The 144,179-nt window shown below is 38.9% G+C and overlaps 2 protein-coding genes, 1 long non-coding RNA gene and 1 other non-coding gene across 5 annotated transcripts; 1 reads left to right on the top strand and 3 right to left on the bottom strand.

Moving 5' to 3' along the window:
* Positions 1 to 28,378: 28,378 nt before the first annotated feature.
* On the top strand, positions 28,379 to 46,507 carry CSRP2 (cysteine and glycine rich protein 2). Its single transcript, XM_036457432.2, has 6 exons — positions 28,379 to 28,494; positions 40,037 to 40,149; positions 43,704 to 43,872; positions 44,703 to 44,832; positions 45,571 to 45,664; positions 46,207 to 46,507. The coding sequence occupies exons 2-6, from the start codon at positions 40,038 to 40,040 to the stop codon at positions 46,281 to 46,283; spliced, it is 582 nt and encodes a 193-aa protein (XP_036313325.1). The 5' UTR covers positions 28,379 to 28,494; position 40,037; the 3' UTR covers positions 46,284 to 46,507.
* A 2,457-nt stretch (positions 46,508 to 48,964) lies between these two features.
* Positions 48,965 to 135,787, bottom strand: ZDHHC17 (zinc finger DHHC-type palmitoyltransferase 17). Of its 2 annotated transcripts, XM_036456018.2 has the most exons (17): positions 135,474 to 135,716; positions 118,391 to 118,494; positions 107,979 to 108,101; positions 93,890 to 93,967; positions 93,169 to 93,313; positions 87,250 to 87,314; positions 86,461 to 86,623; positions 79,016 to 79,141; positions 72,576 to 72,718; positions 69,848 to 69,948; positions 63,000 to 63,124; positions 61,978 to 62,040; positions 59,428 to 59,521; positions 58,238 to 58,321; positions 56,599 to 56,756; positions 55,853 to 55,947; positions 48,965 to 51,799 (listed from the first exon to the last, which is right to left on the bottom strand). In XM_036456018.2, the coding sequence occupies exons 1-17, from the start codon at positions 135,564 to 135,566 to the stop codon at positions 51,661 to 51,663; spliced, it is 1,899 nt and encodes a 632-aa protein (XP_036311911.1). In that variant the 5' UTR covers positions 135,567 to 135,716; the 3' UTR covers positions 48,965 to 51,660. The 2 variants fall into 2 exon arrangements, with proteins under 2 accessions (XP_036311911.1, XP_045444230.1); XM_045588274.1 differs by lacking the exon at positions 118,391 to 118,494 and having other exon boundaries at positions 135,474 to 135,787.
* Positions 75,438 to 78,818, bottom strand: LOC118728928. The gene is made up of 3 exons (XR_004991049.2): positions 76,228 to 78,818; positions 76,143 to 76,146; positions 75,438 to 75,743 (listed from the first exon to the last, which is right to left on the bottom strand). It is a non-coding gene; the product is annotated as an uncharacterized LOC118728928 (long non-coding RNA).
* A 7,921-nt stretch (positions 135,788 to 143,708) lies between the features above and the next one.
* LOC118731088 lies at positions 143,709 to 143,827 on the bottom strand. The gene has a single exon (XR_004991783.1). It is a non-coding gene; the product is annotated as a small nucleolar RNA SNORA40 (small nucleolar RNA).
* Between the last annotated feature and the right edge of the window lie 352 nt (positions 143,828 to 144,179).

Below are 144,179 nucleotides of genomic sequence, written 5' to 3'. Positions count from 1 at the left end.
TTTCATTGGCGAGATTAGAAGTCAGCATCATATCCAAACCAACTTTGGCACAAACCATCTCACCTCCCATCGTTTTTCTAAGGACCCATTCATCTTTCATAAAAATTATTTACGAATCCCCCTCTCCTTTCCTTATTAGTTTAAGATGGTATTTAATCCTGAATTCTAAAGCTACCCTTTTAACTTACTCACATTCCCTGGTATCTCCCAGGTACACATGAAGTATGCATGTTAATAAGTTCCTGCTTGTTTCCCCCTTATTAATGTCTTGTATTACCAGGATTAGACGGTGGTCACAGCCAAGAACTCAGAAAGGTAGAGGGAACTTTATGTTTCCTCCACGACAGTTAGAAAACCAAAGCATCCCACTGGCAGGCACATTCCTTCCTGGGTGCTCAAGGGGAGAATCCTTACCTTGCCCTTTCCAGGTCCCCCAGTCCGCTCTCTGGACTCTCGGCTCCGTCCTCCATCCTCCAAGCCAGCAAGATGAGCAGGGCCTTCTTCATGCCCCCAACACCCTGGTTCTCTCTTCCACAGTCACACCTGACTGTCTCTCCCGCCTCGCTCTTCCACTTTTAAGGAAGCTAGTGATTAAAATAGGCCCACCTGGAGAACCGGGGCTCTCACCCTAGTTTAAGGTTAGCTGATTAACAATTTATTCCATCTGCTCCCCAATTCCCCTTTGCCATGTGTCATAACATTCACACAACAGATGACGATGGAAAGAGAAGTCAAACTAGATTGCCAGTTAGTTTGTAATTTTTCAGCGCAAACTGTTATTTCAATTCCAAGAATTAGAATGTGCCCTGGCTGGTTCAGCCTGCAGACTAAAGGGTCTGGCTCAGTGGATAAGGTGTCAGCCTTTGTACTGAAGAGTCCCAGGTTTGATTCCCATTAAGGGCACATGCCCAGGTTATGGGCTTGATCCCTAGTAGGGGACGTGCAGGATGATCAATGATTCTCTTTCGTCGTTGATGTTTCTATTTATCTCTTCCTCTCCCTTCCTCTCTGAAATCAATCAAGATATATTTTTAAAAAAGAATTAGAGTGTGAACATCTTTGACAGTCATTCAGCCTAGCACATTTTTTAAAGGAAGTAAAAAATAATCATTCATATACTCTGTAATTTAATCTGACAATAAAACACAAGAAGCAACATTAGAGTTGGTTTAGTATATCGTATATATAGCTTTGAAAGCCAGAGAAAACAGTTATCCCAGTTATTTTCTAACACATTTTAAACTCAACCTGAGAAGCTACTTAGGATCAAGAGTTTGTAAGAAAATAGGCCTGATACAAGACGTTAAAATAGTAGTAACTGACCAAGTCACGCAAGCATAAAGTAACCATGCCTCTTTTCCTCAATACCAGATCCAAGGCAGACGTTGCTAACCAACCAGGTATAATTGCAGCCGCAGGGGCCTTCACCCAGCACGCTATAATCCCATTTAGTCGATCAGACTTGTCTTGCAAACTGAGATCTACTCTTCATCCTCAATCTGAACAGATGTAGAGGCAAGGGACCTCCTCTGAGGGCCCTCTTTTTTCTTTTTTTGGCATAGGTATGATCTGATTTTTTTAAATTGGCAGACAAAAGGAATCTAGAGAACAATATATATGGACAAACAAAACAGAGTCAGACTCATAGATACAGAGAACAAACTGATAGTTGTAGAGGGGAGAAGGGTTGGGAAACTAGGTGAAAAAAGTGAAGGAGTTCAGAAGTACAAATTGGTGGTTACAAAATAGTCATGGGGATGTAGAACACAGCATAGAAAATATAGTTAGTAGTATTGTAATAACTATGTATGGTGCCAGGCAGGTACTGGAAATATCAAGGAAACACTTTGTAAAGTATATAATTGCATAACCATGGTGCTGCACACCTGAAACTAATACAAAATAATATTAAATGTAAACTTTAATTGAAAAAGTTAAAAAGTTAAAAGCTGAACTAAATAAAAGTTCATAATAAGACAATAAAATAAGTGAAATTATTTCAATCTTGACAGAAATCTGTTTCTATGATACCTTGTAGAGCACATGTGTCAAACACAAGGCCCACGGGCCAAATCCGTCCCGCCAGGCCTTGCAATGTGGCCTGCACCGCGCTGTCATCACTGCACTCCGCTGCGTTTCCATCACAATGACAGTTTATGACTGTTCAGTAAACCATTCGGCCCACGATTTAGGCTGGATTTTAGATTTTGGCCCCTTCTCTGATTGAGTTCGACACCCCTATGTAGAGAATCCATACAGTAACCAAGGAAATCTGCATTTCTTACTGGCCCTGCCCATGTAACATAGCCTTCTCTTGAGGTTTATCATAATGCATCTTTTTTCCCCAGGAGAATATTTTGATTAGATAAAGACTTAATTAGATGTTTATATGTAGACATTTAAAAGCTTTTATTATTTTAAAGTAAAATACTACAATCTTTTACAAGTACAGTATAAATATAACCCATGATCATGGGGGAAAATTTAGAAAAATAAAAATAAAAAACAAACATCATTCTATCCACCAAAAATAAGTTTTGGTGCTTATTCTGCCAGATGGTGTTTATACTCATTCAACGTATTTTTATTGAGTCTAAGTACCAGGAACTATTTTAGGCTTTGAGGGTACAGCATGACTAAAATGACAAGAATCTATGCTCTCAGTGAGGTCAGTTATGTACAAAAAAATATTTTAAACCAAAATAATACTATTTTTCACATTGTTTGTGATTGTGTGTTTTTTAACTACCCCTCTCACATTGTCAGGCCTTTGTGGTTTCCCAGAAGTCTTTACTGAACTGAGAGGTAAGATGAGCACTAATTTGTACTTAATTAATTGTTCGTTCAGTCTGACTTTTAGTTCCTTAGTCTGATGCTGTGATCAGCATGCTTAGCATTCTTTAGACCACAAAAGGCCACTTAAGGCATTGAAGAGAACATTCTACCTTGTTCCAGTCGTCTATTGCTACCCTTTAAAACTTAGAGGCTTGAAACAACTATTTTTTTTTAATTAATTCACAATTCTGAAGGTTTTCTCAGCTTGGAGAACAATTCTCAGTGGTTTTGTTTTTGTTTTGTTTGTTTGTTTTTCTCATGCAGTTGGACAGTTTTTGGTACCGAAGGCATCTCAAAGGCTTCTTCATTTACATGGCCCATTGACTCTAGCTATTGGCTGGAATGTCAGTGAAAGTTGTCTTCTGGACCACCTACGAAGAGCATCCCTGTGTGGCCTAGGGCTTTCTCACAACTTGGTGGTTAAGTTTACAGATAAAGAAAGCATCCTCCAAATCAGAAACTACAACCCTTCTTATCACCTAGCCTTGGCAGTTACATCGGTCACTTCCACCACGGTTACAGGCTCATTGGATTCCAGGAGAGGAAACATATGTACCTCTTGATAGGGGAGGCTGTCAGCATCACATCCTCAGGGGTGGTGACCATCTTTGAGAAATGCCACGTATCTCAGCCTCCTTCCACCTTTAATCTGTGTGGTTCAAGTCAGGGACAGCAGATTTCTGGGGCCACTGTAAGAGTAAGAGAAAAATTCTATTACCATCAACGCTTTCTAAAATAATGTCTCAAAGATTCAGTTTAGTGAAAAAAAACTGAAACTGAAATAACCAACTATTCTAATTTTCCTTATATTTACCCCGTGGACTCACACTTTAAAAATATTAGTGGTGATAAAACAATTTAATCAGGGTTTTTTTCCCCCCCTTCAATTTGCAAAATCTCCCTGAGAAAGTGACACATAGTCCTATGTATGACTCCCTGAGAAATCTTTGATCCTGATAAGGTGTCAGCCTTTGTACTGAATAATTTATTATTTCTTACATAAATATAATTATGACACCAGTACAAAGGCTGACACCTTATCAGGATCAAATTTATTATTTTGTGTCTCAGGATCACAAAATCTCCCTGAGAAAGTGACACATAGTCCTATGTGAAGCCTGGGTAGAACCCTTGATTGATTTTGGCGTCCAAGGCTATGACAGTTATCTTGCAGGCTAATGAGTGTTCACATGTAATATTAAAAGGCTGGCAAGTGGGTGCCAGACACCTGTGGGATCTCTATGTACATCACTGGGAAGGAGTAAACACATTACAAAGCCAGGTAAGAAGTCAGAGGAATTATTTAATAAATACTTGCTAAAACAAATCAATAGTTTATTCTTTTATTTCAACACTTGACCACTTATGATGTATCTGGTACAAATACTAAGTACTCATGTTATAATATCTATTTAGGCTATTATATATAAAGTAATATTATAATAAAGTAATATTAAAATGATTGATACTGCATCATTTTAATAGCATAAGTAAAATTGTATTGTAGTAAGTACCATTATGAAGAAGGATAATAATGGAACAGACAGGTACATATCATAGAATACCCACAACATCAGTATGCTATCAATCTGAGCACAATACATTCTAGGTCAACCGTGTCAAACTCCGGGCCCACAACGAATATTTTTGCAGCCCAGCCAATAAAACGGTATGTAAGAAATGTTTTAATAAAATATTCTTAAGTTCATTTTTACAATATCCTGTTACACATAACTATTAATACATTTGCTAATGACTGATCACTATAATCATGTTGTGTTTGTTTCCCTTATGTGCCTTATTCACAGGTGCACCAGTACCATGCAGAAGAAAAGATGGCCCTGGTAAAACCACATTTTCTTAAAATCACAGCCCCACCCCTAGTGAAGATGGTTTAGGGAACCCACACCATCCAGGTATTTTCCAGAAAGTTTAATTTTCTTTTTTGTTTTTCTAAATATGTTTTTATTAATTTCAGAGGGGATGGGAGAGGGAGAGAAATAGAAACATCAATGATGAGAATCATTGACCAGCTGCCTCCTGCATGCCCCCCACTGGGAATCAAGCCCAAAACTCCTGGGCATGTGCCCTTCCCGGGACTGAACTGTGACGTCTTGGTTCATGGACCAATGCTCAACCACTGAGCCACATTAGCCAGGCTCTTCAGTTTTCTCCCTTAAATCATGTATAATGCCTAAATAGGGAGATGAAATGATGGAAAATTTTTCTTCTTGTTCTCAGAATGGACTCATTACCTGCACAGGTCCAGGAGAGGGGATTAAATGCACTTGTGACCTCTTTAGGTCTTTACTATATATTGTACTTTATAGATTGGAATTTTAAACAATCTAGAATTATATAGCTTATTTAGCTTGAACTTTGCCTTAACTCCCATAGTGTTTCAATTGTTTTTCTCTAGATACTCTGATCATTATTTGTGAACCACTGCTCCTTTTTAAGTCTTACACATGACCTTAAGCCATCTTAGTTCAATGAGTACCGTAAGAGTCTAGTAGCAAAAAGTTGTCATCCCATTTAAAACAAAACAACAGGTATAGGAATCTCTTTCACGGCCCACATAGAAAGAGTCACAATTCAGGGTTCAGGTTCTGGAGAAGGGCCACACACAAATGAAAAGAGACTTAAGGAATTCAACTTGGCGATATGGGGGACCAGGCCGTAGTCCAACTTTAATGGGAGAACTAATCCCTGTTCTGGCCCTGCCATCCCCTTTTATTGAGGCTTTGGGGAAAACATCTTAGGCTACAAAACAGAAATTTACATGTAGCCCTTAGGCAGGAAATAACAGAAACTTACATGGGACAAACAAGGTGGAGACTGCTTCAGCTAACAATATCTCAACTAAAGGTTAGAGCAATTAAGGTTGTTGACCAGCCTTCCTGGCTTCCTGTCAACATCTCTTTTTTAGTGAAACTGATTTGTTTTCCAGCAAACAAGAAAGCCCACTACACCAGAGAACATATTTGCTAATGTTATCACCGATAAGAGTTTAATCTCCAATATTTACAGGGAACTCATACAACTTAACAAAAGGAAAATAAACAACCCAATCAAAAAATGGGCAATGGCCCTAAATAGATACTTTTTGAAAGAAGACATACAGAAGGCCAAGAGACATATGAAAACATGCTCAAAGTTGCTAATCATCCCAGAGATGCAAATAAAAAATGACAATGCAGTACCATCTCACATCTGTCAGAATGGCTATCATCAACAAATTAACAAATGACAAGTGCTGATGAGGATATGGAGAAAAAGCAACCCTCAAGCACTGCCGGTGGGAATGCATACTGGTGCAGCCACTGTGGAAAACAGTATGGAGTTTAATCAAAAAATTAATAATGGGCCGAAGCCGGTTTGGCTCAATGGATAGAGCGTCGGCTTGGGGACTGAAGGGTCCCGGGTTCGATTCCGGTCAAGGGCATGTACCTTGGTTGCGGGCATATCCCCAGTAGGGGGTGTGCAAGAGGCAGCTGATCGATGACTCTCTCTCATCGATGTTTCTAACTCTGTATCTCTCTCCCTTCCTCTCTGTACAAAATCAATAAAATATATTTTAAAAAAAAATTAATAATGGAATTCTCATTTGACCCAGTGATCCCACTTCTATGAATATATCCCAAGAAACTAGAAACACCAATCAGAAAGGATATATGCCCCCAGTGTTCATAGTGACATAATTTACCATAGCTAAGATTTGGAAACAGCCTAAGTGCCCATCAGCAGATGAGTGGATTAAAAACTGTGGCACAGCCGAAACCTGTTTGGCTCAGTGGATAGAGTGTCGGCCTGCGGACTGAAAGGTCCCAGGTTCAATTCCGGTCAAGGGCATGTACCTTGGTTGCGGGCACATCCCCAGTAGGGGGTGAGCAAGAGGCAGCTGATGGGTGATTCTTTCTCGTCGATGTTTCTAACTCTCTCTCTCTCTCTTCCTCTCTGTAAAAAATCAATAAAATATATTTAAACAAACAAAAAACCTGTGGCACATCTACACAATGGGATACTATGCTGCAGCAAAAAAGAAGGAATTTTTACCATTTGTAACAGCATGGATGGAACTGGAGAGCATTATGCTAAGCAAAATAAGCCAGTCAGAGAAAGATAAATACCCCTGTTTCCCCGAAGATAAGACAGTGTCTTATATTAATTTTTTCTCCCAAAGTTGCGCTAGGTCTTATTTTCAGGGGATGTCTTATCTTTCCATGCGCTAGGTCTTATTTTTGGAGGATGTCTTATTTTCAGGGAAACACGGTATCACATGATCTTACTCATTTATGGAATATAATGAACAACATAAACTGATGAACAAAAATAGATTCGGAGACAGAGAAGCATCAATCAGACCGTCAAACCTTAGAAGGAAGGTGGGGAGGGGTGGGGGTAAGAGGAAGAGATCAACCAAATGATTTATGAATGCATATAAGCCTAACCAATGGACACAGACACCAGGGAGATGAGGACATGAGTGGGGGACGGGCAATGGGAGAAAAGGACATAGTTGTAATACCTTAATCATTAAAGAAAAAAAAATTTAAAATAGGAAGAAAAAAAAAAGAGATCATATGCATATTCCCTAAACGAAGTCTGGTGAGGGGATAGTGGTACTCTGATTGGACAGGCAAGTCACATGCTCATTGATAGAGTTGGGGTGGAACCAATTCCAGGGGAAGTTTGTGAATTGAAAGTGGGGGAGAGAAGGTCCTAAGAAGAAGTTGGGGATGCCTTACTTTTTGATAATGAGGGAGAATGACAGCCAAGGCACTCGAGCCACCACCCACTGCAATGCCCCACGTGGTCCAGTCTTTCTGCCCTCCTATTTCATCCAGGAGACAACTATAGCAGCCAAATTGTCACTAAAAGCAACTTCTATCCTTTAAGATGCCTCTCAAAAATTGTCAAAGGGAATTCAATTTCCAGCCTCAGACACACTTCTTGATCTTCTCTTTTCCTTTTCCTCTCGCTCTCAATAACTTTCATAAGTCATATCTCATACTGTCCTAGTGGCCTCTCCACACACCCTATTACCTAGTCTCTGGCAAAAGTCCTTCCAGCTCTACCTCACATCCTTGCTGTCCTTCCTTCAGTTATTGTGCCCAAGTCCCTTTGTCCGGGCCCACTTTTCCATTACTTCTAGTATTTTTCTACTTTTCTAGTAGATTTTCTAGCTTACCAGTGTCTTAAGTTTTCTTTTACTGATTACCTCAACCTGCATATTAAAGTTCAGAAATTCCCCTAAAAGGTGAGGGGGAGGGACCAAATGGCTACAAAATATTGGACTATTTTAATCTGAAGAGATGAAAAATACTGTACAAATGCTTATAATGTCTTTCTTCCATCTCTGCTATTCAAATAATCATGCCCCATAGTATACGCTTTTAAAATACGATGAGAATTCGGGGTGGCAGTAAGGGGAATCAGAATTGGGATCTAAAGGAAGAATAAGAATCAACTAAGTGAATGGGTTTGGCAGGTGAGAATATATTCTGAGAAGCAGAAATATCACTGGACAGGACCCTGAGCCTGGACAAAGGTCAGAACTGTAGAGAAGCAAGTGTCTTCAGAATGAGGAGAGCATGTCACAGGAAAGCCATCAAGCAAGAGAGGCCGAGAGGTAAGTCAGGAAATCCTCAAGCAGGGCTCTGTAGAAATCCACCAAGCAAGAGAGTTTGGCCCAAAAGATTTGCAGTTTGAGTCTTGGAAGAAAAATCCTCTTTAATGGTGTTCCTAATCCTCAGCCTTGTCAGAAAAGAATCCCCTTCAAACTCTACATGCCTGGGTTGTTACACTACAGCAATCTGAATTATGTAAGAGCACGGTGAAAAAGAAATGAAAAGTGCCTTCAGCTCAGTGTCTCTTGGCTGAACTTCTTAGACATCTTTCCGTGATATGCTTAACTGAGAGAAGGAAACACTGCCAAGATCATTTTGCTATTATAACCATGATTAGTTCAAGTTTCTAATCTTTCTCAGCACAACATTTTGAGAGAAATGTAATGCTGATAGGAGATCAAAGCTGACTTGTTTATTTGCCTAAGAGTATGGGCCAAAATAAATCTTGTTTATTTGTTTAAGTGTTTACTGATATGGTTGGGTTTAAATTAATCATTTTGCAATTTGTTTTCTGTTTTACCCATCTGTTCTTTGTTCTATTTTAAAAATATTTTTCTGGTTTTTTTTTTCCAGTTGTGTATTTTTATGATTTCATTTTATTTCCATTGATGGTGTGTTAGCTATAACTGTTTGTTTTGTTTTGTTATTGTGGTTGCTTTAGGGTTTTTAGTGGACATCTTTTATCTCTTACAGTCAACTTTCGGAAGATAACATATCACTTAACAATTAGTATAAAAACCTTGCAATGTTGTATTTCCTTTGCCCACCTCCAAGCCTTTGTGCTATTATTGTCACACATTTTACTTCTAGAGTAGTCACCCCTTATCCACAGGAGATACAATCCAAGTCTACCACCCCCCAGTAGATGTCTAAAACTGCAGATGGTACTGAATCCTAATATTTTTTTTCCTTTATACCTACACTAAAGTTTAATTTATAAATTAAGTACAATAAGAGATTAAGAACAACTAAAAATAAGATTGAACAATTATAGCAATATACTGTAATAAAAATTATGTGAATGTGGCATTATTAAGTAAAATGAGGGTTATTTGAACACAGGCACTGCGATACCAAGACAGTTGATCTGATAACTGAGTTAGCTACTAAGTGATTAATGGGTGGGTAGCGTCTACAGCATAAATATATTGGACAAAGAGATCATTGACATCCTGGGTAGGACTGAGCAGGACACCACAAGATTCCATCACACTACTCAGAATGGCATGCAATTTAACACTTCTGAATATTTTATATCTGGAATTTTCTATTTAATATTTTCAGACTGTAGTTAACTACAGGTAATTGAAACGATGAAAAGCAAAACTTCAGATAAGGGGATTACTGTGCATGCATTTAAACCCTACAATACATTGCATATGTTGCATTTTTTTCTTGTTAAACTTCTTTTTTCAGATTTTGAAAATAAGGGGCGGGGGGGTGGGGAGGAAGTCTTTTGTATTTGCCTATCTATATACTATTTCTAGTGTTCTTTATTCCTTATTCATTTTTAAATCTTTATTGTTGAACATATTATACATGTCCCTTTTCCCCTTCATTAACTCTTTATTTCTGTAAGTAGCTCCAGATTTCTTTCTAGAATCGGCCTGAAAGACTTTTAAAATTTTATTTTGGTTTAAGTCTGCTGTGATGAATTCTTTTAGATTTTATATGCCTGAAAGAAACTTTACTTAACCTTCATTTTCAAAAGTTATTTTTCACTTGTTTTTGAATTCTAGGTTGACAGATTTCTTTCAGTACTTTAAAGATACACTGCCACTGTCTTGTGGCTTGCGTTGTTTTCCACAAGAAATCTGCTGTCATTTTTATCCCTTACCCTGACCAACAACAACAGCAAATACTATGGTACTTTCTCCTCTGATTGCTTTTAAGATTTCTCATAATCATTTGTTTTCAATGATTTGATTTTGATGTGATTTTAATGTCTTTTTGTTCTTAGAGTTTGTTGAGTTTCTTGGATTTTTAGAATTATAGTTTTCATGAAATTTGGAGAATTTCTAGTAATTATTTCTTAAAATATCTTATCTGCCATTCTCAGATACTGTAAACACACATGTTAGGTCATTTGAAGTTGTCTCATATCTCACTAATTCTCTACTCAATTTTTTTTTTTTTTTTGGTCTTTTTTTACTCCGAGTTTAAGTTTGGATAGTTTCTATTCCTATGTGTTAAAGTGTTTCCCAAACTTATATGACCAGAGAACCATTTAATTTTGCAATAATTAGCAACTTGAGGAACTCTAATACTTGAAAGCCAGTCTGGAAAATACTAGAGCAGACCCGTGGCATTTGTAAATTTACCATTTTCAATGTTAGCTATTTGTCAGAAGACATTTCATTGCGGTAGTCATCTGTGATTCTACACAATAGAACGTGGGGAGTGAGTCACTCTGCTAATGAATGAGCCCAGCCCACTGCCGACAATACATAGCCTAATGGAGTTTTCTAGTTTACTGCTGCTCATACAGTAGCTTTTGTAGTGATAAAAATTTGTTTGATTTGTAAAAATGCCCCTGAAAAACTGTCAGCTGCTCATTTGGGGGATGGAAACAAACTAAAAGAAAAAAAAGAAAAGAAAAAAAAGGTGATAATATTGAAAGGAAGGATCCTGGCAAGAAAAATAAGTTTGGGGATAAATTTTTAAAGTGGTTTCCTAAATTTGGCAGGGACTTGGATATATGCAAATGAGCTCATCCTGTAATCTACATGCAAACCAGAAAAAGTGAATTATGAACTGCTCTAGTAAGAGACACAATTTAGCAAGATTAAGACATTACACATGCAATTGCTGACTGAAATGTAATTTTAAGAGAAAGCCAGAGCCTGGGTGGGTGTTTCTGTGAAGGCACTCATACAATAAAGTTTGCATCTAGAATTTAAAGAGGAGTTTTTCTTTGCATATTATGATGTTAATAATGGGGGTGTGACCTTTGCTGGCCATATTCTAAGGAAATAGAGTATGTTTCATCCTGAACTAAAGACCTCACAGAATAAACTATCTGGGAAGTAAATTTCATGTCCCAGATGTGCAGAAAGTTGTAGAGAGAAAAATGTGATTCTTTTAAAGAATTTAAACTCAAGTTTTATTACTCCTTTCACAGTCTCCTTAGAAAATTTCTTCTATGATTTGACCAATTCCACCAGCATCTACTAAGTGCCAGGTGGCATGACACTTACAGAGGTTTTAAATGTAAGGAAGACGAGAGAGAAACCAAGATGACAGCATAGGTAACCGCCTAACTGCAGCCTCACACAACAATTTCAAAAAATACAACTAAAATATAAAGTGGACATTATCCAGAACTACAGGAAAGTTGACTGATTGGAAATTCTACAATGAGAAGGAAAGAGAAAACCAGGAGAATCAGGAGCTGTAAAAGCCTAAGGTATGGAGACACGGTGTGCGCGAGCAGAAGACAGAGCCAGAGAGGAGGGGCGGCTGAGTGCCTGGCTGGTGTTCCCTAGCAGGAAGGAGACAAAAGCTCCGGACTGTGCTAAGCCCCAGATCCAACTGCACTGAACCCCAGTTCTGGGCAAGACCCTCGAGCCCCAGGCTCATACAGAGGGAATCTGGGCTGTAAGGCGTAAGCTCTGGGGAGTGACAAAAGACAGAGACCCTGAGTCGTGCACATTTCACGCAGAGGACAGACTGTTGATTGAGCAGCTGGATTGCCCTGGCGGGAAGGAGACATAAGCTCCGGACTGCTCTTAACCCCACTTCCAACTGCACTGAACCCACTGCAGGCTCGTTGGGGTAGTAACTAAACTGTCTGGTAGCTGGCAAAACTCGAGGGCATCTTTCTCTCAGAGGTGCTTGCAGTGAGTACCAAAGGACACTGAGGAACACTGAGACTCAGGAACCTCATAGTGTGGGGCAGACAGGAAGCCAAGGCTGTAGGCTCCACCCTGAAACTCCGCCCCATCCAAGCTGAGCACAGAGGCTCTTGAAGTTTTCCAAGTCTAGTCGAATAAGGCTGTCTCCTGGCATAGACACAGCTGATCCTCCCACCCTACCAACTCAGGGAAGCAGCGAAAATGCCGAGACAAGGAAACAGACCACAAAGGAAAGAAATGGAGGACAAAAAGCAACTGGATTTAGAGTTCAAAACCATGCTTATAAGGTTTTTCAAGAATCTCCTAGAAAAGGCCGATAAAATAAACAAGACCTATGAAGATATGAAAAGGGATCAACTAGAAATAATAAAGGATCAACTAGAAATAAAGAATACATTCACTGAAATAAAAAATATTATACAGAGTCCTAAAAACAGAATGGAAGATTGCAAGAATCAAGTCAAAGATTTGGAACACAAAGAGCCAGAGGACACCCCTCCACAGAAGCAAGAAGACAAGAGAATCCAGAATTTTGAAGATAATGTAAGAAACCTCTGGGACAACTTCAAGCGAACCAACATCAGAATTATGGGCATCCCAGAAGATGACAGAGAGCAAGATACCGAAAACATATTGGAAGAAATAGTGACAGAAAACTTCCCCTACCTGGGGAAAGAAATAGACTTACAAGTCCAGGAAGTGCACAGAACCCCAAACAAAAGACCACACCAAGACACATCATAATTAAAATTCCAAGAGTAAAAGACAAAGAGAGAATATTAAAAGCAGCAAGAGAAAAGCAGGTAGTTACCCATAAAGGAGCACCCATACGATTGTCAGCTGATTTCTCAACAGAAACCATGCAGGCCAGACGGGAATGGGAAGAAATATTCAAGGTGATGAATAACAAGAACCCACAGCCAAAAATACTCTACCCAGCAAAGCTATCACTCAGAATTGAAGGCCAGATAAAGAGCTTCGTAAATAAAAAAAGCTAAAGGATTTCATCACTGCCAAACCAGAATTATATGAAATGCTGAAGGGGGTTCTTTAGGAAGAGGAAGAAAATAAAGATAAAAATTATGAACAACAAATATGTAACTATCAACAAGTGAATCTAAAAACCAAGGTAATTAAAAAACCTGATGAACAATATTAACTGTTGAATATAATAGAATCAGAGGTACGGAAGGGGAGTGGACTGACAATTCTCAGGGAAAAGAGGAGTGGGGGGTGCGGGAAGAGACTGAACATAAACTGTGCACCTATGGATGAGGACAGCGGGGGGTGGGAAAAGGGCAGAGGGTGGGGTGGGAACCTGGTATAGGGGAAAAAAATGAGGAACTTTTGTAATAATATGAACAATAAAGATTTATTTTAAAAACATAAAAAAAATAAAAATTAAATAAAAAAATAAATAAAATAAAATAAATAAATATAAGGAAGCCAGTGACCTGCCTGCAGAAAGCTCAGAGCACTCGCCTGATCTATCGCCTGTTCTCTTGTAGGTGGAGGCCTTGAGAACTACTGCAGCCTGCCTGGTCTGTATAAAAATAGGGGAATGAGTAGCCAAATGTTGTCACAATGGCCCTAATCAGTTTGGCTCATTGGATAAAGCACTGGCCCCCAGACTGAAGGGTCTTGGCCTTTGGTTGCAGGCTTGAACCCTGCCCCAATCAGGGCGAGTGCAAGAGGCAACCAATTGATGTGTCTCTCTCACATCAATATTCCTCTCTCTCTCTCTCCTCTCTCTCTTTTACTCTCTGAAAATCAATGGGAAAATATCCTCAGGTGAGGAGTAACAACAACAAAAAAGTTTGACACAAGGAAATACTAGGCAGCAAGTAAAATTAACAATGTGTTATTAACTGCACAAACTGGCCACTGACAAAAATGACTCTTATTTGTGTGACTTCATTAAGACTCATTACCTGAATGAATAGGTGAAATCCACCAAGGAATCAGGTAACCATGCAACCAATTTGCACAAGATGTTGGTCCTTGAACCTGGCATGGCAGAGTGTCTCTTTGACAAGCACACCCTAGGAGATAGTGATAACAAAAGCTAAGCCTGGGCTGGCTTCCCAGAGCCAAGGGGGTGACTTCCCTGGTTATTAAGGCAGTGTAGGCATGTTGGGGTTACCTTTAGCTTTTCTATAAATTGTACCCAAACATCTACTTAAATTCCTTTTTTTGTATCATTTTTTTCAAATAAAGTAATGTGGTACCCATCCACCCCCACCCATCCCCCCAAAAAAGAATTACATAATGTCAAGGGGGGAAAAAATATTAGTTATTTAAAGTGTCCTGAACTTTGCTTTCTCTAGGTCTGTGCTCCAACTAGTTCCCGTGTTTGGAATGTGTTTTCCCTGCCTGTATTTGTTAACTCCTTACTTCTTTAAGGTCCTGTTGAAACACCACATCCTCTATGAGATATCAAGACTTTCACGTCCCTCCATCCTCACTAGGAGGCTGATAATTCTCACCCATGTGACTCTAGTTTTACCTTCAGTGTTTACAGATGGACTTCCAACTGCAAGGAGTGGCATAACTTTGGTTTAGAACCTCCTCCAAACCTGAAGAAGGCTGCTCTGCCCACGTTCTGGGCAGGCCAGGGTGTTGGAGAAGTCTGCCCCCCAGGGAAGTAGTCTCTACTCCAAGATGGATGGAAGTTGGTTGGTTTAGTCTGCTCAGACTGCCATAATAAAATGTCATAGACTGGATGGCTTAAACCACATAAAACTATTTCTCAGCGTTTTGGAGGCTAAGAAGTCCACAATCCTTCTGTTCCCAGTGAGGCTCTCTTCCTGATTTGCAGACAGTGCTACAGTCTTCTTGCTGTGTCTCCCATGCATGAGGGAGGGAGCAAGTTCCTTGGTGTCCCTTCTTATAAGGGTATTAATCCTATCATGAGGACCCCCTAATGACCTCATCTAAACCTAATCACCTCCCAAAGGCCCTACCACCCAATACCTCACATTGGGGGTTAACATTTCAACATACTAATTTGAGGAGAACACAACATTCAATTCATAACATCTATACTAATAGAAGGATAATATGCTAATTAGGGTGGACCTCTTCCAGACAACCTTCTGGATGTCCTTCCGGACAAAGCTGCAGCAGCTGTGAAGAGCCGAGGCTCAGACAGGCAGTGGAAGCAGCCGACGGGTAATGGGAGGGCGGTGTCTTCCTCTGATCCGCTACGTCACCTCCTGCAGATGGAGGCCAGACTGCAGCTTAGGCCAGGGGTGAGGCAGAGGTGGTTAGGGGCAATCAGGCCAGCAGGGGAAAAAGTTAGGGACAGTCCAGGCCAGCAGGGAGGCAAGGTAGGGGTGATCAAACTGATAGGCAGAGGCAGTTAGGGGTGATCAGGTAGGTAGGCAGAGGGGTTGGGGCAATCAGACATGTAGGCAGGCAAGTGGTTAGGAACCAGCAGTCTCAGATTGCAAAAGGGATGTCTGACGGCCCTGTGGGCCTAAACTGGCAGTTGGACATACCCTGGGGGGTCCCAGATTGGATAGGGTGCAGGCCAGGCTGAGGGACCATTTCCCTCCCCCATCATGCACAAATTTCATGCACTGGGCCTCTAGTCTATACTAATAAAAGGGTAATATGCTAATTAGACCAGACATCTTCCGGACATCCTTCCAGACAAAGCCACAGTGGCAGGGTCCTAGGCAGAGGTGGTTAGGGGCGAGAAGACAGGCAGACAGGCAGGCGAGCAGTTAGGAGCCAGTGGTCCCAGACTGTGAGAGGGATGTCTGACTGTTGGTATAGCAGTCGGTCATCCCCTGAGGGGTCCTGGATTGGAGAGGGTGCAGGCCAGGCTGAGGGAGCCCCCCCGCTCCTGTGCATGAGTTTTGTGAACCGGGCCTCTAGTCCTATATAATAAAAGCCTAATATGCTAAGTATATGGTCATCTAGTCATCTGTTCAACCAAACAAAGTATAATATGGTAATGACATGCTAAGGCCACTCAAGGGCTCACTATGACGTGCACTGATCACCAGAGGGCAGATAGTCAACTGGTTGACCAGTTGCTATGATGTGCACTAACCACCAGGGGCAAGAAGCTCAGACCAGTAGGTTAGCTTGCTGCTGGGGTCCCACTGATCGGGACTGAGCGAGGTGGCCGGACACAGCCTAGAGCCTCCCACTGTCCCTTCCTGGCTGGCCAACTTCCCACATCCCTCTTTGGCTCAGATCATGCACTTGTGGGGTCCCTCACCCTGGCCTGCACCCTCTCGCAATCTGAACTGAGGGCCCCCAACCCAAGTGCACAAATTTCATACACTGGGCCTCTAGTTAGTGAATAAGCATCTCAACTCCTTTGCTCCTTGGATGGAGTAAGTCTGAGGTTGTATCCATATAATTTCCCTGTTTCCCCATGTAGCTCCCTTTGCCCACAGTGATGCCTGGCTTGCCAATGAATCTTCTGTTGGTCACCTTCTCTTATCTGTTTTCCTTTTCCACTCACCTTCCTACACCTTCTAAAGAAAACTCCCTATTCCTTACATCCTTGAATCAGGATCTGCTCCCCATCTGGGCTCCTGTGTTCCCACATTATGCTCTTTATTGCAGGATTTTGGCTCTTGTAACTAAACTATAAACTCTCTGAGAACAGAAATATCTTTAAATGCTGCATCCCCCAATGCCTAACAAAGTACCTTCCATATAGCAGGTGCCTTTATAAACCTAGATTAATTAACTATATTAATCAAACTGAGGATTTTTATAACAACGTGTGTGAGTACTATAGAAATATAACACATAATCAGTTCACAGCATTCTCTGGGGCAAAAAGTAAGTTAAACTATTTAAGCAATGTTTTTATGAATCATAATTATTGATTTAGAAATAACATAAGCTGTCCCAAGTTCAAAATGAGTCTTCAAGTTTAAGCCACAGGTTGAATATATTTAACACTTTATGCTTGAAAAAAAAAAAATTATTACCCAATGAGCTGATTATAGGGGACAAGATTTGAATTGAGTCCATATTTCTTAACATAGCATTCAAAGACCCACCTGGTCTAGCCCTCGCCTCTTTTCCCATGTTTAACTTTCATTCTGTTCTGTTGCTGTCTATACAGTAATATGATCTTAATGAAAATGACTTATAACTCAAATTTATCTTTTCTTGTTAACAAAAACTACATAATGTCACAGATCTCACTTCATAAGAAAAATTATCATCTTAAAATGGAAAATGGACAATGAGGAGGAAAAAAACCAATTCCTTCAGATAATAATGTTTCTTCAGACCCCACTTGTCTTCCCTGTCATTATTATATTGCCTATGAGTCTTTAGTAAGAAATTCATTCAGATATCTAGACATTTGTAACACAGTCTGAACTGGAATAATGATTTACATGCCCTTCAAAGATATTTCCAAGGTCTAATTCTGTAGCCTGTATCTTGAAGACAGATATCTACAAGACACCCATCTGTATGTTGTGTACAATCCTAGAAACATAAACAGTAAGTCTCATTCTTTTAAGAAATTATATAGGTCATACTCATTGATGTTAGAAATTCAGAAAAACAAAAAGAATATAATTATACCTCTGATCAAAACAAACTACTAGGATTTTAGTGTATACTTTTTCTGACTTTTTGGTATAGTACTTTACATACATATATAAAAAGGCTCACAGTGTGAATACATTGCCTCCCCCACCCCCAACTTGGCACTCAGCAATGTAACACTATGTAACACTTCTGACAGGCTTCTGTCCTTCAGGGCTAGAAAATTAAACATTCCCAGACTCCCTTGCAGTTTGGGTTCTACATGTAACTGCATTTCCACCAAGCCCTGATGGAAGATACATTCTCTGATTTGGAAGGCATATGAGTAACAGGAGGTGATAGCCATGGTCAGGGACAGCAGCTATTCTGGTAGCTGAAGTAGAAAGCACTCTCTTTGGATCTAGAAAAATAGATGTTGAGAGGCAGGCCTGGGTAGTAGTGGGGTCACCTGTAAAACTGTGCCATACTGGGGTCTGACATTGATCCTGTCTCTATAGCATTGTTGACTGCCCTGCTCCTCTCAGAAATTCCGTTATCTGCAACCAAGAACACCAAGAAATACACATGAATACTTTCCCATGTCTAAAGATACATGACTATAATCCTATCTAATAAAAGAGTAATATGCAAATTGACCATCACTCTGACAGACAAGATGGCCACCCCCATGTGGTCAAAGATGGCTACCCCCTTGTAGACACAAGATGGCCACCACAAGATGGCTGGGAAGGGAGGGCAGTTATGGACAATCAGGCCAGCAGGGGAGGGCAGTTGTGAAAGACCAGGCCTGCAGGGGAGGGCAGTTGGGAGGAACCAAGCTGGCAAGGGAGGGCAGTTAGGGGTGACTGGGCATGCAGGGGAGGGCCATTGGGGGAGACCAGGCCTGAAGGGGAGAGAAGTTGGGGGAAACCAGGTTGGCAGGGAAGGGCAGTTTAGGGGCAATCAGGCCAGCAGGGGAGCAGTAAGGTGTAGATCAGTCTGGCAGGGGAGTGGTTAGAGGTGATTAGGCTGACAGGCAGAAGCAGTTAGGGGCAATCAGGCAGGTAGGCAGCCAAGTGGTTGGGAGCTAGCAGTCCTGGATTGTGAGAGGGATGTCCGACTGCCTGTTTAGGCCTGATCCCATCAGGATCGGGCCTAAATAGGCAGTAGAACATCCCTTAAGATGAGAGAGGGTGAGAGAGGGTGAAGGCTGGGCTGAGGGACACCCCCGTGCACGAATTTCATGCGCGTATCAAATAATTTTAGAGCTAAGAGGGACCTTACCAATCAGCAGGACTTAAGAAAACTGAACTCAAAGAAATTAAATAACTCACTCATTTTTTCAGGTGGTGGAGGCGAGTCTCCTCATTTTCACTCTGTGCCCCAGTGAGGAAATCCAACAAAAATGGCTGCACCCCAAATTAAACTTTGGTAGTTTTGCATTGCTTACTGTGATCATCCATCATCAGGCAGGCTTTTGCACAAAGAGGATAGTCAGAGTGTGATGCTTTTTCAATGTGTTTGTTTCTTCACTTTTATACCCACATCCCCAACACAGGCCCCATTCCAGACCTGCTCCCCTGGTTGAATATGAGCTGGGCTTATTCACAATGCCACTTCTTATGGCAGGCTTCACTCTAGTCAGTTATAATGTAGAACATCTCCTCAGACTGTAAAGGTTCATGTTTGCTTTCCTGGCTGAAGACTTGCTCCCAAGGCACTAACATGCTTAGGTCCATCAAGCAAAAGTAACTTTTTGTTCTTCAAATATGTCAGCAAAGAGTCGTAATTGAAAAGCTCCATTCAGTAATGAAAAAGGGTGTGAGGTTCGGATCTAGACTGCATTTGAGTCCCAGTTCTGCCACTTACTTAGCTCTGTGGCTATGATACAAGTTACTCAATTTCCATGAGTCTTGCTTCACTCATCTGCAAACTGGAGGAAAACGACCTTACAAGGCTATTGTTCAAATCAGAAAAAAATTTTTACTATAATTTCTGACATGCAAGGAGCATTCAATAAATTGTTATTGTTATTAGGTTGCAATATTTGTTGTGGGCTTGAAGAATACCCAATGGTATGTACTTTGACTCTTCTCCAGTTATAAGTTTACTAGAGGCCCAGTGCACAAATTCAAAAGAAAATTAAGTAGAAGAAATATTTTAATATTGCTATTCACCCTTTCTCTATAATAGAAGTGTCAACCAAATTCACAATCAACGATGACAGATTGAAACATATGTGTGTGATTGGCGCCAGTGAGAGCTTTATATGTATCGGGCATGAGCGAGTCAACTTAGCCATTTAGATATATAGAATAGACCTGCTTTCTGATTTAGCTAAACTTTTAACTTTTTCCAGCTCAGGGAAGCTCCCCAACTTCTCTTTCAGGTAATTTTCAGCAAAAGAGCACTAAAGATCAGTATGAAACAGATTATTATTGTAGTTCACACAGGGAGAACAAAAGGTAAAATATTTAACTGCAGCAGTGTTTGAGTGTATTCTGCGCAGTAAGAAAACCTGAAGGTCCATAATTTCTTAATACTTTTCAGTTGGATCAAGTTTCTAAGCTTTCTAAATCTCTGTTTTCCAGTTAGTGGGGAGAAAAAAAAAAAAAAGAAAGAAAGACTCTACCAAGTCTCCTATCTACTTACTCCAGGACTTCTGTGAGGATCAAATGAGATGAGGCATGGGAAAATGTTTCACAGACATTTGGTTAAAGTGTAAAATGTTTCCACCTGGCTGTAAAGCAAGTCATGTTACTGGGCTGAAGAAACTCCAAGGAGGCTAGTCGCTAGGGAAAAGAAGCCAGGTGTTGCTATGTGACGTCATTACCTGGCACCCACAGTCACCGTTTTTGGGCTGGGCTGGGCTGTGGGCCACATTTTGTGCCATGAGGTTATTGGCAGCATTGGCTGCAATTTGGTGGGGTGTTGCTCTGGTATGGTGGCAGATCCTGTGTCCCACTTGGGGGAAGCTGAGTGTTGGTTTGTGGGTCTGTGGTGATGTTTTCTCTGTAAATGGCCAGTGTGTGTCACATCATGACAGCTCCTGCATTGAGCGTCTGCCCCCTAGTGGTCAGTGCTCATCATAGTGACCAGTTGGATGGACACTTAGCATATTAGCCTTTTATATACATAGATAGTTGAATTTGGTCAGGAGAGTAAGATCTCTCCAGGGTAGCCCAATGGCCTTTCACAAAGGACTCAGATGGTTTTGCAAGTCCATGCAAATATATATGTTTAAGCTTATATCCAGCCATTAATAGGTCACTGGAGTTTAGTTTGGCTGTAGCACTCCAAATCTCCTATTGAAGTGAACATAGAAGTGAATAAATCAAAAGCTTGAATCTTTTAACACATGATAGTATTTAAGAATTAGGAATGGGGATTAGGTAGTCGCACAGTCTTTTTGGAACAGTGTTAAGTCAATAGTGTTTAAAGTAAAACCTAAGTCAGCTTTCCTTATAAACATATAAATATAGAATTTATAAGAGCTATTATTTTTTCTTAAAGTATTAAGCTTTTTTCTATAGCTCAATACTTTCCTTATGAGTTAACAACTGCAGAAAATGACAGTTTTTATTTTCTTTTACAAGAAAGGGTTCATTTTACAAATTAATTTAATTCCATATGTGAAGATTACACAAAAATACTGGCAGGCATATGCCCATAAATAATTAAGTGCCTATTAATTATATCATTGTACATTGTTTCCAAAATCCTGTTAACCTTCCTTACATCATTTCCCAGAGAAGCATTATATATATGAAGCATTATATATATGATGTTTTAAGTGGAAATTTTTATGAAGTTTTCTCTGGAGCTTTGTTCAACCCAAATGATAATTTTTAAATCCCCAACTAGACTAATTTCCTACTTAGTTTTTTCCTAAATAGGGGAAATGAGCAAAATTGTTTGATAAGCCCTATTGCAAACTCTTAAAATTTTTCTTGAAATTTGGTGGAGAAATATACATTTATTTTTCTATAATCTGTAGCCAGAAAAAAATTCTATGTAAAAATTAGAATATGTATATTTTATTTTCTTGGGAGTGTCTGGTTATTACAAGTGAGATAATAAAAAGTATGTAATATATACTATAGTATGCTCTGTTTTTCATATTAGTTTTTAGGAGGAAGAACTAAGTTTTCTAGTGATTATGGCTTTAAGAATTTATTCCCGTTACTCATTAGGACAGTATCTAAAGACAGAAGTTAACACTGGTGTGAAACTTCAGAATGTAAGAAAATTCCCTCCTGTGCATGTACACACAATCATATATTTACTTAACATTGTTCCATCACCAAAAGGTCAATTAGGGTAAGGACTGAAGAATGGCAATTGGTTTGGTAACTAGAAGCTTTCAGATATCCACAGTGAGAGGCTCAATAGTCAGCCAGAATTGGAATTATTTCAAGGCTCTAGAATCTCTTTCCCAGCTCATTCTTGTGTGTGTGTGTGTGTGTGTGTGTGTGTGTGTGTGTGTGTGTATGTGTGTGTGTGTATGTGTGTGTGTATATATATATATATATATATATATATATATATATATATATATATATTATTGATTTTTTACAGAGAGGAAGGGAGAGAGCTAGAGAGCTAGAAATGTCAATGAGAGAGAAACATCGACCAGCTGCCTCTTGCACACCCCCTACAGGGGATGTGCCTGCAACCAAGTACATGCCCTTGACGGGAATCAAACCTGGGACCCTTCAGTCTGCAGGCCGATGCTCTACTGCTGAGCCAGACCGGTCTCGGCTCACTCTTGTTTTTGTTGGCAGAAGGTTCCAACTCCCCTGGAGCTAGAGACCTGTTTCTCACCATGGGGCCCTCCACAGGCTACTTGAGTGTCCTTCTGACATGGCAGCTGGCTTCCTCAGAGCAAGTGATCCAAGAGAAAGAGGGAGAGACAGATACACACACACACACACACACACACACACACACACACACACACACACGGAGTGGGGGGCAGTGGGTGAGAAGAAGAATGAGGAGGCAATCATAATGATTTTTTTTACTTAGTCTTAGAATCATACACTTTGTTTTCTAGAAGTGAGTCACTAAATCCAGCACACACTCAGGGGAGAAGAATTAAAGTCCATTTGATGAAGGGAGGAGAATCAAAGAATGTGTGGACATGGTTTTAAACCACCATAGTCAGTTGGGAATCTTAACTCCAGGAAACAGAAAATCCATCTCAAAACAACAATGGGAATTCATCTGCTTTGAAATGAAAAGATCCTGTATGTAAACTTCCTGAGGAGTTTGCTCTGGCTCCATTTCTCTGTCTCCTCTGTGCTCAATCATTTGCAAGCTGGCTTCCTACCAGCAAAAATGGCTATAGCAACCCCAGGCCTCATATATGCACACAGCACCTTCCAGAACAGGTGAGTGTGGCTGTTTTTGCACCCAGAGATTGGATGAGCTCAGGTCACATGACATGCCCTTAATCCAAACCAGAGGTTAGAAGGCTTGGTTTGTTCCACTGCTCCACCCTTGGAATCAGGGTGGTGGAGGCACCCCCTGACTCCAGAGGGACCCCAAACAATAACCTAGGCCTCTGGGAGAAGAGAAATGGATGCCGAAGAGGCAACTTATGAATATCTATTACAAAAGTTAGGGAAGTCTTTGTCAGTTTTTGTGTGTGTCTTTTTTTAATATGGAGACAACAGCATTTTTGTAATCTGAAAGGAAGGAAGCAGTAGAAATAGAGTACTTGAAAAGTAAGGGAATATAATTAAGAATGCTGAAGAAATGGATGAAAAGCACAGACAGAGTGGAGAATCTTGGTAAAGAGTTGGAGAACTACACGTTCCTCTGAGACCAGCTACAGCAAATGTGTAAACCAGGAAGAGAATATGTGTGCTTAGAGGCAATATGGGAGGCTGAGGAAATGTTGGCTGGTGGTTGAGGATGTGAATGTAGAAGGGAGAAAATTGAAAAAGGTCATTTAATGGGTTGTGGTAAGATAGATGTAGTAGACTGTCTTGGAGTTTAAAGTTGTTTTCATACCAATAAAGGTAGAAAAACTAGGCAGCAAGAAATTTTTAAGAAAGTGGGAGTTTAAAGCAAGTTTCTTTTTTAACAAAAGCAACTATGACAAATGTCTACAGTAATAAAATACACTAATCTACCTTTCAAATTTTAAGCAAGAAAATGCATCACAGAGTATTAAGAGTTGAATATGAGTAATTTTTAATTCCCACCACTGCTGCTAAATCTTGGCAAAGAAATAAGATGGAATCGCTGCTTGTGTTTTTTATTATAAACTGTGTAGATTAGCTAAGTGAGAGTTTATTTTTTCCTTTATTTAACATTTACTAAAAAATTCCTCTCCTCCATAGCCTAGCTGGCTTCTAGGAAGGAATCTTGCCCTAAAATAAAATAAAGAGGCCCTTTGTTTATATTCACACTCATCTGGTTCAGGGTTTTGTTAAGAAAAAATAGCATGAAATAAAAATACTTTAAGAATCTGAACTTGGAGCACAGAGTCATGAAGAAAGGCAATCTGTGGTTCACCTTGCCTTAGTTACGAAGGAGCTGTTACAAGTATAATGGCATTTCTTGGAGAAAAGAAATATCCTGCTGGACACATTTGACCTTCGATTTTGCCTTTTGTAAGGTTGAAAGAGTCAAACAGATTAGGACCACACAGAATTACTAAGGGCTTATTCTTGTCCATGAGGGCAAATTTCTCCCACTGGCTCTTTCCCAGGCACACAATTTACTTTCTTCTGGAAGGCTCTTAATTGTTTTTGGAAAACACTACCTTCTTACTACCAAAATCTCAGCAGCCACATAAGATGAATGCTCAGTGAAACACTTTCTATTTCTTTCTCAAGGCAGAAAAGGACATCAAGATATCCTTACATAACAACCACATATTGAGTATTTGCCATGTGCCAGGTAAATGTTTTGCATTTTATAGACATCATCTGATTTAATTCTCCTAGTGTAATGATTTCACAGATAAAGAAACATGAGCAAAGAAGTCGAGTATTTTCCTGGCTGCTATGGCTCAGTTGGTTGGAGCATCGTCCTGCACATCAAAGGGTCATGGGTTCGATTACCAGTCAGCACACATACCCAGGATCTCAGTTCAATCCCCAGTAGGGGAGGCAACAGATTGATATTTTCTCTCTCACATTTATTTTTTTTCCCCTCTCCCCCTCTCCATTCCTCTCTCTCTCTCTCTCTCTCTCTCTCTCTCTCTCTCTCTCTCTCTCTCTCTCTCTCTCGTCATTTTTTTTAAGTCAAGTATTAGGTCTAGTAATAATTAATGTCGTTTTCTAATACTTTTTTAAATCGAATTTATTTAAACAATACAACAAAATTTAATCAACAATATAGTTGCCGTTGTTTTCTACTACTTGTGCCCAACACTCAACAAGCATTTTAATCCCTCTGTTGTAAAATTCTTGTGATTTTGATGCCAAAAATTCGGTCAATGCATTTTTGAGGCATTCTTCATTATTAAATTTTTTTCCAAGAAGAAAGTTTTGCAAAGAATGAAACAAATGGTAATCGGAAGGGGCAATATCAGGAGAATATGCAGGTTGAGGGAGAACTTCCCATTCCAACTGGCGCAGTTTTTCAGCAGTGATTCTTGCAGTATGCGGTCGTGCGCTATCGTGGTGAAGAATTACACCCTTCCGATTAATCAGCGCGGGTTCTTTTTCTCTTAAAGCTTGGGCTAACTTTTCCAATTGGGCGCTATACACTGCACTTGTAATGGTTTGGTTAGATGGTACAAGTTCATAATGAAGAATTTCTTTAAAATTCCACCAAACACACAACATCACTTTTTTCGCATGCAAGTCAGGTTTTGGCGTGGGCTGCGGAGCCTCATTTTTGTCCAACCATTGAGGCCGCCTTTTCAAATTAACGTACAGCACCCATTCTTCATCTCCGGTAACAATTTGCTCTAAAAACGGCAAACGGTTTTGACGAGAGAGGAGCAAACTGCAAATTGTGACTCTATGATTACGGTTGTTGTCGGTCAACTCATGAGGAACCCGTTTTCCAAACTTTTGGACTTTGCCAAGTGCACGCAATTGATTGGAAATTGTTTTTTGTGAACAATTTAAAGTTGTCGCAAGCTCTTGTTGGGTAATTTGAGGATTTTGCACCAAAAGAGCTTGAAGAGCTTCTTGATCAAAATTGGACACACGGCCTCGACCACTCTTGTCATCTAACGAAAAATTTCCCTCGCGAAATTTCTCAAACCAACGCTGGCATTTTCTGGCGCTAACTGCATCTTGACCAAGAGCACTACAGATGTTTTTTGCAGCCTCACTTGCTTTTCTTCCTAATTGGAACTCGTAAAGCATGCAGTGCCGAATATGCTCTTCATCCGCCATCTTCTTAGCCCTAGTTTTGCAACAAAAACCAAACCAAACACAAACTTTTTCAAGCAAAACTTGTTAATTGCACTTCACATGTTCTGTAGATACCACGTGTTTGAAGGTTATGTCAATACAAGTCAACACCAAGCAAGATTTTAAACGAATGTTTAAAAACGACATTAATTATTACTAGACCCGATATTAGTCCAAGCTCACAGAGCTAGTAGGTGGCAGAGTTGTATGCTAAAACCATGTCTGTTTAATTACAAAGCCCACACTTTTTCTTTTGCACCACTGTCTAAATAAACAGAAAGAATTTATTAACATTTGTAACAGAGTCGACAGTTTAAAAAATGTTTAAAGGAAAATAAAATACTTTAAAAATGTTGATACTTAAACACAAATACAGTTATTTAAAACCAAATGTTGTACATATCTCCACACTCACTATAAAATATCCTAAGACAAATATATATATATATATATATATATATATATATATATATATATATATATACACAGATGATAGCAGAAATATTTTCAGTTTAGAAGCAAGCCCAACTTCAAAAGACAAGATGTGGGGATGGAATTTAGGGACAACAAGAGCCTGTCAGAAAGCTATGGGTCAGGTCTTGGAAGCTTCAAAAAGAACCCTAGGATAGGCAGTGAAATTCACAGATACAGTTTTATTCTATAGAAATACTACAAAAACCTATGCAAGAAAAAGAAGGACTTGTAAGCAGCAAAGCTAATGTAGATTCTAAAGGACACGCTTTTCATGCCAGTCCCAGAAGTCAGGTCACTTTTGCATGAGCTGACGTCATGAAAATTCGGATTGTCCATATTTAGAAAAGCTCACAGCAGGCAGGAATACTTCCAGACTCCTGCCACAGTATCAGGAGATGTCAATCACCGCTGTGTTTTTGCACAGCGCTCGGTAGACAGAGAATAAGGCTGCTATCAATATTATTATAATGAATTTACCCTCGGCTGGCCCCAGCATAGAAAATAGTATTATTCTAAACCTGCTCTGCACTTTGTCATGCAGACATATAGCGGGGCAGTGGTTCTGAAACCAGCGCCTTCTGCCCGCTTTCCAACAGGGCATTTGGGCCATCCTCTCCTATGAGCTACAATGGGAAGGAAAGGGTGCTATTGGCAGCTGGTGGGTGGAGGCACAAAGCATGGAGCAGCCTCCACAGCAAAGAATTGCCCCAAACCTCAGCAGTGTGGAGGCTGACAAGCTCTGAACCAGAGGAGGCTACTGACTGCATTTGTGGCCGGAGGGATAGTTTGACTCCCCGCCTTTTTTGAGCTGCCCACGGTCCCAAATATCAATTCTCTGGGATCATCGCACCCCACACAGAGGTCATCAGCGCGCCTAGAATGGGAACCAGCTAGAGACTGGCACTGTTCTTGTTCTTTTCATTCAAGACAACAAATCATCCTGTAGCCCATGGCATTGGTTCCCTCGGGTGTCCCTGGCATCCCTGGACTTTTCCTGAAACCAACACCCCTACACCCTTGGAGCACCCCCTTCCCGGCCGGGTTTAGGTCACTTCCCACAGCAGCCCTGGTGGGTAGCTGTGTCCTCGCGGTGGGAAAAGCCAAGCACTTGGGGAATGCAGCGTTTTTCCTAACGTCATTTATTTAGTCTAGAGGAGAAATTCTGCTCTTTAAGAACAGGAAGGCTGCGAGTTCCCAGAAGCTGGAAACCAAACCAGAGCCTATTTGTGCACCGGGGGAGTTAATCAGCTGCGTTTACTTATAAGGAGGGTAAGGCGGGGAGGAGGGTGCTGGGAAGCCCCCGTGCGGCCGATTTCTCCTGCGGGAGCCCCCTCGACCTCGGATCGGTCCCTCCCGAAGGAAGAAGGGGAACCCGGTGGGGAGGGGCCGGGGCCGGGGCCGGGCGGTGGGTACTTTCCCGCCGGGACCGTCCCGCCCGGGAGGAAGGTTCCTTTCCCGACTCCAGTAGCTCCCGGACACTGTCGGCCGCTGCGGGCAGAGGGGCACGGCCAGCGGAGCCGCCCCCGAGCGCGGGAAGCGGTAGGAAGAGGCGGGATTCCTGCCTTTTGTTTCACCGTCCGAAGCCCGGAGCCCTGCGGCGCGGACGCCCCACCTCCGCCCGACGCCCCCCGCGCTCCCTCCGGCGGGTCCGGGAACCGGGCGAGGGGCGGGGCGGGGGCGGGGCCAGCGAGGCCACGCCCACCAGGGGGTCTTTTAAAGGCGCCGCACGCGCGGATCCCCTGCACACGCCCTCCGACTGCGCTGCCCCAGCTTTGCCCGCGGCGCGTGCTCCAGCCTCCAAGTCGAGTGAGTAGCGGCGGTGGGGGGCGGCTCCGCTGGCCTTGGGGGCCGGGGGTTGGGGGGGGTTTCGCACCGCCTCCCGGGGTCCTCAGGCCGGCCGTGTGGGAACCCCCCACCTCCTATGACATCCCTGCCGCAGTGCCCACCTAGACCCCAGTCATCCACCTCACTCACCCCTGTTCCCCGCCCTCTCCACCCTCGTACTTCCCGCTCCCCGCGCTGCCGCCCGGCGCTGCCCTGGGACCCGGGCCCGCGGGGCAGGTAAATAACTAACAAACAGTGCCTGGCCTCCGTCCCGGCGTGTCCCTGCGGGTTTTCTGGGCGAGGCGAGCTGGAGAGTTTCACGTGGCTGCTAACCCGCCTTTTGGGAGCCCTGGGCCCCCCCCCCTCCGCGGGTCTCCCCTGCCCGGGTGCGGTGCGCGCTTCCCGGGGCTGGGGCTTCCCTGGCCCGCGACCCCGTAGTCCTTCCCCAGCACCCCGCGGTCCTCCCCCGGCACCCCCCGTCCTCCCCGGGCCCCCACGGTCCTCCCCCCGGCACCCCTCCGTCCTCCCCCGGCACCCCGCAGTCCTCCACTGGCACCCTCCGTCCTCCCCCGGCACCCCGCAGTCCTCCACTGGCACCCTCCGTCCTCCCCCGGCACCCCCCCCCCAGTCCTCCCCCGGCACCCCTCATCCTCCCCGGGCCCCCCGTGGTCCTCCCCCGCACCCAGCAGTGCTCCCCCGGCTGGGGCTCAGACCGCCGGCGTCCCATTGTTCGGAGGTCTCTGCCCACTACGCGCTGAACCCTAAACCGTAAAAGAGCGGTGGAAACGTCCATGGAAAACTCCCCGCTTTTTTCCGGAACTTTCTACAAGTCGGGTACAAATAGGACAGTCCGAATGCTCGGTTGAGAAATTCTGCAACAGGTCCTGAAAGTCACCTCCTGGGTTTCGAGCTCCACGTAGGCAGCCCCGGGGCGAGGGGAGGCCTCCTGAGTCCCGGGACACCCCCCCACCCCCCCAAGCTAGGACGTCTGTGGACGGTGTTTAAGTGGTTACTCCACATGTGTGATCTGTTTTGTTTGCAGCCGGCAGACCAAGTCCGTTTTCATTCTAGAAACGCTTTTTATTTGGGGTAACTTTTTATACTGGGACAGTAAGAAGGATCGAGGTTTTTTTTTTTTTTTTTTTTTTTTTTTTTTTTTAACTTTTCCAATCAACCTGTTTTAAAGCTGTATCTATAGAAAGAGCTCAAATAGGACAAATCTCGAGGTTGGCTATATAATCTGCCTCAAAATGTTTCAGGAAAGAGATGGGCAGTATTCTAAAAGGGTGGATGCCACAACGTTTCAAAACTGCTTTCCAAGCTATAACCCATTTCAGAGCCTCCGTGGTCTCCCCCCCCCCCCCCCCCCCCCTTTCTTCTTGGTCAGAGCTCCTTCCAGGTGACTGCAGCTGGGGCTTCATCAATATTTCTCAAGGTTCTTCCTACTCTGGATTCTAGTTTCTTTTGCTCCTTCAAAGTGAAGTCAGGTAGAGACAGGGTCTGCGGCCCATGAGAACTTGAAACACAGTGCTTATTTGGATGCCCTAAACACCCTTTGCCCAGAGCCAACACTGATTTATTGAACGAATGAAGGAATTAGTAAGTTATAGTTGTGATGAACAAAGATTTAGTGGGACTCAAGCATTCTATGCATTAGCAGATTTTATCTAAGGTTTCTGTCAAAAGTTTTCAATGGATTCCTCTAGATGTATTCAACGAATATTGGTTGATACTGGTATCTGCTAAATATTGCGCCGAAAGCAGTAAGAACTCAGAGGAGCTCTGTCCTGATTAAATTGCCAAAACATTGCACAGTGAGAAGAGCAGGACTGAAGTCATTTGGGCCCAAATTCCTATCTGAGCTTGATGACCTTGGGCAAGCTGTTCTCTGACCTCAGTGACTTTATCTTGTAAAACAGGTATAACATCACATACCTTGCAGGGTTGTCTTAAAAGCCTAACAAAGCCAGCCCAGCCTGGGGAGCTTTCCTGTGACTAGACCCTGTTCTACACAGAGTTGTTGAGTCTGTGGGGAAAAGACTATTATTGACGGCCTCTTCCAGGAGAGCTGACTCAGACATGAACACTAACCCTAGGCCTTGCCCAGAGGCCAGCTCTTTCTCCTCCCTTTGCAGACATTCACAGGTTTCCTCCCATCATTTCCTGGTCTGGTATTTGCATGGCCTCCCTCCCTTGATTACCTTCATTACCAAGAATGGTGCTACCTGTTTCTTTATTTTGTTTTGTTTTATTAATCCTCACCCAAGGAAGAAGGGATGGGAGAGAGAGAGAGGCATCAATTGTTTGCCTCCCAAACGTGCCCGACTTACCAGGGCCTGGGATTGAACCTGCAACCCAGGTACATGCCCTTGATCAGGAATCAAACCTGAGACTCTTCTGTGCACTGACCAATGCTGACCATTAAGCAATACTGGCCAGGGCTACATGTCATGAACTTTTCTGGCAGCCTAGTGAAGCCTCTGGACTCCTTCTCAAAATGTGAAGTGCATAAAATAAAGTACATGGTACCAAGTTCACTGATCCCCAGAAGTTCAAGTTAGGGTTCATAACCCTAACTTAGGGAGTTTTCTCAAACTGGATTGTGGAGGAGCGGGACACAAGTTCCGATTATTAAAAATGTTAAGTGTTAGTGAAAGTCATAGAGGAAGAACCAATAGAAGTATATAGTGAATAATTTGCAAAGAATACTAGGTTGCTTGCTTTTTTGCTTACCATCTCAAACCAACAGTCCTACTAATTTTCCGTGACTCATAAGAAGAGGACACATACCATGTAATGCATTAGGGCCAGTTCACTACAGGCAAGACGGTTCCTTGGCGGGTTCTCTCCCAGAAGGAAAGAGTGAGGAGAAAAGTGAATCCTCATCCAGCAGGTACAGGAAATACCCAATTTAAAAAGAACCTATGCCAGAGCCATGAACTCAGTACTATATTTGCGTGGCTAGTAGTGATTTAGTTTTAGAGAAACATCTAAACATCTATGAATTCATTTGAAGTTTATTGGCATTAATTTTTAGATCAAATTTGTCATTTTGGTTTGGTTTCACCATTATAAGCCACTTAATATTTCTATTCCTCAGCTTTCCCATCTATAAAAGGGATGATAATAATGCCTATCTTAATGTTATGGGGATTAAATTACTATAAGTAAACTATTTAACATAAGTAAAGAGATAGTAAGCTTTATATAAGTAAAGGCCCGGTGCATGACTTTGTGCACAAGGTGGGTCCCTCGGGGTGGCCTGCAGAGATGGGTCCCAGCCTAGCTGCCCCGCAGCCCCACCTGGACCCCACCTTGGCCTAGTGCCGCCCCCTCACCTGCTCCACCATCCTGTCTGTAGAGCGATCAATCTGGGCTGGGGCGCCTGCCCAACCCCCTCAGCATCTGGGAGCTGGGCGGCAGCCCTGCTCACCGCCACCACCACTGGTTGCCCTCTGTGGGGCAGTTGGCAGGTGATCGGGCCCCTGCTCACACCCGCTTTGGCCTGGAGCCACCAGCTCACCTGCTCCACCTCGTCAGGGCCCATCAAGGCCAGGAGTGCCTTCATTGCTGCCTGCTACCAGTGCCACATCCCTGATGCCCGCCATGTCCCATGCTACCCCCTCGTGGTCAGCGCACATCATAGCAAGTGGTCAAACGACCACCCGAGGGGACAATTTGCATGTTAGGCTTTTGTTATATACGATAATAATAATATAGTATTTATTTTAACCTCTTATGTGCAAGCAGTATTCTAAGTACCTGACATATATTGGTTTAATCTCAGAACTGCCTTATGATCTAAATAAGTATTATCTCCATTTTTGAAATGAGAAAACTAGCAGATCAAATAACCAACCTAACCTAAGATAACTTGGCAGGTAAACAGTAGTCTTGACATATATAAATCTTGGTCTAACTCCATCATGTGTAAATCATTCGAACATTAATTTGTTTGAATAAATAAATATATTGTAGTTAGCATGCTTGTGAATTGCTCTGGCAGATGTTGGAGGCAGGGGTGACGGAGTTTATAGCATAGTTGCATTCTAATTACAACATGTGATTTGTCAGGTAGTCAAAGGATTTTCCTGTCAAGGATTTTTCTGTACCTCAAGTTGAAGATGTAAATGGTAACAGCCTATAGAATCAATAACTAATGGTAAGGAGGAAGACTGGGGGGAGAGGAAGGTCTTCATGTGAAGATACGGGGATTTGGGGAACAGCTTGAAGTTCTGCAGTCAAACGAGTGGATTGAGTCTGGATTTGCTTTTTTGGGGCTCAGGGAGTCACAGAATGACTGAACTTTTTGCAGCCATATTTGGGCCTAGTAGTAAGTACTCTTTAAGAAAAGGAAAATCAACATACATGTATATGGAGTACAGACTCTTTGCTGGGTACTTCACCAGCGTTATAACTTCAGAATCTTCCTCATCATACTTACAGGGATCCTCTTTCAGAGGGTCCAGGAGCTAAAACCTTTTTTGCCATCCCTGTATAACCAGACCATGCAGGCTTCCCAGAGCCCTTCCTGCACACCTCTGTGTCACTGGTTCTGTTGTCTTGCTATTATTTGTGAACATATTTCTACCACCCAAACTCCCTGAGAAGCGGGCACACTTCTAAAACCTTTATCCTCAACCTTATAGCCCAGGGTCTGGCTTATAAAAGACTGAATGAATACATTTATATGAGGGCTTCAAGAATAGGAAAGCATTGCACATTAGCTACAGTTAATGGAGATACAGAAATGAAGTCAGGAGTTAGCCGGATGAGGGAGGGAGGTAAGTCAGTTGCCCTGATGGAAGGGATTAGGGGTATAAGGAGGAATGGAGACATCAGATGGAGAGAGGAAGATGAGTATTGACAACCAAGTTTGAAAACTGCTAAATGTTGATGACAAAGATTACCGATAATTGAGTGCCTACTATAAGCATTTTCTCAGCTCCTTCTCTTCACAGCTCTGTAAGAAAGGTACTGCTATCCTCATTTTACATATGAGGGAAAAGAGACGGTGTTGACTCCCAAATCCAGGCTCTTACTTCTCCCTGAGGCAGAGATGACTCAAAGGCCAGCTTGAAGATTTGGCTTTGGTAGGAGTCGAATGAAACATGGAGCCTTTTGCTGAGGCACAAAGGAGTCTATCCTTGGTTCATGATATCTACTTAGATAAAAGGAGTAGACTAGGCAGGTAACTTGGGGAGCAGAAGAAACAGTTTTTAGAATGGACATTGAATAAAGCTTCGTGTCCAATTACTGACAGCTCTGAAATGCTGGCCTTGTTAAAAAATCATTATAATTGGGCACAGTGCTATTAACTTACATGTTCTTTAGCAAAGTGAGTCCTCTGGATGTGGCTCAGGATGAAATTGGTTTATAATAACTTCGCCCTTTTGGAAAATTAGTTTATAACCATGTTCTAGTGTAGCAACAAAGCTGCGCAAATGGTGGTATAATGTGAAAGCTTCTGGAAGCGCTTAGAATCTGTGTTATTGATGGACTCATTCCAAAGCTTTGGTATCAAAACAAAAATCCAAACCTTCACTTTCAGAACAAATAACAAACTTCAGGTGGCGACATGTAGGCTGGAAATTCATGGGTTCAAGTCATTCAGATTCTAAAATAGGACAGTGAATGCCACAGGTGGTATGAGGGAGTCGTGTGCTCATTTTGTGGCTCTTGGTTATCAAGAGTGATGTCATTTTACCACAAGGTGACTCAGAGTTAGACCATAGTAATTTTCTTCTGGAGGTAGGACCTTGTTATTTTGGGTGGTGTCTCAGACTGGGAGGAAGCAGCAAACAGAAATTGCAAATAGGTGTTCAGATGTAAACAAGTTTTTTAATCTAACACAGTGTATAAATTCTAGTGCTGAAATACTTTCAGACATTGGAAACCAAAAACAAGACCAAGAAACAGAATACGCCCGTTTGGCCTGCTTGTGCGAGATGTGTGTGAAGCGGGATTTTATTTCTCCTCTTACCATTCTGTAAATTAATCCATAGCACTGGGAGGCATGCTGCCCAGATTGCTCAGTGTACATCCAGTTTGCTGTGATTAATGTCAGCTGTTGTGAAACGGTACAGACAGATGCACGTGAGAAAAACGAAGCCTTGAGTGGATTTTTTTTTACATGTGTAGCAATGCCAAAGAGCGACAGAAATGGAAGATCGTCACACTTCCCTGCCAAAGGCAGGAAATGTCCATCAGAGTACACCCTGAAAGTGAAATGGGGGTTTCGTTTCTTAGATGGTCACCATAAGTGAAACCATCGCTGTACTTGCAGTGCTTTTTCATGGCCCCAGGAAAAAGTTTGTGAGTGACTAGACGCTAGGTTTTTCCTTACCTTGTTTGTGGCTCTGAGCTTTGCTCTGTGTGCTGATACGGGGGTTTCCTGTGCAGTGCTGGCCGCAGGGTAGACAGGATGAGACACTCCCTCCTGCATACTCACAGTCACTGGATGTCTGCTGAGGCATTTGTTTACCATGCTTTGTCTTCAGTGTCTGAGAGATAGAGAGCTACCTTTCCCTCTTTTACAGATAAAAAACGTAACTATGTCATAGATAAGCCCGAGGTTGCACAACTGCCAGAGTAATGAGCTTAACCCAGGTCTGCCTACACCAGCTTCCCCTCCTCCCTCTTTCTTTCCCTTTCTTCCATGGTGAAAATTTCAGACATACAAAAGAGAATATAAGGAATACCCAGCTATCCACTATCTAGCTTAAAAAATAAAACAAATTCAGCTGAAGCTTTCTGAGAATGTCCTCTTTAAAAAAAAAAATAAAATAAAATAAAATAATAATAATATGTGTGTGTGTGTGTGTGTGTGTGTGTCTGTGTGTAATTGATTTTAGAACCCGAGGAGGGGAGAAGGAGAGCTAGAGACATTGATCAGCTGCCTCCTGCACACCCCTGCTGGGGAGTGAGCCTGCAACTTGGGCATGTGCACTGACCAGGAGTTTAACCTGCAATCTCTTTGTATGTAGCATGATACTCAACCAACTGAGCCACAACAGCCAGGCCTGAGGATGCTCTTTCTAAGATCATTTGCCAGGACCACAGAGGTTTATTCAGAAATATTTAGGAGAGCTTTTAAAAAGACAATGACTTGAAATTTTTACTTCAATTCCAAAAATGTGACAAAAAGAAATAAGGCAGTACTACTTTTGTTTTGAGAAGGATAAGATCTAAATGGGAATCGTATCAAAAGGTTGAAAAAGGAAGGATTCTTTAAAACAATAGAAATGAAATATTTTTTTATACTAGAGGCCTGGTGCATGAAATTTGTGCATGGGGGGGGGGGGGGAGTGTGTCCCTAACGCCAGCCTGTACCATCTTCAAACTGGGACATCCTTCTCACAATCCAGGACCCCTGGCTTCTAACTGCTCGCCTGCCTGCCTGCTTGATTGCCCCTAACCTCCTCTGCCTGCTGGCCTGATCGCCCCCATTTGCTCTCCCCTGATCCAGCCTGGTTGCCCACGAACTGCTTGCTTCCCCTAGCTGACCTGATCGTGCCCCTAACTGCTTGCTCCCCTACCAGCCTGATCACCCCTAATTGCCTCTGCCTCAGCCCCCACCACTGTGGCTTTGGCTGGAAAGAAGTTGGATGTCTGGTTGACCTGATCTAATTAGCATATTAACCTTTTATTAGTATAGATATGTCAAGTATGCTGGTAGGTGGGCTGGGGTTTACAGAGATGCAGTCCCCACCCTCAAGGGGAAGAAATAACAGAGTAAGTTGAATGTTGGAGAGCTTTGATGGATATTTCCTGGAAAATGACACATACCCATTTGGCTGCTATGGATGTATAATAGAAGTAAGACTTGATTTGCAAGAAGTGAAATTCAATAACCCTGCATTACATAAAAAAAGGAAAGATATTCTCCCAAGCTCTTCTTTAACAGAGAAAGAAAAAGAAAAAGAAAAAAGTAATGAGTTAAGTTAGGTTTTTAAAAATGCATTTTTAAACGTTATTCAGAAACAACTCAGGATAGTGTGAGTCTTGATAAGAAATCTGGCTTTCTATTGGTGATGGCTCCAAAGAAGATGTGTGTGAATGTGGAAGATGGCAGGCTGATATTACTAGTAGACAGTATCCTATCTAATAAAAGCCTAATATGCTAAGTATCCAATCGCCCGGTCCTCCATCCAACCAATCAAAGCATAATATATTAACGATATGCTAAGGCCACTCAACCACTTGCTATGTTGTGCACTGACCACCATGGGGCAGACACTCCAACAGGTAGGTTAGCTTGCTGCTGGGGTCCTGCTGATCAGGACTGAATGATACAGGGCTGGACATGCCCTGGAGCTTTCCTGCAATACCTCCCCAGTCCTGATCGTGCACCAGTGGGATCCCTTGGCCTGGCCTGCATCCTCTCCCAATCCAGGACCTCTTGGGGGGTATCAGATAGCTGTTTTTGGCCTGATCCTGCAGGCCAGGCCGAGGGACCCTACTGGTGCACAAATAAGTACACTGGGGCTCCACTAGTACTTTATAATATGATAAGAAATGCCTAGACAATAACAAATATTTTAAAAGTCAGTTGGGCTACTAATTCTTGGGACCCAATATTAAGTAATTGTATGTCATTACCTGTAAGCCTGGGTTTGGCTTCTGGTTTCCTCAGGAACCTGAAGGTACTTTCTAGCAGATGACTGTAGCATCCTTGAACATTCCAGAACACAGGTAACTTTGGAGCTGTGGGCAAAGTCAACATCACGAATTGCACTCCAAACTCAAGCCAGTGCCGGCTGCTGGAGCCAAGGCCGTGGGTCAGGCTGTACAGCCAGGCTCGGGTTTCATTGTGCATTTGAACAATGGAGCACCTGTCTCCAGGGAAGGGAAGGAGCAATTTATGCAACTACTGAGGGGAAGCTTGCAAATAAGTTCTGTTGTTGCTAGATGTTGAGCCTGCGTGGTTACCTTCACAGTAGCCTGGTAATGCTGTGGACCCTTGGAATACTTTGTTCCTGCCTGAATAAGGGAATAGGCTTTTTGCAAGTTGAGACCGATAGTTTAGTGATAATTAGTCATATCAGTCTGGTGTGTGTGTGTGTGTGTGTGTGTGTGTGTGTGTGTGTTATTGCTTGTTTCAAGGAACAGGAGCTCCGTGTCCAGGTGACTTAGAAAGAAATGTATTGGCTCACATACAGAGTACAGGATAAAACAAGGCATGGCTAACGAGTGTCTACATCTAGTCTCCCCATCTCTGAGCTGGCTTCATTCTCTGTTTTCCTCTGATCTGGCTTCTTTTCTTATAGTGGCTAGACAGCCACTAGACATTCCATCCCTGCATTCACACAGTTCTAAACCAGAGCTCGAATTTAACTCTCATTGAATTGACTTGGGTCCTGTACCCATTCCTAAGCCCACCACTGTAGCGGGAGGGAGAATGCTGTGACCCGGCTGCCATCGTGACTGAGTTTCCTGGCCCTGGAGTTAAGGGCAGCGCCCACACTGTTCCAGCCAGTGCTGCTCAAACGTCGTGGCAAAGGGTCTCTTTTTGTTTTGTTTTAATTTTGAAGTATAGATTGATTCTCTACGCTGTTCAACAAGATGAATTCAGTGACCATACTTCCGACTGTGGCATAACATTGTATGAAAGTTTAGAAATGCTTACCTGAGTTTTGTCTTGAATTGATCACAAGCATGGCAGACCATCACCGGGAGAGCGCATTGATTAAGTACTTCTCCAAACCACATGGACCAACAAAGAGAGATTTGCTTCCCTGAAGAGACTCTAGGGAAGTATGATCAGAAGAGGGACAGAGAGTGAATGCTGTGGTCCAGAAAGATGCCCAACACAGTGCTTCATGAGCGATCTTTCCTTTGGAAAGGCCTCCTGGTGTTCAGGGAGTTAGGGTGGGAATTTGCCACCCTCAATTCACCTCCGTCTTCTGCTCAGCAGCCCCCCTTTCCCTTTTCCTCCCTGCCTGGTTTGAGTGAGTGAGAAGGGTCCGGCTTTCTTAACCAGCTGTTTCCTAGAGAAGCAAGCTGCTCCTCCTAGGAGACTTACCAGGCAGCAGCTATGAAGACCAGTCCATTGAGAAGGAGGTTAGGACATGTTGGCCCTCCATCAGAGCAGGATAGCCACAGACTTAAACTTCCAACTCTGCCCCCACACCGGCACCTTGCTCAGAGGTTATTCTGGGTCACTCAACAAACAGTTCATTCTGCTGGGAAGGGAACTCGGTAGCATGTTCTCTATGGTCTGACCGTCCCATCCAAGAGGGAACATTAACTGTTGGCTGGATAAGAGGACTCTGGGATTAGGGGGCATAGAAACTTGCACTGTAGCCTTCTGGAGGGGTGCTTGTTGTGATTGAAGCAAGGCTCTGTGCATGCAGTCGTGCTTGTCACAGACATAGTATTTATGCTACAAAATCACATAACTATTATTATCATTTTTAATAGAGAGGAAGAGAGAGAGAGTTAGAAACATCAATGAGAGAGAAACATCAATCAGCTGCCTTCTGCACGGCCCCTACTGGGGACGTGCCCGCAACCAAGGTACATGCCCTTGACCTAGGACCCTTGAGTCTGCAGGCCGACGCTCTGCCCACTGAGCCAAACCGTTAGGGCTCTCACATAACTTCAGCAGACAAACACAAAACATGTTCTTGCAGGACAACACACCACTTGCTTCCTCCCTAGAAAGTTCCTCCCTAGAAAGAGTGTCCCAGCTTGTGCGGGTTAGCTGTTAAGAATTTGGCGGGGTTTTAGTGAATCGAACCTGTAATAAGACACTCCACCCAATGCAAGTTCTTCATCTGTTCTCTAAGCCACTCATTATGGCCGGGCGTGTGCGGGGTGGGCCAGGGCGTGCCCTCCTGTGCATTCCAGTGCCAGCTCGCTTTGTGCCCGGAGGCCTGTGCTTCTGTTGAATGCGGGTCCTGTATTCTGCAGGGCAGTGTTTCCCAAACTTCTCTCGTGATGGGAACCACCTGGTGGAGTCGTTAAACTACAGATTCCTGAATCGCAACTAAGAAGTGCTACACTAGAATTTTTGGGAACATGTAGGTAAAATTGAAAGCTTATATGTTCCCCAAAGTTCTAGTGTAGCACTTCTTAGTTGGGATTCAGGAATCTGTAGTTTAACAACTCCACCAGGTGATTCTCATCACGAGAGAAGTTTGGGAAACACTGCTGTAGGGGAAAAACTTGCACGTGACAAGCCAGAGTTTTCTAATGAAAGAACCTGTAATTTGGGAGAGGAGAGGAGAGAGGGTTACTTTGGAGACGCAGGCCTTTAAAGACGTGTTTAGAGCGGCCCACAAAGGAAGGAAATCCGAGCGAAGCGTTGGGTTTGGGGACAAACTGATGCATCTTTATGGGGTGGACTCTCTCACAAATAAAACGCAGGTACATTCAGGTGGTCCAGGTAGAAAAGGAGAATTAGATTCTGTAAGGACTATTTTCATTGCTTAGAAACTTTGTTCTTTACCAAAGACTCAATCCAAACAGCCCCCGAGCGAGCGTGGGTTTGGGGCCGCTCTGACGCCTCTCTGTCCCTCAGGATGCCCGTCTGGGGGTGCGGAAACAAGTGCGGGGCCTGCGGGAGGACCGTGTACCACGCCGAGGAGGTGCAGTGCGATGGGCGGAGCTTCCACCGCTGCTGCTTTCTGTGTAGTAAGTACCACCGTGCTCCCCTGGGACAGGTCTGTGTGCAAGAAGCTTCAATTTGCATATTTAATGGACAAACTGTGGTTTTGTAAAAGATTTTTTTGCCTGTCTGTTCTCCTAGACACTGTTAAGTGCTCAGCCCAGCAGCAAGGACGGCAGGTGCCCCAAGACCTTAGTCTTCCTGAGTCCTCATGGCTCTGAGCCCCCCTCCGGCCTTGACTGTCTTCATTTGTCACAGCTGTGTCCCCTGCCCCGGGAGTTCAGTGTCCAGTCTGGCACCTGACACAGTCCGGCCTCCTCTTCCTGGCTGAGCTGCTCTGTTTCTCACCACCCTGTTAAAATTCAAATATCTGGAACAAGCATGTCCAACTCAAAGGCTAACACAGGCCAAATAAACCAGGTTTCAGTTTATGTGGGCCGCAAAAAAACCAAAGCTTCCATTTTCATAGAAATGTAGATTTATTTCCATAAAGACATGCTGAATACAAAGGGCTGAAATAAATGAGTCATTGTTAACATAAAATATAGAACATTTTAATAAAAATTAATATTTTTTCTTGAACATTAACTTAGCAGCCACTGAATAAGCGTAACACAAATTAACCTATTATTCTTGTTCTCCAAAAGCGAAACAGTTCCTGTTACACACACTGAACAAGTCAGCCCAAGACTAATGACATGTCCATCAGATGCTAAAATATTCACTGCTAGTATTAGTGGAGATAAATAGTGCGCCTGCATGAAAGGCGCGTAAGGCACGTAATGAATGCAACACGATTATAGTGATCATTGGTTAGCGAACTTTGTAGTTCGATATTAATTGTTATGTGGAACAGGATATTGTAAAAATTTACGACACTTTTGTTAAAATGTTTCATTCATACCGTGACATTGCCTGGGCTTCAAAAGCATTCATTGTGGGCCGCGAGTTTGACAAGCTTGCTTTAGAAGCTCAAATTCTGTCTTCTCCAGTAGTGAATACTGTTATTTCTGGTCATTGATACCCTACAGTTGAGGGGAAGGAACTTGGGATATGGAAATACCGCAGAGGCAGGTTGGTATATTGTTTAAGCTGGGAAATGGTCAGTGTCTGACGTAGGCAGGAAATAAAACAGCACCGGCCTATATGCTCAGAAGGGAGTAAATGCCTGATAATGAGAGAAACAGAATCAGATAAGCTCCCTCTTCCAAGCACATTTCCTCAAGTCTTCAGCTTTAAACAAGAGTGTGGTTGCATCAAAAGCTCTTCATTAGTCATCTTCTAATGTACATCTTTGTCTTTAATGAAGAATTTGTTAGTGGGGAACCTTCCCTTATGTGCAGTTATTTGCTTTATCTGTACTACTGCACAGTGACTACTGCTGTTGGAAACTACAAATGTTAAAAATAAATTTGGTTACACTGAGAAATAATTTTCAGAAAAAACTTCTCAAGTTTTAGTTGTCCTTTTCCCTCTCGGTACCGGCATTCAAGGTGCCTGGGATCTTTTATAGTGTAGCAAACTAGACACGGACAACACAACACAGTTACAAAAATAAAAATACAACGTATGAAGGTTTGTTATGTACGCCTCCAGGGTAACTACCATTTCTCAGATTTGGTTTAACTATTCCTTCTCTTAGAAGTTACTTTTACTTTTTTTTTTTTTTTTTTTTTTTGAGGAATCTATTTTTCAGCAGGTTTGTAGTCAAAAGAATATGTGAACACAGAGGAAATGCGAAAACTTTAGAAATTGCTCTTAGTCTCATCTAGGTTGAGCCATGATGTTTACACCACAATAAAGACGGTGTTTATGAAATGCCAGGTTTCTGCTCCTTCCTAATATTTGCCTCTGCTCACGACAGCCTTTTAAGAGTAGTTAGAATAGGGATGAGGACTGGGAGGAGAGGGATTATGGAATAAATTTTTCATATATTTGTACTTGCTTTGGCTGAATAGATTGTTTTTGTGTTTTCTTTTAAATATCTTTTTATTTTTAGAGAGAGAGGAAGGGAGAGGGAGAGAAACATCAATGTGAGAACAATGTTTGATCGCCTGCCTAGTGCACACCCCATACTGTGTATCAAGGCCAAAACCAGCTCATGTGCCTTGACCAGGAATTGAACCAGCAACCTTTCAGTGCCCAGGGTGATGCCCAACCAGTTGAGCCACACTGGCCAGGGCACTAGATATTTTTCAAAACAGCTTTTATGTTAGTTTATACTTAACGTCTGTTAAGGGTGTTTGTTCTTCAACAGTATATGGTTTTAGGTTAATTGTCTCTTTAGACAAATGTGTGTCAGTACTTGAGTCTCCACAGCCAGGTTCCGGGATAGGTGATGTCATTTTGTTCTTCCACAGAGACTGTGGTCTAAGACCATAGACGAAACTTTATAACTTTTCTCTATTCTCAGCCACCCTGCTAGCCCCCTGCCCTTCGCTCTTTCTTTCCTTCCTCTTTTCACTTCTCCCCTTCTTTCAAGTAAGAGGGGAGTCCCTTTTTCTACTACATGTTGGATTTCTAGCTGCCTGATTGTCCTACCAGTATGCTTGCTCCCTCATAATTTCTACTTTTCTCAGGCTTCATTGAAGTTTTCGAAAGTGAAATAATGTCTGGATTAAACATGATGCCATTTGGCAGTTTTACGAAGTGGGATACTTAGAAATGTCTTGTGGTAAGAAATTCAGCAAGAAAGAATGTGCTGTCCTTTGGGGTGGAAGGAAAGCAAATGCCGACTTTCACCCACGTGGTGCTCTTCAGACAAGCCTCCCACTCCGGAGGAGCCGTGGCAGGATGGGAGCACGCTTTCTCTGTGAGACTGTGCTGAACGTTAGAATTCTAGAGGGAAAACAGTTCAACCGAGACAAAGGCAAGCTCTCCCAGGAGCTGCTTCTGAGGTGGTGCCACAGAGACAGCTGTCCCAAGACACTCAGCCACCCCTCTGCTGTCTGTTAGGTTGTGATTTAACGTTTGGTGTGAAGAGGCTGAAAAGATGGGAGTGTCGCAGGTTTGGGAGCAAAGTGTTAGTTTTGTTCCTCTTGTTGGTGTAATTACAGCATTCTCAGGCTCCTCTCCCTCCTGCCAGAAGGCAGGTTGTACTGAAAAGTTGGAGGCTTTAAGATTGGGATGCGTTTCTGAAACAACTGTCATATCCATGGGAAAAAGCAAACAGGCCTCAGATGTGGCTGACCTGTCCAGATGCCGTCTCAGGCTTCTGGGAAACCACAGATAACCCAGGGAGGTGAGCAAGCCTGGCCATTACCATTTGCAGACCATGCGTCTATACCACCACTGGTCTCAGGAGATAGGCATCTTTGGCACTTTTTTTTTTTAATATATATTTTATTGATTTTTTACAGAGAGTAGAAGAGAGTGATAGAGAGCTAGAAACGTCAATGAGAGAGAAACATCGACCAGCTGCCTCTTGCACACCTCTACCGGGGATGTGCCCGCAACCAAGGTACATGCCCTTGACTGGAATCGAACCTGGGACCTTTCAGTCCGCAGACCGACGCTCTACCGAGCCAAACCGGTTTCGGCTCTTTGGCACATTTTTAAATTCTAACTTTTCCCCCCTCAGTGGTTTGCAGGAAAAACTTAGATAGCACAACAGTGGCAATTCATGATGAAGAGATCTACTGCAAATCTTGCTACGGAAAGAAGTATGGGCCAAAAGGCTACGGGTATGGCCAGGGCGCTGGCACCCTCAACATGGACCGGGGCGAGAGGCTGGGCATCAAGCCAGAGAGGTGAGTTAGGATCATGTTCATTATCTTCAGAGATGAATTATAACAATTAACGTGGCTTGGCAAACAGGAACCTGGGAGTTTGCAAACTTTTACCTTAAAACCAGAGGCCTGAAATTCGTGCACTGGGGGAGGGGAGGGTCCCTTAGCCCAGCCTGTCCCCTCTCACAGTCCGGGAGTCCTACTGACTGCTTAGGCCCGCTCCCCATGGAGAGCAGTCCATAGTCACAGTCTGGCCTCCCTAGAGAAAAATAAAAATAATGAAATTAAGTCAAATAGTATAGGCAGATTTTCTTACAAAGAAAGTGATATGTGTACACTTTCATCTATGTAAGCTGTATTTGGAAATTAATTTATAAATCATTGCTTCATTTTCTTATAGACTGCTTAAGTCAACTGACCTACTGTATATGCAAAAACTGCTTAACATTGATTTTTTCCAATCTCATGTGAAATAAAAAGCTAGATGTGATTCTAGTGATTCTAGTGGTACTAATATGACTCTGGGTTAAAAATGTGTGATGGTATTTTATGAAGCATAGCATAGTAGTTTAGTGGAGAGGCTAGCACTAGAGACAGAATGAAATTTGATATTAGGCTTAGAAAGACTGATATTTCAGTTTGGGTCTTTTTGTAACAATAATGAGCCCATAAGTAGGTTAAAGTAATAACTATGGCTGCACCTGAGATTAATTTCTTCTTCCCCCTCGGCTGGCCTGGGAAGGCCTCCCACCCTGAGGTGTAGCACCAAGTCCCGAGGGCCATTGTGCCTGCCATGTGGGTTTACCAGGGCACTTTGGAAAATCGAATAGCTTTTTTTCTCCTTTCCACAGTGTTCAACCTCACAGGCCAACAACAAACCCCAACACTTCGAAGTTTGCTCAGAAGTTCGGAGGTGCTGAGAAGTGTTCCAGATGTGGGGATTCTGTGTACGCCGCTGAGAAGATCATCGGAGCAGGAAAGGTAAAGGGGTGCTTTGCATTAACGACAGTGAAGGACAGCTCTCCGCGTCCCCCCTTAGCCCTCCACACCCCACACAGGCATGTGTTTTGTAAGTAAATGCTGAGGATCAAAGTTATTTTACAATAAGTTGCATTTCTATCTGAATCGTTAATTTTTTGAAGTACTGCCCTTAATTGACAAGGAAACTTGTTTTCCTAGGGGGCGCTCCTGAAGGTTATTAACAAACACGGGTAGGCTGTTAACAAATCTGGCTCTGCAGGTTAGTCCGTGTAGTGCAAGCATGTCAAACTCGCAGGCTACACGGGCCAAATAAATGAGGCCTGTGGCCTGTAGGCCATGAGTTTGACATGCTTGGTGTAGTGGGGAAAAGCAGTGAACCAGTCAGCACATTGGTGTGTGGCTTTAGGGAAGTGACTTCACCTTTGAGCTGCAGGGTTTGTCTTCCATAAAGGAGGCCGATTAAAGGTGCGCACCAGCCATGTGACAAGGCCTCAGAGCGCTCTCAGGGAAGTGGCCCTTCCGTGGGTAGCTTCCAGTCCACATCTTGTGTGAGTGAAGTTTTGAACTAAGCCCTTTTGTAGGTGACCGAGAATGCAGGTGCTAGGGTGGTCCAGTCCCACCGTGGTTGGGTTGAACCAGCGTTCGGGGTCGGGAGCTCTCTGTGGGATGATCTTCCCGAGCGTGTGAATTTGTACGGCAGGAACCAGCCTCTCAGACTTGCTCACTGCTCTCTTTCAGCCCTGGCACAAAAACTGCTTCCGCTGTGCCAAGTGTGGAAAGAGTCTTGAATCAACAACTCTGACTGAGAAGGAAGGTGAAATCTATTGTAAAGGTAAAATTAATTTTAGGTATTATTTATCCGTATGAATATCCTGCACTGGCTGTTTGTTAATGGAATGTCATTAGCATTAAAAACACACACAAAAGAATAAAGAAATACTCTGAAAATGGGGGGAAGCAGACTAGTGTCACTGGTTGTTTGAAAATAAAAGATCTAGGGATACTTCCAGATGACAAAAACCCACAGAATTTGATTGATACATTCAAGATCTTGATCATTTAAAACTCCCCTACCAATAAAAACAACCCCACAACAAAGTCTTCTTTCATCTTTTTAAGCAACGTTTATGAATATATGCTTTATGTCTATAGGTGAGTATATAAAGTAATAGACAAATATGTAACTTACCTGGCCTGATTTTCATGCTCGTAACTCATTGAGCTGAACACTATGGAACCAGAATGCTCAGACTTGGCCTTTATAGTTAGTTACTATACCTTAAGGTAGTTGAACTTTTTGGCATAGTCAGCATTTTTTTAAATGCTAGCCAAGCTTAATGAACTTGCAGTAACTCTCCCTTTCCTTTTTTGTAGGATGCTATGCAAAGAACTTCGGGCCCAAAGGCTTTGGCTATGGCCAAGGAGCAGGAGCCCTTGTTCACTCTCAGTAAAGGTGTAAACCCAGAACCGAGACCCCACCCTGAGAATCTCGACATAATCTAGGCACAGAAAATCTAACACTAAACTACTGTGAAACCAGCACGTATGTACTGTATATCGCCCTGTACTTGGATAGGCTGGCCCACTAGTAGGAAGAGAGCACTGTATCCTTTTGCTTTATTCATCAGCGTTTTCAAGAACCATTTCTTTTACACTTTAAATAAAACTTTGGCTGCATTTGGCTGTTGTCTTTCAGTTACCTTTTGGAAGAGCTGTTGTGATTTCAGCTAGTAGGAAATCCTTTGGGTCCCTATCCGCGTTTTATTTGTGAGAGAGTCCACCCCATTACCCAGTTGACTCACTAGGTTAATGTTTGCATTTCAGCTATTGGAAAAGACTTCTAGGATGGTAAATATGCCTCGAGTGAGGGTTACTGAACAGTTCAGATTCCTCAAAGCTAGTTTTCAGCAGTGCAGCATCTCCTATAACAAGGTGGCGACTCCGAATGCCTCCCAGACAACCCGCCTTAGAATCGCCCGGGGGCATGAAAAGGCAGTTCTCAGGCCCAGCTTCAGCCCCACAGCAGCAGAATCCACAGGGGTGGGGCCATAACCTTTTCAACCAATTCCTCTGAGAGGCATATTGATCTAAGGTGGGTGCAGTGTTAAGTCGAAGATTCTTTCCTATACCCAAAGATCATTGCAAACAGCTCCCTCCTGACAACTGTCAAATCTGAAGCTTAGGGTGACTTTTTAGACTCTGCTAACCCCTGGGAACTGAGTGCTTTCTCACAGCAATTCTGCACATGAGGCAAAGCTTGTTGCATTGTCCTGCTACACTCAGGTGGTTCGGGTAGAAAAGGAGAATTAGATTCTATAAGGACTATTTTCATTACTTAGAAACTTTGTTCTTTACCAAAGACTCAATCCAAACTTCTTTTCCAGGAGTAGGGTCTGAAATTGGCCTATGATTTAGTGAAATTGAACCAGCCTGATCTGTGAACACATCTTAACCTTTACCAAAGCCCCTCTTATTGCATTGCTTATTTTGAAAAGCTAAAGGGTGTGTGTTATGTCTGACATCAAAAAGAATGAAACTTAGTGGGGAGAAGTGAATTGAGGGTATGCGAGGTGATAGAATTCATGCTGATTTACATCATAGCTCAGAGTACGTCACAAGTTCCAGGGTGGGAGAAGGGTAAGCCTTTCCTTTAAGCAGGACAGGGACGTTAACTGGAAATAAATGAGATAGCTTGACTTGAAGAATTATGCAGTAATTATGTATGTGGGAGTTTTAAAACATCTTAGCCATACACAGATTCTTTGACGTACCCATTAAAGATGGAGTCTAATTCCCATCCCTCTGGACAAAGGCTAACCTTGGTGATGCATTTTTAACTCACAGGATCTGACGGACAAGTCTAGATAAAAAACGACAATACAGCTTCTTTCTCTTAGGTTGCTTACTCATAGAGCTGAGCCACCATGTTTTAAGAAAGCCCAGGCTACACATGGAAGCTAAATATAGGCGTTCTAGCTATATTTGGTATCAGCATGTACCAATCAACCTATCACACATGTGAGTGAACTTTCAATCATTCCAGTCCTGTTTTTGAACCATCCCAGCTGACACCAAGGTGGTTCAAGTGAGCTACTCCTGTTGAGTTCTGACTAAATGCAGATCTGTGAACAAAAATACCATTTTACACCACTAAATTTGGAGTGGTTTGAAGCAGTGATAGATAATCCAGAATGTTTTATATAATAAATCTATTTCTAATCTTAAAACACTCGCAAACATAATAAACTTCCCTTCACAGAGGCAACATTTCCCACATTTACTGTTTCCCACATTGTGTTGGAGATGCTAATATCCTAGAAAAAAATATTCAATGTGAAGTTGCCAGGTGCCTGGTAATTTGAGACTTCTTGCCAAATTCGATATCCATTCATAATAATTAAAATTATTCTTAAACTGGAGTCATGGCAAAACAGCCACTCCGAAGCTGTAAACTTAGCTTCCACTGGTTTCAGGAGTGGAGAAAGGAATTTGGCTTTGGGCAGACTGTTCTGGGAAGAATTACTTTCATCATTTGGATGCAAATTGACAGGGTAGCACCCAAGAAATCCAAGTGTGACATTAAAGGGCTATGTGGCAAATACATATTTTTATTTTAAAAACCATCCATTTGGGCCATGTGGTTCAGTTGGTCGGGTCTCATTCCGTGCACCAAAGTGTGTGGGTTTGATTCCCAGTCAAGAGGGCTTGATCCTCGGTCGGGGGTGTGTAAGAGGCAGCCGATCAATGTTTTTCAATACTGATGTTTCTATTTCTCTCTTCCTCTCTGAAATCAAGAAAAATATATGTCTTTTAAATCTCTTAAATATACTTATATTTAAAACTTGGGAGATTCATAAAGTCCCAGAAGATCCTACTAACTCCATATAACCTAAGATTCTTATAGAAAACTTTATTTTCTTTATTAAAAAATAATAATTACACACACATATCCACATAAAATTGTGGAGCTTTTTTTAGAATACCACTATCACCCTTAAACCAATTCCTAATCTTGCAACTTGAATTCTAGTTGACTCAATATAAATATATAATCTATTCACATTATAGATACCACTACTAGTGTTTCATCAATTTCTTGAAGTGAATCAAGTGAAATAAGCAAGCACACATCTAAGAGTCAATATTTATTCCGATTAATATTTTAAAAATTTTGACAGATTTAATTTATGTGAGGAGAGCTTATTAAACACTTTACAGGTTTTCCTTTCCACAGAGTAACACGGTAAGTAGCAAAATAATACTTGGCACAGTTATAAATAAAGAAAATATAAAATAAAAATATCAATAGCTTAACTATAATGATGTTGTTTTATGCCTTCTAATATTTCAAAAAATTCCTGGGAACAACAAAAATATGAAGAGAAAAAAACTCCAAAAAAAGAGTTGATGTTCAGAGCTGAGAAAAATAAGTTCCTATTTGTTAAATGTACCCAATTAAGCTGATATGAACTACTTCCCAAAGTGTCACATTCATACACAAGTTTAGAACTGGGTTAAGTTGGTTCCACGTACAAGATCTATGAAAGAATTAAACAGAGGGTGCAATGCTGCACAGTTGGCTCCTGACCATCTGACCATTTCTGAGTTACAGATTTCATTGGTATTATGAGATGTTAGTACTAGTTAACAATGCTAATATTTTCCATGTAATTAAATATCTAGAGGGTTTTTCTATTTAACTGAAAGACATCTCTTGCACTGAAAAGAATATTGTACCACAAAGAAAAAAAGTGGTAGCAACACTCTTATCCAAATTAGAAAATCACCATAGTATTTGACTGTTAATAAAAATGTATTCAATAAAAACTGTAACCGAGTCTTCATGTGAAGTGGCTCAAAATACAAAAAATTAAAACAAATTCTAGGCTTTTATAAATAATTGTGAAATAAAAAAATTATCTAAAATTTGCCCCAATTATTTTAATAGTAGTCAAAACTAGCAGACACTTGTTAATTGACCAGTTTTTTACACTCTGACAAAAATGGCACAATGCTATTGCCACCCCACAACCATCTCTTCCCTTTTCAAAAGAAAGTACGTATGCCAATTTTCTAATCTTAAAACACTCACAAACACTAAGTGTAATCTTTCTGGTGTGTGACTTATGGTCAAAGGGACTATATAAAAACAGTATTTGGAAATACTGAACATCAACTATGTACATTTTCACTGCTCCTCTTACTAAGGCAAGGGGCGGCGGGTATACCACTAGATTGCTTTAATACCTGTAATCTGCATTTTACAGGGAATACTAATTTTACCAAGCATCAGACATGCAGTGAACTTGCAAGGTATAATGCCTATTAACAGCAATATGAAACATCACTAGAAGCTCATTAGTTATCTTTCTTTTCTTTTGGTTGGGTAAAACGAAATGAGCAGCTTTAAACAACTAACACATACACAGACACAAAGAGAAAACTATTTGATAAATTATTTATATACAGATACACAATCTTTACACTGGCCTAGGGTCTGTCATTAGTCTGACCACCCTTTTCCCACCCTCCCCCAGCCCATTCCCTCTCACAGGTTTCCCACAGGTTGCTCGAACCACAGTTTGCTACAGCACTTAAGAGGACTACAGCAAGTCTCACTCTGTAAACAATATTTATGGAAGCAGTGACTGATAGTTCATTGTGAGTATGAAAATGCTGCAACAAAAATTGATCAGTGCATCACGTTTAACAATATAAGAAAATCTTTTTTGAAATCCAGATAACATTAACAAATTTCAAAACATTCAATTACTGAAAAAACTCAAATAAACTTGGGGATTAAATTCTTTCTGATAGGTCATATTTTTAAAACCATAACATTCATTAGCTTTTCTTTTAATCAGATGTGCTATGTACAGAGATCATGCTCCATCTTTAGCTAAACTCCATTTTGTCTTTATTTTGCAGCTCAGAATTTTAAAAGTAAATTCACTTATCTATTAGTGAGAATTTAGCATTAACTTATTCTGCATTTTCTTGAAAATACCTTAACTCTTAAAAAGTAGATTGTGTGCACATCAAATTAAATTCTAATTTATGCTTTACTGGATAGTAGGTGCTATAATACATTCTATGAGGTGTATCATGCACTTAGTAGGGCTTTTAAGCTTGAACAGAATGGCATGACTTACTATACTCATGCAAGTGTTTTGTTATCAGACCATAAAACCTCACAGCAAGGTTACTACAAATTACTTACTAAACCAGAAATATATCGGCACTGTAAGAGCTGATAGCAATATAATATTATTAGCACTTTTTTTTTTTTTGTGAACATTATTTTCTTGTGCCTTTGAAGACACATTAGAGAGGATCCCTAATAAAACCACATGATTTTCATCACAGTATAAACATGTACATTCTAAAACGTACATAACATTAGTTTGAATCAATTCAAGACTAACTGCAATACTTTTAGTAGATTGTACCATAAAATTTAGCTGTATACCATAAATTTAGTTTTAGCAAGACTCAAACATTTCTGATTAGTATAATATCTGTCAACAGAATAAGTTCACTCTTTTTTTGTGTGAAAAGTGTTATGAGAACAAAACAAAAAGTTGAGTATGTTGTGATTCCCACATTAAATTCATTTTAAGACCTTTACTCTTCCCAGAAGTGGCAGTGTGTTCTGTCCATATTTACCTTTGTTAATAAAAGTGTTGGGGAAAAAAGACTGTAAAATTCACTGTTAGCCCCATATACAACATGCTCTTGTTCAAAGGATGTGGATTCGAGTGTGAGAGAGACGGACAGACACATTTTCAGGCACCACTTAGCAATATGCTTCATAAGATAAAGACGCGGCTACACGAGCTGGTACCCAGATCCTGATATTTGGTCATATTCTATTGTATACTGCCTTGTCCAGTCCACGATAACAGGACGAAAGAGGCCACAGCATCGAAATTCAAAGAAGTCTATAATATTCCTTACACATCCATGGCTAAAAAAAAACACAAAAAAGAATGAGTATTAGTATAACGATTTAATATATGAGTTTAATATAATTTTGGTGGTAAATATTACTTTTCTAAATTTAAAAACTCAGGTTACTTGCCAGAAAGAACCTGTTTTTTCGATATTGCTCAATAAAATATATGTACATTCATGTTTCCTCACAGCTTGGCCAACCTGGTTTTTCTTTTCTCTTATGTGCTAATTTAATGGGTTACCCACTTACATTTTAAAGTTATTCAAATTTGCATTTCATTCTTGTCATGTAATTTTTATAAAACCTTTCCTTGATTGGTGTTTTTTTGGCAAGAAGACAAACTACATCCAAAATTGAGAAAGTAAAAGACAAAATAAATAAAAGTAGCATAAATTTGGTAGTGTACATAATATAACAATTTAAAAAAGGGTCTGGGTAAGTTCAGGGAATTTTAGAACTTTGACACCTTTGGAAAAGCAGTCTGCTTCCCTCTTATATAACTACTAGGGGCTCAGTGCACAAATTCATGCAACTTGAAAGGAATTGTGGGCTGCTAGACTGTGGTGGGCACAGGGGCAGGTCTTGGCCCATCCTCCATGCACCCACCCAGTCCCTCCCACCACGGCCCCCAGTACCATCTGCCGGTAGCCCCGCTCCTGCCATCACTCCCATGCACTGATGGCACTGGCCCTGCTTGTCCCGCTGACGGCGCAGAGCGATTGGGGCCAACCCCAGCAGCAGGTGCAAGCAGGGCTGGCGCTGTCAGTGGGTGAGAGTGGTGACTGTTGGCCCCAATCGCTCCTCAGGAGCAGGGGAAGGTGGAAAAGCCCTCAGGGGTAATTGGAATCAGAAGCCTCCACTCACACCCACTGATGGCACCGAATGATCAGGACCGGCATGCCAGGTGCCAGCAGCAGGTGCGAGCGGCAGCTCTGGCGCCGGCTGTGGGTGCGAGCAGGGCCATTGCTGGCAGCAGGCACGAGTTGTGGCTGCTGGCCCCGATAGCCCCTCAGGAGCAGAGAGAGGTGGAGAAACCCTGAGGAGCAATTGGGGCCAGCAGCCGCCACTTGCACCTGATGATGGCCCCAAGAGCAGGTGTGAGCGGGGCCAGCACCAGCAGCAGGTCTGAGCAGCGGGCTGGACCACAGCATGTGGGAGCAAAGAATTTTCAGTAACCACCAGAGGCTCACCCTAAGACAGCGACAGATGCCCTGCCTTGGTCTGGTGCCCCCGCTCACCTTTTTCACCATTCTGCTGATGCCCACCATGTTCTGCATGTGCCCCTGGTGGTCAGGCATGTCATAGCAACCAGTTGTTCTGCCATTCAGTCTATTTGCATATTAGCCTTTTATTATATATGATTGTGCCTAAATGAGAATTCTGAAAACTACCTAATTACCTCTTTTTTTTTTTTGTCCTTAGTTATGGGCTTGTTTGCTTCCCAGAAGCCTATAATAGTTAATAGCACTGCAAAAGTTTCCAGGTGGTAGGCAAGTAGCTTGAATAAAACTCCAAGTTTTAAATATTTCATTTTATTAAGAAACTACTATTTCTTTGCATCAAACTAAATTCATTTTTAAAATGTATATATAAGGAACAGGATAGACACTTTCAATAAGTGGGGTTGGAAAAACTGGATAGCACATGGAAATAATAGTCTGGACCATCTTATACTATTAACATGGAAATTAACTTAAAATAAATTTTAAAATGTAAGACCTAAAACCATAAAAATCCTAGAAGCAAACAGGCAGTGAGCTCCTTGTCATCAGTCTAGGTCACATGTGTCAAACACAAGGCCCGAGGGCCAAATCCGTCCTGCCAGGCCTTGCAATGTGGCCCGCACCGCGCTGTCATCACTGCACTCCGCTACGTTTCCATCACAATGACAGTTTATGACTGTTCAGTAAACCATTCGGCCAGTCATTTAGGCTGGATTTTAGATTTTGGCCCCTTCTCTGATTGAATTCGACACCCCTAGTCTAGGTGATCAATTTTTGAATCTGACACCAAATGCAAAAGCAAAAATAAACAAGTGGGACTACATCAAACTAAAATGCTTCTGCACATCAAAGAAAACCATCAATAAAATGGAAAGGCAACCTACTGAATAGAAAATATTTACAAATCATAGATCTGCTAAGGGATTACTATCCAAAATATATAACAAAATCTTACAACTCAATAGCAAAAAATCAAACAATCTGATTAAAAAATGGGCAGAATATCTGAATAGATGTTTTTCCAAAGAAGACACACAAATGGTGAAAAGGTACATGACATGAAAAGATGTTCAACATCACTACTTATCAGAGAAATGCACAAATAAGATCAACTTCACACCTTTTAGAATGACTAGTATAAAAAAAAAAAAAAAGACTAACAAGTGCTGGTGAGGAAGTGGTGAGATTATAAATTAGTGCAACCACTATGAAAAATAGTATAGTTTCCTCAAAAATTTAAAGATAGAACTACAATATGACCAAGCAATTCTACTTCTGGATATTTAGCCAAAGAAAACAAAAACATTAACTTGAAAAGATCAATGCACCTCCATGTTTATTGCAGCATTATTTACAATAGCTAAGATGTGGAAACAACTTAGGTGTCCACTGATGGATGAGTGAATAAAAAAAGTGGTGTATACAGAGAAAAACACCATATGCTATCACTTACCCATATTTTCCAGCGTATAAGACGACCCCCTAATTTTACAGTTAAAACATAGGTTTAGGCCTATATTCGCTGTATAAGACTACCCCCCACTTCAAAGAAAAGACTTTGCCATCAAGATCTGCAGGTAATTTTTGTGCAATTTTGGTCTTTTGCCCCTGATTTTAGGTTGACTTTTTTTCTTTTCAAAGGTCGTCTTATACGCCGGAAAATACGGTATATGTGGAATCCAAACAACAAATGAGTAAACAAACAAAACCCAAGCTCATAAAAAGAGAACAGTTGGTGATTGCCACAGTAAAGGGTGGTAAGATGGTTGAAATGTGTGAAGAGGATTCCTCAAAAGGTAGAAACTTAGTTATAAAAGAAATAAGTCCTGGTATACTGTACAACATGGTGACTATCCTATATAATAAAAAGCTAATATGAAAATTGTCCCCTCCGGAGTTTGACTGGGAGACTGGGAATTCTATTGCTCACTATGATGTGTGCTGATCACCAGGGGGCGGCACAAAAATGGCAGGCGACCAGCAGCAGCCTCAGGGCACTGAGGGAGCGAGGGAAGGAGGAGGTGGGGAGGTGAAAAACCTGATCAGCCCTGATCACCAGCCAGGCCAGGGACCCTACCCATGCATGAATTTTGTGCACCTGGCCTCTAGTAGTTAATAATATTGTATTGCATATTTGAAAGTTGCTAAGAGAGTAGATCTTAAAAGTTCTCATTAAAAAAAAAAAATTTAACCATGTATAGTGACAGATATTAACTAGACTCCTATGATTATTTTTCAATGTATACAAATATCAAATTATGTTGTACCCCTAAAACTACTATAATGTTACATGCAGATTATACCTCAATTTAAAAAGATAAGACATGTGGGAATTTTTGTCTCAATCAGAGGGTAAATAAAATACATAATTTGTACTGAAAAGTTAACTTAAAGCATGGGAAATTTCCCTAAAAATAAACTTTAATTGATTGTGTTTTTTAAATCTTATTTCATTTCTCTGGGTACATTCATTTTCTAATGAAAATTTATAAATTGATGGAAAGATTAAAAATCAAATACTTATGTTAATAGGTCAATAAAGTTTGAATTGTGCAATTAAGGAAAAAAAAAAAGAATACCACATATTTAAAACAGTTAATGTGATAAAAATCTAAAGTTATGATAAACTAATGATATGTGTGGCTGAATCTAAAATTTAGTAGGATTAATAAACTATTTTACATATTTCTAAGTAAAAGAAACATTTCATATTGAATATCCTGTTGTCATAAATAAAGAAAACACTTCTCTTTGATGTATTCACTAGATAATTGCTGAGTTTGGTTTAGTTAGGAAATTTATGTGATAAGGAAAAATATTAAATTTATAAACATGTACATACTTGAATGGGCTTTCAATAGATGTTGTTGTGACTTTAAAGTGCTTGTATCTTCTGGCATTCATTCTTTCATTTGTAGTAATACCTAAACATGATATCTAAGAGAGAAGGAAAGAAAGCCATTAATTCTCTGAGTATTTAATGTAAATAAATTAATGAACTCTCAAGGTCAGGATGGAGAGAAAAATGATGAAGTCTGCTTTTGGTTTTCAATTAGGAGAATATCAAACTAGTTCACAAAATATCATTTTGATTCCATGAAAAAGAGCTCATAAAATGGGGAGTATGTTTAAAAACAGGTTACTTGGCATTGTGCGCATGGAGAGATGGACACTATGTACACAGAACACCTCAATCACCCCTTTAAGAATAAGCTTTTAAAAAATTACTTAATTTAATAAAAGACAAATGTTGATATCTGTTGGTAATAAAACATTATTATTAAAATGCACACAAATTTGATCGCATCATCAATATAAGCTTACAATTATATCCAATTAGATGTATTTGAATCAGGAAAAACAGAAATAAAAAGTTCTGTCAAGAGTAGTATTCAAAGTCAAAAGTTCATTAAAAAAAAGAAGAGGGAGAAGAGGAGGAGAAACGTACAAAGAAAAAGTAAATTAAAATTGTATTCTTTGAAATGTAAGAGTGAGTGGAAAGAGAATACACTATTGTCTTTTAAGCAAGAAGTGAATCTTAAGTTTTGAATCAGTACACTAAAGAGCAAATAATGCACTTGCACGTACCTGGTACATCTGACACATGAGTAACACCGCCACCCACATGAAATGAAATACACTGTTCAGAAACATCCAAAACATCCAAGGCGAACATGTGGCAATTTGGGTAATATATGTCCAAAATCCATCCTTGGTGTAAGTAGTCTCACAGTGGAGTCCCCAGTCTAAAATCAGAAAAGCACTCACATTTACTCAATAATCACCCAAGCACCTGTGCAGACATTTGTGGTAGGCACCGCTTAAAAAACATGACCCAAGCCCTGGCCAGGTGGCTCAGTTGGTTGGAGCAATGTCCCATACAGCAAAAAGGTTGCAGGTCTGATTCTCAGTCAGGTTACATGCCAAAGTTGTGGGTTCGGTCCCCAGATGGGGTGCATACAGAAGATAACTGATTTCTCTCTCTAAAAAAGGTGAAGCCAACACAATAAACATAACCTTGCATGAGGCTTAAAATAAAAAAGGGCTGCCCCCCTAAAAAGAAACCCAAAACAAAAAGCATGATCTAAGAGTCTAGCTTTAATTAGTGACTTTCAATGCACATTTTTTATAGTCTTAGATGATCCCATTATACATTAGTGAAAAATGTGTGTGCGCGTTTTGGGGTTTAGGGCAAGGGTTGGGAGGTGTAGAGATTGAGGGGGGAAAAAAAAAAAAAAGACAAAACAGGAACAAATAGTTAACACTGTGGTGGTGACTGCAGGTGGAGGTGAGAAGGGAGGGTGGAGGTGGAAAGGACATGGGATAAATGGCGATGGAAAAAAGAAATAAAAAGTAAAATAAAAACAAAAAACAAAAATCACATTAGAAATGGAAAGCAAAGCAGCCAATCTTTAAAAAAACAAACAAACACACCACTGTGTTGTAACAATATTCAGATGTTATTTGATGGATACTATACACACATATTTGAGGACATAAGATTCTTTTTTATTAGGGCAATAAGAGATTACTCTTAATATCTGTGTGTGTAGGAGAACCATCCTTCCAAGATTTATTTTTAAGCTGGAATCTAAAACATTTTTATGCTAAGTACCACCAAGACCTGCATAGTAACTAATATATTCATTTAAACTCTTGTCAATTTATGTTTTCAATGCAATAAAACCCCAAAAATTCTTCTAAAATACTAAACTTATATGATCAAGTGAATGACAACTTATTCTTAAAAGAGTAATTTCTAATATCTTTTAATATTCTCTAGTAGGTAATAATTACCTCACTTCTCAAAATATTTCAAGTTCTCTGCAAATTTAACTTCAACTATCTTTTACCAACTGTTTGGTAAGAAAAAGCAACTAGCAAAATCACAAAATCTATAAACTGCTAGAGTGAAGCAAGCACATGATGTAAAAAAGTACTATACATTTAACCCAGAAGCTTTCAAAGCCTAGTAAGCCAACACATTTTTCAGGGACACACATATTAAACAATAGTTAATTGATCATTCTGTTGCTTATACTATAAGTTAAACGTGATTGATAATTCTATTATCTGTTTTTTCTTTATGCTTCATTACAGTGAGATGCCCCAAACCAAAATTTTTAGTTAAAAGACTTTCGTCATTTTCATATTGTTGTTAACATGGTAAGCATGAGTATGCAAACACTTTTGTTTTTAAGAGAGAAAAAAAACCTAGTGTACTCACAAGAAATACAACCATAAATCATCCAGCAGATCATAAAAAGTAAGAAGAACAGGTAGCCCATAAAGTATCTATGGTTGCCTGCACCTAGAAACAACAAAAAAGCAATTTTTTTTCAGCTAAGAACAACAACTGGCAACACGGCAGGGGTGGGAAGAATTAGGAGGGAAGGAATACCATGAAAGGTGTGATACAACTGAGACAATAATTACACACATTAATTATTTTAGAAAATGTCCTTCAAGAAAATTAATGATTTCACTAAAGTCTTAATATAAGAATGCCTATTATAACAACATACAAAAATGTGATGACTGCAATGATACTCATTTTGAAGGCAAAAGAGTCTCAAAAAATCAAGTCACAATTCTGAGCTTTAATGCTCCTCTTTGCTTTGTGATGTTAAAATATCCCTATTTTAGCTTTACTTTTGTAAACTTCATAATCCAACTTTTCAAAGGTTTTTCCCCAACAGTTAGTTACACAGTCTTTGTAATGTTTCCCTGCTGTCACCTCAAGAAATCCCAGGGCCATCTCTCAAATCACTCAGCTCATCTCCTCAGAATCCATCATTCTTGAACACTGAATTATGTGGAGTTCTTATCAGTCATTCCTTTTTTCCTCTGTGCATCATATCCTTTCAAATATTTCTATTGACTTACTTTCTCTAGTTTAACAACAACAACAAAAATACTATCTGGTCAAAATTGGTTTGGCTCAGTGGACAGGGCGTCGGCCTGCAGACTGAAAGGTACCAGGTTCGATTCTGGTCAAGGGTATGTACCTTAGTTGCAGGCAAATACCCAGTGTGGGGTGTGCAGGAGGCAGCTGATAGATGTATCTCTCTCATCGATGTTTCTAACTATCTCTCTCCCTTCCTCTCTGTAAAAAATCAATAAAAAATATATTTTAAAAAAAATACCATCTGCCTCCTTTTCAAATTCACTATTATCCAATGGAGAAAATAGGAAAGAGTAGGCATCAGAAAAAATTGATAGAGAAATGCTATCAATCTTTTCTAGACACTGATTTTAAGCACATCCTCTCAACTGAGCTGCTTAATTAGGGCGTTAGGGGGAGTGAGTGCAGTAAGGTACAGGAATGAACTTTCTACTATCAGCTTTAATATTATATTTTATTAATTACGTAAACTTAAATAAACAATATATTTAGAAATTTCTAATAAAACTTACCTACACAGTTACCCACCCATGGGCAATGATGATCAAATTTTGCTATACAGCGGTTGCACACACCACAATGTTTGGACCTCACTGGTTTCCGTATCTGTTAATAGGCATGTTAAAAGATTATAAAAGGCACTAAATCTTGGAGAGGAGAGCAGAACATTTATTTTCTCAAAGTATAATTATGGGAAAAAACAACTATATTTTTGGAAAAGAATTATACCAAGGTTTCCAAGGGTATCATAAAACAAAACAATTTCAACTGCAACAACAAAGTTAAAAGGATAAGGCTACTCTAGAATATAAACTCTTAAGAATGAAGTAGAATTTCCAATCTTCTGTTTGGATGAATGGTACTATTTTAATTCATATCCCTCAAATTTCTGAATAATAAAAACTCTACTTTCCAGGCTTCTAAATGAAAATTTATTGTAATTAATGGTCATGATATTAGTTGTTCTTTAATAAAATGAAATTGTTCTTTAGTAAAAGGAAGGTCAAATTAGAAGTGAATAAAAGCTTTTAGAATTCAAAATCATTTAATATGAATCTTCCCATATTCTAACAAAAAATGTAAGTGTAACATGTATTTCTCTTTTAGTGCCTCCTGCGATCTCAGTTTCAGGTATAGACATACTCTGCAATGCATGGCTATATCTAAGAAAGTACAATATGCTTAGGAAGTTTAGGTAGTCCCTATTTCTTGCAAAACAAAATATAAATACATTATTCAGCTTCTGACAGGCAATAAAGAGTTCATGTTTATGTTTTAATGTTTTAACTATTGTGAAATATTTTACTCTAGATTAGTCTAAATCAGCTAAGTGAATACAAGAACTCAGTAGTAATCTTCGAAGGGACTGGTAGTCCCAGTTCTGGGTATAAAGCAAAAAGCTAAAGTGATTAAACTATGTCAGAAACAAAATTTATAATATCCTTCATTGGTATTTTAACAAAAGCACTGCCATTTCCCCAATAATATGCATGAGGTTATACACAATTCTAAGGTCCTAAGAAGAAAACCTAAATGGACTCTGCAGTTCTTACATGTACTAATATGATCTGTGGATCAAAGAAAAGGGTAAGTTAGTCTTTACCACAGATAATGTGGCTACATCTATTTAGGAGAAAGAAGCAGGATATATTAAGTAAATTTACTCTCTCCTTGAACCCTCAGCTACATTTTCCCTCTGGGAATTCACTTGTCAATGAATTCTTAACTAGACTGACGGAGGCCCTGAATATAGTAGTCTCTTCATTTCCCTTACAAAGTAATTGTTTTTTTAGAAAATTGTGATCTAGTTGTGTCTCCTTAGAGACTTGCCTATTTATTAAAGTAAAAGATACCCATATAATGACAAATACTCTGTTGAATTTGAATCATTTCATAACATGTATGTTCTTACTTTACAAAACCAAATTACCTACCCAGGAGTATATGGCTTATAAAAATATATTATAAAACATTTACACTATGATGGCAAAAATAGTTTTGTTCTTGTTATTAAATATTTGTCTAACAATAAAACTGTACTGAGTAACTCTATAAAGAATGTGTTTGCCATATAGCAATGCATTCTTAACTTTATAGGACAGAATAATTTCCACAGAACAGACTATAAAAACATTCTATAGGTTAAAAATGCCAAACGTAAATAATCCATTGTAAGCATAGAAACAAAAACTATTTTTTAAAGAATGCTTGAAAGTAGCAGCCTAAAGTTGCTAGTATATATTTTGAATACTCAAAACCATGACTGTTTGGTCAATAAATATTAAGTGAAGCCACTTAAGGAATCTGTAGCATCAGAGCTCAGTTTTAAAAACTCATTCCATAATCCTATTCTATTTTATTATTCAAATGTTAAGACATCAGTTCAATTGCAAAGATATAAAAGAGCATTTAGTTTCAGGTACAATTTGAAGGTATTTCAATTTCCATGTAGAAAAACATGGTAACCACTGTAGCAATTTACACACTTTTCACAAGAATTATAAAAATTAAAGCAGAAAATAATAAAAACTGAAAAGTTATTCTTTAGAAATTTGATGTCTATAATAAAATAATGTCAATATTACCATAGCTATTGGTAATGCTATCTAATTTCATACATATCTTTATCTATGACCTGGTTGAAGATAACAATTTTTAATATCGATAAAATAGTGCTCAAACTTGCATAACATTCTAATATGGACAGACTGATGTATTTAAAAATATACAGTGTTAGGGATCATACTAAATCTTTGATCTTAAAGACATTATTACTTAGTTTTTTATTTGTTGAATTGCATTTTAAGAGAGAAGAAGAGAGTAAGAATGAATATCAATGAATGACATCTCTGAACAGATCTACAGTCAAGTTCTATCAGGGAGAATAAGCACACTGGGAAGGAGACATCGTGTTACCATCTTTCCTCTTGTATCACTTTTTTGGAGGGCACGAAATGTGCTCAGCAAAGAACATCTTCTCTTTGTTTCCCACACCCTCTATGCTATGCCACTGCTAGGAGAAGAGGATAGATGGAAGAATGAAGAAAAAAAAAAAATACTACCAAACAGGTACTGCAGAATATACTGAGGTCCAGACTTCCTGTCTCTGCAAGTTCAACTATTGTCTGTAAATTAAAAATATATATTTTACTCAAAACTGAACAATGTTCACCAACTACTGTGCCATCAATAACAATCTATCAACATGATGTTCATCTTCAAGTAACCAATGTTTTCAGCTCAAATAAAATTTTCCATTCATTTACTTATGCTATTTCACCACAGTATGAATATAGGAGTTCTGTTCCTTGGATATATGAAAAGGCGATCCTAAACTAAGTTATGGGAACATTCCTCTGAGAATAAAACTAAGTTACCTACCCTAACAGTTGGTCCTGAATCTTCAGAACTGGATTATGACTAAGGAAATCTTTCAAACCAATTATTAGCAGTAATGTCTGAAGAATACTATAACATAACAGTAGAAATCTCCTAGAAAAGGGGGGATTGGGCCATAAGAACCTGCCAGTGTCTTAGTCTACTGTTGGCAGACATAATTCATCAGAATTTGTTTCGTTTTTTTTGTTTGTTTGTTTTTTTAACTGGTTAAAATAGGTATTTTCCATATGTCCATAACTAGTGCTTAAAGTAATAAAATTGGCTTCCTAAGTACCTGTGTTACAGGTGAGGGGTGCCCAGGATTATACATACAAATATTTCGGTTATTGTGATGACATATCTGCAATATCAACCAATTTATTGGCCTTTCAATTTACGAAGTCTTTCAACAAACATCTACTGAAGGCATATTATTTGTGGACGGTTTACAGAGATGTTTAAAATACTGTATCCACATCTCAAAGCAATCCCAATAGTCTTATGAATAAGCAAAGCATGAAAGTATCAATTGTTATGGAAGTGTAAGGACAGGCATCACAAGAGCACCAACTATACATCTGTTTTGAAACTTCTTTGGTTTGAAAATTCTAAACAATAGCTTCTTCCTTTGTACTCTAATATCTACCATAACTACTGGTAATTTGGCAGTGAAACTCGTGTGACTAGTTAGATTGTTTCTTGCTACCTTTTTCTTTTGCTCTTCTGTAGCTTTTATTATCCCTGGATCAGATTTCCAAGACTTCCCAAAATTGTAGAAAAGTGCAACACTATTGGCAAGGAATGGAAGATGGATAAATAAAAAGTTGAGATGTACTTAAAGTTAAGGAATCTAAAGAGCCAATGCGTTACTCTTATAGGTAAATTTATAATCCATAAAATTTATCACAAAAAAAAAGCCCACCTACCAATCAAAAAATACAAACGATTTATTTATTACATGAAATAGATTATTTACATCTACTATCCAAGCTGGTTTATCTATTTTGTAAACATCAAATGAGATATTTTCCATATGTCCATAACTAAATGTAAAAAGTAAAATATGAATTCGGGTTTTTTTAAATATAATTTTATTGATTTCAGAGAGGAAGGGAGAGGGGAAAGATAGAAACATCAATGATGAGAGAGAATCACTGATCAAGAGAATCACTGATTGGCTGTCTCTTGTACACCTCCTACTGGGGATAGAGCCCACAACCTGGGCATATGTCCTTGACCAGAATCAAACCCAGGACCCTTCAGTCCACAAGCCAATGCTCTATCCACTGAGCCAAACCAGCTAAGGCAAAAATGTGAATTCTTTATAAATATTAAATCATGTAGGCTTATCTACTTTTTAAAATTCATCAAGTACACTAAAACTTCATTGACTAGTTCATTTTTAAATGATTATTTCTTTTGACAAAAATGAAGGGACTTCTCATGTTCAAAGTTATTATCATACTAGTGGCCTGGTGCATGGATTCATGCACAATGAAAGGGAAACTGGTGCAGGTAAACCAGATTCAGGGTCGACAGGGCCCCAGAGGCAAGCTAACCCATGGCCGATTCTGAGAGGAATCAGGCTTCCTCCTCCTTCCTCTCTGAGTCCGGGGTGTGGGGAAACCAGATTCAGGGCTGACAGGGCTCCAGCAGCCACTTAACATACAGGTCGGAGCATCTGCCCCCTGGTGGTCACTGCACATGACACCTACTGGTCGAACAGCTGAATAGTCACTTAGGCTTTTATATATATCTATACTAATAAAAGGGTAATATGTTAAGTAGACATGGAGACCTTCCAGGAGCCCTCCCTGACGTCCTTCTAGACAAAACCATGGTGGCGGGGCCAAGGCAGAGGCAGTTAGGTGCAATCAGGCCAGGAGGGGAGAAGTTGGGGGTGATCAGGCCAGTGGTAGGGGCCAGTTGGGGGTGAGCAGACTGGCAGTGGGGGGCAGTTGGGGGCGATCAGGCAGGCAGGCAGAGTGGTTAGGGGTGATCAGGCAGGCAGGAGAGTGGTTAGGAGCCAGTCGACCGAGATTGCAAGAGAGATGTCTGGGTGCTGGTTTAGGCCCCATCCTCTGGCAGCCAGACATCCCCCAAGGGATCCTAGATTGGAGAGGGTGCAGGCCCAGCTGAGGGACAACCCCCACCGCCATGCATGAATTTTGTGCATTGGGCCACTAGTGTATATATCTATATATCTATATTCATATAGAGATAGATTAGAATCTTTATATAGCTACCAAACTCTTGAGATATCACTCATATATTTAAAAGATTGCTTTCAAATTCTCTCCTTTACCCTTTTTGAAAACACTGAAGCTAACCTTAATTTTAGAAAAGATATTTATAAAGCTGCTTAAAACAGAAATAGTTTCTATGGTCATATTTTTCTATCTAATAAAAATGTACTAGGCATTTAAAATGCATTAGGAAAAATAAGGCAATGTTTTTTGAGCAATTCTGAAACACAAAAATCTGGAATACTAAGATTCCATTTTCCATATTTTATGTAAGAAAGTATCATACAACAATTTTGTAAGACTTTTGGACATGATTATACACACACACACACACACACACACTGTTTACATTTCTTATGAAGCACAGAAAAAAGAACAGCTTTTTGAATAAAATAATCCTATATTTGTTTGGTAAATACCCAAACACTAAATAACCTCATAAAATATAGTAGTATATGAGAAAAAAAGGAAGAAGAGTCATTAATATCACCTGTCATATTTATGTATATAAAGATAGATATATAGATATATGGATATGATTTCTCTTTCTCCAGTCTCCTATTTCTCCCAACTTTTACTATCTTTATTTCAGAAAATGCACTGATACAGCCCAGCTGGTGTGGCTCAGTGGTTGAGTGCCAAGCCATGAACCAGGAGGTAGTGGTTTGATTCCCAGTCAGGACACATGCCCATATTGCAGGCTTGATTCTCAGTGCGGGGGATGGGGAGAGTGCGTGCAGGAGGCAGCGGATCAATGATTCCCTCATTGTTGATATTTCTATCTCTCCCTCTCCCTTCCTCTCTGAAATCAATAAAAACAGAATTAAAAATGAAAAAGAAAATGTACTGATACAGAGGAGAGTATATACAAAGTCAAATTTTCAGCTGTTCCAACACCTAAAAATCTCTTAAAAATGAAGCTGGGTAAATGCATGTGCAAAGAATGCTGAATCCTGGCATTTTTCAGAGACAGTACTTTTACTTATAATAGTTTCAAAATGTAAAATAAAAGACTATCTTTAATAACTTCAGAGAAACTTTTGCTCTTGTGCACAAAAAATATTCAAGAATATTTATAACAATATTGTTGGTGGTGATTGGATACCTAAAGAAAGGTACTAACAAACTTAGAAGATATTAGAAAGAAACCAGGAAAGATATACAAAAAAACTGAAGAAGTAGAAAAAATATTTAAGAGGAAAATACATAAGAGAATGGTGAAAATGATATTTTTGCACTCTCTTCATTTTTATATATATAATCATTCCAGGCTCTAAAGTTCTTCACATCTATCTTTAGTTTAAAAACTTAGTTGACCTTAAAACCTAATTGATAATCATTTATTTTTAAATACAAAGAATTTCTAATAACCTACACTCAATATTTCAAAATTGCTGCCCAGCCTTGGTGGCTCAGTGGTTGAGCATCACCCTATAAACCAGGAGGCCATGGTTCATTGATTCCTTATCAGGGTATATGCCAGGGTTTCGAGCTGGATCCCTAGTAGGGGGCATGCAGGAGGCAGACGATGAATGATTCTCTCTCATTATTGATGTTTCTATCTCTCCCTTTCCTTCCTCTCTGAAATAAAAATAAATAAATAAGAAGTAGTGGCAACCACAGTTGACTGTACTGGGTATGACAGTGAATTTCAGAGTTGATTATTATAAAAGAAGCATAGTCAATAAAATTTTCAAATAAATAAAAGGACAAGAAACAAAATAAAATCACGCATGAATCTAACATGCAGAGATAATCATTGCTAAAATTATATGTAGTCACTTTCAGTTCATATCCTTTGTGCATTTTAAAATTAGAATCATTCTGTAAACATAATTTATGACATTTTTATTTTATTATATCCGAAGTATCAGCCCATATCAAGTCTATAAAAGCATTTTAATAGCTATTTTCTCATTCCATATCCAGTGTAACTGATAAAACTATCCTTATATTAAGGTTGGATATTTAGGTTTTCTCTATTATAATAGTACTATGATAAACATCCTAGTAAATAAATCTTTGATCTTAACCCTGATTACTTAATTATGAATAAGTGATTAAGAGATCAAAGGATTTTATTTTTATTTATTTATTTATTTATTTATTTTAAATTATGTTTCGTCTCTGGACTCTTCTTTTTAATATATTTTATTGATTTTTACAGAGAGGAAGGGAGAGAGATAGAGAGCTAGAAACGTCGATGAGAGAGAAACATCGACCAGCTGCCTCCTGCACGCCCCCTACTGGGGATGTGCCTGCAACCAATGTACATGCCCCTGACCGGAATCGAACCCGGGACCTTTCAGTACCCAAGCCGACACTCTATCCATTGAGCCAAAACGGTTTCGAGAGATCAAAGGATTTTAAAGCTCTTTGTACTGTTTGCCAAATTGCTTTAAAGGAAGGTTTATGAATTTAAAGTTATTCTATATCAGGTCAAAGTACTAATTCTACACCAGACTTGATAATCACCTACTTATGTGACTCTGAGCAAGACATACAATTTCTCAGAAACTCAGTTTATCCATCAGTTAGAAATCGGCATTAAAATTTGTGCATTTTGCTTTTTCTAATCTTAAAAAATTGTTCTGAGAACCAAGTAAAATATATCAGGAAGCTATAAACCAAGAAGCACTGAGTAATATAAGATGTAAACGGGGTGGTAAATATTTAATGAATATTAAAAAAATAAGAACTTATTTATTAAAAGAAATAGGTTATATCAATATAAAATTCATTATCCTCACAAAAACACTTAGTTGGATATATTATGAAAACCATAAAGTTGATCCTCATGCCTACTCGGTAAAAAAATTTATTGTGCATTAAATGACTATACAAACACCACGAGTATTAAATCCATATTCTGGTGTTTGTGCAGTCATTTATGTATATGCACAAAGTGGCAAACAGTATGAGTCACCCTACACACACATTCTCAGCTGAGCTGAACAAGGTCACACTCTGCCTTCGTGTTTCACCTTCATACTATGAATAATGTCCTTTACATAGTTTATTTAGTGCCATACCTTCCACACTGTTGTGCTTTTTATTGGTGACTTTGCCTTTTGAAATGGCCTCTAAGTATAGTGCTGAAGTGTTATCTATCCTGTATCATGAGCCTCATGGCTCCTTTCTGTCTAATATCCTTTGTGTGTCCATTATAAATTCATCTGGGCTCTTTTCTATTTCCTTTCTACAGGTTTTTGGGGCTTCTCTCTCTGGCTCAGAAATTTAATACTGAATAACAAAAAATGTAGCTCTAAAATCATATAGGAATTAGAGATATGGTTCTTTTACAACACAGACAGTATAAAATTTGTTTGTTTTTTTAAAATCTGTTTAAAGTAATTTGTGACTGTATTCCATATTCCATGAGTAAGATATACACAAAAACTTTCAAATATGTAAATGCCCATTTAAAGCCCGAGACACAAACTTAGATTTAAAAAGTCATATATAACTTTTTACATGTCAGATATGTCTTACACTGTATTATATTCATCTTTTCTAGAATTCTCTGAAACAATACTATGATCAACCCTACTTTACAGTAAGTGTAAAATTTAGTATTCTCATACCACAATTTTTATTTGAAAAATTAATAAGTGCAATTTATTCCATGCATATAAAAATGAATTATGTACAAATCTATTTTAAATACAGAATTATTCAAATAGGGCAAGTTAAATAGGCTTGAATGTTCTGGCCTTTCCTTCCTCTCACATTCTCAACTCTCCAGCCATGGGAATCTGAATAGCTGTTTTTTACACTATATCCAAATAAATAAAATTAAAATTGTACTATGTAAGAAAATCTGGCATAAAGTTTTCATTATTTTGTAATTTACTAATTTTCCTGTTTTTTCTTCACTTACATGCACAACAGATTAAGAGTTTAGCAATAATCTCAAATTATTTTAAGATAGGAATCTAACTTTTTTCTTGAACATAAAATTTACTGTCCAATTTAGGAAATCAAGTTAAAAAATATGTCTGGAATACAAAGTCACTTCAGAGGTCAGTGCTTTTTTATAAATTTAAAATAGATGAGGTAATGAAAACAAGTAAGTCTGTTTTACTCATACAAAATGTTCCAATAAAACAATTCTAATGTTTAATAATAAATTCTTGAAGGACAATTTTTATGTGAAAATATTATGCAAGCCCAAAATGAGCTAGTGAAAACTGCCACATGGAAAAATTTCACTGGATACTTACACAAGGAAGTATTTTAAAAGTACTATACTTTCTGAAAGTAATCATATACATGATAAAAATATAAGCATTACAAATATGGTTACAATTGTGCCTTACTCTCAAAAATAAAAGCATCTTTTGTTTTTCAACAAAAATACAGGACAATTTAACAAAAAGAATACAGTATTACAACATGCAAGACTGTGAAGTGAAACCAGGTACTAATTAAAATCAAGTCACCAAAAACTGCACCCATTTAAAATCTTATATACTTTGTGGTAATGTTTTGAAAATGACTTAATGAACATTTATGAAACATGTGCTTTTATTGGACTACATCAAACTCTCTTACTGAGTTAACTTTTTCTATGTAAAAATAGCAAAAATTAACATTGACCTTACTTCTTTGATACCCACACATGCAAACACATTTACATTTTGAAATATTATTTTTTAAAATATACTACACTGAAACAATTTACTGAAGTTAGCAAATATTTGAAGATATAGCATTACATGCTTTTCATGAAGCAAAAGAGAAAATTAACTGTTAGCTACCATAGCAAAAGTAAGTTGTGAAATTAAGAAAATATTTAGAGAAAATAGCTTGATTTTAAAACATAAAAATCATAGTTTAAAAGAAATGTTTAGAATATGTGTTATAGAATCACATTAGTACATGTTTTTATACCAGAGACTAGCTGTGTGGCTTTGGTCAAGGACAACAGCCTAACCTAGTTAAGCCTAAATTTTCTCATCTATAAATTAGAGATAAAAATACTAATGTACAGGATGTGTATTAAATGATACAAAGTATTTAAGAAAATGCCCTTTAAACATACAATAAATGGTAGTTATTGTTATTATTATTATTATTGATGTTAAGAGCAATTTTCAAAAGCAATTTATGTAATATGTAATGTGTAACATTTTGAAAACAATATTTATATACTTATTGTTCTAGAAATACTGTTCACACTTAATTTTCTAGAAATAGTTTACTGTTAATTATGAGTAGTTCAGTCCTAATGTTAAATTATTATTAAACACTTATTTAAATAACAAACAAAAATTTCTTAGATATGGAGTTTATAACCAAAGGATATCATTCCAAAACCAGAAGAACCACGTCACATACATCCAGAATTTGGTTGCCAAATATATTCCAAGGGGCAATGCACTATGCATTGAATGATCAAAAAAGGATCTGTAAAACATAAGTTTTATAAAATTTGAGCTCTATCTTTATGAAAATGAGTATTTATTTAAATGAAAATTACACACTTTTCACATAATAAACTCAGGTTAACCAAAATCCAGAAGTCCAGGACACTTAAATTCCAAGACTGTTTTCATAGTAATCCTATCTAATAAAAAAGTAATATGTAAATTAACCATCACTCCACTACAGCCACAACCCACACCTACCAGACACGCCCACCAGCCAATCAGAGCAACTATACAAATTAACCCCAACCAAGATGGCTATGGCCACAGAGAGCAGGAGGGGAGGAAGGCTTGGGTTTCCCTGGCAATGGAGGAAGTCAAGCTTTCCACACACCCTGGTGGGCCCAGGCATCCACTCAAGACTACAACGTTTCAATTATAGAAGATAAATAAATTCCAACAGAAATGGCTGCGGCCACGGAGCTGGAAGAACAGGAGGCTAGGGTTGCCCTCGGCAATGGAGGAAGCCAAGCTTCTGTAGCTCTGGCCAGCTCAGGCCTTCACTCTAAGCTACTAAGTTTCAATTATACAAGATACATAAATTTCAACAAAAATGGCTGCCACCACCAAGTGAGCAGGAGGCTTGGCTCTGCTCCAGGCTACAAAGTTTCAATTATAAAAGATAAATAACCCCAGATACCAGAGCCTTCACTTAGGTCGCCAGAGGGTGTGGATGGCCTGCAAACCACCACAGGCCCCTCGCCCAGGTTGTCCATGCCCCAGGAGAACCCCCACCATGATCCGGGACACCCTTCAGAGCAAACCAGCTGACCCCCACCCATGCACCAGGCCTCTATCCTATCCAATAAAAGAGTAATATGCAGATTGACCATCACTCCAACACACAAGATGGCTGCTCTCATGTGGTCAAAGATCCTTCCCCCATGTGGACACAAGATGGCCACCACATGGTCAGCAGGGGAGGGCAGTTGGGAAGCACCAGGCCTGTAAGGGAGGGCAGTTGGGAGCGATCAACCTTGCAGGGGAGGGCAGTAAGGGGTGATCAGGCCAGCAGAGGAGGGAAGTTGGGGACAAACAGGCTGGCAGGGGAGCAGTTAGACATCAATCAGGCTGGCATGGGAGTGGTTAGGGGGTGATCAGGCTGGCAGGCAGAAGTGGTTAGGGGCAATCAGGAAGGCAGGCAGGCGAGCAGTTGGAAGCCAGCAGTCCTAGATTGTGAGAGGGATGTCTCAGATAGGAGAGGGTGCAGGCCAGAATTTCGTGCACCGGGCCTCTAGTAATCAATAATAAATTATTTCAATCTGCATGACTCAGTAAGGTTGTGAAACTTCTTTTAATTCATTAACAGTTTAAAATTATATATTACTTTTCAATTTTAATATTTCAGTGTCCTACTACACTCTTAATAAAAAATTCAACTTTATCATTTAGCATTATTCACTAATGATGGGTTATAATTTGACAAAGAAGTACAAAGCAATCCTAAAGTTTTTCTTTGTATTTCATCGTTTTTTCTCCTAACCTATATACTCCTGTTAAGTCTTCACCACATCTTTTCAAGCAGAATGAACTACTAATTCAGTAAAACTGAAGGTCATTATTTACAGCATTTAAAATTCAGGAAAAATAAGTATTAATAAATTTCATCAAACATAAGCAGGGTCAATCATCCATGTAGGCTAAATAGAAAATCCTGGTCAATTCCTGATTATAAAGGCCCTCCAAAGCTCCAAGAAACACTTAAATGTGATTAATTACCTATAAATAAGCCTATTCCTGAGAGTTAACACATTAGTGTATTATATTACTAGTCATTCTGATCTCTGTGTAAATTATTTGCAGAACTCTTTTTTGAAATTCAGGGAAAAACAAAATACTAAAGAAATGAATGGAAGGTGGGAAGTTTTGGATCATAGACTAGTGATTGATTGCTAGATGGGCAATTTTAAGGTAATCTCTAAGGATAGAAGAAAAAGAAATTATCACAATGTTTAAAGAAAAATAGAGAGAAAATAATAAAAAACTGAGCTTGCTTCATATGCTTAGACTTTACCTTGCTACTAAATACTAAAATTAAACATCTTTTTTGCATATTGCCTATGACCAAAGAAAATATCATTCCTTTGGCAAGGTAAGTTCAAGCATTATTATAATTATCTAGAAAGAAGCAATATGTATTTTACATTTAGAGTTCAACAAACTCAAGTCCACTTTTTTTTTTTTTTTAAATATATTTTATTGATTTTTTTACAGAGAGGAAGGGAGGGAGTTAGAGAGCCAGAAACGTCAACAAGCTGCCTCCTGCACATCCCCTACCCGGGGGTGTGCCCGCAGCCAACGTATATGCCCTTGACCGGAATCGAATCCGGAACCCTTCAGTCCACAGACCGACGCTCTATCACTGAGCCAAACCAGTTTCGGCCAAGTCCACTTTTATTGAAATGTTTAATAGCCTTAATAATTAATGCTAGACAACACTATTAAAATTTTAAATATTTCATATAAATATGCCAAAATTCTTTAACATTAAGATCAAATATGTCACAGAAAGGCAATTTTCTGAACATACAAAACATTAATTTTATATAGCAGGATCCAATTATAATCTTATACTTATAGTTAAGGTATAGTAAAAATTGCACTTACTTTGAAAGAAACTGTACTGTTGCCCAAACGCCACCATACATTAGCCCTTTAATGAGCCAGGAATCAATATTTAGGTCTGCTATAAACCCAACCAGCCAAATAACTAGGAAAGGAGTTCCTAGCATTACTTTCTGCCGAAATTCCTGTAAAGAAAAAACAAACAAAAAACAATTAGAAAGTTTTTAATGTTTTAAGTAACCTCAATATGAACCATTGTTACCTATATAAAAACATGCAACAAGAGAGTAAATTGATTCATTCAAATATGCTTACTATAAGAATTATTCAAGGCGCTGGTCTCTGTCTTCTGGAAACAGGCAGTACACAAATAATTTAAAAGTACTTGGTTAAAATTATGTAAAATGAGAATAGAAGTTATAGGAGTGAGTCTAGATAGTCAGATACAGTACAGAAGAGAGCAGTAACACCTGCTAGCACATGAACAGGCTAGAAATAGTTCATGACAAATACCACCCCATTTTACCAAGGCCATTGATAACTAGAGACAAAGACAATAAGAATGACTAATGATCAAAGATAAGGAAATTGAGGATGCTTAGCCTGGAGAAGGCATTTGGATGATATACTTAAACAGCATATCAAAGCCTTTAGATACATTATGAAATTAAACAATCTACAGAGTACTAGAATCTACAGCATGGAGGTTATGTGCCTCTGAAAACATTTAAAAGCCAAGTGCTTAATACTCTGGTCACCTCTAACTGCCCTCCCCTACAGGCTTGATTGCCCCCAACTGCCCTCCCTTGCATCTGCCCTCCCCTGCTGACCATCTTGTGGTAGCCATCTTGTGTTCACATGGGAGTAGAGTTTTCAACCACATGGGAGGCAGCTATCTTGATCTTGTGTGTTGGAGTGATAGTCAATCTGCATATTACTCTTTTATTAAATAGGAGGATAGAGGCCTGTTGCATGGGTGGGGGCCAGCTGGTTTGCCCTGAAGGGTGTCCTGGATCAGAGTGGGGGTTCCCTTGGGGTGTGGGGCAGCCTGAGCAAGGGGCCTGTGGTGGTTTGCAGGCCGGCCACGCCCCTCAGCTACCCAAGCAGAGGCCCTGGTATCTGGAATATATTTACTTTCTACAATTGGAAATTTGTAGCCTGGAGCTGGGGCCAAGCCTCCTGCTTGCACAGTAGGGACAGCCATTTCTATTGGGACTTATGTATCTTCTATAATTGAAACTTTGTAGCCCGGAGCTGGGGCCTGAACCAGCCAGGGTGCGTGGAAAGCTTTGCTTCCTCCGTTGCTGGGGAAACACCTCCCTTCTGTTCTATGTGGCTGAAGCCATCTTGGTTTGGGTTAATTTGCATACTCGCTCTGACTGGCTTGTGGGTGTGGCTTATGTGCATGGCTTGTGGAGCAGAGTAATGGTTACTTTGCATATTACTCTTTTATTATGTAGGATTCCCATTTAAGTCTATAATTTTATGGTTTTCTGTCTGTTCTCTGTGTTTTGTTCTATTTTCTTTTTCCTGACTTCTTTTGGGTTATTGGAAAGTTTTTAAAGTTCTATTTTCATGATCTACAGTGTTTGTGAGTATAGCTTTTCTAGTGGTTACTCTAAATATTACATTATATAAACATAACTTATCACAGTGTCTTCATTTTACCAGTTCAAGTGATGTTTACCTCCTTTTATATCCTTCCAACCTCATTTTATGTTCTAAATTATCTAAAATGTATTCTCTATATACATTTAGAGTCACATCAAACAGCATTATAATTTTTGCTTCAACTGTCAAGCAAAATTTAGAAGACTTAAGGAAAATCTACCATATTTACCCATAATTTTAAGATTCTTGATTTCATTTCTTTTGTTTAGAGAACTTTTCTTAGCCATTCTTTTAGAATAGTTGTGCTGATGAAAAATTCTTAGTTTTTATCTGAGAATGTGTTGATTTTCTTTCATTCCTAAGATATATTTTTCCACTGTATGGGGTTGATAGTTCTTTCCATTCAGCAGTTGGAAAACGTGTCAGTTCTATCTGAGGTCTATGGCTTCTGATGAGAAAGAAATCCAGTCATTTGAATTTTGATGCCACTATTGGTAAAGGGATTTTAAGATTTTTATTTTTTCCAGAAGCTTGACTATGATGTGTTTAGTGACGATTTCTTTGTGTTTATTCTGTTTAGGATTTGTTCTTCTTCTTAATTCTGTAGTTCTGTCTTTTGCCAAATTGGAGAAATTTTTGGCCATTTTATCTTTGAGAACTTTTTTAGCTTCACCCTCTTTCTTCTCTTCTTCTGGGACTCCAATCATATTAATGTTAGATATTCTGTTATAACCACAGATCCCTAAGCCTCTGTTGTTGTTGTTTTTTTCCAGTTTATTTTCTTTTGTTGTTCAAAATGGGTAATTTTTATTGTTCCATCTTCAAGATCACTGATTCTTTCTTCTATACTCTAAAATTTGCTATTGAACCCATCCAATGAGGTGTTGTTTTTTTTTAATTTTGGTTACTGTAATTTTCAGTTTAAATTTTTTATTTGGTTTTTCTTTATATTCTATTTCTGTATTTCTTTTTCTTTCCTGAAATTTTAATTTCTATTTGTTTTAAGCATGTTCATAACTAATTGGTGAAGCCTTTCTATGATAGCTGCTTTAAAATCTCTTATCAGCCGAAGCCGGTTTGGCTCAGTGGTAGAGCTTCGGTCTGTGGATTGAAAGGTCCCAGGTTCGATTCTGGTCAAGGGCACGTACATTGGTTGCAGGCACATCCCCAGTGGGGGGGGTGCAGGAGGCAGCTGGTCGATGTCTCTCTCTCGTCGAGGTTTCTAGCTCTCTATCTCCCTTCCTATCTGTAAAAAAATCAATAAAATATATTTTAAAAATAAATAAATAAAATCTCTTATCAGATAATTTTAACATATCTCATATTGTTGGCATCTGTTGATTCTTTTTTGTTTTAAATCTCGTTGGCTTTTAGCATGATGAGTGATTTTCAACTGAAACTTGGACATATTGAGTATTGTGAGATAATAGATCTTAAACCTTTTATTTTAGATGGATTCCTCTGATGTAGGCTAGGAGGGGGGTGAGGTACTTTCTCACTCCTGCCAGGTGGGTGGAAGTCCAAGATTCTTGCTTGGCCTCAACAGGGCTCCTCATTACTGCTGAGCAAAGCTGGAACTTGTAGGCCTCCAATGAACCACTACTGATGAAACATAGTAATTCCTCCTTTGAAAAACTGCTGTTTGAACTACTCTGTTATTCTTAGACAGTCTCTTATTCTGTAAGTCAACTCTGTTGTTTTTAGATAGTCCCTTATTCTGTAAAATAACTGTTTTAGTTTGAATAATAGAAAAAGATAAAAATTTAGCTGTCTGACCTTGCAAGCTAGCCATGTGACATATCAGACTAATATTGATACTGATAATAATTCCCATATTCTTATGCCAAGTATTGGTTCATTATGTATTCAAGGTTACAAACTGTCTGTAACAATAACCTACACAGAGCTCTTTATGAAATCTGCAGAAGAAAAAGAAGCTCAAAAGGTGTAAATATGGGAAACTTGTTCTATGTCGGGGCTCAGAAATTTGGGAAACACCTCCCTCTGGGCCCGAATAAAGACTCCTAATTAATTGGCTCATAAAGGCATCTCGTATATATCTTGCTGATTTACGATAAAACACTGATATCTCCCTGGCTAGAAAAGTTAGGTGTGCCTCATTACTATTTCCTATGTGTTCTCCACTGACACAGCAGTGGATGGAACATCATTCACAGCCAGTGGGAATCAAAGTCCCCACTGTCTACGCAGCCTTTTTCTGATACCATCCCTGGAGAGAAGTTGAAGCACCTCATTATAGCCTGGAAAGGACAGAAGTTCTGGCCTTTGCTGTGTGAATCAGGATGGGGCCACAGCATTTTCTGTAGTGTTTGGATATAGTAGAAAGTTATTTTCTAAAAGCTTTTGAAATTTTTTTCCTTCTTCTTTTTTTAAATTCTTATTTTATTTTTTGTCCTTTGAATAGAGAGCAGACTTTTTGTTGCAAGCTTTTTTGTCTGCACCCATTCATGATTCTAGGCTGTTGGCTTTGTCGACTCCTCTTCTGGGATACTGGTAAATGAGGCAAAAATAAACAAAAGAAAACACAGGGAACTCAACACCATGTTATTCTTTGAAGCCTGAGTTCCCTAGTCATTTTGCCATGTTCTCTCCATCTTCCACAGTCTTTTTACATTTATTTTGTAAATAATGTCCAGGTGTTTTAGTTACTTAGGAGGAATAGGAAAAAGTACATGTACTTCATATTCCCGGGTTTATTATCACATTATCAATAAACAACATTTAAAAAGAAGATATTGTGAGATATCCACTGTAAACAAAAGGGATCATGGATTTTTAAATGTGCAGAAATACTAATTTAGGTATTTTCATCTAACTTTTTATTAAGCAAGTTAATAAATCTGCCTGTCTAAAATTTTCTCACTTTAAAAACCCAAGTTCTAAAATCAAAATTCCTTCCATATCTAATTGTCTATTAGCACTGTCCAAAACAACAACAAGAACACTTTTTCCCATTTCAAATGACTTATTTTTGGTATATACTATTGAATCCTAGGACTTGCTGTCTTCTTACTTAGTTTTAAATTCAGAATATACTTTACAGACTAACAAATAAAGTCATGATCATAATTTACATTTCTCTAATTTGAGATAGAAAAAGAATAGTCTACATAATTATAAGTACTTAATTCCACAAAGCCCCTAATCATCATCTATTTTTATCTACTAACCTTTTCAAAAAGGTAACATATTTAAGGCTATTAAGTCAAAACAAAAAACAACAACACAGTAATACTTGACTTCTAAACTAATCACAATAATAATAAATGTTAGTAACACTGTGCTAAACTTTTTAATGAAGTTCTTTTTTTAAAAAACAGATCATGTTCAAATACACAAACCTGATATATAGTTCATTATTGCTGTAAATTACTTTATATGTTAATGAAGATCTAGAATTTAAAATGTCATTTTCATCTGACAATATATTTAAAAAAACAACAACTTTAGAACAGTTATACTAAACAAATGAAAGCATAAAGATTATAAGACACCCTGAAGTAATAGAAGATTCTTTAATTACTAGCTTAGTTATTATAAGATATCAGCCATTTTCACTCTGCTGAGCAAAACTGCTCTAAATTCTGGAGGATGGAGCAACACCAAAGAAAATAAATAATAAACTATATTTATATCGTAACTAATGGTGAAATAAGAGTTAACATAACTTGCAAAAATTGTTCATTATTCTCAACCATGGCATAGAAAATAGGCAAGTTTATAAACTATAAATTTAATTTTTCTGATGCCTAAATAATACAACAATGAACTTTTCAGCTCATTAAGGAAGTCTGAACTACAAGTAAATGAGGGATGCTTTCAAGTGTGTTTCCCTTTATTCAAAACTTGTCATTTTGTTCTGATAACAGACAGATCAATATTAAATTTACACTAATAGTTTTACCACTGGAACAACTTGAGGAAGACATGCATAAGATATGTATGGTATTCAAGTTTTTACTTTTGACAAGTTAGAAAATACCTTGTTAATTGTTTAGGTAAATAAAGAAATTGTCAATCAGCTATTTTTTTGAGGGGAATTTTTAAGAAATACCAACTCTTTTGGAAAAATTTTCTTGATTTTGAAACCATATAAATGGGCAACTGAGCCAAAAGTCACACAGTTTAAATTAAAGGTATATAAAAGGTCTAAAATGGGATTTCTATAGAGAAGTGAAAAAATGTTTCTTCTCCTTTAAAAAGGTTACAACATCACAAAAGAATGAATAGCTTAACTTAATTAGAGGTAGACTTGAGTAGTTAAAAAGATATGTATTGGGACTAAGATTTTTTACAATTGATTACCATATTAACAAATGTACTTGAACAGGAAAAAACTTTTATCAATTACTTAACTAAGGCCAGCTGAATCAATGAACTAAAATTTATGAGATTTAAACAATCTCACATATACCCTTCTTAATTATTAGATAACACAAACAGACCATCAGTCAAATAGGCAGAGCCTTGAGAAACTTTGCTATCTACCTTCATTGTATGCTGGGTGAAATATTTAAATATTATATCGGCAAATGTCAAAATTAAAGGCTGTAAATGCTCATGAGAAAAAAGTATGCTTGCCCTCGCTGATTTGGCTCAATGGATAGGGCATCGACCTGAAGACTGAAGGGTCTCAGGTTCGATTCCAGTCAAGGGCATCAAGATCCTCATAACCTCAGTAAGGGGCATGCAAGAGGCAGCTGATTAATGATTCTCCCTCACTGTTGATGTTTCTCTCTCTTGCTCTCTCTCTCCCTTCCTTTCTGAAATCAATAAAAAAAATTTTTTTTTAATTTATGAGTCTTATTAAAAAAGACTAGATATTTGAAATTTTTCAGTCATGAACTTACCTTATCAGCTTTCAGTTTTCTAAGGAAAGATGGATTATCATATCCTTTTGCTTGTCTTGCCTCTTGCAAATGGTTGATCATCCAGACATTTTTTCTCTGCTTTGCCAAATCAAGTGCTGATTCACCCTGATAATATAAGTGGAAGAAATTCATATTAATAATAAAAACAAAATATTTTAGTTACTAACTTTTAAAGCACATCCATAAAAATAAATTGAATGCATATTAGCTCATTATTATTTTTATATTGGGCAGTCAACTACTAAAAGAATCTAAAAATCATTAAATATTACTTATGCTTTCCCATTCAAGGTACAATCAAAATATGTATTTACTCATATAGATTCTATTTGTGCTTACATTTTGGCTTATTTTAGAAAGCAAATCAAAAAGTAGGTATTTTAGTACCTGCTGGATCAGAGTCTAAAACAGTTTATCAGTTATTTCATATTCATTAAAGGTTTCATTAGTAATAGTAATTGCTACATAATATCCTGTTATATTACCAAATTTTCAGAACTCTTTCAGTTTAATTTTAATGATGACAAGTTTGAAGATGAATACAGGAATAAAAAAATCAATTTCTACTTCTTCTACTGTTGTATTGCCATTCTTGATCACCTTAAATTCATTCATCCATAGAAATTTCCAAAGAGAATAAAAGCAGTAACCAAAAAAGAGTGAACCTCAAGTTATGAACTTGTAGTTCCCTTTTATCTCAAGAAAAAGAATGCCAAGGAATACAAGTGAACAGAACTAAAACGGTTTCAAGAAAGTAAGAAATAGCATCCCTAATTCTAGATCTATGCTTCTTTATGCCTGTATTAAGATCTTCTCCTTTAAATTAATCAGACACCTACATATCTATTCTATTTAATAGTCTCCACTATTTATCTAATACTTCAAGTATAAATGTGAAATTAAACATTTTCCAAATTTGCCAAAATTTCAAGAATGTATCAATGAATATTTAAAATAACTTTAAAAAGAAGAAAAAAATATTAACATTTTAATTTTAAAAACTATATGAAAATAAATGAATAAGGAGCCTTGGGTGCCTTACTTAGAGGAATGATTATCAAGTATAAAGTACAGTTTTTAAAAAAAAAAACTTAAAAAATTTTAAAAAGCAAACAAAAAAATAAACACACCACTACCACCAATAGCAACAACTATAACACCAAAATAACAACAGAGAGCCCAACCAATCCTTTAATAAAAAGAGCAATTGTATTTAATTAGGAACAGGCTAATCTAGGTGAGTCTTCCACAAATACGATTATTTATTTTTAAATATCTCCTTACCTATTCAAAGATTCTATCACCTAAATTGTTAGAACCAGCTAATTAATCCAAACTATAAAGATTACCTGAATAAAAGCAATCCCTTGGATAACAACTCCCAGAGAATATTCTGCAGTTGCCTCGGTCCAGCTGAGCATCCCTTCCACTAGAGGGCCATGTGACACCTAGGGATTGCCTAGATAAAAAGATGGAGGGAGCTTTAAGAAGTCTTTCAACTACTCCTCTAGTCAACTGACTGCTTTTGTATAGTTCTTTTATTCAGCTGGTAAAATAAACAAGCAATTAATTTAAAGAACTGTATTAAAACCAGGGTTCCAAATCAAGTCTTTATCTGATCACTCCATGTGTTAGCTAAAATAGTAAACAATAACATCTCTTAAATGGAGTATTTATGGATGATGTGACATGTAATAAAAGAAATTCTTCAAGGATTTTGGTCAGATAAATAAACACTATGGAAGGTAGACAGTTGGGTGATCATATTTTGCCTAAGTTAGACTGAATTTCATTATTAAAACGAAGGAAACTTCTTCCTTGGAGACCATCTAGGTCAGGTACTTAAAAGATAAAACTACTTTCTAAAAACAGTTCCTTACCTCATTTCAAGAAACTATATATGTCTTCCAATATGTTAATTAACAAAGCTCAGTAATTTTACATTCTTAGCAAGCTAAAATTTATGTCCTCAGATCATGTTAGAAAAAAAAATTACAAATGCTTGGGCATTACTCCGAGATTGTTTTCTCAATACCCAATTCATCTATATTTATCTGCATAACCAAAAAGATGTGCAGGGGGGTAAAATATTTTTTTTAACTCACAAATGAGATGTTACCATAAAAAAGGATAACTACATAGGTCATTTAAAAAAAATCTTAGTATTCCCAAATAACTCCCCCCATTGTTACTACTTGAAATTCAAATTTATCCTATGTAACTATTATCTAAGTTCTTAAATTTTTTTAAATCATCAGATGAAAGCCTTCTAGAAAAGCTGAAATTTAATTTTTTAATAATAATTTCAGAGGTCCATGGATCCACCCTCTAATAAAAGAAGCTCTAGTCTGGGGTATATGGCCTTTTCTATCCTTCTACAGATCAAAATAGCCATTTTAAAGTTGCCTACCATTTAATATTAATTGTCTCCAAAATAAGTTCTATATTCTTTTGATAAAATAATCATTTGTTTATACATTAAAAGAACTGAATTCCTTAGTCAAATAACTAACTTACAAGGGTAAATAAATCTAATATAAAATGAGATTTCTAAGAAACTTAAGCTTTGCCTTATTTAGAAAATAGCTATTTTAGAAAATCAGCTGATAGTTATATAACAATTATAACAAAAAATATAATTTATCATATTCTTTAAAGAATGTAACTTTTACTGGCTATTAAAGCCATGTCCAGATTCGTATGCTACATCTTTTTGTCATAATTCATGATTAATAACAAACTCTTAAGACTTGAAATAAAAAATATACAGGTATAAATCAACTTTACTTGTCAAATTACTGGACAAAAAATCTTGGCTTGTTTTTTAATTAATAAACTTTTCCCTTTCAAACTTTTTTTTCTTCTTTTTTTGTGTCAAACTTTGCAGCAATTTAAGTTTATTTAATTAGCTTGGCATTCCACATAGGTAAAAGACACCACTCAAATTAAATATGAGTAAAGCAGAACCAATTGCTATCACCTTCACCCCAGAAGTTTTCCTTCAATCTTCACAACCTTAATATATATCACAAGGCATTCAGTTATTCAAACAAAAAAGTACCATCAATGATATTTTCTTTCACCTTCACATCTAACCTACCTCTTCATTTTTACTCTATAATTTCTAAATCAACTCACTTATCACTATTTCTATTCCTACAATAATAAGCTAAACTAGCCGAAACCGGTTTGGCTCAATGGATAGAGCGTCAGCTTGGGTACTGAAAGGTCCCGGGTTCGATTCCCGTCAAGGGCATGTACCTTGGTTGCGGGCACATCCCCAGTAGGGGGTGTGCAAGAGGCAGCTGATCGATGACTCTCTCTCATCGATGTTTCTAACTATCTCTCTCCCTTCCTCTCTGTACAAAATCAATAAAATATATTAAAAAAGAAAAAAAAAGAAAAAGTATCAAATGGTATAATATATATATATATATATATATTTTTTTTTTTTTTTTTTTTTAAATAAGCTAAACTAAATCATCTTTTGCCTGACTTACTGCAATAGCCTAACTCAGTGGTCAGGAAACTCGTTAGTCAAAAGAGCCAAATATTAACAGAACGATTGAAATTTCTTTTGAGAGCCAATTTTTTAAAACTTAAACTTCTTCTAATGCCACTTCTTCAAAACTGACTCACCCAGTCCGTGGTATTTTGTGGAAGAGCCACACTCAAGGGGCCAAAGAGCCGCATGTGGCTTGAGAGCCGCAGTTTGCCGACCACGGGCCTAACTGATCTTCACCCATCCCTTTCATTTTCTTAATTCTGATGCTATTCTTCCTACAGCAACTAAAGTAATCTTTTAAAAATATTTACAGCACAAAGATTATATAACCAGCCTACATAAATCCTTCCTTTTGTTTCCCATGACTGAGAATACAATTTAAGCCCCTTATCATGGCCCTGTATAATCTGGCACCTGCTTCTCTCAGTGGCTTCACTTCCTTGTTCTCTGCTATCGGTCAAGGCTATCAGTTTTGCACTTCTAAAATGGCAAGCTAATTTTTGGCTTATTCATTATCCCTATGCCTTGCCCTTGCAGGTTCCTCTACATCAAGCATGTCAAACTCAAAGGCCAAATAAACAAGATTTAAGTTTATGTGGACCGCAAAAAACAAACAAACAAACAAACAAAAATCAAAAGCTTCAATTCTCATAGGTTTATTCTGAAAATTATAACATTAAAAAAGAAAAAGAGCAATGATAAAATTAGTGTTTTTTTTCTGACACTTAACATCTCTTCTCTGCTATCTTTCCTACTTCGGGGAAAATCTTGTTCGCAGTGATTACTTTCAAAACTGACCCAAGGTGAAAGTCAGTAATTCTGGATCTGATTGGAGACTTATTTCCTTTCATAATTGTAAATAACTGCTCACACCTTTATATTGGCTGGGCCGCAAAAATTCATTGTGAGCCTTATGCAGCCTGTGGACCACGAGTTTGACATGCTTGCTCTACATGGTAAATTTTCCCTCAATTATCTTTGCATAATTGAGTCCTTTTCATCCGACAAGTTCACAGCAAATGTCATCTCGTCAGAGGCATTCACAAATCACTCACATGATGTGGTTCCCTCAACCATCATCACTCTACTCCATTTGCTTATGTGTACATATGTGTTTAATGTACTATTATCTGTTCCCTCAATACAATGCAAATTCTGAGAGAATAGAGACTTCATCTCTCTTAAATACTTCGATTTCACAGCATTGAACATTGTTGAATGAATAAATGACTTCCATTAGAAGGTGGTGACTAGACTTCAGCATATTAGGAATGTCAGATTCCAGTAGAATAGGCATCTGATACTTATTTTAATCATTTTAATTACATAAAGTGGATTCTAAAACAAAAATCTACTTTTCCACCAGTGTAGATAAAATGATTATTTTTACTTGGAAAGTATAAATGTTCCCTGGGCAAATGAAGCAACTCCTTAGACTTTCTTTAAAAATAATATCCCTCCAGAAACTATCAGGGAATTAATTACATTTAAAATATTCTTATCAATAAAAAACCCTGATTATACATGTCAGATAAAAAGAAATTTTCATAAAAAGAAAGTGATTTAAAATATACCATTACAAAGTTCTACAGGCACAATAATTATCTTAATTATTGACAGTAGACTCTGCACAGTATTCACATGAACTGTACTAGTTAAGGAAGCTACATTCCATTTATCCTATGTTGGCACCAAATAATTCATGTGTCTAAACCTAGAAAAAACATTAAAAATATGAGGCTCAAACCATTTAAATATTTTCAAATATCTCTATTCTTATCATTACTTTTCTGTGTAGATTCATTATAGATTATTTCTCTTACTAAGACTATTCAAAAGGTTGTGCAAGTGTTCACTATTTATTTTGAAAGACATTAAATTTACAAACTACACCTCAAATTCTTAAAAATCTTAATCAAGGAGAAATTATCTAAAATTTTATATGAATAGAAAATATATTTTTAAATGCTCAATAAAATATATAGCTACTAGTTTCAAATTCCAGAAAGCTGTAGTCATACTGTCATAATTCCTTGGTATTAACCACAATTTTAACATTGATATGGCTCTTGGCAGAATCTATGAAGATTCATTATTTGCCATATTGAATCTGGTTCTATCTTTTCAATAATATAATACTAAAAATCTTAAAATTTTGGAGGCATAATTATTGTAGGAATGACTGGTAGCAAATAAAAGGAAAGAATAAAAATAGCACTCTAAAACAATTCAGGTTATAAAATACAAGGTAATCTCACTGATTTTTTCTTATAGGGATATTGGTCAGAGTTAGTCAAACTCCTTCCTTATACTTTAGGTCTTAATCCCTAACTTACTAATTACAGTATAATGAACATTTCCGTTTCCTATTTTAAAATGTATGGAAAAGCAAAAATTTCTCCCTATAATTTCAGAATAGCAGAGAAGCATATTACCTAAGTCATGATAACTAACAGTAAAGCTCAAGACTACACAAATCACCATTCTGTCAGTCACCAAATATTTAAGGGTACCCATCATTTGTCAGGCACTATGGCATGTTAACTTGCAGACAAAACCGCTCTTATCACTTTGGGTAGGAACAAGAAGACTTTATTTTTTTTAAGAAGATAAAGAATTTTTTTTTTAATTTCTTAGTTTCCAATACAGTATATAATATTTACTTTTAAATATTTTTAATTATACTCATTTCTAAATATTGGTTATATTAACTACATTAGGCATCTTATATCTAGTCTAAGCTATTTCATTTTAGTAGTTTAAGCTTTACTTTTTAGAGTAATACAAGAATCCTGGGGGTATAGCTCAGTGGTAGAGCATTTGACTGTACAGTAATACAAGAGAATAAATAGATGTCCTGATCCAGCAGGAGATAACCTACTTTTTGATTGCCATTTCATATTATTATGTGCTTGAACCCTTTTCATATTTAATTACCACATATTCCTTAGAAATTTAAAACAACATGACTCAGAAAATACTATGGTTTATAGTCAAAATTAAAGAACATCTGTTATTGACACAAAGTTATTTATGAATACACATTACTAAAAGACGATATTTAAAAGTTTAGCCCGGATGATGTGGCTCAGTAGTTGAGCATTAACCCATGAACCAAGAGGTCCCTGATTTAATTCCCAATCAGGGCACATGCCCGGGTTGTGGGCTTAATCCCCAATAGGGGTACATAAGAGGCAGCCAATGGATGAGGTTTCTTAGGAATATAGCCTTTTCTTGCTCTCTCTAAAAGCAATGAAAACATTTAAAAATATAAAAGTTTAGTAATTTCACAGAAAGAATCTGTTGCTAAAAAACAAGGTAGATACTTAAGCTTTAAAAATGAGAATGGTTACCCAAAATTTAAGACTACCAAAAGAACATTCTTACAAATATCCATAAAATGCCTACAAATTTCAAAATGCTCAGAGTATAAATGGTAATTGAGCTTTGCTTAGATAATTTTGTGTACTTTTCCTGGATTAGTCCAGCATCTGGAACAGAGAGGTTTTCTTTATAAACATCAAAAAAGTGTTTATCAAACCTTTAACAAAAAAGACAATAAATGACCTAGTCAAGGAATTACTAAAAGTTATTAAGGGTAATGTGGTTTAAGTATAAACTTGTGATTCTCTGTAATGATTTTCTTAAAGAAACCAAACACTATTTCCTTCAGCTATAAAAATACAGATTATATAATTTCCAAAAGTAATAAGAATTCACTAATGAAAAGGGCACCAAAATCTGAAAATACTAAAAGAAGAAATAAATTTTCAAAAAAAATTTCTTGCATAAAGGCAAAGGGTTGAGCTTAAATAAGTTTCTTCCATCTTTGACAATTTGTGAAAAAACCTGGATTATTGAGAAATTTGTTTCTTATAACCACATTTCACACAGCATAATAAATATAGGATATTTTTACCTTGACATTCTGGGCATCAACATTAGCTCCAGCTTCCAGAAGAAGACTAATGACTGTGGTATTCCCTGCTAGTACTGACCAATGCAAAGCAGTGTTTTTGTGATACTTGTCACCAAGGTTAACTGAAACATTGAATGTTAAAAGCAATCTAGTTGGATCCACACTGAAAAGGAAAAAAAAACAACAACAACAACAACCCTAATTTCAATTATAGAAATCATTACAGATACTAAACTGACTGTTTGAATTTGCATTCCATCTTGGAACACTTCTCCTCTAATCTATACTCAACAACTTTATAATCACAAATGAGATAATAATTTAATATGAAGTATTAAGTATGTGAAATACTGTATAAAGTAATGTAGTTCTAAGAGAGAACATACTTGGTCCTGATATTTTCTTTTTTTGATCTTGGAATTATGTCTTAAATATCTATATAATTAAACAATTGAATTTTTAAATTTAAATCTGGATTGTTCCAAAAATGATTTAAGGCAATGTATTAATATATGAAATTTGTTAATATGCAAATCACATGAAAAAATTCATTGCTTCCTCTTCCATTCTTAGAAATTGTTGAAAGAAAATAGAGTAAGGTACTACATTACTAAGATAAAGGTAAGCGTAGAAATTAGAACATCCAAAAAGGTTATTTATGACATATACTATGTATTCATAATGAAAAATTTATTAACAAGTATAACATTAACTGCTTTCTCTTTTCAACTATTTACATTTTATTATGTTGAAAATGATGTAAATAAGTATTTTATAATGCATACATACCTGTGTGTTCTATAAGCTGCCCACATTAAAGGTGTCATTCCATTCTGATCCATCATATCTACATCCTGATAGAGTATAAAAAAAAATTATTAAATTCCTAAACAATTTACTTGGAAAAATCTAATTTATTCTATCATGGGTGATTTATAAAACTTTTTTTCTTAACTTCAAAGTAAAACTATTCACTGTCACTAATTATTTTAATGTGTATGTAAATATTTAATTGATGTATATATTAAAGATATACTTAACACATATTTATAGTTTTCCTTTTTAGGATGCATTATTAATCAACCTTTCAATGTTTTGTATTTAAATATCTTCACCTACTTTTGATCTTTCAGCCACAAAGATTAAATAATTAAAGTCTTTAAAAACTTATTTTATACTTAGTCATAATAGAAGGGAATAATGAAACTGTTTATTCCTAAGCATTTCAAAACAATGACTAAAAGACCTATCTTTTTATTTTTATTTTATTTTTTTAATTTTTTAAAAATATATTTTATTGATTTTGTATAGAGAGGAAGGGAGAGAGATAGAGAGCTAGAAACATCGTTGAGAGAGAGAGTCATCGATCAGCTGCCTCTTGCACACCCCCCACCAGGGATGTGCTCGCAACCAAGGTACATGCCCTTGACCGGAATCGAACCCGGGACCTTTCAGTCCCCAAGCCGACGCTCTATCCATTGAGCCAAACTGGTTTCGGCAAGACCTATCTTTTTAATCATTTAAATAAATTTAGTGTTTTCTCTTTAGTCTATTGTTATGCACGTACATTTTTAGTTAAATAATTCTGCGAAGTATGTGGTGATAAAGCAGTTCTCTGCCTTACTCCCCACTATTTTTACCTTTTTAGTCCATTATTTTGGTATTTACCTCCATATCTTAAAATAAAATGCTTAAATTGCTACTTTTTAATTTTTCAATGCCAGGCATTATCTTTTGAGACCTCTTCAGTTTGCAAAATGAGAATTTCTCTTTCTTCTCCCTGCGCCATCACAAGTATATACCTTTCTTGTTCTTCCCTCTTAAGAGAATTGTAATTTTGGTTCTAAAACACTTGATAGTTACATTATTATAAATATGTGACTTCCCAGCAAAATCATGAATAAACCATGATTACTTTTCTTCTACTACCCAACTTTATGCTTTACTTGGTACGTACATCTTTCCCCCTCTTTTGCTTAGTTTTTTTTTTTTTTTTTTTTTTTTTTTAAAGCAAACTGAAATGAAAACTACCACCTACTCAGCATTTCTTCCCTAATTATCCAAGTCTAACTTCAAGACATTCTGATGTATCAGGGATTTTATCAGTTTCACTTCCCTAAAATTCTCTCTCCTAATTCATTCCTAATTCTCTCTCCTAATTCATTCCAATCTGGACCCATAAACCTATATGACTGAAGCATCTGTCTCATTAACTAGGAGTTGAGGTTCAAAATTATGTTAAATTCACATATTCTCAGTGTCCAGCACAGTAGATGATCAAAAATCATTCATTAAATGAAAAGACATTTTTATCCATCTACTCTTGGGAAAGGCACAGGCTTTAGAATAAGACTGACATGGTTTTGAATTCCCAGCTCTACCACTTAATAGCTATAAGACTGGAAAAATTACTTTAATTCTAAGCCTCACCGTCCTCATCTAAAAAATACAAATACGTACAAAAAATGCTATAAGACCCTTGTAAGAATTAAATGGAATCCTACGTGTAAAGTACCTAGTCCAACGCCTGGAATACAACAGACATTCAACAAAAAAGTTTCCTCTTCCCCCTTACCCCATCACCCACTCCTGAATTACATTAAACCAGCAGTTCTAATCTGACCTGTGTTATCTAATTACCAGTCAGTGGAGAGAGAGTGAATTTACAGTGAGTACACTGTAAAACATATATCTTTATGAAGCAGTTCTCTGTGAGCCATGATTACTGATGAGAGTATGTCTCAAATATCAATATTTCCAAGTGTACGGAGGCAGAAAAAAGCTGAGAACCACTACATTACACAAACTAGAACAAACTAAACTAATGATGTCATTACTAATGATCTCATCATGAATAATGTAATTAAATGCTATGCCTTATCTATTATAAATCCATTTCTGGTTTTATTTTAAATATTTTGGGGAACATTCCATGTAACCTCACACAATATTTCCAATACTATATACATTGATTTTTTTTAATTAAAAAATCTTCTCTAAAAAATGGCAAGCTTCCTTGTTTATTACATGGGAGTTAAGTACTTTATCTTATTTTACCTCCTTCAGCTGTCAAGGTTTTAAGAAAGCTAAAATAAATTTGATGCCCAATTAAAACAAACAGGTAAATTATTATGTTTACATTTCTTCTTCCTTTTTGTTTTTTCATTTCCTTTTAAAAAAGTGATGGCATTAGAAAATCAATAAATAAAAATTGTAAAATTATGTCACATCTCTAGAGTACTAAAAGAAAAATGAAATTCAACCTTTTCTCTCTTTGGATCAGGATTTAAAACTTGGTACTTCTTTTCCAAGTTCAGTCTGGATGTATGGGTATTCTCTATTAGGAAGAATTAACAAGCCCAGATCAATAGCTTATGGGAATTAGATGATTAACAGGGATCTGTAACTTAGCATTTTCCCTTTTTCTCCTGAAAATCATCCAAAAGAATTGGTAGTGAGTGCTAAATATATTTAATGGTATAACTAAAATGAAACATTTGTGAAGAATAGAATGACAAACTGTATGGAAATGTTATATGTCCTAAAAATGTAAAATTGCTCCAATTAACAAAAAATGGGGGTAAGGGAATAGAAAAGGTTGAAAAAAAGTATGATGAGTGCCTAATGTATAATAGTTATAACTCAAAGGATGTTATTTAAAGCTGAAAAATCAAGTAACAGAAATGTAGTTATATTTATCAGAACAATGTTAATACTATGAAAAAACAGTATTATTGACTAAAGTCAGTGAAAGAGGAAAGAAGAAATAAAAATATACTTATTTATTACTGTTTATACTTGGGAACTAATCAAAACTAATAAAATTTATTTTTGTTGCTACTTCATAACTGTAATTTTGCTATTATGAATCGTAACGTAAATATCTGTGTTTCCCGATGGTCTTAGGCAACCCTGCTAGCGGTTCTCAACGGATGGGTCTCGAATCAACTGATTAAAGAAAGAGAACTATGACTATCTGAGGAAAGGATTTACCAAGCAGAAGAAACAGCAAACACAAAGGCCTTAAGACAATAACCTATCAGAGTTGATCAAGAAACAGCAAGACTGGGATAGTTAAAGCAGAGTAAGATGGCAGAAGTTAAGCTCGAGAGTTATCCAGGGCTAGATCACATAGGCCAAAGAAGGACTTTGGACCCCAAAGTATAATGTAATGTACAGTAGAGGGGTGTGCTTTACAACATACTGGAGTATACAAAGTAAAAAATGCTGAAAAAATACACACAAAACTGTTATAGGAAGTAACCCTATTGGGGGAGAGAGAGGAAGGAGATTTCATTTTCTAAATTATACTCTTTTATTAGGTTTGAATAATTTAATTATGCATGTGTTACTGCTGTAAGCAGAAAAACAAGTTACTTATGAAAAAGAGTAATTTTTTGAAAGACATATATTATCATCATCATGCATTTATTATACAAAAAGTACCATGACAGGTAGAAACCATTGCTCTTTAATAATTTTATAGCCTACCCAAGCATGTCAAAAGTGCGGACTGCTGGCCACAAGTTTGACATGCTTGGAAAAGATTATTGAAAGCATCCAAATTCCAAAATTAGTGCACCAACAGAAAGACCAGGAAGACTCAAAGATTTACTCTTTTCTTATCCAGTTAAAAACTCAAAGGAAAATTGAGTATTATAAAATTATATCTGCAAACAGAAAGCCATTAAAGATACTGTCATATGCTATGGCACTATCTACTCCTTCAACCACCAGTCTAGAAGAAACTGTGGGAGAACAAGGATAATCCCCTGTAGTTGGTCTCCAATGATGGCCCCAGTAAACCTCACCTCTGGAATTCAAACCCTTGCATTATCACTTTGAACATGTTCTGGCTCTATTACTTGCTGTAACTGAAAAAATGGAGAAATGCTGCTGTGCCAGTTCAACACCTACGATTTAAAAAAGGCCAAACAGCTTCTGCTTCTGTTCTGTTGGGACCTCTGAGCCACCATGTAAGTCCACTTCCCCTGCTGCAGAGATCACATGGGGGTCGGGGGTATGTGGAGAAGTTCTGAGACTGCATGGAGAAAAAGACAGAAGCCAAGCTGTGTCGCATTCCAGTTGAGCCCAGCCTTTTAGCCATTCCTACCAAGGTACAAAGTATGTTTAAGTGAGCTATCCTCTAGCTCAGCTGAGCTCCCAAATGACTGCAGCTCCCAGCAATTATCACAAGAAGAACCACCTAGTCAAGGCCAAACCACAGAACTGTGAAAAACAATAAATTCTGGTGTTGTTCTTAAGCCATCAATTTTGGGATGGTTTGTTAACACAATAAGAAATAAACTCCCCCTTTCAGCAATTAACTTAACCAGTTTATACCATTTTCCTAAGCTATAATGCACACACACAACTGTCATTGCTTGACATTGCCAGTCTTAAGGGATTCATAAAATAAATACTATTCAAATTCTAAATCAGCATAAAAGTTTAAATTAAAATAAATGTTAATAACAATAAACTCAAATAATTTGTCTTACTCTTATGAGATCCTAGCTATAAAACTAATATTTAAGCATAACCAGAACCAGAAAAAATACATGAATGAAAAACGAGTGGCAATACTTTCAACAAGATACATTTATTACAAAAACATGATACATATAAACTTGTAATATTTAACATGATTATAGTCAATGTACATTCAGAAAAAAATCAGAAAAACCACTTAAATCATGAGAACTTTTCTGGCATATGTGAAGCAGCATTATTTTATTTAGCAGAAACTGAAAAACTGATCTTAAAGATTTTATCCCCCTCGAGAGGTACTTAATACAGGAAATAGCCAGTAATGTGTTCAAAAAGTTTAAATGAGTTCAGATGATATATTTTTTTAAAAATACTTGAATTTTCTTCCTTACTTTCTGGGATTCACTTTTGTTACTCTCAGAAATAAAAAAGCCCAACTTAATGGACTATTATATGTTCATGATTACCTTCCTTAATTTTATGTTAACTACATGAAGAATCACATAGCTGAATATCAAATTAATTACTGTATATATTGTATTTATTTTTTCTCTTCATCCATCAGAAAGTATCCCACATAATAGAGGTAATAAGCAAATTGACTCTCACGCCCCCATGTCACAAGATGGCCGCCCCACGTTGTCACAGGATGGCCGCCACAAGATGCCGCCCTATGTCGTCACAAGATGACTGCCCCCACATCGTCACAAGATGGACGTCCCCATGTCGACACAAGATGGCCACTACAAGATGGCCGCCCCCTCATTGTCATAAGATGGCCAGCAGGGGAGGGCAGTTGGAGGCTACCAGGACTGCAGGGGAGGGCAGTTGGGGGCAATTGGGCCAGCAGGAGAGCAGTCAAGTGTCAATCATGACAGCAGGGGAGCGGTTAAGGGGCTATCAGGCTGGCAGACAGAAGTAGTTAGGGGCAATCAGGCAAACAGGCAGTCAGGCAGAAGAGTGGTTAGGAGCCAGCAGTCCAGATTGTGAGAGGGATGTCCAACTCCCTGTGGATAGGGCCTAAACTGGCAGTCAAACATCCCCGGAAGGGTCCCAGATTGGGACATTCCCTCCCCCGCATCCCCCAGTGCATGAATTCCATGCACCAAGCCTCTAGTTATTTAAATATTACCAGGTTATTACTTGTAACACCAATGATATCAGGCATTTAAACCATGAAGAACTTCTGATTAAAATCCACCATTGTGTTTTTTTTACCTGTCCTTTTGCAATGAGATAAGCAACAATTGAGGTATGTCCAAACTGAGCAGCCAGATGAATACAGCTACATCCTTCTCCATCAATTAATGAAGGATCTGCACCATATTTCATCAGTTGCACAACCATAGATAGATGTCCTTGTCTAAAGCATAAAAGAATAAACAGTTAGATATACAGTTATTTCAAATAGTATCCCCTGGAAAGATCTTTCTTTTAAATAGGGTAATGGTAAAAAAAAAGGTAACACAAATAAGTTTTAAAGTTATTTTATAACAGATATATGTGTCAAGACACATTTAGGATTCATGGTTCTTAATTCTTATCTTGGAAACTTAGATACTCATAACTTCTATAAATCTGTAATAAATAGTTACTATATTCTATTACTCATATTCCATTATTATAGTAATCATTTGGTAAACTGGGCAACTTCTTTAATTGTAATATATATAGGCTGCAAAAGTATTATTAAATTTACAAATCTAAAGTTTAACCCAATCATATAATTAATTGGATTAACATATACCTAGTTAATTCCCTTAGGACATCTGGACAATAAACTTTTATCCTAATACAGATAACAATACATTAATATAATGATGCTAATACTATTGGCATATGTTTTCCTATTCATTATAGCATATCATTAAAAAAGTTGCTTAGTTACAGACTAATAAAGAAACCAAAATGAAAAATAAATCCAGAAGCAGATTTAAACCTTGTTGCCCAATGCAATGGAGTTGAATTTAGGTCTCCTCCAAGCTGATCCACAATAGCACCTTTCGAAATGTAGTATCTGTAAGACAAAATTTTAAATAATTTAGATAACTTTCATTTTCAAGTTTCAAGAAATTATGTAAAAAAAAAGAAAAATGTTTTTCATTTTAGATCTCAAGCTAGTTTATGCCTTAAAAGATAAATAATCGTTTGAGAGTTTAAAAATATATTTAGCAGAATTTTATATCAAACACATCACTGTCTTTTGTTCTAGAAGTAAAAGGGGGAAAAATTGAAGTTATCAAAAAATTGAAGTTACCATAAAAATTTAAAGTTACCAAAAAGTTACCATTTGGTAATAGCAATACCAAATAACAATCATGTAAAAAAGCAAGAAAAAAACAAAACACAAGCAGTCAAAGAACCACAAAGACTTGGTTCAGAAAGCAGTAGACAGAATCTTGGAATCAAGAGAACTATATAACATGCTAGACAGTCTATGGAAGTGGTTCTCAACCTTTTTAATGCAGCAACCCTTTAATACAGTTCCTCATGTTGTGGTGAACCCCAACCATAAAATTATTTTCGTTGCTACTTCATAACTGTAATTTTGTTATTGTTAATGAACCATAATGTAAACATCTGTGTTTTCCGTTGGTCTTAGACTCTACAGCAGATTGAGAAACACTAGCAAGATCACCTATGACCATCGGAAAACACAGATATTTATATTACGATTCATAACAGTAGGGTCGAGGCATTAGAAAGGTTGAGAACTACTGGTCTATGAGTAGAAGACACTCAGGTTATTAAGCTTTACTTACCTCACAAGTTTACTGTAGACTAAGTCAAACAATACACACAAAAGAATTTTATAAATTATAAAAGATAAATAGAAGTTTTTTATGATGCCTTGTTTGTTATATCTTTAAAGCTGTGTTGCTTTAAAAAGAGTAACCTCACTGCTTAATATATTAATGTCATAGCACCTTGATGCCCTGTGAAATGAATAAGATTTAGCTGCTTCTTATAATGCTTGCTTTAAGAATAATCAATGCAATGACTCTTGAATATATTGTAGTAAATGATTTACTGGTGGTCTGTGAGGTCCAAAAGGTTGGTGACTGCTGGTTTAAGGAAACCTTTGGAGCAGCGATTGCCAAATGGTAGTCCGCAGACCTCTAGTAGTCTGTGAGGTCTGAAAGGTTGGTGACTGCTGATTTAAGGCATTTTCACGTCAAATGTTTGCTGATGTATGTATATTACTGGCGCTCTTAAATTGTTGTAAGTTTAATGCAAAGACTCTTAATATACACAATTCTAAACATTTAATATACACTAATAAAAGAGAAAAATGCTAATTGACCATAACTTTGCTATGCCCACAGCCAATCAGAGTAAGTATGCAAATTAACCCAACAAAGATGGAGGGGCAGGGTGGGGCGGGGCGGGCGGTGGTGGTGTGCACACAGCCACAGAGGCCATTTGCAGGAATCTTCTTGCAACAGGCCCCTCGTATATTCATGATTACATGCTTGAGTCAGAAATTTTCTGCTTTATGTAAGTATTTATTAAATTGGTGCTTATAAAGCACTGTGCGGTGAGGAGTCCAATTCCACTCTATAATGTAAAACAGTTTAAAGTACCTTAAAATATTTCCATACTAAAGTATTTTCAGTCCAAAATATCAGTTTTAAATTCTGTAAATTAGAACAAAAATACAGAATGTTTATAATCTGAACACAGACATTTAACCAGTCCTAAACTGTTTCTTAAGGTACCTGGCAGAGATTATGTAACAGCTGAAAATTATATTGTGAGCCCAAAGAAAAGTACAGCTCAAAGAACAGCTTTGATAGAAAATATTTTCTAAAAATTTTAAACTGGCATTAAAAAAAAAAAAATTTGATTACCTTCTCTATAGTCAATATATCTGTTCCAGAGAATTATTTTTATTCACATTTCAAACACTTTCTAGAGCTAAGACAATAAGCTATTTCTAACATGGTTTTAAAATACAACTTTGTTTTCAATAGAAGAATTTTTTTTCCTCTATGCTAAAAAAGAATCACTCCTATTACCTTTTCATTATAAACTCCTGGAAGAGAAGTACTACTCTCCTATATAATAAAAGAGTAATATGCAAATTGACCAAATGGTGAAACAACTGGTGCTATGATGCACACTGACCAGGGGCAGATGCTCAATGCAGGAGCTGTGCCCTGATGGTCAGTACGCTCCCACAGCAGGAATGCTGCTCCCAGAAGCTGGACTCACAGCTGGCGAGCACAATGGCGGTGGTAAGAGCATCTCCAGCCTCTGTGGCAGCGCTAAGGATGTCCAATTGCTGACTTAGGCCCGCTCCCCAAGCCGTCAGTTGGACATTCCTCAAGGGCTCCCAGACTGTGAGAGGACACAGGCCTGGCTGAGGAACCCCCCCCCCCCCCGAGTGCACAAATTATATGCACCTAGCTGCTAGTATTTTTTATAACATGTTATTCCTTGTAGCTATAAGACCCTAGCTCAAAACTATACTCCTGAGAAGTCCATATGCTTCATATTTTTAAACTAAAGTTTTCCTGCAATACTAGGTTATTATCACAGTGCTACTGCAAGTACTAATGATCCCCAGGTATTGAGAAGGGGCCATCAATGAACAAGAGGTATCAACCAGCATTTGAAAAATGAAAAACAGCCCTAGCCAGTTTGCCTCAGTGGATACAGCATCAGTCTGTGGACTCAAGGGTCCCAGGTTCGATTCCGGTCAAGGGCATGTACCTTGGTTGCGGACACATCCTGAATAGGGTGTGTGCAAGAGGCAGCTGATCGATGTTTCTCTATCATTGATGTTTCTAACTCTCCACCTCTCTCCCTTCCTCTGTAAAAAATCAATAAAATATAAAAAAAGAAAAAAACAAAAACAAAAACGAAAAACAAATTGCTAAAACTCCAATGTCTCCAGAGCTGGGCACCAATGAGAAGCAAACCAGAATCCTATCTAATAAAGAGGGAATATGCTAACTAACTGACACACCCTCACAAAAATGGCAGTGCCCACAGTCAATAAGGAGGGAATATGCTACCGGTAATTAACTGCCATGCCTTCAAAGATGGTGGCACCCACAGTCACAAGATGGTGGTGCCCAGTCTCCTCAGCACCGCTGGGGTGGCAGGCATGCAGCACAGCTGGGTCCGCCCCCAAGTAGGTCCAATCGCTCTGCATACCTGACTCCGGAGTCCCCCAGTCCCCTCAGGCCCCCAGCTGCCCAGGGCTGGCCCAAGGTGCAAGCAAGCCTTGGATGGCAGCTGCCCACACGCCGAGGGCCACCCGAGGATCAGGTAACCAGGAATGGCCGAGCTTGTGCTGCTGGTAGTGGCAGTAGCAGAGATGTGATGGGGGTGTTGCCTTTCCCTGATCGCCGGATCGCACCCGCCCCTGAGGGCTCCAGAACTGTGAGAGAGGATAGGCTGGACTGAGGGAGCCCCCCCCCCTCCAATGCATGAGTTTTCATGCACCAGGCCTCTAGTACTATATAATCAAAACCTAATATGTTAAATGTTTAGATGTCTGTTCAACCAATCAAAGCAAAACATGCTAATTATATGCTAATGCCACTCAACTGCTCGCTATGATGTGCATTGACCCCCAGGGGGCAGACAGTCGACCAGTTGCTATTACATGCACTGACTGCTCCAACCTGTAGGTTAGCTTGCTGCTGGGGTCTGACTGATCGGTACTGAGTGAGACAGTACTTCCCCAGATGGCCACCTCCCACGTCCCTTCCCATCCCCGACTATGCACTGGTGGGGTCCCTGGACCTGGCCTATACCCTCTCACAATCTGGGAATGCTCAGGGGATGTCAGAGAGCCAGGCCAAGAGACCCCACTGGTGCATAAATTCGTGCACCAGGTCTCTAGTATATTATAAAACCCTAGAAAAACTAAGAGATTAAAGTCAATTTAAGAGATTAAAGTCAATTGTTACCCCTAAAGAAAGTAATAAGAAGCTAACTGTAAATATAAACACTGGCTGAAAGTTAATATAAAAGTTACTGAAAAATTGTTTTCTGACCTATATACTCCATGAAAGTTAGTATTTATTTAACATTACAAATAGGCATTTTTAGTGGCATGGAAGCAATCAAGCAGCTGACAGTATCATAAAAGTATTCACTGATTTAACAGTATAGTGTACACTATACTGCTAAATCTTAAAATATGACTACTCAGATTTTTAATATTATTGTAGTAGTAATTCAAACTCTTAAAGTTCAGACTCATTCTTGCATCCCTAAACTTCATTGTATGTGGTGTCTTGGGTTTCAGCCTCAAGCCCATGTTGATTTTAATAGTCAATCATCAGTGTTTGCCAAAAGGTGTTTGCTGTGCAACTTTACCCAAGAAGTTTGAGCCTCTGGAAATTAAATCAGAGAACCATATAAAACATTTTACTTAAAATGTGGCAATCCAATGAAAGTTTACATACTAAATAATAATTCCAAGCCATTTTCCTTGCTCTGATCAACAGGCAGCTAGACAGATGCTTAGGCCCACCCCACAAATCAGAAGATTCTTCTCCTAGAGCACACATGTCAAACACAAGGCCCGCGGGCCAAATCCGGCCCGCCAGGCCTTGCAATGTGGCCCGCACCGCGCTGTCATCACTGCACTCCGCTGCGTTCCATCACAATGACGCGCGGTGACATAGGAGGCTTGTGATCTCGCCGGCAGCCTCGCTGGCCACCGTACTTGCTATCTATTACGCATGCACATAGATAACAAGTCACGCGAGATTCAGGAGGCGTGACCTATAGTCCGGCATCCGATGTGGTTGTGCGGGTGGCAGAGCAGAGGAGAGAGTGAGTGTGCGGGCATAAAAAATACACAGCAGAAGCTGCCAGTTCCTGGCATAAAGTGCAGGCATAAAAATCGCAACAGAATCTGCTATCTGTACCCAGCCAGGCATTTATTGACTGACTTTTTTTTTCTCCACTCCATCTGCCAAATCAAGCTATCCCTGTGCAGTTTTCAACTTTTTCCTTCTAACGCAGATTTCCAATAAACTACATCTTTTACTGCCAATATTGATCCCAAAATGTCCAGGAAAAGAAAAGTTGACGGTGAAGGCAGACAATTTAATGACAAATGGGAAAATGAATACATGTTTGTGCTTAGAGAGGGCAAACCAGTGTGTATATTGTGTTATGAGACAGTGTCGGTGATGAAAGAGTACAATATACGTCGTCATTTTGACACCAAACATAATGTTACGTATGGCAAATATACTTTGGAAGAAAAGCATAAAATTGTTAAAGAACTAAAAGGCAAACTACAATCACAGCAGCAAATGTTTACAAAGGCTACAGCGAAAAATGATGCTGCAGTGAAAGCAAGCTTTATAGTGGCTGAAGAAATTGCCCGTACTTCAAGGTGTTTTACAGAGGGTGCCTTTTTGAAGCAATGCATGCTAAAAGTGTGTGAGCAAGTATGCCCAGACCAGATACAGAGTTTTCAAAATATCAGTTTGTCAAGAAACACCATTGCAGATAGAGTTCAAGAACTCTCAGGAAATCTATCATCACAGCTGGCCGAACAGGCATGCAGTTATCTCGCTTTTTCACTTGCTATCGATGAAAGCACAGACAACACTGATACAGCGCAGCTGTCCATCTTTATACGTGCTACGAAGACCGACCTCTCTGTCACTGAGGAACTTTTGGATGTAGCTGCCATGCATGGGACGATGACTGGTAGAGATATATTTGAGGCTGTGGAGAAATCTATAAATAATTTTAAATTACCCTGGGAAAAGTTGGTGGGGCTAACTACCGATGGCGCACCTTCAATGTGCAGAGAAAAGAAAGGCTTGGTTGGACTAATGAAGGAAAGAATGCAAAAAAGTCACTGCCACACACCCTTGATTACTTATCATTGCATTATCCACCAAGAGGCTATGTGTGGAAAAGTTCTGGACATGAATGACATAATGACCACAGTCATTAAAACTATTAACTTTATACGGGCACGTGGCCTAAATCATTGCCAGTTCCAGCAGTTTTTACAGGAGGTGGGTGCAGAGCATGGAGACATGCCATACCACACAGAAGTAAGATGGCTGAGCAAGAGCACAGTCCTCAAAAGATTTTTTGAGCTCCGAGAACAAATTGCTCTTTTCATGGAAAGTAAAGGAAAGCCCTTGCCTGAACTGTCGGATCCCGCCTGGCTATGTGATTTTGCTATGATGTGTGACATATGCGAGCATCTCGCCCAACTGAATCTGAAGCTGCAGGGACGCAAACAAGTCATCACGAAGATGTCTGACATGATCACAGCATTCCAGCGTAAACTTCAACTATGGAAGTCCCAACTGGAACAGGACAATCTTGCCCACTTTCCCGTTTGTTTGAGTATCTCAACCACTATTTCTGGTACTTTTCCTTGCAGTCGGCTGGCTACCAAAGTTAGCCGTTTACTAAGTGAATTTGAGCGGCGCTTCTCTGACTTTAGGACACAGCACTCAGGCTTTGACATCTTTGCCAATCCTTTTACAGTAGATGTCAACAATGTGCCCCATCACCTTCAGATGGAGATAATCGAGCTTCAGTCTGACAGTGGCCTGAAATCAAGGTTTCAGGATGTTGAAATTGAGGATTTCTACCCTCTACTGCCCCCTGACTCAATGCCAGAGCTCCGACTTCATGCTGCCCGTATTCTATTCATGTTCGGGAGCACCTATCTTTGTGAACGGATGTTTTCAATAATGAATCTGAACAAAAACAAGCACAGATCACGCATTACCGATGGCAACCTCCATGCTGTTTTGCGTGTTGCTACAGCCCAAGAAATAAAACCGAACATTGACTCATTGACCCGGGGAAAACGGTGTCAGACATCTAGCCAGAAAACAAAACAATGAGCATTTTAGGTACATTCTAATATTACTGTTTTGCTTGATACCAATATTACTGTTTTGCTTGATAGCATGTGAGTTGGTTAACAGCACTGTTAAGGAAAAGATTGTTCCACTCATTTTAAATTCACATTTCTGGTTAACATTGTCAGTTTATGACTGTTCAGTAAACCATTCAGCCCGCAATTTAGGCTGGATTTTAGATTTTGGCCCCTTCTCTGATTGAGTTCGACACCCCTATCCTAGAGAAACTGAGCAACCCCAGAGAAAAACCTCCAGAAATGGACATTTGGGAAGCTCCTACTATAAATTCTCTAAGTTTCAAAGCTTCCAGGGGTTTTTTTGTTTTTTGTTTTTCTTAAGATTTTTATTGGTTTTTAGAGAAAGAAGAAGGAAGAGGGAAAAAGAGAAACATCAATGTGAAAGCGAAACATCGATTGGCTGCCTCCTAGGGATCAAGCCCTCAAACTGGGCATGTGCCTGATGGGGAATCAAACTGGTAACCTTTCAATCCATTAGAAGACATCCAACCAACTTAGCCACACTGGTCAGGGCATAAACAGGTGTTTTATGTCTCTTCTAAATATGAATGGCCAAGTAAGATTAGACAATTAAGTGAAAGTTCAAATATGGAAGAAGGCCAAAATAAAACAAGCCCAAAATAGACAATATACAGAGAAGAAAAACTTAAAAAACACAATAAAAGTTACAGCCTCCAAAAATATAAAAGACTATATACCTATGATAAAAGAACCAGATTTTTCTTTCAAGGTAGGGGGAAACAGAAGAAATGCTTAAAAACTGAAAATGTGTTAGATATAATTAGAAATAAAAAGAAGAATTAGAAGATAAGTTAAGAAACTCTCTCCAAAGTATAATTGCTATACAGGGAGACAAAAGGTAACTGGAATAAAGCTTAAAAAAAAAAAGGGGGGGGGGGGAGGAAGAAGGGATTAACTTGGTTGGTTCCAGTATCTAACAAATAAAAAGTTCCTGAAAGAAAAAACAAAACAAAACAAACGAACAAAACAAAACAAAACAAAAAAAACAAAATAAAAATGAGTCACTTTTGAGGGCACAATGCAAGAATTCTTCCCAAAACTAAAAAGGCAAATTTCTAGGCTAAAAGTGGCAAATTAATGACCATAAATTGAATTTTTAAATAAATAAAAACCCATCAATGCACAATAAACTTTCACAAAATTGGGGCTAAAGAAAAAAAAATTACATGTTGCCAAGAGTAATAAGCCATACACATAGTGTGTTCTTAGAAAATTATAAGCTCCATATTTTTTTAATAAAGGCCATCTATAAATATAAAAGGCCAATATGCAAAGTGTCTCCTCAGGAGTTCCACCTGGAGACCAGAAGTTTGATTGATTGCTATGACATGTGCTGACCACCAGTAGGTGGCACAGAACATGGCAGGTGACCAGTGGTGGCAGGGCGCTGAGGGAGCAAGGAAAGAAGGAGGTAGGGGGTGGGGGGAGTTGTGTGGTGGCAGACTACAGTTGGTGAGGGGAGGAGGCCTGGAAATGGGGAGGCAGGGAACCTGATTGGCCCTGATCGCTGGCCAGGCCTAGGGACCCTACCTGTGAAAAATGTTGTGCACAGGCCTCTAGTATTCCTTAATACAGCCTTCACTTGAAATCAAACACTTACATGCATTGTTGGTTTTTTGTTTGTGTGGTTTTTTAAAATATATTTTATTGATTTTTTTACAGAGAGGAAGAGAGAGGGATAGAGATCAGAGAGAATCATCAATCAGCTGCCTCTTGCACAACCCCCACCGGGGATGTGCCCACAACCAAAGTACATGCCCTTGACCGGAATCGAACCCAGGACCTTTCAGTCTGCAGACCAACACTCTATCCACTGAGCCAAACCGGTTTCAGCTGTTGTTTGTTGTTAATGAAGATCTTTAAGGTAACAACAGACTGTTGAAGACAAGAGGTTGAGCTAATCTTTTCTATTTTATTACATTAGGGTAAAAGCTGAAAAATAGTCGAAAAACTTTCAATTGAAGACATTACCGTATTTTTCGGACCATAAGATGCACTTTTTTCCCCCCAGAAGTGGGGGGAAAAAGTCCCTGCGTCTTATGGTCCAAATATAGCCTACACATATACTTTAAAAAAAAGTTTTTTTACTTGCCCGGCTCTATGTGGTCTCTGTGTGCTTGCCCGGCTCTAAAATGGTTCTAAATGCTGCTGTTTACTTTACAGGGTTGATTACATGTGTTTATGACTGTGATGTTGGGTTTTAATGCACATAAAATATTTTAGGACACTATTTGTTTCAGAATCTTTTTTTCTTCATTTCCCTTCTCTAAAAACTGGTGCGTCTTATGGTCCGGAGCGTCTTATGGTCCGAAAAATATGGTAATTAGATATAAACCTATCCAGACTGAGGATCTCCTCCTTTCCAAAGTACATTTACTTTATATTTCATCATCATGAAGGTGACCCAACTACTTTGCTTGTGGTAAGTTCCTTTAATACACATTCTGATAAAATGTTAACGGTTAGAAGAGACCCTGGGCCATGGGTCTCTTGTGCTCCCATATCTTGCTAGGTATACCAAAACTGCAAGGCCCTACCCACGCTTTACGTAGGCCATTTCTCCTAGCCGTGTTTACATCGAGCAGCCTTTAGAGATCAGGTGACGTCTTCCTCTGGGACAAAGAGCAAGCTTGCTTACCAATTACTATAAAAGCAATGAATTCCCCAAGCTGCAACACAAACCCACTGTGTGTGCTGCATCCATCTGGACAATATCAAGCCACTCTTATAGAACCTAAAGAGCAAGAGGGACCTATGCAAATACTATGTTCATGCTAAACACAAAAGTGAATAATCAAGTCCTTTGTCTCTAATTGACCATGTATCTTCTGCCAGCATCCATGAAATAGAAGTATAATATGTTGGAATTTTTAAGTAGGGGGTAATTTCAAACACAATAGAAAAAAATTAATCTTGAGGCTACGAATACCAGTTGTTAGGAAAACTGTATTTACTCAGCAGATGTTTGTTTTAGGAAAGTAATTCAGTAGACTATGTGCTGTAAGAAATTAAGCTTACCTATCTGGAAATATAATATTACTCAGACACTGTGATTTTTAACTCACTCTATAGTTTACTGACTTTATTTTGTAACCTCACTAATCCATGTGTGGTTTGGAACAATTTGTAAGGCATGCAGCATCAAGACTTTTTATCTGCATTTCTCACTTCAAACTTTCTTATATATTTCTAAACACAAGACAAAAGTAAATTTTTGATCGATAAAATGAAATCAAACATACTTGAAGTAAGAAAATAGCAAAGTAATGTTTTAAAATTTGGAGAAAATGGCTTTTAATCTAGAAATCTATGTTCAGACAACCAACCAATAAAAGTATAAGGTCGAGAGATATTGTAACTTCAAAACATCTATCTCCCAAGCATTCTCTCCCTCAGCAAGCTATCAGGAAATGTGCTCTACTAAAACCAGGGAGCAAAGCAATAAAGATAAAAACCTGAGATCAGGAAACTGAGACCAATCCTGGAGCAAAGTGATTTATCGGGATGATGGTAAAGGGAAGTCTCAAGACAACTGTTGTACAGTAGCTTTAAAGGGCAAACAGTCTGGGCTGGAGCAGCAAGGTGGAAATCCAGGAAGAACTAATAAATGATCTCATATTACTTGCATATAGAGGGGTTTTACAGTTCTAAGAGTATAGTAAGAATTAGTTATGACATATAACAAATTGAACAAATTTTTAAAAATGAAGCAACTGGCCCTTAACTAGTTTGGCTCAGTGGATAGAGCATGAAAGGTCCCAGGTTCGAGTTCAGTCGAACTGGGCACATGCCAGGGATGTGGGTTCGATCCCCAGAGGGGGACTTGCAGGAGGCAGTTGATCAATGATTCTCTCTCATCATGGGAGTTTCTATCTCTCTCTTCCTCTTCCTTCATCTCTGAAATCAATAGATAGATAGATAGATAGATAGATAGATAGATATAATTTTTTTTTTTATTGTTTTTTTTTTTTTGTTAATGAAGGAACTGTTACTTCAGACAAAAAACAGATTTCTACAGGAAAGAACAGATAATCATAGAAGACTCCTGGGGTTAGCAGTGAGAATTTACATACTAACAATTTAATTTTGCATAGTGATTTAACCAAATCTATGCCCACAGAGGTGAAGGAAGATGTATTCATGGTGAGGTGATCTAAGATATCTAGTTATCCCACAGCAGAAAGTCAAAATATAATAACTGATAAATAAAAAAATAACAGTATAGAAGTTGGCAATATTCATTAAAATTCAAAATTCATCTTTCTAGCTTTATTACTCCTAAGAATTCTACAGATAGATATGAACATAAGCACAATGATATGTGAACAAATACAGCACTGAACTAGTAAAAACACCAGAATCAACTACAGGAAAACCATTCATGAATTAAATCCATATAATTGAATATTACATAGTTTTAAAAAAAGAATAATGCAACTCTATTTGTACTAACCTGGAAAATCTCAAATATATATAAATTAAATGAAAAGGCAGAATAGTGTTTACTATCATTTGTGTAAAGAAAATAACAGTTTAGATAAAACTAACAATACAAATATATAAAATACTAGAGTAAATACTGAAAGAAATAGCTCAAGTATTGAAAAGGGTTACTTTGGGGATTCAGGACTCAGAGAGTGGGGAGGTATTGCTATTTCCCATTGTAACCTTTTAAGTACATTTTGGGATTTTTTCCAAATCATTTATGTACTATTTTGATTAAAATGTATTAATTGAAAAACTACAGAGGTTGTAGAAGGCTAGATAATCTGAGTCAACCCTCCCATTAAAGAAACTAAAAAGCTCAATGAAATTTAAAAAACATTTCCTAAAAAAAGCAAAGCCTAAGAAAAATAAGAGCACATAGCAGGCCAAGATTCAGGAAAGGGTTAAAACCCAGAAAACCATTTGGACACCATCTGCCTTAGAGACAAGGGTTGGGACTCTAAAAAGCTGCACTGTAGTAATAATTAAGAACCAGAAATAAAACTGGCTTTAGCATGGTCTTCAGCCACTTGAGTGATCCAGAAAATGTAAAGCCTTAAAATTAAGTTAAAGTTGGGGCTAGTGTAAACAAATACTAGTAGAAATCTTCTCATCTTAGGCCTCAACTTATTCAACAAATAATTTTTCAAACACAATGTCTAATACATAATCAAACATAGTCAGGCACACAATAATATAACAGATACAGACCCACACAGACTCAAAATGCTATATATTCTCAGACACAGATTATAAAGAAACTAAATTTACTATGTCCAAGTATATAAAACAAGATATAAAATTTCAGGAACAAATATTTAAATATCACATTGTTTTTTCTGGTTTTTTTTAATTATAGAAGTTAAAAATAAACAAAATTAGAAACACAAGGAATATATTTAAAAGCAGATGATACATAAACAGAGAATAAATGAACTGCAAGATAAGTCAAAAGTTTCCAGAATGAAGCAGAGACAAAAGGAGAGAACACACACATAGAAGAGTGGATAAGAGCAGTCTACAATGAAAAGATCAAGCATACATTTAATTGGTTTTCTAGAAAGAGACCAAAAAGAGAATGGGCCAGAGAAATATTTGAAGAAATATGACTGAGATTTCTTCAGAACTGATGAAAACATCAATCCATACAATCAAAAATTTTGAGCAATGTCACTCAGGGTAAATTTTTTTAAAAATCCACACCTACATACATCATCATGAAACTGCAAAAAAACAAACAAAAAAGCAAACAAACCAGGAACAAAAATCTTAAAACATCCATGAAAAAAGAAAGCCTCTATACGCACAATACTTAAGACTGATTTATCAAAAGTAAAAGGAGCCAGAAAACAGTGGAATATTTTTAAATAAAACAAACCATAACCTAGATTTTTATACTATGTGAAAATTTCCTTCACTAATGAAGATTAAAAACATTTTCCTGCGTTGGAGGGTCATCCAATCCACCAAAGGGTTCTGGGTTCAATTTCAGGTCAGGGCACATGTCTAGGTTGTAGTTTCAATCCCCAGTCAGGGTGCATTTTGGGAGGCAACCAATGTTTCTCCCTTGCACTGATGTCTCTCTCTCTTCCTTCCTCTCTCACTAAAATCAATGTAAGTATATCCTCGGGTGAGGATTAAAAACACACACACACACACACACACACACACACACACACAAAAAAAATTTTCCCATAAGCAAAACAGAATTAGATATTAGGAAGCCCATACTGAAAGCAAAGGGAAGGTTAGAGATACATAAAGGAAAAAAAGAAAAATATGCTCTCTGGAAGAAAGTGATTCATGGAGTTCAATGCTAGTTTAGATATTACTTGTTTAATCTTCTTTAGAACTCTAGGTGCAAATAAATTATTTTATGACATTTTTTATTAAGGTATTATATGTGTACATATCTTACTTACCATTGCCCTCCTCCATATTTTCCGTGACATTAAATCTTACTTGACTTTAGACTCTGTGTGCTGTATTTAACTGCACACTTGCAAGCAGTTCTTTTCAACTTCGTCTTTATTTAAAGGTCTTATGTCCAAATTATGACTACTAAAGCATATTTACTAAGATTTCTATCATCTGACTTGCTTATCTAATTACCTGTTAGTGATACTAAACCAGCAGATTAATAGTAATAAAAATCATTTTATACTTCATATGTATTCATCACTTATACTAGTTTGAATAGTTAAATCAGAATATTATTACCAGTTAACTTTTTAACCCCTCTCATTTCTTTTGTAACTCTTCCCCATAAAATTCATATTTAAAATGTGATCTGCAAGGTGGACTGCTGGAGTTAACATCCTGACTCCAACCTTTATTAGCTGTATATCATCATTAGAGTATTTAACCTCATTATGCTTCAGTTTCTACATTGTTGGATAGCAGTAGTTATTATTTTTCATACAAGTCTAGTTAGGAATTAAAATTAAAGGAAATATACATGGAAAAGTACTCAGCTCAGTATGACACATTAATTCAATATATGTTAAAAAACAACACTCAGGAAAAAAGGTACATAGAATCTACATTTTAAAAGCTATCATTGTTAAAAAATTATTAATTTTTATGTTCTAATATTTTTATAATACTACTTAAAAATACAGAAAACACGTACTTGACTAAATCTATTCTATTGTTGATAGCAGCCCAATGGAGAAGTGTGACATTTTCTTTGTCTGGTTGTCGCACATCATAACCTGCTTCCACCAATTCTCGGCAACGTTCATATATGCCATATCTTGAAAAAAAGGAAAAATAGAGATTATTACTACTATTTGACAAGAAGTTTAAAGCTAAAAATAACATTTCAGAAGAAAATAATGCTCCATTTTGATACCTGAAAATTGAAATGGACTTTTGAACATAAAATGCTACTTTTTACATATCAATATTCCAACAAATTTCACTAATCCATTTTATACTTTTTGTCTCATCTATAAGAATGCAATATCTCATTAGTTGGAAGAGAAAAGGATACCAAAAATCAAACATCTATCATTTGCTTGTATTTATTTATTTATTTATTTATACTCTTATTTTTTTAAAATCTTTATTGTTCAGATTATTACAGTTGTTCCTCTCTTTTTCCCCCCCATAGCTCCCCTCCACCTGGTTCCCACCGCACCCCACCCCACCCCATGCCCTTACCATCCGTCTTCCCCACCCCACTGACCTCATCCATAAGTGTAAAATCTTTGTGCAGTCTCTTCCCACAACCCCCACATTCCTTTCCCCCTGAGGATTGTCAGTCCACTCCCTTTCTATGCCCCTGATTCTATTATATTCACCAGTTTATTCTGTTCATCAGATTTTTTATTCACTTGATTTTTAGATTCCCTTGTTGATTGACATGTATTTGTTATTCATAATTTTTATCTCTACCTTTTTCTTCTTCTTCCTTTTCTTACAGAATACCTTTCAGTATTTCATATAATATTGGTTTGGTGGTGATGAACTCCTTTTAGTTTTTTCTTATCTGTGAAGCTCTGTATCTGACCTTCAATTATGAATGATAGCTTTGCTGGGCAGAGTAATCTTGGTTGTAGGTTCTTGCTATAAATCACTGAATATTTCTTGCCACGCCCATCTGGCCTGCAGTTTCTATTGAGAAATCAGCTAACAGTCCTATGGGTGCTCCCTTGTAGGTAACTGTTTTTCTCTTGCTGCTTTTAATATTCTCTCTTTGTCTTTTGCTCTTGGCATTTTAATTATGTGTCTTGGTGTGGTCCTCTTTGGATTCCTTTTGTTTGGGGTTCTGTGCACTTCCTGGACTTGTCAGTCTATTTCTTTCACCAGATGGGTGAAGTTTTCTGTCATTATTTCTTCAAATAGGTTTTCAATATCTTGAGCTCTCTCTTCTTCTGGCACCCCCATAATTCAGATGTTGGTATGCTTGAAGTTGTCCCAGAGGCTACTTACACTATCTTCATATTTTTTTTTTTCTTTTCTGGTTGGGTGTTTTTTGCTTCTTTGTATTAATATTTTAAACCTCTGACTTGATTCTTGTGATCCTCTAGTGTGCTGTTGGATCTCTGTCTATTCTTTTTTATTTCTGTCACTGCACGCTTAATTTCTAGTTGTTCCTTTTTCATATCCTTGGGGTCTCACTAAATTTTTTGGCCTTTATAGAAAATTCTCGAAAAACCTTATAACTGTGGTTTTGAACTCTATATCCAGTAGTTTGCTTTCCTCCATTTCTTTCTTTGTCTCTGCATTTTGGCTGCTTCCCTGAGTTGACAGAATGGCTTTGTGTGCTAGGTGTCCTATGGGACCCAGAGGCTCAGCCTCCTCGGTTACCTGAGGTAGACACTCTTGGTGCACCCCTTTGTGGGCTGTATGTACAGTCTTGTTGTAGTTAAGCCTTGATTGTTGTTGATATCACTGGGAGGAATTGACCTCCAGGCCAATTGGCTGTGAGGATCAGCTGTGTCTACAATGGGAGAACGTCCGTGCTGGAGAAACCTTATGAGACAAGACTTGCTTCAATGGGGCTTTGGTGCTCACCGAGTCTGTCCCCTGAGTGTGTCCCTTATGGATCTGAGGAGTTGTAATCTGGTTGGTCCTACTCTGACCCCTGGGTACACTGGCTCTTGAATCTCCAAGGAGGTGCTAATTTAACCTCTGCTTGAGGCCACCCAGCAGGAGCTACAGAGATATCTGCAGATTCCTCTTCTTTGTTTGGGGTTTGGAGGTGCCCAGATGAGGCCCAGCTGTGAAGCAATGCAAGCTGCTATGGGGCCTCGGGCCTTCTTTTGGATGTTGTGGGTCTGACTCAGCTGTAGTCTGATAGGTAAGTTTAGAATTCAAAGGACCAGGTCATTCATATGCAAAAGCCTCTACGCACAACTAGGATGGGGCAGCGTCTCATGGTGGAGCAAACAGCAGCTGACAGAGGAGGGCAGTTGGGTGACCAGGTTTCCTATCAGCCCTGCCCTAAGACAATGGTTTCCCAACAGCCCTGCCCAAAGAGACCCCTGGGTCTCAGTGTCCAGCGGTAATCATTGCAAGCACCTCTGAGAGAAAGCCACCCTCGAGTTCCGCCCGCTTCCAGACAGTCCAGTTTCGCACCGTATGAGTCTGGGTCCCCAGAAGTCTCATCCGAACTGGAGTTGAGAGCAGTCGGGAGCTTGTGTCTCCCTTCAGATTGAAAAAGCAGCTGCGTACTCAGTAGCCAGCCCACTCAGCGGGCGCGAGCGCCTCGGTACCTCTGCCTTCCGCACTTCCACTGAGAATCAGTGTGCTTTTCTCTTTGCTTCTAGTTGTAGACTTTCCACTCAGCCAGTCTTCCTATGGTTCTGGATGGATGATGTCTATTTTGACTTTTAGTTGTAGTTTTGAAGTTGATGTGCAAGGTGGCAAGTTCAGGTGTTTACCTTGGCTGTTATCTTGGTTTCTCTGCTTGTTTTTATTTATATCACTACTTATTTGTCCCACAAAACACTTGAGGCAGCTTATAAAAATATATATAATTATATTTTAAAATACTAAGGACATAAAAGAGCAGTAACAAACAGCATATCAATGACTTATAATAATATCAAGAAGAAAGGATGTTTTACAAGCCTCAGTATTCTTTATTTACAAATTTAGCTTTGATATTCACGAAGGAAATTTTTGAAAGGATATGTTGAGGTTGGAAGTGGATTGGGTAGGGGAAAGAGTCTTGTGAGTTCAAGCCAATGAACCATAAGAGAAAATCTATTGGGAGAGTTCTAGGAGAGATGTTCATATTTGATAAAGAAGAAAGGTAATGCAAAGAGCCTGATTCTTTCCACATTTCCGCTTTTGGTCATTGCGAAGCAGTCTAAATTTTAAAAAACTTTTTTTTTTAATAAATTCTTTTTTTTTTAAAATATATTTTATTGATTTTACACAGAGAGGAATTGAGAGGGATAGAGAGTTAGAAACGTCGATGAGAGAGAAACACCGACCAGCTGCCTCCTGCACAACCCCCACTGGGGATGTGCCTGAAACCAAGGTACATGCCCTTGACCGGAATCGAACCCGGGACCTCTCAGTCCGCAGGCCGACGCTTTATCCACTGAGCCAAACCAGTCCCGGCTTAAAAAACTTTTTATTATGGAAATTTTCAAGCATAAGCAAAAGTAGGAGTCTATATTATAAAAGGCCTGTGGCCATCACGCCCTAATGTGGAACGACCAAACAACTGGTCACCAGGAGGTGCTGGAGCACTTCTCAGTCCCTCCCCCTGGCCCATGAGCTGTCAAGGCAGGCGCTGGGCCATGCAGGACTGGCGGGGCTCACGCAGCAAGAGGTGGGTCCCATGGCCACGCAGGGAAGGTCTGGGGTCCCTTGGCTTGTGCAGGGCAGGTCTGGGTCCCGCTCTATTAGTACAACAAACCACCACGAACCCATCCTCAAGCCTCAAGAGCCATCAACTTTATTCTAAACAAAATATTGCGTTCTTGGAAATGAGACACCAAAGTAAATTTAAATGACTATATTTGCAATTTCTTAATCAGAGTGGTCTTCAAAATGGGGAAGGCACATCACTGGAAGAGGTCGCAGTAAGAGTAGCACATTAATGGGACACTCAAAGCAAATATTAAAATTTCTACCTGTATTCACATCTTACCTAACAGAGATTAGGCTTTACTAATATTTGGTACAGCTTTCACATTGCTACTCTCATTGGCTCTGTATTGCATCTGTACACTCACTCTCTCTCACACACACACATTGCATCTGTACACACACACAAAGTAATCAATTTAAGGAAAGACCAAGAGTTCTACAAATTATAGTAGATGACAGTGGCACCTACTTCAGTTCCTTGATCTTTAACTGTTTACATGTGCCAGTTCAGTGAACTAGGTATATTACCTTAAAGAGCAGAATCTACCTCACGTTTTGAATGAAATAAGTGTCCATAAAAATCTTTTTAACCATTCAAAAAATCACTGATTATTTTTCTAACAATTAAAAGTGATATGCATTCATTTTCCATTTAACAAAAAAAGACAAGTGTTCCAAAACGCTGGCTTTGCATTTGAGGCAGGGGAATAGTCATGCCAAAAAACTGTGAGTAGTATGCTAGCAACCATATATTCTAAGGAAGGATAAAGATATTTAGTCTGTTCCCCTTTAAGGCAAAGGGAATAGTGAGAAAGTAACTTTTATTTCAGAAAAACTATAAAGAATATTTTTAAAAAACAATGTTTAGAAATGTTTTCATCATTACATAAAACCAGAAGCCCAATGCACAAAATTCATGCAAGGGGCTCAGCACTCACAGTCCCTCCCAGCCTCAGTGGGCCCTCGCAGCCCCTCGCAGCCTCGGCCATCCTTGCAGTGCTGGCTTTGTCTGGAAGGCCAACCGGACGGTCATTCTGCTGTTTGGTCTAATTAGCATATTAGCTCTTTATTATATACTAGAGGCCCAGTGCACAAAATTCGTTCACTGGGGTGTGTGTGTCCCTCAGCCCAGCCTGCACACTCTCCAATCTGGGACCCCTCGGGGGATGTCCCATTCCCCAAGGATTGGGCCTAAACCAGCAGTTGGATATCCTTCACACAATCTGGGAGCACTAGCTCCTAACTGCTCACCTACCTGCCTGCCTGATTGCCTCTAACCGCTTCTGCCTATCTGCCTGATCGCCCCCTATCGGCTCACCTGCCAGTCTGATCAATGCCTAACTGCTCCCCTGCTGGCCCAGTCACCCCCAACTGCCCTCCCCTGCTGGCCCAGTTGCCCCCAAATGCCCTCTCCTGCCAGACTGGACATCCCCAACTGCCCTCCCCTGCCAGCCTGGTCACCCTTAACTGCCCTCCCTTGCAGGCCCAGTTGCCATCCCCTCAGGCCTAGTCTCCTCCAACTGCCCTCCCCTGCTGGCCTGATTGCCCACAACTGCCCTCCCCTGCCAGCCATCTTGTGGTGGCCATCTTGTGACCACATGGAGGCAGCCATCTTTTGACCACATGGGGTTGGCAATCTTGTGCCCACATGGGGGCAGCCATCTTGTATGAGGGTGTGGTGGTCAATTTGCATATTACCTCTTTATTATATAGGAGAATAATTTCTGAAAGATTTAAATACATCTCCTATAAAATCCTTCTCATGTGGACACACTAAAAAATTTTGATACAATTCTCTAACTTGTGTGAACCCATTTCTTGTAATTTCAAAAATGCCAAAATCTGATTAATTCGTAAGAACTGTCATCAGAAAATGGATATTTATAAGATAAAAATCAAAAAAATATTTGCTTAGTGATTAACGCTAAAAAAGTAATGACTGTGATTTAGTAAATGCAGCATACACTGCAATTCTTCCATTAGGGAATTGTTTTTCTTTTTCAGCAATCAATCAATCAATCAATAATTAAAACAAAGTATCTAAAAAAATCAATTTATGATCAGATTTCTGTGTCATTTTTGCATATACCATCTAAAATAATAAGAAGAAAGCCTGTTTAATTACACCACTCTCACTGTAAATAAGAGTAATAAAAGACAAAGTACTTATTTAATGTATACATAAAATATATACACCAATTTCCTCTAAATTAACCTATAAATACAATGAAATGCTAATTTAAGTCCTAAATTAATTATCCCATGAAATTCCCAAGGAGAATCCTAAAACTCATGGATGAGAGTAAAAGGTCACGAATACCTGAGACAAAGAATTCTGAAGACTAAGAAATGATTAAAACAATGTGGAACTATAAAAGATTAAACAAATGAAAGAAAAAAGAGTATTTAGAAATGGACCACAGAATGACATTAGCATCATGGTAGAATAAGACTCCATCATTTTGTTCCCCCTCCAACAATAATTCTGTACTATTCACAGGCAAAGTGACTCTGTGGAACTGTGGGATCGAGAACTATATGTCAAGTGAGCTGGGAGAAGTCTCACTCACCCATGTGTTGGTTAATAGGAACAAAGACTTCTATCTCAGCTGTGGCCCCTGCAAATGGTTCATGCTCTGACTCTAACCCTTCTAGGGTATGGTCTGAGAGCTTGGGAAAACACTGTTTTAGACAATCACCTGTGGATGAGAGAGCTCTGTGGAAGTCCAGGTTTCCAGAGAAGTTACAGCACATTGTTTCAGCAGTACAATATGCAAGTTTGGACACACTGGAGAGAAGTACTGAATCATGAACTACATGACCTGGGAGTGGGAAGAGGCCGGGAGAGCGGTAGACAGGACTCTTGGAAGGCATATACATATATATTATACATTAAGGAACACAGATCCCACTAAGTTCAAAGCAGATTCCATCAACATACATAAAGAACTTTCACAAGCCGAAACCGGTTTGGCTCAGTAGATAGAGTGTCGGCCTGAGGACTGAAGGGTCCCAGGTTCGATTCCGGTCAAGGGCATGTACATTGGTTGTGGGCCCATCCCTGCTAGGGGCTGTGCAGGGGGTGGCTGGTCGATGTTTTTCTCTCATCAACGTTTCTAGCTCTCTATCCCTATCCCTTCCTCTCTGTGGAAAATCAATAAAAATATTTTTTTAAAAAATAACTTTTACAAAATGATAAAAGAACTCAAAATGGTTAAAGGATTTAAAATGGCAATTCACATAGGAAGAAACTCAAATGGTCAATAAACATAGGAAAGATATGCAACACCACTTGTATTCAGAGAAAGGCCCATTAAAACAGAGAAAACCCATTTCACAGCTATCAAACTGAAAATTATTAAGTATGACAAAACTAGAATTTAGTAAGAATGTAGTAAAAAAAAAAAAAAAAGAATGTAGTAAAAAAGAACTCTTTCGACAGTGGAAGTATAAACTGGCACAGGCACTTTGGAAATCAATTTGGCAATAACTTCTCATGTTGAAAAAGAATATCATAAATTCCACTTGAGTATCTTCCTTAGAAAAATTCCTATTTATGTGAAGGGGAAGCAAGTGGAAATACATTCACTGACACAATGTTCGTAATAATGAAAAAGTAAAAGAAATTTTCAGTGTCCCTTAGTAAAGAGTGATAGAATACAGTAGTTCCCCCTTTATCCCCGGTAGATGATTCCAAGACCTCTAATGGATGCCTGAAACTATGAGTAATACTGAACTCTACATATACTATGTTTTTTCTTATACATAGGAACCTGTGATGAAGTTTAATTTATAAATTAGTATAGTGAAAGATTAATAACAATAATAAGATAATTATAACAATATACTGTAATAAGTTATGTGAATATGGTCTCTCTCTCATGCTCTCAAAATATCGTATTGTACTCATGATGTGATGAGAAGATAAAAGGACTTAAATTGAGAACTTCACCTTTTTACTTAAAGGAAAAACTTTAAGGCTTCATTTTGACATATCTAAATTGTGCTTTTGGGGTATCCTTAAGTAAAATAAGGGTTACTTTAAAACAAGCACTAAAGTTTTCACCTTGACAGCTGATCTGATAACCAAAATGGCAGCTACTAGTAAGTGATTAAAACTAGGCAGGTAGCTTACATTCATAAATATGCTGGATAAAGGAATGATTCATGCCCCAAGTGGGGTCCAATGAGACAGTGTGAGATTTCATCATACTGTTCAGAACACTGTACAATTTAAACTTAAATTACTTAGTTTTTGAATTTTTCATTTAGTATTTTTGGACAGTGGTTGATCACAGGTGACTGAAACTATTGTACATAAAGCAAAGCCACAGATAAGGGGGTACTCAGTCTGTACTATAAAGCAGTGAAACTGATTAAACTAGGTCTTTATTAACAACTAGAGGCCCGGTGCACAAATTTGTGCACCAATAGAGTCCCTCAGCCTGGCCTGTGGGATTAAGCTGAAACCAGCTCTCCAACATCCCCGAGAGGTCCCAGATTGTGAGAGGGTGCAGGCCAAACCGGGGATCCCACCAGTGCATGATCGGGGCCAGGGAGAGACACAAGAGGTTGGCAAGCCAGGGAGGAACCTCAGGAGGGCTCCAGGGTGTGTCTGGCCCCGTCTCGCTCAGTCCCAATCAGCCAGACCCCACCAGCAAGCTAACCTACCAGTTGGAGTGTCTGTCCCCTGGTGGTCAGTGCACATCATAGTGAGTGGTTGAGGGTCCTTAGTATATCATTAGCATTTACACTTTGATTAACTGAATGGCCGACTGGTCAACTGGACACTTAGCATATCAGGTTTTTATTATTCAGAATGATACATCACAAAAGTGATATAGGTTTTTTTTTTAATAAAAGCAAGCTGCAAAAGGATATGTAATGTAGAATACAGGTATATAAATTTTAAGAATACATTACAATAGCATATTTTGTTTATAAATATTTATAGAAATGTACAAGGATGTTCATGAGAATGATTCACAGCAACTTCAAGAGAGGGAGACTCCTTGGGGGGGCCAAGGGGAAGAACACACTGAGCAACCTGTAGTAACTATAGCAAAATGTTAACAACTGCTTAATCTGACAGTTATTCTTCTCTACAGGACTGAAATGTTTCAAAATTTAAGTAAATGTTTTTAAAGGTTGAAATTATAGACCTCATACTTAAGATACTTTTAAAGAAATAGTGTAGTTAGAAAGGTATGTGAGGGATTAAAAAGAAAAAGGTTGTGTGTTGTTATTTTTCTTTTTAAAATAAGAGATGCTATAATATATTTGCTGATGGAAATGGGGCATTAGGTATGGTTAGAGAGATTAATGATAAAGGCAATAACAAAAGAAACAAAGTCTTAAAAGAAAAAATGAATGAAGAGCAGTATAACTTGTTTGTTAAATACAATTGGCACAATGTGCTTTGATTTTTTTGATACATAACATTCAAGAAAGTAGGGTGACATCAGTAGACTAAGGATTTCTAAAAGTTTTCCTCTCCATAAAAGTAACTAAAAATCTGGCAAAAACTGTCAAGAGTCAACTTTTTCAAAACTCTGAAAACAAAAGCTTTCAGCAATCCAAAGAGCAACAGAGAACTTGGTGTTATTTTAACATATTATGATCCTATCTTCTGTTGCCCATCTACCTTAAAAAAGTAAGTTTGTGTTATGGTACTGGAGTGAGCAAAATAGGGATGGAGTTCTTTCAAAGCTTCATTCACAAAGAATAGTCATTATCTGACCTGTCTGGTTGTCTACTTGAAAGACTTGCCAATTAAATCTCACTCAAACTCATTAAAAGCTTCTCCTTGGGGTTGTACACATCAAATGTTTTAACATCGTAGTTGTCTGAGATGATGAGTAGTAGTTGGAACAAACAACAGATAAATCAAAAAGCTTAAAAACAAGACCTAAGGAAAGAGATATCCATAGAGGCTTTAAAAAAGCTTGAACATATTCTTGGGAATCTAGAAAGCCATGCACATTAGCTGTGATAGCCCCAAGCTTTATCTCTGATTGACCTTGAAGTTCTATGTAAGCAGCAAGTGAAGGCTAAGTCAGAGTTGTCAGCTGCTTGGCTGAGTGTTCAGTGTCCCAACACGCACAAAGAATCCCCTAACAAAGATCAAGACATAATGATTCTGAGGAATTAAGAAGTGCGTCCCATCTTTACCTGACCACGAACTGATGGGGACTTCAATGACCACACAAAACAAAGATACAGACTTTATAGAATGGTTCAGAAATGTCACAAATAACAAACCCTGAAAGGTCCTGATATCCAGAACTGTCACATTACATTATTTGACAAGTTTTCAACAAAAAATTATAAGACCTCGGGGGTGGGAATGGTGAGGGCGGGAGGGGGGTGTCAATCGGGAATAAAGGAGACTTATGTAATACTTAAAAAAAATTTTAAATTATAAAACCTCCAAAGAAACAAGAAAGTGTAATTTATACAGGGGGAGTGGAGGTGGTTGTGGCAAGTAATAGAAACTATCCTTGAGGAATTCCACACACTGAACTTACTAGACAAAGATTTTAAATCAGCTACCTTAAATTTGTAAAAAGAACTAAAGAAAATCATGTCTTAAAGAGCCAAAATCTGAAAACAATGTCTCACCAACTAGGGAATATCAATAAAGACTAAGAGATATGTGTTCATATTTCACTTAAAATACATATATCAAAGAAAACTACAACAGAAACTTACTGTGTAGCTTTGACTATGTCCCATGTGCTATAATCATCAATATGAGTTTTCCGTCCAAGAGGTTCACCATATCCATGGTTATAATGGCTTTGGGGTTTAATTTCCTGTTAAAGAGAAAATCACAGAGGCAAGAATTGAGAAAAGGTACAGGAAACATTTCAATATTTCTCTACTGTTTTACATTATTTGAAGAATGCTCATTATTGAAATTATTAAGTTTTTCCTTTTTCTGAGGTCTGTTCTCTTTAGAGAAAAACCCTTGATACACACTCCCAAAAGATGCAAAGATCAAAAATTAGTGACAAATTAGTAAGTGAAATGTATCTTTAGTTCCATAAAACTCTCTTATCTCTTCATCAAATCAACTCTTATTCTCTTAGGCCAGTTTTTCTATTATTCTAACATTATCCCTAGGTCTAACACCTTACTCCAAAACCTTCATTACATGGCAAATAAACTCTGAAGCCCTAAAGATAAAAACTCAAGAATATTATTCTTCTCCTATTCTCAGATATTATATTTTCTTATACTCATTCATGCTGAGGACTTATTAAGCATCTACAATTAGATGCATAAGGAACAATGGCACAGCTCTGATAAAATGTAAACCCACTAAAGTAACTTTTTACATAAAAATTCAATTAAACAATTTTTGTAGAATATTACTAGTATATCCATCAAAGCTTATATGCTATGTGAAATTTTTTATTTAAAATACAAAATTTGTTATACATAATCAGCTTCCTCAATATAATGTAGCACTGAGATACAATTTTTTTTGAGATACAATTATATTTCTTTATATGCAAACAGAAAAACTGAGCATATTTAATTCTAATATCACCCATTCAAATTTCTATTATTCTGATATCTTTTTCTCTTCCTTTCTTTCTCTCTCTCTCTCTCTCTCTCTCTCTCTCTCTCTCTCTCTCACACACACACACACACACACACACACACACACAAAATTGTAAACAAAAGAATCTCGATTCAAATAATTACAGGCTGTTGTTGGTCCTTGTGATTAAGCCCCTATCCCAGTGGTTGGCAAACTCATTAGTCAACAGAGTGAAAACTGTGGAGGCTTGCGAACCGCAGTTTGCCAACCACTGGATAGGGCATAACAAGGTATCTGGAAAGAATGAAATACTTAAAAGAATTCATGCTCTCTTGGCCAATGATATTTAATAATCCAAATTGAATGGCATTTTATTTTTTTTTTATTTTTAAAGTATCTATTTTTTTAAATATATTTTATTGATTTTACACAGAGAGAAATTGAGAGGGGCAGAGAGTTAGAAATGTTGATGAGAAACATCAACCAGCTGCCTCCTGCACACTCCCCACTGGGGATGTGCCCGCAGCCAAGGTTCATGCCCTTGACTAGAATCGAACCCGGGACCCTGCAGTCCGCAGTCTGACGCTCTAGCCACTGATGAATGGCATTTTATTGAATGAAAAAGGCCATTATCTTTAAATTACTGTCACCATTCAATTTGTTTGGGAAATTCCTAAATTAATGTGTTTGAACCATAAATTTAGAAGAATGTCAATTTGAATATTTTCAAGGAAAATTAAAAAGTTTCATAAATGCAAATTCTAGATGTTTCAACAGATTAGTTCCTTATGAAAATGTTACAGCCAATATTAAAATGCCACAGTAATAATCATTAGTCTACATTAGCAGATGAAAGAAAATAGCCATGTCTTAAACCAAGATTCACAACATGCATAATGCATATAGTTTATTTACTAAGTGATTTTTTTGTAGACTGTTCTTAGACTTCATTAAAATAGAACTGGTTAAATTTGAATATAGACAAATATAGCATTTTGGGTATGTGCAACATTCTGAATAACTGATGAAACAAACCAATATATAAGACTTAACCATTTAATATTTTTAAATCTTTTTCTGTTTAATTTTCCCACTGAATTACAGTTCTCAACTTCTCTATGCTCTATATTCAGTGAAGTCAAGAATGAAACTTCTTAGACCAATAACACTTCCTTCTTTTTTCTTTCTAAGTCTTCTGTTCTGATTTTTATTCTCCCCTACGACCAGGAAAATAATTTTTTAAACTTTTGATTCTGACTTCTGTAGGGATGAAACACAACTGAAGAAAAATAAAAACTGGCAGTGCCTGGATGGTGTTGCTCAGTGGTTGGGTGTCAACCTGTAAACCAGGAAGCATGGCCAATTCTTGGTCAGGGCACATGCCCGGTTGCAGGTTCAGTCCCCAGTAGGGAGAGTGCAGGAGGCAGCTGATCGATGATTCTCGCTCATCATTGATGTTTCTATTTCTCTCCCTCTCCTTTCCTCTCTGAAATCAATAAAAACATATTTTTTTTAAAAATTGATAGTTTACAAGCAAAATGGAATAATGCTGTATATCCAAAAAGACATGTATTGAGAGCCTACTATATGTAAAGTACTCTCCAATGTACTGGGACCTCAGGCCAGAATAAGTGTAAGGCCAGTTCAAAATTTAAGAGAGTAGCAAAACACTCAGTAAGCACAATTTAAAATATTTTAATGGATTATCTTTTAAAAATAAAAAAATCCCAAACATCAGCATTTTAAATATAGACACGTCAATACTGCTAACTTTTCTATTTGCACCAGGTTCCACAATGGCTCAGAGAAGCACTACAAACACACACCAAACACAGCCTATTGTCTTCAAGGACTTTACAGTCGAGAGTGGAAGGACAAAGTAAGAAATACAGGTCAAATAGCACTGGTAGAAGCAAAAACCTTCCAATAATAAGTTAAAACCTAAATAAAGACATTACATCCAAAAATTAATAACTTTAAAAACTATTTCAATTTGAAAATCTTTTAGGGCAAACTGCTATTCTTTTTTACTAATGACAAATATACTGCTTTACAGGCATGTAACAAATATTCATAAAACAAAAAGCAAATTTCTACATAAGGCTTACTATTATAATGTTTTCATTCTCTTTAAGGTCATTTTTATCCCCAGAGACCTATTCTCAGTTTCTCTATAGTCTCTCTAATCTCACTGACATTGCCAAATATGATCTTCCAAAAGCATCAAAAATCACTATTTTTCTAGTAATAGTTTTATATTAAACCTACACAGATATCTGTGCTATCCCATCTGTAAGGTTTTTATTTTATTATTTTTACTTTTTAGTAAAAGAAATGATTTTTTTTTTAAAAAAGATGGCTTAAAAAATATCTCTAGATTAATTCTAGCAAGGTACAGTCATTCCCATAAAAAAAAAAAAATAGAAGAAATGGTGTTTAAGCAAATCTCCTACCTGTCTTATTACCCTCTATTATTATAAAGAACTTAAGTATATTTTTCTCACTTTTACACAGACTGGAAACTGGTTCATCTCTAGAAACTGGTTCATCTCTAGTACCCTATCAATATGACAAATGCCAACGCTGTCTATCAAGATAACCATTATCACTAGTCCTAGGTATAACAACCATAGTTTTTAAACTTTGAAAACATAAAATAAAAATACTATGTTCATGTAAATAAGTACATCTTGTAAATATAGATACTATTAATTTTTAATTACCAATTTGCTATTATATCAGCTACAATTCAACATACAAATATTTTTTAAATATATATATATATATTTTTTATTGAATTTTTTACCGAGAGAAAGAGAGAGGGACAGAGTAAAAGTTAGAAACATCAATGAGAGAGAAACATTGATCAGCTGCCTCCTGCACACACCCTATCGGGGACATGCCCGCAACCACAGCACATGCCCTTGACCAGAATTGAACCCGGGACCCTTCAGTCCGCAGGCTGACGCTCTATCCACTGAGCCAAACCAATCTCAGCATCAATATACAAATATTTAATGACACTTTAAAATTCTGTAATTTTTCCTTGACTTTATTAGGAACCAAGAAGCAATTTAATTGATAGCTCTGGCAAGAAAATACTTACTTTAAAATACATATGTACGTCACTGTACCTTTTAAAAATGCATTAATTCCATGAGAAACAGCTTGGTATAATAGAAAAAGTCCTTGAGTATAAGGCTATTGAATTGAATATCTGCCACTCTCTAATCTAGGCTACAACCCAGCAAGAATTTAGGCCCCTTATTTGTAAAAAGAGGAGGATGAATGAGATCTTCATAGAGTTCCTCGGAGTTGTTTCAAGGACAAATATCAGGACATTAAAGAACTAAAAATTTTCAAACCCCACTCAATTCATTTCCTTCTTAAACTATAATTTATCCTGTTTTTAGATTTCTTTAATTAAAAAGAAAAAATTCAGCTGCTCTTAAAAAAAAAACAAAAACAATTTAAACTACTAGATTTAAAGTCCTCCAAAATCTCTTCTAAGACTAACATACAATGATTTTATACACTGGAGTATATAAAATTTAGCCACGAGGAGAACACAGCCCTGGTACCTGTTGAAGAGAATTGGAAGGTGAAAAAGAACCTCCAAAATCTACTGCTGAAATAGTAGAGAGGAATAAGAAGAGCTGTGAAAAGCTCAGCTACTATACACTTCTACTAAGAAATCAACATGTTAGAACTCAAATTTATATAAGCAGGTACAGGCAAATGCTGACTTACATATCAAGGGATTATAGAAACCAAATGTCTGTGACCAAACAATCCTCTATTGGCCCAGTGCTTCTAAGTTTATTACCAACCAAGAATAGGTTCTATGGTACCAGCAATTACAATTTATTAGAAAGCAAACTAATATAAAAATAGGGGCATTGGTTATAAACAGTCAGAGCAATGGAATAGAGCTTGAAGAGTGAGAATCAGAATCGGGAGGAAAAGACATTCAATAAATGGTATAAAAAGGACAACTGGCTGGCCATTTGGGATTTTTTTTTAATTTAATTTTAATTTAATTTTTTAATTCATTTCTAAGTTCTAACTAAAATCAATGGGCCAAATGTGAGGCCATCAGGTTTCAAGATAAAAGGGTAATATGCTTGATGGAAAGATACCAAAAAATATAGCCACAACTATAGTTTCTTTAATAGCAGGTGATACTGAAATGAGCCTAAGAATAACAGGGCCAAAGCAGGATTCAGGGCAGCAGGCTCCCAGGTAGAGAGGCTTTGCCGTGTCAGCCACTTTCCATAGGAACATACAGATGCTAGACCTAGTGAGAGAAGCATGCACACCCTCCTGTTCTTGGGGAGTCTTTGTGTCCCCCTCTCCCTCTTGGGCTCTTGAATGCTCTGGATGGAAACTCTGGCCATATGCCTAGTGCTCATCGGGTCTAAGTAACTTGTTCAAAATGGCTACAGGACTTTTCCTGTTTACTTCAAGACAGTAAATTAAGCTCTATCTCCCAGGTTTCCCAGAACTGTGACTATACCCTGGCAGGACCAGGCCTCAGGCTCTTAAAGACTCTTCCTATGGATCCCCATCTCATTTCTTATATCAGGTAACTTCAAAAGCCAGACCAAAGATTTAAAAATAAAAATACTGCCGAGACCGGTTTGGCTCAGTGGATAGAGCATCGGCCTGCGGACTGAAGGGTCCCGGGTTCGATTCCGGTCAAGGGCATGTACTTGGTTGCGGGCACATCCCCAGTAGGGGTTGTGCAAGAGGCAGCTGATCGATGATTCTCTCTCATCGATGTTTCTAACTCTCTATCCCTCTCTCTTCCTCTCTGTAAAAAATTAATAAAATATATTTTTTAAAAAAATATTCAGATAACATAATATAAAAAATAAATAAATAAGTAAATAAATAAAAATAAAAATACTGTTCAATAAGTGTCCTAATATGTGGAGGGAAAAAAAAATCTAAGAAAAGCATAAATAACATATTTGAAAAATGGGCAAAGGCTATGAAGACAATTCAAAGAAAAATACAATGGCAAATATATGTAAATTATATTATATAATCTAAAAAAAATGTGTAAATTAATTAAATGTATTACAGAAAAAAAAGAGGGAGAGAAATAAAGTCAATAAAATTCTAGGGCATATACATGCTACCTTCAAGACACATGCTTTTGGTGCATAGCCCATATACACAGGTGAATTAGCAAGCCATTAGCACTTACCCATATGCTTATGATATGCACTGTGTAAATATCTGCTGCCAGGTATCATTCTAATAGATTGGACTCCAATTTAAGGAACTAAATGTACTAAATTATAAAATGTTTCTGCTGAAACTTAATTCCATTAAATGTACAAGATGATATAAGAACACTATGTAGGGCTGCTGACAAGAAAATAGAAAAGGAAAAAAAGTCTCTGTGTACTTGATTCATTTCTAAGTTCTAACTAAAATCAATGGGCCAAATGTGAGGCCATCTTAAAACCTAAGAAAGTAATGAACTAAATTCCAGAGATGCCATAAAGACTTTTAAAAAAGAAATATTGATTATCCTATATAATAAAAGGATAATATGCAAATTGACCCTAATGGTGGGATGACAGGTGGCTATGATGCACACTGACCACCAGGGGGCAGATGCTCAACACAGGAACTGCCCCCTGGTGGTCAGTGTGCTTTCACAGGGGGAGTGCCATTCAGCCAGTAGCTGGCTCATGGCTCTTGCCTCCACAGCAGCACTAAGGATGTCCTTTGGGGAGCTGGCCTAAGCCACTAGTCGGACATTTCCTGAGGATTCCCAGGCTACCAGAGGATATCTGACTGCCAGCTTAGGCCCAATCCCCCAAGCAGGCCTAAGCTAGCAGGTGGACATCCCCTGAGGGATCCTGGACAGTGAGAGGGTGCAGGCTGGGCTGAGGGATTCCCCAAAATGCACGAAATTTCGTGCACAAGGCCTCTAGTATATAATGAAAAAGGTAGGATAAACATAAAACTTTTATAACCAAGTGAATAATAAATAACAAGGAAAACCAGTAGCCACACAATACTGTTGTGGGGTCGGACCCTGGGTTCAAAATAAGACCACCGGAGGCTGATGATTAAAAAAGCAGGCAAAGATTTATTGAAATATCTGGCCAGGACAGCCGTAAGAGCACCATACGCAGGCGAACTCCACACGACTGCACTGCTTCAGGGGCAGGTAGTTCTTTTAAAAGGTTCTGAGAAGGAAAACCCCTATTTTGAAACAAACTGTTGTTTGGAATTTTCTGCTGTTCTTCCTAGATAAAATGTTGCTTTCTAGTTTGCTTTAGCCCGTTTGAAGAATGATGAAGATAAACTCAGCTATCTGACCTTGCAGGCCAGAGACCAGATATGCCCACAATCTCAATACCATGCCAGGTGCACTTTTTCATTTGGATAGAACTGTATTGTTTTCAAGGCCAGCATCGAGAGAACCACTGAGTGCACATAGGGCTGGCTCTTTAATAAAAAAAAGTTCTGCCTGTAACCTTGCTTAGAATTTGAATTCATCCTCCCAAAGCCCATGGCGCGATGAACAAAGCAAGTCTGTCCAAACTCTCCCCCTGCACCGTCCGACCGCTCGGGAACTCTGCAACAGTTCAAACCACAGGAATTTTCCTTTGTTCTAAATTCTAAATCCTAAAGACTATATTCTAAAAACAGGGGTCAGCCCGCAGGGTCATTTCCAGTCACATCCTGCTGGACAATGTGGCCCTATCTTGCAGAAGCAGAACCCAGTGGTTAATCTCCAAAGGTTATGGTCCCAGGCACAGGAAAATTGCCTTAGCAGGTTTAAAATTCAAACAGCAGTTTTTACCAAAGTATGATTGCCACTATATTTCAAATTCTTTAAAAATGTTTTTAACTAATAGTGCCAGCAGATGGCACTACACTCAAGAGAAAGTCCTTTACTAACCTATTTGATGCATCCTCTTTTAAGGGTACATTGAACAAAATAATGTGGTTATATAATGTAAAGATTTCCTTTTTTCCCCCCCAATATGCAACTGTTCTCTTCCAAATTATGTGTTCTGCTGTGGTCCCTGATCCCTTGCTAACAGTACATGATTGCTGCACCTAATATCAGAGTCCAAATGAGGCACAGGTTCTCTTCAGTGTAATACCATTTCCTCAATCCAAAGTATCTATCTATATAAAACCCTAAATATGCAAACTGACTGAATGGTGGAACAACCAGTGGAACGACAGGTGGGTGGGGGGCGGGGCCAGCAAGCAGGCAGCACTTCAAGGCGGATGCCAGTAGGGGCCCTGCCAATCACCCTGCCAGTCACTCCACAGATCATCCCTGATGGCCGGCCAGCCTAGGGACCCTACCAGTACACAAATTTTGTGCACCAGACCTCTAGTCAAATTAATAATGCTTGCTTCCAACAAAATTTAGACCAGGAAAATGTTCATTATCTTCTAGTTTCTTCAAAAACTTGTTTTCACTTCATTTCCTTCTAGCATTAATCCATATGTACACACATATTTGTAATAATATGCATAAATTTGGCATACTTTCTTTCTACAAACATTTGGTCAACAAATGTCTATACACACACACACACACACACACACACACAATGTCTATGTATATTATCTCTGTCTCTTTAAAAACAAACATTTTTTTAAGATAGTTTAAGTTCTACAAAAACATTATAAATATTCAACACTACAATTAATGAACCAAATCTGAAACATTATTATTGACTGAAGTCTACTCTTTATTCAAATTTCCTTAGTTTTTATATAATGTCCTCTTCCTATTCCAGGATACTTTAAAGTTATAATGGCTCCCTAGGCTCCGGAGCGCTTGGCTATGATAATTTCTTAACTTTCCTTGTATTTCATAAGCTTGACAGTTTTGAAGAGAACTAGTCAGGTATTTTGTAGAATGACCCTCAACTGAAATTTGTCTTTGTGGGCTTTTTTTCCCATTAGATAGGAATTATGTTTTTAGGAGGAAGTGTTTTTTAATTCAACCTAATTCTGCACATTTCTTTGAACACTGGTATACAAAATTATTTGCTTATATGTTTATATATTTTATGTGATTGTAATCATAGCACTCACATATTTTATATTCTTCCCTCATATTTCCTCATGCCATTACATGTAATTTTTGTAAGTACTATACTGCTTTTTTATATTAAAAAGTGTTAAAATCCTTTACCCAAGAATATTTTTTATTGATGGGAGAGAGGGGGGAGAGGAGAGGGTACATCAATGTGTGAGAGAAACATCAATTGGTTGCCTCCCATACACACCCAGATCAGGGATCAAACCCACAATCTAGGTATGAAAAAAAGGAAGATATGCAGACCCTTTGTAATGGTTAGTTGAGATTTGAGATGTATGGCAAAAAAAAAATGCTGGCATCCAATACCCCAGTACACAGAAGAAATAAGCTGCTCTGCACTAGGAGAAAATGAAGCTGAAAGGCAGAGATGAGAAGAGAGAAAACAGTTTTGATCTTCTCAGCTTAGAGCTTACTTGCACTTCTGCCATCCTAAATTTGGGTTATATGAGCCACTAAATTCCCTTTTTCTTCCCCAAGTAAGTTTGAAAAAAGTTGGTGATATTTGCAACCTGGGGATTCTAACACTAACAACTTCAGTCTTCAGCTCACAGGAGGGTTTATTTTATTTTATTTTATTTTATTTTATTTTCATGAGAATGAGGTTTTGGTCACCGGTTTTGTTCATCCATCATTAAATCATGCATAAATTAACAAATGTTCATAATCAGAAAGTTGTTTTAAAAAACTAAACAAGGGTATAAAACAGTAACATCTCAATCAGTTATTATTTTTCACTTGATTTTTCCCCCTAATATAAAACAACTGATAAAAAACACAAGCTACCTGACATATATACAAAAAGAAACCTTCAGAAACATTTAGCCCAATGGTCTCCATTTCCTCAACAATACTACTGATAATGAAAATGATGAGCCTAAGAAACTATAATAGTCTAACTTATAAAAGAAAAATTCTATCATATTTAATGTGTATTATCCCTAGAAAATAGAGTAATTCTGTATGTATTATCCCTAGAATATAGAGTAATTCATTTGAAACAAAACCTAAAAATATTCTGTTTAGCCCTTTAAAACTCAGGAAATTAAGTTCTTCACAGTATCTCTGCGATAGAAGGCTGAAGTTCCACTGTATTTTCAAATTAGCTGCCTGTACCTATATTTTAGGGGTTTTTTAATAGAAGACATTATCCAGCCCAGCTGGTGTAGCTCAGTGACCAGGAGGTCCCAGTTCGATTCCTGGTGAGGGCACATGCCTGGGTGGCGGGCTCGATCCCCAGTGGGGGGCGTGCAGGAAGCAGTTGATCAATGATTCCCTCTCAACATTGATGTTCCTATCTCTCCCTCGAACAAGAAGACATTATTCAATAATTGGATGTTACATTGGGTGAAAATTTTACTTCCATATTTTATAATATAATATTGTCCTGAATCAAGTTTTCAAACCAAAAAGTTTTAGTTGATATTTTATTGTTGAATTACCTATCTGTAATAAAATCTAATCATAAAATCCTACATAATAAAGGCAAATATGCAAAGTATCCCCTCATTGGGGACAAATATGCAAATATGCCCTGTTGAACTCCTGTGCCCTGTTGAATTCCCCTTGACTAGGAGTTCAACAGGGCATTCAACCAGGGGATAGGGCTGGCTGGCCAACAACCGGCTGGACGCCATCCATGCACGAATTCGTGCACCAGGCCTCTAGTAATAGTATCATTAGATGATGCTTTCTTTGAAAGAGAATTGCATTTAACCTTGATGCTGAAATAATGCCTTTTTGGATTATGTAGTTGTTGGGGTTCTGGTAAAAACACATTACATCAAGATCCCTTCACTTACTAACCCTAACTAACATACCCTTCGGATACTCTCTGGAGGAAAGGAAGTCACATGCATTTTTAACTTTTAACAAAATGTGTGCGCATGTACACACACTCACCATCTATCCCGGAGGGATCTGGAGAATTTTGCAATGCTCTATTTTGTATTCCTCTTTACTTTGTGGCCAAGCAAAGCATCAAGACCATGCTTAGATGCTCAATAAATACTCCTCAAATCATAACACACGTCTTTAAGAAAATTAAATAGTGCAAAAAGGCTTGTGATACAGAGTCCTCTGCCCATCTTCTCCTCAATTTCCAATCAAATTTAATTTTCTTAGTTTCTTAGTCAGTTGCTTTCATATCTAATTGTAGAGGCCTGATGCACGGATTCCCTTAGCCTGGCCTGTGCCCTCTAACAATCGGGACCCCTTGGGGGATAGTGGACTGCCGATTTCATCCCAATCCCCACAGGCCCAGCTGAGAGACTCCACCAGAGCACGAATCCATGCACCTGGCTGGTTTTGGCCCAATCCCCACAAACCAAGCCGAGGGAACTCTCTAATACCGTATTTTCCGGCGTATAAGACGACTTTTGAAACGAAAGAAAGTCAACCAAAAATTGGGGGCAAAAGACCAAAATTGCACAAAAATTACCTGCAGATCTTGACGGCAAAGTAAGTCTTTTCTTTTAAGTGGGGGGTAGTCTTATACAGCGAATATAGGCCTAAGCCTATGTTTTAACTGTAAAATTAGGGGGTCGTCTGATACGCTGGAAAATACGGGGTGTGTGTGTGTGTGTGTGTGTATATATATACTAGAGGCCCATTGCAGAAAAATTCCTGCATTAGGGCTTCCAGCTGCAGTCACTGCCCCACCTGCTTCTCTCCCGCCCCACTGGCTTGCTTCTCCACAGCTTTGCTCCCTTCTGCAGCGCTTGGCTTCTTTCTACGTTGTCTTCAGTCTTCACTCTAGCCTGGATATGCAAATTAACCACCATCTTGGTTGGGTTAATTTGTATACCCACCCTGATTGGCTGGTGGGCAAAGGGCTTGGAAGCATAGCGAAGGTGCGGTCAATTTGCATGTTTCTCTTTTATTAGCTAGGATATATCCCTAATACGCAAATAGACCAAAAGGCTAAACAACCAGTTGCTATGACGTGCACTGACCACCGGGGGAGGCACACAGAACATGGCGGGCGTTGGCCGGGGTGGGATGGAGGAGAAGGTGAGCCATACCAAGCTGGAGTGCCAGTTGCTGTCATCAGAGTGAGCCTCTGGTGATTACAGAAAATTGTTTGCTCCCATGTGCGGCAGTCCTGCCCGTCGTTCGAACCTGCTGCTGTCGCCGGCCCCACTCGCACCCACTGCCAGCATCTGCTGCTGGCCCCGATCGCTCAGCACCATTGCTCAGCACCATCAGCAGGCGTGAGAAACAGCTGCCAACCCCAATCGCCCTTCAGGGCTTCTTCACCTCCCCCTGCAATAGGGGCAATCGGGGCAGCAGCCACTGCTCGCACCCGCTGCCAGCACCAGCCCCTCTGGCACCTGCAGCCAGCATCGGAACTGCCGCTTGCACCTGCTGCCAGCGCTCAGGGCCGTTCATCGCCATCAGTGAGGGCAAGCAGAGGCTGCTGGCCCCGATCACCCCTGAGGGCTTCTCTACCTCCCCCTGCTCCTGAGGAGTGATTGGGACATCAGCCACCGCATGCACCCTGATGGCATTGGCCCTGCTTGTACACGCTTCTGGCCCCGGCCCTAATCGCTCCACGCCATCAGCAGGTGTGAGCGAGGCCAGCACAGATAGCATGTGGGAATGGCGGCGGCAGGAGCAGGACTGCCGGCAGACAAGGGATTGGGAGCCACAGCGAGAGAAGATAGGCAGAGGCATGGAGGATAGGCGGAGACCTGCCCCTGTGCCCACCACAGTCTCATAGCCCACAGTTCCTTTCAAGGTGCACAAATTCACGCACTGGGCCCCTAGTATTTATGTAAGATCTTTGGTTAATCTCTTCCTGCCCTCCCCCAAGCCCCCTTCCCCCTGAGATTCATCAGTCTGTTCCATGTTTCCATGCCTGTGCATTGAGTGCCTGGCCCCTTGTGGTCAGTGCGCATCATAGCTACCAGTCAAACAGTCGAATGGTAGAGGGTCGCTTAGGCTTTTATATGTATAGATGTGCATACTACTGTATCCTGAGATATTAACTTCTTACCACAACATTAATAGCTAACATTTATAGTGTTACTAAATGCCAGACACAGCCAGGACCAGTTTGGCTCAATGGATAGAGCGTCGGCTTGGGGACTGAAAGGTCCCGGGTTCAATTCCGGTCAAGGGCATGTACCTAGGTTGCGGGCATATCCCCGGTAGGGGGTGTGCAAGAGGCAGCTGATCGATGACTCTCTCTCATCGATGTTTCTAGCTCTCTCTCTCTCTCCCTTCCTCTCTGTACAAAAATCAATAAAATATATTTTTTTTAAAAAATGCCAGACACAGAATTTTGTATACATTATCTCATTTAATCTTCACAACACTGAACTTTATATACATTATCTTATTTAATCTTCATTTTAGTCTGGAAAACTGTGACAAATTCAGTAATTTGCTCAAGATCACAGCTAGTAAGTAACGAACCTAGGATCTGAACCCAGGCAGCCCAACATCAGCCCTCACACTTTTAACCTATCTGCTCTTATATCTATCAACTTCAGAGTCAACTTTTAAAATACTTCTGGAATAATTCAAATTAAATAAAAACAGTGAGCAAAATAAAACAAAATATTCAACACAATAAAATGGCATTTTTTGCATCTAAATATAATTTTTTGGTTCTATAGGTCAGTAATTTTCAACTTTGGTTTTGCCACAATACCATATGGTAACCAATTAGTTGCAGCTTCATTTTATATATACTAAGTGGTTACTATGGTTTAGGTATAATATTTATAAAGCTAAATTATAACTTTATGACCTATAACCTTTTTGCTAAGTAATAAAAGGCATGAGATCCTAAAGATTACCAGAAAGATACATTTTGAGGGGAAAGAGTGTGCCAGTAACCTATCAGAAGGAGAAACATAATTTTCAAAGTAATTTTATATCCGCCTATCTTTTCCCCCTGTGGCTCCCAATCCCCTGTCTGCCAGCAGTCCTGCTCCCGCTGCCGCCATTCCCACATGCAAATGAGTTATTTTTTGTGACTGTAAACATGTGTATCTCTAACTACACAATAGGGGAGAAAATAGTAATGGAAAAGGCAAAATCACTTTTATTAAAGAAAAACTTCAAAAAATAGATTTTATAAAATACTAGACTCAGTGCACTAAATTCATGCACTGATAGGGTCCCCAGTGGCTGCCAGCTGCTGCTGGGTACTCCCTTCCTCCCCCCCGCCCCACCTCCCCCACAGCCACCAAGGGCCTCCCTCCCTTTCCCTGACTAGCCTTGCCCTTTGGTCAAACTCCCGGAAGAACTCCAGGTCAAGGGGTCAATTTGCATGCTACACTTTTATTATAAGGATGTGAAGACAAGAGATGTAGTATTACTTTGGTTTAATATTCTAAACAATAAAAAATGAAATATGAATATGAACAAAATTAATGTGAAACCAAAAGAAAAAAATGTGACCATTAAGAAAATGAGAAACTACAGAGAAGGCAAATTGAGGGGGGAAATGAAGCAAGCAAGAGATGAAAGCCCTAGATAATCTCGGCAATCCAGTTCAAAGCTCAGATCTTGCTGAAATAGTCCTATAATAATGCCCTGATAGAAGAGAGTATTGTGGCCTCATTCTAGGAAAGAACTGAGACGACTTCCTGAGGATGTACTAATAGGTGAAATAGATGACTGGTAAAAGCAAGTCAGATGAACCTGTGGCTTCTATCTCTCCACTAAAGTCTTTCTTCTAACCATTCTAGATGACAGAAATCTGACACTCCTTATGGTTATACTTATTTGGATTCTGTTAAGTGTTTCATATGCATACATCTTCCCAACCAGATCATTAACGTCTGGAGAGCAGAAGCTACCCCATTTATTTTCGTTTCACCCATATAATCCAGCACAGTGCTATGCATCTAGAAAATAGATGCTCAAGTCTATGAATCTTGAAAAATCACAACATACAATCAGACCATTAGAGTTTGAGGAAAGCTTAAGAGACTTATGTAGTCTGGACTCTGTATCTTAAAAGCACAGACACTAAAAGTAGTAAAACATTCACAAGCCTCAAATCAGAGCTGGGATTAGCACCCTAATCCCCTGATAATCAGTTCATCCTTTCCCAGATAGTCTCTAGTTTCCTCCATTATAAAATAAATAATCACCTATTTAATCAGAAAACAAAGTAATGGATCAGTATTCACTGGATGTCACCTTTAGTAGATTCAATTGGCAGCCTATCTGCCTAGGTCTCTGAAGACAGCTTAGTATACATCATTCTATTTTACACTCACAAGAACTCTGATAAGTATTATTAACCTAATTTTAAAAATGCAGGGAAAGTGCCCAACCAGCCTGGCTCAGTGGTTGAGCACCTCCCTATGAACCAGGAGGTCACGGTTGGATTCCCAGTCAGGGCACATGTCCAGATTTCAGGTTCAATCCCCAGTGGGGGGCTTGCAGGAGGCAGCTGATCAATGATTCTCTCTCATCATTGATGTTTCCATCTCTCTCTCCCTCTCCCTTCCTCTTTGAAATCAATTTTTTAAAATATATTTTATTGATTTTTTTACAGAGAGGAAGGGGGAGAGAGGAATAGAGAGCCAGAAACATCGATGAGAGAGAAACACCGACCAGCTGCCTCCTGCACACCCCCTACTGGGGATGTGCCAGCAACCAAGGTACATGCCCTTGACCGGAATCGAACTCCGGACTTCTCAGTCTGCAGGCAGATGCTCTATCCACTGAGCCAAACCGGTTTCGGCTGAAATCAAATTTTTAAAAAAAATTTTTAAGGGAAGAAATATTCCTTGGCAACATTTTCAATCCATCATCTGAAAACTACTTTGTCTACTTCCTGATATATTTTTCAGGGCCTTGATATATTCTCCAATCCCAGGAAATGTTAAAAAAACAAATAACAAAAACATAGAAAAGGTATAGTCTTACTGTTCAGTTCTTTTTGTCAGAAATCCAGAGCAGCCTTTTCTATTGCGACTGACCCGGGTGTACCATCTCCTTTTGATTAATCAAAGTAATGAATACGAGCCTAGTTGAGTATTCATATATGACACGGTTAAGTGCTTGTCTTTATTCATTTATTCACATCTCCCTAAATGATATAAGCATGCTACAGATCAAAATCCAGAAATAAAGAAAAGTATTCTAATGCAAAGGTACATACTTCTTATGTCCACCCTACTACAACGCAAACATTATCTTCATCCTTTAACCTCATAAAAACTACAGGGGTTCTTCAGGAAGCTTTGCCGCTGCCCATCCACACATCACTGTGGACCGTTAAAAACAAGAATGCATCAAGAACTGCTCCCAGGCCTGAGCTGGCACTAGTTCAGCTGTGAACTAAGAGGTAGGCAAGCACAGAATGTGGCTGATCCTGGAGCGGGGGCACTGTTTACCTACAGGGGGAGATACTCATGTGATGGGGAACGTGTTGCACTGTCCTCCCCTGGCTCCAAAACAAAACAACAACAAAAAATAATAAAATAAAATAATAAAAACAATGGTACTTTGACAAGCTAGTGGGAACGTGGGTCCATTCCCAAAAGTTTTGACCTCCCTTTTTAATTGCTTAAGAACAAATGCTCACATAGGACATCGGATACAAGGTGTCTGAGGTGCTGCTTCTAGGAGGTGCTCTGCTTACAGCATAACATGGAAGGACCTCACTTTGTCCAAGAAACTGTGTTTATCCCCTATACGCACCCCCCCAAATACACACACACACACACACACACACACACACACACACACGGGCTGCAAGGGAGGAACTGACAGCGTCAGTCCCTAAGGCGAAGGGACAGAAGAAATCCAAACTAGAGGCGCCTCCTCCTCTCCGGAGAAGCTCGGGGCACGACCGGGGGCTAAAAGGTGCGACTCCAAACCGGGGCCAGGCCCCCGCCGCCGCCGGTGCCCCGCGGGCAGCGCGGCCACGGAGCTCAGCCCTCACCGCCTCCAGCTCCGTCCTCCGGGCTCCGCCAGGGACCGCGTCCCCGCGCCCGCCCCGGCCGGCCCGCCCCGCTATCTCCTCCCCCGTTATCCGCCCGCGCCCGGGCCTGGATGAGCCGCCCCAAACTTGGGCGCGTCCCACTGCCCCACACTCCGAGGCCAACGCCCTCCGCGAGCCCGAGGGAGAGACGCCCGGGGGCCTGCGGGCGCGGACGGCGCTCGGCGGCGCGGCTCCTCACCTCTGGGTGGAGAAGAGGCACGCAGCCCGCTTCGGCCTCGTACTCGTCCGGGCCGTCCGCCATCTTGGTGTTAAATCCCTCCGCCCGCTGCATGCCGGGAGAGAGCGTTCCCCTCGCGCGGGGCTCCCGGGTGAGGCGGGGGGCGAGCGGCGGGGCGAGCGCGAGCCCGGCCGGCGGCGGCGGCGGCGGCGGCGGCGGCGGCGACGCGACCGCCTCCCTCTCGGGCCGGTGCCCCGGACGCCCCCTCTGCGCCCGCCCCTCGGAGGGCGCGGGTGCCTGCGCGTGCGCGCGAGCCGGGCGGCGGCGGGAGCGCGCTCTGCTGCACTGCGCGCGGCGGTGCGGGCGGCGGCGGGCGGCGCTGGGCGGGGGCTGCGCCGCGGGGGGCGGGCCCAGCCCGGGGCGGAGGTGCGCCTCCCGCCGCCCGGAGAAGGCGTCTGGAGGGCGACGGAGCATTAACGTGGGAGACCCGGCGGCCGCGCCGGAGCGGGGACGGCCCTGGAGCCGCGCGGCCGTGGTCGGCGGCCCAGGCAGCCTCGAGGCGGCCCCAGCCCACGGCTCCCGCTGTCCCGCCAGGGACCCCTTTCTCGGAGACCCCGGCCTGACCGGCCCCAGGCTCCAGGTTTGGAGAAATCAGGCTTCTATCCAGACACTCACCGCGGTGAAGACAGAAGACGCACCCCCTTCCTCCACACTTTGTAAAGGTCACCCCGAATGTGTGCCCGCCTGGGGGCCGCCCGTAAAAAAAAAAAAAAAAAAAAAAAAAAAAAAAAAAAAAACACGAATAATGCTTGAGGCTTCCTCCTAGAGAATTTTAAAAAGGACGCCAACCCGTCCTCCTGGGTCGCGAATGAACAGTAACCACATAAAATAAAATAAGTGGCTCAAGGCTCATACCGCCCCATGGATTGCATCCTAATTCGGTTCGCTGACAAGTGAGCCCGGAGAACATGCCGAAAGCCTCTTGCAAACGGGTCTTGAGGCCCTCGGGGATGGGATGGGGATGGGATGGGGGTGGGATGGGGGCGGGATGGGGGCGGGATGGGGATGTCTTCCTGGAAATGAGCTATCGGGACAGTTATAGAAAGCTTTCATCCTTGTGTTCAGCTGTGAAACATGATGCATCTAAACCGCTCGGAAGGAAGCTTAGCAGAGGTGATGAGACAGGACCTGAGCGATCCCCGCACTAACCTGCCTCGTGCTGAAGCCAGGGCAGCCAGAGACCACCAGGGAGAAGTCTGCGGTCCACTAGCATCAGATTTGTTTGGAAATGGGGAGGGAGGACCGTCCAGAGGAGGCGTGGGTGCCATGGGAAAGTGGGGGAGGGTGCAGCGCCTTTTTTGAGGTTTAGGTTCCCGCCAAAGGAGTCGGGAGTGTCTAGGGAGCGCGGGGATCCGCTCTGGATTGGACGCCTTTGCGGGGATCAGTACAGGATTGGGTGCTACCTGGGGGAGAGGGCCGGGCGCTGATGGGAGGCCCAGGAATCAGCAAGAATAGCCTAGGGGGCCTGGATGCCCCGAATCACAGCAAAAGGACTCCCAGAAGGACGCGGCAGTGGTACAGTGGCTGCACAGCAGAGGAAAAAACAAGGTTCCCTGTTAACCTGGCATCTGGCTTTCTCAGTGCCTGTCTGGTCACTGCTGCTTGTTCTCATTTCAGTCAGAGCTGATGCTCACTCTTTGGGTCCTGGCCCAAACCAAGAATTCTGGTTTGGGTTTTTTCACCCATGATGCAGAACTAGACAGAATGGGGGTTCTGCCTTTGGAGCTCCAAACTGCTTCCAGAAGCACCTTATCATGGACAGGAGTTATTTGCACTTCAACAATTCAAATTGCATCTTATCCTCATGCCGGGCATTTGCTGGGAATAGAGAAAAGACAGGAGCACAGAAAGGAAACAGGAAGTTGGGCAATGGGACAGAGGAGGTATTGAATTATAGATAAGTGAAGAAACTAGGCATGAAGAACAGGAAAGGATGTGTCATGGGTGCCCATGGATTGGGAATACTGGGGCAGAGGTACGATGAAGGTATTTCAAAATAAAAACGAAGTTTAGCCTTTCCAGTGTCTAAGTTCATAGAAGTCCTAAATGGGAGGACAAAGGACCAAATTCACCCAGCAAAAAATGTTTCATTTGGCCCACATGGTAGTTTTCCAATTATGTTTTTTTAAATATATTTTATTGATTTTTTTTGCCCCCCTCCCTTTCATACTTATTTTCCCTCCCCAGAGTTTTATGTCCATTGGTTATACTTATATGCATGTATACAAATCCTTCGGTTGATCTATTATCTCCCCCAAATCTCCCTCCCCTCCCCACTGTAATTTGACAGTCTGCTTGTTGCTTTACTGTCTCTATATCTATCTTTTGGTTCATCAGTTTATAATGTTCTTTATTATCCATAAATGAGTGAGGTCATGTGGTGTTTCTCTTTCATTGATTGGCTTATTTCACTCAGCATGATGTTCTCCAATTCCATCCAGGTTGCTGCAAATGATGACAATTCCTTCTTTTTTATGGCAGCATAGTATCCCATTGTGTAGATGTACCATAGTTTTCTGATCCAGTCATCTGCTGACAAGCACCTAGGCTGTTTCCAAATTCTGGCTATTGTAGATTGTGCTGCTATGAACATAGGGGTGCATATATCCTTTCTGATTGGTGTTTCTAGTTTCTTGGGATATATTCCTAGGAGTGGGATTACTGGGTCAAATGGGAATTCCATTTTCAGTTTTTTGAGGAAACTCCACACTGTTCTCCACAGTGGTTGCACCAGTCTGCATTCCCACCAGCAGTGCAGGAGGGTTCCTTTTTCTCCGCAACCTCGCCAACACTTGTCGTTTGTTGATTTGTTGATGTTGGCCATTCTGACAGGTGTGAGATGGTACCGCATTGTTGTTTTCCAATTATGTTTTAAGTAGATACCAAAATTTGAGGAGATTTTACCTTAAAATCTAGATTTCTAGTTTACCTGGGACAAAAAGGTAAGTATCCAAGGCCTCTCTTCATTTGGTATATGGGAGCAAGTGGCTCTTGTTAAGCACCAGTGTTCCATCATTTTGCTGCTCCTTGGTGAGACAGGCTGTGCCTCTCTTAAAGGGATGGGAATGCTCTTCCATTCTTTTTAAGCCTCTCCTAGATCATTTTAAAGTTTCCCTTCAGGCATTGGCCAGAGAGCTCCACTCTGCACTGGTGTGGAGAACCCAGCCCTAAGCCAGACCCTGTGTGCTCCCTTAATGCATCAAGCTCCTTCCCTTTTTACTTTCCCTCCACCTTGTTTTCACTAAGCTGCTCCTTTTGAATCTGCTTTGCCTCCTCACTTGATTGCTATCTTGAAAGAGTGCCAAGAACCTCTTTGCCGGTGACATTGGTAATAACTCAAGGCGTGGCCATGCCAGGCAATGCCACTGGGTTTTACTCTTTGCCTTTTGACCCGAGCCCTCTGCAGTGTTCTAGGGCACCTGCAGCCCCAAAGGAACCTCCGCACACCTCCCAGTTGGGAGATGGGAGGAGAATCTGAGAAAGGCACAAATGAACAAGCTTGAGACCCTTCTTTCAACTAAGACATCGGCCAATGAAAGCACTTCTTATATGCATCTGCACTCTTTCTTCCTGGGGAAGAGAATCCACAGCTTTCATCATATTTTTAAGGCATTATTGATCCAAAAAAAGTTGCCCAAATCTAGGAACATTTGAAATGTAAATTCTCCATTTTTAGAAGTATTGCCTCCTTTTACATTAATAAAAATTTACACTGGGGATTTTTACTATATCATTTAAATTATATTAATTTATATGAGTGGTTTGTAAATTATAATATCCATAAGAACAGGAATACAAACTATTCAAAATACTTATCATATTACTTTCTCAACTAGTTATTTCATAATTATTTGTTAAGTTAATGCAGGTAATAGAAAAGGAAAGCATATATGAGCCTCTGTACCACATAGACAAATTTTTACATAATTTATTTTCCCTAGGGGAAAAAAAGATTTATACCAACTTTGATAGGATTCAAATAGTAGTATGTTTGGTTTAAAATAGAAAATGATCAAAGTATTTCATTTGCATTCCTCCTCCTCCCAACAGCCTCCCCCCACTTTACTCCCTCCCCCCAGCACCAACCATTCTTTGTTCTTTTCTGCCTGTGCAATAGCAAACTACTCACCAAAGACTTCCTCTCCTGGGCTACCTTGGCCAAGTTGGCTGCTGTTTGGGTTTGGCTGATGGGAGGCCCTGGCAGAAGAAATAGGCCAGAATTTCTTCCCGATCCCCTCTGGTTTGACAAAGCATCTCTGTCAGCAGCTTCCTCCCTCTTAGACTACAGTGCCTACCTATTGTAGTTCTAGCTGTCAGCAGGCTCTCCTCCCCGTGGCCCTTTAGCCGGAGGGTATTGCTAGTCTCTGGATGGCCACCATCCCTTGTTTATTCCCTTAAACCTACACACATCACTGTAAGTAGTACTTTCACTAACATTTTTTCCTTTGTCATGTAGAGGTAATTCTATTTCCTGGAGGGGCCAGACTAATACACATTCTAGGTGCCAGTCACTGATCTAAATACTTCATGTACATTATTTCGTTTAATCCTCATATGCAGCCTAAGAGTAAGTACTGTTAGTATCTCCCTTTTACAGGTTTGTTAACCAATTATAGTGAGCGTACATGGTGCTTGCATGGGATTGTTGCAGGGAGTCTATAAACATCTACATGTTAGGAAGTTTGCAAACAACTAAAGATGCATTAACAATCTCTGAAATAAAATATGTAGACAACAGCTAATAAGCTATTAGGTTGAGATATAATAGTTGATTGAGTATCATGACTGGATATCTCTATTGTTGCCATAAAATTACTTCTTTGATCCAATGTCACTATTAGCTTTTCTATGACATTTCAGCATCCCAGAAAAGTATTTTTATAATTGACTATCTACATAGTACTTACAATTAATCTCAACTTTAAGAGATGATGAAGTTAATTCTTATTGAAAATAAATCTTAGTGGTCAGTGGCGGGGATGAGGAAAGGGGGATATCTGTAATACTTTCAACAATAAAGATTTTAAAACTATTTAAAAAATAAATCTTTTACATTGCTATCATTAGGCAAAGCTGTTGAGATAAATGTTATGCCATAGCCTTCCATGAGTTAGGGGGAAATATATAAAACTTAAAACATATTTTCAGTGTTCTCCCACATGTTTTTCACATCTCTATTCATCCTCTGGTTACCTCCTATATGCTGCCATATAGTTAATGCAATTTATGTTTTCCAGAATGGCTATTGGACTTGGCTAAAGTATGCATAGCTTCACTGACCCAAACCCACACTGAGAACAAACTGAGTATCCTTTATGCTTTGTCTTAAAAAAAAGAAAGAAGAAGAAGAAGAAGAAGAAGAAGAAGAAGAAGAAGAAGGAGAAGAAGAAGAAGAAGAAGAAGAAGAGGACTTTGATTTGGCCGTTGTGACACATGAAGGAAGCCGCCCCCTGCTGTGACATCCACTTTCCTGTTACTCTGATTCTAGGGCAGAATACGCTTATGTTTCAAGCATGTTTAACATAGGGCTGGAAACAGCAACAGTGATTGTGCTAATAAAAATTTTACCTCTGCTATTCTGGACCCCTGCAAGGCTCCTGTTCAGGAGGAGATATTGAAAGAATAAGCTTTTATATCAGGGCTTCATTAGGACAATATGGATGTATGGAATCGTTGTAGGCCTAGACGGTGACCAGGTCACTTCCACAATGTGGTTACTCTTCCCCAAGCTCCTGGCCCATCATTGGAAGGATACAACCTGATTAGTTTATGTCCCAGACCTCTTCTCACACTGGCTTGTTTACATCTGAGAATCAAACAGATTTGGAAATGTAACTGTAGGTAGTTATTTCAACTGCTTCATCTATTTAGGAAATAGTTTAGTAAATAAAAACATTGTTCTATTTTGATTTTTCAGGCTAGTCAGACCACCTGAGTTTGAATCCCAGTCTCATCATCTTACTTCTGTGACTTGAGGAATGTTACATATGCTCTCTGGCTGTAGCATGCTTGCACGGTTACTCTGCCATTTCTCTTCCTCTTGCTCAGGCTTGGGTAGCTCTGACAGATATTCTATTTGTTGCGATACAGTATGGGTGACTTACTTTCTTTCCTCCATACCTGAGTCCTGATTGGTTTCCACTTTTCATTTTTATTTGAGGACAGAGTACTTTATCTTCTGTTTACTTCTCTATACCTCAAAGAAATGGTGAAAGATAGATAAGCTCTGTTGAGGCAAGATACAGGCTGCATTAGAAAATGTGAGTCAGGCTCTCCTTGTTTAGTGTTTGTTCTGGATGAGAATTATGTGTCATTTTATAGGGAAATATCCCCAAACACCAGGCAGTCTCCCCATCTTAGTGAGTAGTCCTGGAACTTTTACTTTCATTAGAATCAGCCCCATAGTTTACTTCCCCCATATCACCAGCCTTTCTTGTAGCTATTTCTAGTAATAGCTAGAAATAAAAAATGTAAGGAGATCCATTACATTTGTCTCCCTACAAATTTGGGAACACTAGTATGACTCAGAATTTGCTATATTTGTCAGTATAGCTTGAGATGGGCAAATGGGTGAAAGGGCAAAGTTAAGAAATAAGCCAAACCATACTCTGCTCCATTTCAGAATGTTACGTTTCTTTGTGTGATTGCCAGTTCTTTTCTTTTTCTTTTTAACTTTAGACTATGCCTCTTTCATATTTTTGTTGCTGAATTGGTAAATTTTCTAGAGTTTTTTTTTTAAAAAACAAGTATTAAAGGATAGAAAAATCTGTGGTGCAGTTTTAGTTGGCCACCTGGACATTTCAAAATTCTCCCAACACATGGGAGTTTTCTTCCCCTCCCACTCAGCTTTTGATATGCTGATATAATCAGATGCATGAGAAAACATTCCCATGCATGAGATTCCTCTTAACTCCACCACCCCTTTTTGCTAAGGTTGGGTTCTTTCTGTTTATTATTATTATTACTAGAGGCTCAGTGCACAGATTCATACACCAGTGGGTTCCCTCAGAGTAGGCTGTGCCCTCTCGCAATCCAGGACTTCTCAGGGAATGTCGGAGGCCCGGTACATGAATTCAGCCCGATTCCTGAAGGCCAGCCCTAGGGACTCCACCGGTGCACAAATCAGTGCACCAGGCCTCTATTGTGCATATAAGACCTTTTATTAATCTCTTCCTGCCCACCCGCCCTTCCTCCTTTCCTCTTAGATTCATCAGTCTATTCTATGTTTCCATGCCTGTTCATTGAGTGTCTGCCACCCGGTGGTCAGTGTGCATCATAGCTACTGGTCAAACAGTTGCTTAGGCTTCTATAATAATCTATAATAATTATAAGCGTAATATGCTAATTAGATCAGACAGTTGAACAACCTTCTGGGGGAAGTCCCAGTGGCAGGGACTGAGGCAGAGGCAGTTAGGGCTGATCAGGCAGGCGAACAGTTAGAGGTGATCAGATAGGCAGGCAGGTGGTTAGGGGTGATCAGGCAGGCAGGGCCTAAACTGGCAGTTAGACATCCCCCAAGGTGTCCCAGATTGTGAGAGGGTGCAGGCTGGGCTGAGGGACCCCCACCCCATGCATAAATTTTGTGCACTGGGCCTCTAGTTTTATATATATATATCACATTTTTATAATTTAATTCTTTGAGATGAATCTCAAATTCAGCTTTTGAGATACATGCTGTTAGATTAGTATATCATGAGAAGGTGCTGGAACTACAGATTTCCAAACATACATACACAACTTTGCATATCTGGACTCCCTTAGCATGGTCCATAAGTCCCATAGGAGAAAAGATTCCTGATCATGTTAAGTCTTGACTAATGTCTATCGCCTATAAGGGACTTTGGGAAGTCTCTAGTTTATCTTAGTGCCTCCAGACAAAAAAATTCTCATAAATGTAGTATAGAAGAAAGACTATTACAAGAAAGTTAACACTGGTTCTGGCTTTACATCTAATTAACTATATGATCTTTTTCACTTTAATTTCTCGGTGTCAGTTTTATCATCTATAAAACTAAGGGGCGTAGAATAAGTCTCTTTAAAGTTTATTTTATCTTTATGATTCTAATTATAATAATACCTTCCTAAAGAGATAATGATTTCCTTTTAAATTGCCATAATGAAAAGTCTACACTGTCTGCAATTAGCCTCTGTTCTGTCTGTGGTAGGTTTTTTTGTTTTGTTTTGTTTTGTTTTTATCATGTTCCTTTTTATATGTATCAAAGTATGAAAAATGAGTTCTGGGTTGCAAAAGAGGCTTTATTTTTAGCACCTGTATGTAGTTTTTGTCTACAGTTACAAAAACAAACACAAATGCTATCCTGTGGTAGTTTTTAACCATCAGAAACTTCTTCGGATCTCTATTCTAAACCTCTCAAGCTGTAGGTCTTCTTTATTTTATTTTCTTCTCAATCTTCTTAATATTCTCTCTTATCTTCCTTATCTAAATCATCCCCAGACAGGTAAAGTCTTACTATTGAAACGTAAGGCAGACTTCATCACTAAGCACCCCTTTTCCCACTTTTAAATTATTAATGAGTGTGGTAAATGAGATGAGACACAGTCCTAACACCCAAAGGCAGCCCATTCTGTCTCTCAGATAAGAAAAGCTAAACTGTTGTAGCTGTGGTATTTGGTAGTCCCAGCTCTTCTCTCCTAGATTATACCCTT

This window comes from Pipistrellus kuhlii, unplaced genomic scaffold, assembly GCF_014108245.1.
Source record: "Pipistrellus kuhlii isolate mPipKuh1 unplaced genomic scaffold, mPipKuh1.p scaffold_m20_p_3, whole genome shotgun sequence".
Lineage (NCBI taxonomy): Eukaryota > Metazoa > Chordata > Mammalia > Chiroptera > Vespertilionidae > Pipistrellus > Pipistrellus kuhlii.
The sequence above is the reverse complement of the archived record's forward strand: the minus strand, read 5'-3'. Positions and strand labels throughout refer to the sequence as shown.

What these genes read in the sequence shown, in the direction of transcription:
- CSRP2 (XM_036457432.2), top strand. Translation starts at nt 40,038, where the DNA reads ATGCCCGTCTGGGGGTGCGGAAACAAGTGCGGGGCCTGCGGGAGGACC. An exon ending in CTGGGCATCAAGCCAGAGAG is followed by an intron (nt 43,873 to 44,702) that starts GTGAGTTAGGAT and finishes TCCTTTCCACAG; the next exon opens with TGTTCAACCTCACAGGCCAA. An exon ending in AGATCATCGGAGCAGGAAAG is followed by an intron (nt 44,833 to 45,570) that starts GTAAAGGGGTGC and finishes GCTCTCTTTCAG; the next exon opens with CCCTGGCACAAAAACTGCTT.
- ZDHHC17 (XM_036456018.2), bottom strand. Translation starts at nt 135,566, where the DNA reads ATGCAGCGGGCGGAGGGATTTAACACCAAGATGGCGGACGGCCCGGAC. An exon ending in ACAGTACAGTTTCTTTCAAA is followed by an intron (nt 69,949 to 72,575) that starts GTAAGTGCAATT and finishes TATGTTTTACAG; the next exon opens with ATCCTTTTTTGATCATTCAA. An exon ending in CAGAAGAGCAAAAGAAAAAG is followed by an intron (nt 62,041 to 62,999) that starts GTAGCAAGAAAC and finishes TTTAATTTACAG; the next exon opens with ACAATAGTTGAACTTGCAGA.